This window comes from Anticarsia gemmatalis, chromosome 8, assembly GCF_050436995.1.
Source record: "Anticarsia gemmatalis isolate Benzon Research Colony breed Stoneville strain chromosome 8, ilAntGemm2 primary, whole genome shotgun sequence".
In the NCBI taxonomy this organism is placed as follows: Eukaryota; Metazoa; Arthropoda; class Insecta; order Lepidoptera; family Erebidae; genus Anticarsia; species Anticarsia gemmatalis.
Window position 1 is genome coordinate 9048101 of NC_134752.1, and position 141534 is coordinate 9189634.

The following is a 141534-nucleotide window of genomic DNA, read 5'->3' on the forward strand; positions in this document are numbered from 1 at the left end:
GATAATCTGGATTAGCATAAGCATGGCGATCGCTATAGCAGTGCTTATAGCGATAGCATTGTGCTACATTTTAAAAGAAAAATGTACTAAGCGTCGAGCGTATAGAGAACAATCATGACGATACAAGGAGGAGTTCGCAAGGCACGCGCTTGCGGACTCCATCACTGACTTGGACCTGGACATCCCGGCCTACACGCTGTACCCACAGTACTCCCCGGACGGTAAAGAATATTTCTACAATTTCCACCGCTTCTCCTACATAAGAGAAAGCTTCAAGTTACCTCCAAAAGACTATCCAGTGAAAACAAAAGAAGACATTTATATCAACGCGTGATCGATTATGCCTGTGATGTGTGGTGTGTGTCGAGTGTTGTACGCGATTGTAAAATTGTACCATATAGTCTTATGTTTCAATGGTAACTATGAAAGTATGTAGCTATGTCTAGAATATGTAAACATCGAATGATAGAAAATCGTGTGTATTTAAATAAAACGAGTGTTAAAGCTCACCAATAAATTGAGATGAGCTTTTAATCATACATAATATCTAATATCAATTTAACATGTATCAACTAAACTACATTTTTTTACTCGACTATATTTTTTTCTGAACTTTATTTAACATGTAATTTTTAATCTGAAGAAGAGTTCTATTTGTTTATGGTATCATTAGATAGAGAAGTCTAGTTACAAAGTTTTTTTTCGTTGGGTATTTGTGTTTTACTCAAAACAATTAACTTTGCTCGTTTAATACTTTTTCAAAGAGGTAAAATAAGAATTCGAAGTAACCGATATACTTATGTATTTGTAGAAGGCTTACTAATAGTCATTGAAGAGTTCGGATCTTGAGAGATATTCTCAGAGCCGAAAATACATTCATATTTGATGATTCGACGACAAAAGGTGAGGGAATTGAAATTCCATTAAACTGTGATAGAACAGAGGTACGAGGGACTGACTAAATTTTCCCGAAACAGCTTTAGTATTGGAATGATAAAGAAAAATACTCTCTTTTGTTCATAAATTATTACGCGATTTAGTCAAAGGAACAATTTTAATATTGCTTGTTTCTATTGTGCCATGCTTCGCTATCTTTGCGCCGGAGATGTAATACTGTAAAGTATAAACTTTACACCAATCCTTGTGATAATCTGATCACAGACTGTGAAAAAGAAATTCTTCAAATCTTAAGCATGAAAACGCTACATCTGATTAAATTCATAGAACGTTAAATAATATTCCTACCAAATAATTTTATAAAAAATATTTAATATTCATGTATGTCCATTATGTCTGATATTAAATCCATTATTTATTAATCTATGAAATAAGATGGCATAAATGTGAGTAGACGTTTGAAATCTGTGTGTATTAGCGTTAAACTACATAATTACTTGTAAAACACAGACATGAATATTATAGTCAATATAATTGAATGTTCTGATTAAATACAGGAATTTTATAAGGAGGTATTAAAATGTATATATTTAATATACCTATAAATTAATGAAAATAAATGATTTAAAGTATTTGTGCCAATGTAGATAAACATTATATTGAACTAACCATGTATTGATGATACAAAATGGTTGAAATTATGTAAACTTAAGTTAAAAACTGTAAAAATATGATAGATATAACATTTTAATGTATCTAGGCGCACTACAATGAAAATGTCTCAATTGCTGTAATTTCCCTGTTAATAAAAAATGAATGTTTAGTTTATTAACAGGGAAATTACAGCAATTACACTGTGTTCTCAGACGGACCAGACATTTCCTTTGTAGAACGCTACATTTTAAAAGTTTTAAACCTTATTGCTACCAAGTTTATTACTACAGAAAACACAAAACAACTTTCTCATTTCTGCCCTATCTTTTAAATAGTAAACTTTATTATAATCAGTATACTAAGCATTTTCATGACCAACAATTACATTTTATCCGATAACTCATTTGTTTATAGAAAACAATAAAATAATACTACACAATATTTATACATATCGTTTTATTTCTTAAGGTATTCAAACGAAATCTTTAATATCAATAAAAAATAGTCAAACTTAAACAGATAATTTCAGGCCTAAATCCTAAAAATAATTCTAAATTATATGGCAATAATTAATAATAATTAAATATTTACAATAAGTATAAACAAAAAGGAGTGCGTCACGCATCTTAGTATTTCTCCTCATCATCGTTGACCGGTAACGTACCCAGTATGCTGGCAACCTTCTAAGTGATGTCAGAACAAAATCAATTAAATTTATCTTGACGATTTATAAACCCGAAATATTTGGCAGAATTAATTCAGCTTGTAACAAATTAATAACTTTGTACACAAGTAATATTTCAAATAGGGTTGTTTGAGCTCTTCAAGAAAATTGTTACAAGTGAAGCTTTGAAATGGATTCAATTATTCAAAACAAGTTTATTTGACGTTTCGAAATCAATTGTAGTATTTGCGTTCGTATTATTTCGGTACAGTTATCACGACTATGCGGATGACGGATAGTGAAATACGCGTGTATTTCTCGGAATACTTCCTGTATTCAGTGAACTATATATACAACAGAAACGTATATAGGAATATGACTATGAATAGAGCCTTAACCCGATATAGTTAATAGAAATGTTTGAAAAAACATTTACAAAACAAGGCAACATGATTTTTCCTAGGTAAAAAGAACATGTGTTATACTTTTTCTAACTAAAAAAAATAGTTACGATGCCTATTATGAATGAGGACTCTCAAAGCAAATAGGTACGGATGAATCCTTTGTTTGTTTAGCGGTAAGGAAGGCTGTATGGCGTATTAATTCCCAAGCAACAAACCTTTGAGGCAATCAATATCGAAGAGAGACAGTGAGTACTAGTACGACTACGATAATAGTGTTTACTTATGTCTACTTGCATAACTTTATATCAATGAACGTCTACCAACTTGTAACCCATAATAAATCTTAATGTCACTTATAGTTTAATGACTTTGCAAAACTTTTTAACGGTATTACAGAAAGCTCATAAAACCTGGCTGCGTAAATACTGTCTAACTTTTAATTAGATATTTTAACTACGGAATATATTGACATTTATTTATTTCAAATGTGTGCTGGAAAACATTCTATAGATTTGCATAAAAACCTCATTGTTTTGCGGAAAACCGACATGTCTAGCCCTGTATATCACTGCTGTAGACGTGCTCGGAATAAAGATATGACGGATATTCCGATATTTCTTAGGCTTTCTTATTGTATCCCTTTGCATAAAACAATTGGAGTTTTGTTGTTTCTCCGAGCTCAGTAACTTAAGAAGTTCTAATTTCGTACAAAAGATTTACATCTCAATAACAAGCAACTCTTATGACGCTAGGCGTCATAAAACAAGTATTTTATACTTAGCTATTACGTATGTAGGTATGTGATAATAATCAAAAACCTAAATAAAAAAGGAAGAACAATCCTTAAGGCACCCTTGGGAAGACTCGTGTTTGGAAAACACGCAACGAAATGTAAACAAAGGTAAGTGTACAATAGTTACACTTACCTTTTGTTAACACATAACAAAAGCCTACCTGCATCCAACGAGCGTTATCGTCAAAAGCCTTAATTGAATTGTACCGTTATAACAATGGCTATAGACACGTGAAGCGTAACCACTGATTCAGATCGTAAGAACGAGATACAATTTTGAACAAATACTGCCTTATTCGCAGTGAAAATCACGCACTGAAACAATTCGGTTTCCGCAATTTATTCCGGGCGGTAGAAGAGAGCATTAAAGCTACTTGATATACAAATGATTCGCCCTTGTTACCTTCTACAAACAGTTGGCACATTATATAAAGTGCTTCTGGCTCTGCTCTTGACGTCTCGCTTGATTGCTTAACAAAGATGTCAATTTATACAATAGGCCCACGTATATGTGTATATCAGTAGGCTTACACGTGAATAAGGATCATTAGTCAAGTTGCTATCTCGGGAATGCATAATTCATCTACAATATCCATTAGTTTCAGTCTGATATATTGTTTTCGTATTCATTCAGAACCGATCAAATACTTCATTTATAGATTAAAATAAATAGTAGTGTTATTTAATTACTCGTTCAATTTTACGTTGCAATTTAAATAAAACAAGTAATTACAAAGTATTTTACTTTAAGCTGGCCGTTTTTCTTGCTTAGATGGTGTCTCGTTTAAAAGCGAAACACGCCTCCAATTATGTTTTAATTAAACCTTATTTATCTTTAGAAAAAACGAAAGAATATTGGAAGCCATTACACCGAGGGACAGGCTGACAAAGACCGGCGTGAGATTGAATTGGTCAACCCTTACAATTGTAAATCGACTTAATTATTTTGGGAGAGCCTGGGGATCGTCCCCCAAAAACCATTACAGAGAAACAAACGGATAGATGAATATATCTATCATATAAATAGAGCTTTTCAATTCGACATATCAATACTAAACTAGCTATTGCAATAAACAAGTTTTCATTTTCACAATATAAAACGAGACACCTTATTGCTTAGTTAATATTGAAACGTCTTATAGAAACTCAGCTATTAAAATCGTCAATAACAGAAAAAGATTTTCTTCAACGCTTAATTAAGAAAATGAAGTGAACAAGAAGAAAATAGTTTTTGACACTTCAAAGATTTAGTAAGTTCAAATTCATTTTCATTCTCTTTTGTCAAGTTCAAACAAATGAAAATGAAGGTCAAGTTCTATTTGAAGTTGAAGCCGCATAGGGCATTAATGGGACGTGATTGGCAAGTGGCCAGAATCCTTTATATAACGCTGTCACGGAAATTGTGGGAACGTCAAGTATTCACAGACCCTAACAATTATAGATTCATATTTTCATGAGCTGTGGACCTATGAATAGTTTTCTTTGTTATTTACACTTCTTTTCTGTTGACGCATAAAGTTCGCATCTTCTGCAATAGTAAGGTGCTGAATCTTTTGAAATAGAAAGAACCAAAATTTAAAATAGCGAGCCTTTTAACCAAACAATGCACAGAAAACAAGGAGTAAAACTCTATAGATTGCAAAATAGCTTAAAATACGCATGAACGAATTCAAAGCGTAAATCAAAATCATTGTTCAATGTTTCATACAATGTGAGCTTGTACCACATTGAATCGCGGACAATACAACCTGCCAGTCTTATTGTCCTGCTTCCAATGAGACAGGACAGCGTTGGGAACGAAATAACAGCGACCAATACACAAACACTTCAATATATTTACTCAAAATATTACCTACAATTTTCTGTTATTTCGTCGTTCTTAAGCGGTGTAAATTTTTGTTATCTTGTTATTAAAAACGAGCTCTATAGACATACAAAACTTACTTTCGTTCATCAAAACTGCTTGCAGCCGGGCAGCCTCGGTGGCACACCTATACTAAGTATACTATTTATGCAAATCATTTGACTAATCCCAGCGCCTAACAAAATATTAATTGAAATATATTATTGTAAAAAGATACCGTTTAAATGGTTGTTAATCTAAGATCTGATGAAGTTGTGATTTAAATACAGATTTCTAGAATTTATCTATTCAAGCGTTAAAATAAACAAGATTTATTTCAATCAAAACTTCATTAATTGTTTGCGTCGTCACTTCAATTATTGGCAAATCACCTTGAATGTTCAAATCCTGGGTGACCTCTACGAGATGTTCTATTAGTCTAGTCAACTTTGATTACTGTAGACTAGAGAGTATTAAGATTGGAACAAACAAATCGTAGCCAATCATAACATTTTCCTAAGGTTCTTCAAAAGATACAATAAAAAAAATTATACGTCTATCTACAAGTAACGATATAATCAATGTTTTTTTACGACTATATTTTTATATGGACTACGGTAAAGTAACTTTCGCTGAAGAAGGAAACCTTTCTTAATTCCCGCTATCAATGGTTACAGAACGCACTCAAAACGGTTAAGTTAAACAAACTTTTATTTAATTTACGTAAATTCCAACGTTAATCTGAAAGCTTGTTGGCACAAGGACACCATTTTTTATCAATTTAATTACATCTAATCTTTACATCCCTCTAACCGCTACGACCGGATCCCAAGCTTTAAAATTTATCTGACCGACAAATCATAAAACGAGAAACGTAAATAAACCAAATTATGTTTATAATTTGGTACACTTTTCAGGTCATATTTATTGTTATTACATTACGTCGTAAAAAGGCTAATAAAGGTACCATAACGTTTTAGTAATGTATTTAAAAATAAGTTATTTGAAAATTCAAGATAACAAGTATCAAATATTGATTCCAAAATAAATATTTATACCACTCTCACGATTGGTTGTTCAGTGATTGAATCGGACACTTTTGATAGCGAATAAAGGAACGCGAACCACATTTAAGTGCAATGATACGGATAAACGTTTCTTTTAACGGAAACAAATGGAGTTTCTCGTCAATCAGTTGTTCATTCCTACAATCTTTAATATGTACCTACTATCTTTTTTTTTCTGAAATTGTAAAGCCCGGACACATGTTACGTGAGCTCAAGTAGATATTCTTTGAAACTTATTTTAATTATATATTCATTTTATACACAACTAATTTTAAAGTTGTACGATTCATAGATAACTTCAGTATTTAATTTCTTAAAGCTGTATTATTAAAGCCACGATTATTTCAGCTAATTTAATGATAAGAAGTTTCAAGAAAATTATAAAAAAGAAAATCTGAGCATCGAATTAATTTATCTCAGAGTTTTTTGTCCCACTTTCTTCATTACAACAATGACAATCTTGGCAACGTTACCATAATTTTGAGCAAGAATTATTTTAAATTAAAAAAGGAATGAAATTTTAATCTCACGATAGAATAAGTTTCACGTAATGGTAGATGTTTTTCTCGCTTTTGTAGATAATTTTATTTCCGCTTGAACGTTGCGACGGATAATTTTCAACCGAGTTTTATGCGTACTTGCTTTAGATTTCTTGAACATTAATCTAAATGTAACATTTCCCCTTCCTTGAAAACATTACAAGGTCGGATAATTCTCAGGCATTATGAATGAATGCTTAAGTTTATACAGTGATCATGAAATGACTCCAGGCAATTAGGCGAGGGCTGTTTGCAAGAAAAGTTAAATTGTCTCGGATCCCGAAATTAATTCTCGCAAAAAAGGGAGAGTGAGGCATAGTTGCGAACTTCCGTACTCAGCAAGCGAGCTTCCGAAATGAAATGACAATTTCATTACTGTTTCAACCGCTGCATATTTTCAGCTTTGCTCTCACTCTGATTGCGGAACTTGTTTAAATTAATCTAATGTTATTGCAGTCACGATGAGATGAAGAATTGGTTAAATATTTGCCTAATAAATAACATTGCTGTAGCTTATGTTGTAGATGGCAATACAAGTTTTTTTTCAAACCGCACTACACACACTTTAGAAACACTTCTCAATAAATGTTGTTTAGTATAACAATTTGCTATCAAAGTAGCTAATCAAGTCACGAAAAATGGATAAATCCCAAGAACCCGCACATAAAAAATATAAATTGAAAGGAACATTTACATCTGAAGCGACCAGCCAACATTACCATAAACTTAGGTTTGTGCAACATTAAAAAGCAGAACCAAATCAATTTCGTTCCACAATAAGAATACGCGAGTGATGTTATTAGGAAATTCTTTTAGAGGGAACCGGATCGAGGAATAGTAAAGTGGCCCATAATTTCGTTTTTTGCGATACAAACGGCGATCGATAACACTAAGACAAAAGAAGATCGTTTCATAAGGTTTTATTCGCAAAATCAGTTAACTTCTTGTGGCGCTCCTCATTGGTAAAAGGAAAAGTTTTCTTTCCGTATAAAATTTTATCTGAGATCTTAGAGACGTCGCTTTCTTTCAACAAGTAATAAGTTTCTTCATGTATAATTTTATTTTGTAAGAACATAGAAAGTTGTTATGATTAAATGCATACTAAAATTGTTTCATATTGCACAAAAGAAGAGAGTTATCTTGTGAGTAGTAAAGAGGTAGTTTATGAAATTAACTTTTACGTTGCAATTTTATGATAAAAATGTTAGGCCATACGTTTTTATAATCCTAATATTTTTGGAGAAATCACCTCAGACCGCTACGGAGCAATTTGTCGCGAGAGACCGAATTTATGCAAACATGCTCTATCCCCTTTGAAATGGGTATACCACCTGTCAGGTTAAGTGTGACCCAACTATCAAAATATACAATATACAACTAACACCATAAGAAGAATGTACCTACTATGTATAGCACGATTATCGATGGTAATATTTTTTTCATAGAAAGAGGCGATGAGTATTCCCTGGCCAAAACACAATGCGGTAAGACGATACAGAAGTAGTTTATATTCGCTAGTCTAGCTTCTCTGGCCGTCGAGGGAAATGCGGCTATTATATTTGTGCACAACATGTGGTAACACTACATCATCGCTTACTGAAAGGCGCAAGTAGGTGCTTGTGCAAACTACAATAGTTAAAGTATGGCCTTAACAAAAAACCAACAATACTATACAGTATACACAACTTAATACCATGTTTAGTTAATCTATAGATTTAAAAGAAAGTCGTGTTAGTTACACTATTAATAACTCAAGAACGACTGAACCGATTTGGCTGAAATTTAGTGGAGAGGCAGCTTAGAACCAGGAGACGGACATAGAACTTTTATCGTGTTCGGGCGCGTTTGTACCTGGTGGAAGAACAGACCTGATCAGAATTATTTTTGTACAATTGTATTTAAAAAACGGCAAGGGCTTTTTTGGAGAGAAAAAGAAGCTTGAACGGAGCTGCGCTGGTCAGCTAGTTAGAGATATAAAATTACTCTTTGAAGCTTAAAAACGAGATAAAACCAAACCCAACCTAAAACTCGAGTGGGCATTGAACCAGAATCCTAAACACTCAAACGGGTCCAATGAAGCAAATAATGAACGCATAATTCAATTTCATAAACCCATAACCGGTAACAATTGTGTAGAGACGTGACGCGACCTTAATGCGAGGATTTAACCCTACGGCTGCTGCGGAGACATTAAAGCTTAGAGCACAATAACCGTGGCAGTCGGGAGCAGAATCACAAAGTGAAAGTCTAAGTACAGGTACGTATTGATAGCCCAGCGTACCAGGTGAAAGTACCTAATAGCCGAGCCAATTGTTCTAAACTCGGGCTTATTTACTTTGAAGTAATTAAATTAGAAAAGTATGAAGTTTAGGTTTAATGCGTATTGTTGTCTGAAAGAAAAATAATGACGAATGGTAATGAAGTGCTTTTGCTAGTTACTTAATTTAAAAAGGGTATGGTACGGTTAATGTAATTTATATAACAAAATTGCATAAAACTTAAACATAACGATGTCAGAATAACCACTAATTACCATTACTTAACTAAAAAGTGTCGCTATATTAAACTTCAATAGAATAATATTCAACCCCTCTTTTATTTTATTGTCGGCACTATAAAACAAGTCGCACAATACATTTTCAATTTTATTAAAAGCCGTCCCGTAGCAGAAGCTTATCGTCATCGACGAACTGTCACTGTGTGACAGCGCACCTGTGTACTAAGTATTACTGAGGATTAATCGAGACTATAACATTTTATAAACCGAACTAGATTCCGCCCGCGACTTCATCCGCGTGAAAATCCTTCCCGTTGTAAAAAATATCCTATGTGTGAATCTAGCTTAATTTCAATCAGTGGAAAATCTAAGAAGATTCATACAAACTTATTTTATTTTATCCCCGTGGAGGTAAAATTAATCAAAATCATTAATCTTTCTTAGCGGATGCTTACGTCATAGCATCTACTTGCATGCCAAATTTCAGCTTGATCCGTCCAGTGGTTTGGGCTGTGCGTTGATAGATCACTAACCCCCGGTTTCTGAGTACATCTAGCGGTAGTTAATCTATTCAAGAGCGTTTTTTTTGTATGAATTTTAACGCTATTTAATAGATAAACTGCCGCTAATTCTACCTCAGAAACCGGGGGTGTGTCAGTCAATCAGTCACTCAGTCAGTCACCTTTGAGTTTTATATACTCGTACATAGAAGAAGATAGATAAAACATTTGCAAAGGGGCTGTAGGTAAAGCTCCGTGGATCTGTGCGACTGAATCTCTCTAATAAGTAATGCGCCTCAGAGCCGGCTCACACCTATCCCGCGTCGTAATATCCGTGTTCATTTAATATTCTCTCCGTTAAAAGTATTAACACAAATTAAGTTCATGCTCGCGCCTGTGACTTCCGCACGAAAGGATTACGTTGTTTTAACCAAATATCTATATTCTGCATAGGTGTTTTCTACAAATTCTTTCATAATTCACGAAAGAATTTATGAATTCATTTATAATTCTGTAAATCATATTTGTAACTATTATTCTTTGAATTCAGTGTCTTCTCTCTATATTGTGTGCTACCCGGCTAACCAAAAAAAATGGTAAAAGGATAACCTTCAGCAGTACGACAAACACAATTTCCCCCAAATTGACCTCGTTAGCATAATCATTTATTGTAACACTCTATGGAAAGAAAACAATGCACGCATTATAATCTAACGTATGATGTGATCCATACATAATAAGGAAGGTAGCATTTGGCCAATAACTTTTATTGCCATCATTGCATGTCTCTTATACAGCCGGTTCAAACAACCCTGACATAAGAGGAAGCTTATGAAACGTATAAGAAATGTGTAGGATTTTTCCCGCCTTAGGGCTGATATTGTACTCAAGTCGAACAGGAAGTCAATGAGAGCAAACACTAACTCAACCCGGAACTAGGTCAGCGAGAGATGGCAACATTGTGTATTATACGGCCGCATCCACACCTGTAAAGAATACCAAGTAGTTTATTATATAAATAGAATTTTCCATAAACTTCCTCATTTTGAACTGAAATAAAGCATTTTTAGGGCTAAATATTGTAAATTTATGAAGCACCGAGTAAACTATACTAAACATCTCAGTTCTAACAACTCCTCAATTTTACCCGATCTCTCAGAATATTCCCAACAAATTTATTTTTCACAACGTTCGTTGGTGTCGGTTTCTCTAGTCCGCCTCCCAACGGACTTAGTTAGCTCTTAATAAAAAACTCCCACTAATTTATTTAACAGGTAACCTGCAAACTTTGCAAGATTAAATTCCGAGGGAATTCAATAATAAAGAAAGCAACCCTTTCTTCGTTTTATTATGTCTATCTGTCAAAGCTAATCCCAGCATTTAAGTGGATTAATAAAACACTGTGAGGGTTCAAAGATTTGACAAAACTTAGTTTAGAGTATTTATTTGAAACTTAGTTGGACCAGGATTTTGATGCTTTATTGACATTCTCCGCCCTCATTCTAGAGCAGACCCTTGTCTGAGTAAAATATGTAGCTATAGTAGGTACCTAATAATTTAAATTTATTTAAGTTACATATATATTTTTATTCCAATAGCTCTGGCGCAATAGCACATACATTATATTTGTAAAGTGCTATAAAAGAGCAAAATATAAAAGTCTTTTCAGAAATGTTAAACAAAAGGGAACTTGACCAGGCAGCGTACGGCGCCAATTTAGAATGACGGCTATTAGAGTAGCTGCATTTTATCATGCCTCGCTCCATCCTCGTTCGACGCTCGTGACGTAAAGTGAAGCTTCAGCCTAACTAATCCCTCTCCAAATAAGAGAGTTGTGATTTTTCACTTGGTGTGTGTTAGTTTCTGCTTCACATCAACCACACGTTGTGGAAATATTTGAACATAATCCAACTTTGTTTAACAGGTCCCTTTCAAAAGGTATAATATAATAAATAGAAAAGCTGTTCAAATATTTTGGACATTGCCACGAAAAGCGTATATCTGCTTATCTTTATAATCATAAATGTTAAGTATGTGACTCAAAAGAGCAGGTACAGCAGTAACAGTAAAAGAGAAATGACATCACGTGAATGGACGAATGTAATGTAGGTAAAGTACTTTTACTATTTTTGATGATTTACCCAGAACGGATATTGCGCCGATTCAATTTCCGAAGATAGCATCTCAAAATGGTGTATGTGTAAAAATCACAAATATGCAAACTGAATATGTATGCAGTGTATTTGATTTCAGAAACAACAACGTTTTTCGATTTTTAAATTTAGATAACCTAGTGAATTTAAAATATAAAGTACTCAATTTAACATTGTTCTTTTAAAAAAGCTCATCTCATTAACATTGAAACAACAAAGGCTTAGTGTAAAAAGTAGCAAAAGGTTTTAAACTTTTAACAATCCAACTTCCACAATTTCTATCTTTGAGAATTTTCTTACTATCAGTGCGAATAGGGACTCTTACTTTGGACAAAGAACAAGGAAAATATATAAATAATTCAATGTTCGCACATCAATGTCAATTATTGTATTGTAATGGAAGCAAATCAGAGAGAGATGTCTCCGTGGCGTCATAGGGACAGTGATAAATTGCAGCAACGATGTATCTCCACCGAGTGAATCACGCCACGTAATTCGTCTTCGTCTTTTTTCTAGTTGATATAAACAGTCGAGCGTCTGACAAATTTGGTTTATTCATACCCATCGTATGGTAGATAAAGACAGGAAAAAGACAATAAAAGGTTTTTTCTTATCTCTATTGGAAATGAGTTTGGTGCTTAGTATTGATATTATTATTGAAAAGCGAGGGCGCTAAGCAGGTTGAGTATACCATCTTGCTACATCATAATCTAACTAAGCAGATAACGAAAAAGATAGTCTCATCTTATAAGAAATAAAATTAATAACACAATCCATACAATAATATGTACTATACTAAACTACAGTCTCAAATAGTGTCTGCGGCTGCCTCTGCCGGGGTGTGAGAGAATATGATGGGCAAGTACGTAACGTTCTGTTGACTTCTGCTGAGCTGCACTAAAACCAAGAATCAAGAATATAATATTACTACAAACTATTTTAGCAAGCCATGTGTTACGACATTTATTCGACCCGAAAGTTTATATTATTCTATATTTTATAGAACTTATCGTACTATCATTAAGTTATTTTTAGATAATATAGTTTTGTTTAAGTATTCAGTAGGCATTCATGAAATCCCAGTACGTTAACACATAACGATGAAAGCCGTAGCTCGTTGTAAGTTGATTTATTTCATGTCAGCTAAAATCCCAAAAGTCTGAAGGAGTTGGTGCGATGGTTTAATGTCTTCTTGAATGTTTATTGCCTCGAGCGTTGCTCATCCAGACGTCTTATACCTCTTTATAGAGTAAACAGGCGATGCAGTCTCCGGTCCTGCAGTCACACAGTCGTCAGCACTCATTAGCAAGCCGTGCATTTGAAATACAACCAAGCCTTTCTGAGAATCCGATTAAGGATAAGCATATAACCCTGTCTAACGTTTTCCCTTCATTTTTTTCTTTGCCCATATTTCCGCATCAATTGCGAAACATCTAAATATGTATCATTGTTTTCAAACACAGATTTACAAAAAAAAATATCATCAATCAATAAGAATCCCAGGTGCTTTAGATAATTATAAAATTCCATAGCGTTCAGTAATTTATTGTCATAATTTTCATTAGCACGTAAGCAGCATTCAAAATAAATGACACTCGTTATAAAAAATATTTAATCGCTGTTTGTACGTTAAACTGCAATTACGAAAACAGAATTCTAACTGCTATTATCACTACTTAATGTTTTAACAGATATCTATTGAGTGCTACTTCAAGCAATAGTATCTAATTAGTTATTAATTAATAGACATTATGAATACAAATACAGTGACCTACATATAGATACGTCATCTGACGTCAAACTACTAAATTAGTTTATTAAATCATTGTCCACGTAATGTAATGACATTATTCATACATTTATTTATTTACGATTTCATATACGTACAATGTTTATAGGCGAACTTAATACCTAAGGCATTCTCTGACAACCGGTCTAACTTTTGGTGGTGCAGAGATATAACGAGGTAGGTGCGACTCTACACAAGGAAGAAATGAAGAAATTAGTAATACCATTTTAATACTCTGGAACCACGGTCATATTATTTGTGACCGGAACTATATCAGCCAGTAAAGTGGCTCTATGGCCGATTTGTCGCTGCGTAAACTGCAGAATAATAAAAAACAAATAGCTTTATGTAGAAGTGCCTACTGTTACGACTTGACGTACGCTTTTATTTTATAGACGACCTCTATATAGCTAGCTTTTATTTTCTATACACCATAAAGCCACAGTACTACATGCACAACACAAATAAATAGGTAGTGCTTTTCAACTGCATCTTTTCCCCGACTGCGCGGCGCAAACGGTTGAGAAAATTACAAGTAATAATTTTCTAAAATGGTCGTTGTTGTTTTGTGTTTTAATTGTTACTTACTCATAAGTATTTTTAACTTAATCATGTTATTTACGTAGATAAATAGGTATATCAGAAGTTAATTAAGTATAGATAAGAAAGATATTACATAAATGAAGCAATTTTATTTAATGTGCAAAGTGAACTACAGATTAAAGTTGCTAAGTGTTGCTAGTTCGTGAATAATGTGTACTCAAGTAATTGTCGACTATCAAAACCTTTATTAAGATTGAGTACAGTACCAAATAGCAACAGAATTGTATATTTCATTTGGATTCTACATGAAAAATGTTCTCTCATAAATTCCTTATTTTCTTCTTTTTCCTGGATCCTTGATATTGATTGTTGTCAACAACACGCACGACACAACCAAACCATGGATTAAAATAACACGAGCCGAAGCTTACTTCTATCTATAGATCTAATCCGAATATTTTCCACGAAGCCCGTATTTAGTAAACTGACCACGTCTGAGTAAGGGTCTGAAAAAGGTATTCTGACAGTTCTGGTTGACGTGATGAGTTTCTACACCTTTCTCACCCTCAATACTAAATAATATTATTTACTTATTTGATTTTACTCAACGAGCTCGTACTTACCTCGTTTATTTATAGTATCATAATCTAAACAAGTACGTTTCTGGAAACACAAAGCGTTTTTGTTCCTAAAACTGGAACACGGCTCGCTAAATGAAAATAGTTGTCAACTCAATGTAAAAAGGAGTCTGGTGCTTATCTAGATTTGTTTTGTTTGTAATGAAAATGTGCTGAGAGCGAAAGCTTAGCACATTGGACGACAGGTACCGGGAATGTCACACAGTGGAAAGCTCTTATGTTTTATTATGTAGAAACAAAGATATTCTGCAGTCGTAGATGGCAGTTTTAAAATATGTAAGGTAGAAAACTCCACTAGCAGTGTAAGGAGATGTTTTCATCGTGATGTTTACCTTATCTTAGCCTACACGTCATCTGCGTGGACGAGTTCACCAGGAAATGAGAACATCCTCTATGTATATCTACGTACAAGTTTATGATTGGAATAAATCCTCGTATGGCTCATTCAATAGGGCACGTGACGGGATTTTAATTAAAAAAGTTAAATGGTCCAACATCGCAGGTACGAAGAGAATGGACGTTATCGTTTTTGCCGGTGGGCTTAAGTGAAATTACGAACTCTTTTTGTTTAACGCCAAATTTTTTAAGGTATTATAACCACACTGATACCTTGTCCAATTTTAGACGGACTGAAATTCGAGTGAGTTTTTAAACAGCCACCGTCACTAAGTGCCAATTGCGTAAGAAAAGTATCGGAACATTTACAAAACAGCTGATATGAATAGTTTTTTCCATTACCACATATGATGTGTTATCTCGTTAATTATTTAATATATTGATACATACCTACGTTATACCTACTTGATTATCATGCTGTTAAATTTTCTCAATACAGAATAGTTATTTGAACTGGCTGTCAGAAGGTCATCGCGTGAAACTTAGTATCTAACGCGTTGCTCGCTCCACTCAATTAACTAAAGTATCCCTAATACTTGATCTACCGACAGGTAGCCGCCGTCGTCTGACGAAGATTAATATTTAGCTTATTGTTTTGCAAAGGTCTATATTTGCAAATATTTTACGTTTCTACCATTTGAAAAGTGAATAATGAAACCCTGCGAATACTTAAACAAATTATTGCAAACACGCTTTATCGTAACGTAATGATTACATTATTATTGTGTAGGTCATCAGTAGCAATGGACCAATAATTCTCATTGGATATCGTTGTAACTTATATCATAAACTTGCGTTAACGAATTTAATCTTTGAATAATCGTTTGCCTAGAAATTCTTGCCACCACTCCTGTAATTAAAAAATATACTACAGAGAAAATACTCCAATGAGTACCTCGGCCGTAAAATAATTGCTTTATAACCTTTAAGCTCTATAAAGAACATAACAAATGAAATGGAATAAATAAACAGACGTACATAAAATATGCATCCCGTTAATTGCCTCGGACCGTTATGTGTATAGTCGTAACCACAGCGCTGTTAGAGCACTATCGGATATCCTGACAGGCACAATGCAATAAATAATCACCTCGGGGAGCACGCATTAAGGTTCGCTACCTCAATTTGATACTACACATATACAATTATACGGATAATTCATAGGTACATGTATACCTGATACTGTTGTTGAGGAACATATGTAGTGTTCGATGTTCGCATTTGCTAGAAATTCGATAATCGATCATAAAGATGTTATGGTGATAAGTGCTGTTGTTTTCTGTAATGCATGTGAATGTTTGAATTTTAAGAAAGAACATTTTTAATTTTACGTTTAAGAGAGCTATAGATACACGAATTAAATTTAAGTTTCCGGGTGATTGCCTTAAACTTGATAAGAGTATGGCGCCAATAGAAATTATTTATCAAATGAAATTAGAAAGAGTAGTATTATAGCGGAATAAATCTCATAAAACGAGACTTATTGCCCATTGGTGAGTTACGAGCAGTAGAGTCGGTCGAGAGTAAAAATATAGGACTTATTAAAGCTGAACACGGATTTCAACAAAAAGCAGAACTTAAATACCATTAACACGATTTTTTTTACAATGACAACTTAGACTTCTACAAAATCGGGGACTTTCTTTACTTGAAATACACTACTATAAAAATATGTTCCAACGTGACTTTGACATGCAGTTCAATGTATTACAAGATACAGATAAAGTTATCAAAGTCGTAATGTCAAACATTACCAAACCTGTACAAAACCAAAGTTTACTAGATATACCCTGAATTGACTAGACATCGCATAATTACAGTTCATTCTTTAACTAATTATATGATAATATTATTATTTGTGTTATTGCACAACTCGAGTGACAAAAATACCAAATCGTTCATGTTTAGATAACGACATGACGTCAAATATATTAATATAGATTAAATATGTATCATTTTATGTTACATCATGTACATGGCTTCAAATAAAGTTGCGAATATTTGCGTACAACAACAATATTGATCAAACGGTCTATTTTTTACTCTGTGCGTCAATCACATTGAAGATATATGTACACATAAATAATTTAATAAAGCAATATCACTTTAGCTCATAATATGTTTATGTAAATGTCGCGTCTTCAAAAATTCTAGCAGTCGAATAAAACCGAGTATTGAAATTTACAAATAGCCTTGATTTCCAAAAGGAATAACTACGTCCTACTTTTCGAAGAAATCACTTTGAACTTCAAAGCGAGTAAACTTTCCACCTAGATAGGGAAATGTGTTGCACCTTAGCTTGCATCTACGCTTGCCACCGCCTGAAATGAAACCAAACTTAACCCTGTTTCCACTGAGACGATTTTACACTGAATTCGATTTGGAATTATTTTAGTTCCAACTTCTCAAAGGCAACGAAGTTGCAGAGTATAGATATAGAAGAAGAATATACGCAGGTGAGGGTTTTGTTAACTTTACAGTATTAAAGTAGAATGGATAATTCAATAATTCTTTTAGCTTTTAAGGAACTAAGCACAAACTGATCTGCTATTTCATTTATTTAAAACTAGATAAAAGAAATGTTGTAGACGGGAACTCCGTAACTTTTTTTTATTTTTTTCCCCATGTCTGTCCCACTGTTGGGCAAGGGTTATTAATCAATCAAAAACTCGTCTTTGCGATTACAGTGATTGCGAATAGTTAAACGAGGTATGATTGTTCCACGCTGTTTTTTCAAAACTAATTCTATGAGCGAGATTTAGCATAGCCACCTATTTACAAGATAAATATTTCAGATTCTAAAGTTCTACTAAACCGCTTGAAAAATAGCCAGGTGAGGGTGACTGAGTTATTATCTCAATCTATAGAAACCGGACGACCGGGCGTTGTTTAGACGAAGAATAAATAGCCCAAGTTTACGGCTCCTTCATTTTATATAATTAAAGGACGCTTTCCGCTTGTTTCCTGTTCAATAAATAATTCCTTGTGGCAGTAAATATTTCGGGACGAGTTTAGCATAAGATATACTTAGATGTATGTACCTACATATACTTCCTACTTTACTCATAATAATATGATTACTAATAGCTCTGATTACTTACACAGTGTTTTGTCTTTTTCACTCATATACAGTTTCAAAATTGATTGAAAGTGACAAAACACTTCAACACTGTATAACTACGACATTCATTAGTATGACAGACCTTCATCTACGGAGAAAAGACGCGGGGATCTTCTTTACCCACACAGTCACGTTACTAACCTCATATAATTGGCTTAAGAAAAACCTCTTAGCTTACTCGTTTCCTTCACGATCCCCGTGACTAGATACGGCTTTATTAACTTTTGGTTTTACTCCTAAGACTATGTCACTCTGATCTGATTTAGATAAGATTAATTCACACAATCAATCCAGTTTTAATTACTTAAGTATTGTTTTTAAACATTTATAGAGATTCAGAGGCTGCGTTGATAGAGTAACTTAAGCGTGAACGCTAGCTGCATAACCACCACGCTTCAAATGTAAGTACTTTGTACCGCACCGTCTACATTCATTAATCAAGCGCCTTAAAAGCATCCCATTCTCTACCCCGAACCGCTTAACACAATACGCAAACCTTTATAAATGTAATATGATTTGCGTAACACATACAAATGTACATTTTCATGTTTTATTTTGATCGCTAGCTTACGGTGTACTTATACTAATTAACGATGAAAAATCTTAAACCCTGTTAAACATAAATTTGAAACATATTAGATAAACCAATAATGGCGTAGATACTGTAGGACCATTTGAATATAATGCACTTAGAAAGAAAAGTTGAAACCGAGCTTCTGTCACCCTTTTTTTTAATCAAAAATCTTCTCTTAGATTTTGTAATCTACAAGTTAGGGAGACCAAGTATGTTAGCGAGACTGCAATCCTTTGAGAACCGTTGAAACCTGCCTAGTCACCCAACAATAGCCAAAAACTTACATAACAATATATAAATATGCTTAACCCAAAACCACAGACTTGTGAACATGTGCAAAGCAAAACATATAAAACTACAGCACTTACTTAAGCCGTCAAAACCAGAGCTAGCCGGCTAAGTAAAGCTGTATATGTATATGTTTTCACATGCTAAACGTGACATCTTATTATCTGTTTTTATTTAGCAGTTTCAGTACTTATCTTCTTCGTCTCGTGTTTGTAAAACTGGGAAGATTAAACTTTATAGGGGTTTATCTTATCAACCAATACTGTTTCCAAAATACAGTTGGCAGTACGTTTGATCCGCTCTATCGTATGTAACTATTACAATGGCAAAAGGTTAGGTTAGCTGATTACTTTGAATAGTAATTTCATGTTGAGGATCCTTCGTAACAGCGATCGGTAATCGATAATCGTAAAACTTTAAAAGTGTGTAAGTAAAAAAGAAAGGTGATTAAGCTTTCAGGCACATTTATTCATTTAAAAAGACTTTAACCAGCATAAATAATAATAAACCTAGTAACTAGTTCCTCATGATTTTTCCTAGTATCTGAATGACCGTGCCCCAAAATAATACGGAATGAGAACTTTTCAATTAATGTTTGCCGTCGGCTTGCCTCATCAACAGGCACCGTGCGGACAACGGGAAATTGCTTAAGTTTTTTTTTGTTTTTCCCAACATTTTCCTCTGAGTATTATAATTAGGTAAATATAAATGTACCATAAAATGTTCCTTAATTGGTATAATTGCGAATAAATATAATGCGAATAAGTTTGTTCCGTTTTGCTACCAGTCGTCGTGAGTAAATAAAGTTGAGCTGTGGAAATATCAATAATTTATTTATGTAACTACTAAAGTACAGTTAATTGCTTATTGAGTAGGTTCAATACAATTGTATTCCAATGAATTGGAAAATTATCATTTCGATAAGCGAGTTTTGAGAAGTGAGATTAAGTACCGAATGTTTGTTTATAGCTTGAATATTGTACATTATGATTTACGTAAACAAATTTATTTTTTTATTTTATTTATGCTTTTTTAGCAGTCAAGTGGCGTTTGCAAGGAGAAGTTAAATAAAGATAAAGATAATGGCTCTAGTACCTAAAGAACGTAAAATTGCTATAAGTATAGACGCGCGACATACTTACTTCAAAAATAAGATGTTCCGATGCAAATAAATCCTGCGTTAATACAATATTTTATCAGATTTTCTGTTAAAATTATGTGTATAAGTTTATAGTATTAAATCAATCGCCACAATGAGTCAATTTTGTATAGCGAAATTACTTATTTACGACATAAAAATGAAATGAAGAATGTCCCTATAATAAAATTGGCACACGCGTACAACTGGCATGCCTCAGGCAACGTGAGAACCATGTAAGACATTCTCTACCTGTCTTTATATTAGATAAGAAAAAAGTATTAAATACCAATATAACGATCCATAACTGTTACAGTTATGTCACATCTAATCAATATACTTACCTAAATAAAACTCTTCTATTACTGAATGCCTGACTGATGGACAACGTGTAGCCGTGAGCTGTAGGGTTCCACCTACCTACTTAGCTGGAAAGTTGAAAATATGGTATGAAGATTCCTTAGACTCGAGAATGGATTTTCAGAAGTTCCTTTCCGAATGGATGAAATTCCACGTGGGCAAAGCCGCGAGCGGAAACCTAGATATGAAAATAAGAATTAACTTTGTAGCGTTAGTTTGCATTTCGCGTCTGTCGCCATTTCAGTCTCAGTCTTGTCCTAACATTTGTTTCTCGAACTTATGTAGGTATCCGGAGTCTGCTGTCAATGTTAGCAGTTACGTTGTCGATGTTTAGTAAACTTTTCCAGTAACTCGCCCGTTGTCGATCAATACACAATTGAAAAGTAATAATAAAACAGCAATATTGTTCGTACCGGTACCTATATTGATTTTACAGGATACAGGTTGATTATGAGAAATTCTTAGATTTATTCAATACTTTTCATACAACATACTTGTTAATCTTCATACTATTCATCAATATTATGTAGGTATATAAAATGTACCTACTTGTCTAAATGTAGGTAAGAGTGGAGTAGGTATATCATTCTATCAGTTACGCATTGATGACAACAAACTAACTACCTAACTAATTACTAATGGCACGTTGATAGGTAGACCTACCTATCAACGTGCCATACATTACATTTTAATACTCCAGGAACGGGATAAGACACCTCAAATACTCTATCTGGGTCAAAAGCTAGTCATCACAATTATCTAGCTAATCCTTCATTCAATCCAAAAAAAAAAAATTATTTATGAGTAGTTCTATTTACTTTTACTATTTTTTATAAAATTTTAAAACTAGCAAGAGGTAGTTACCTACAAATAATACACGGGTGCACCTCGACCGATACAAGCTGACATGACCCACACACCCAAGATAAAAGGAGTACCACTTTATACGTTTATGTGGAATGCTAGTGACCCTTTCGGCCCTTTAGAAGGCATGGGACGAAGGCAATAAATTTCAAATAACTGCGATGTGGCTATCGCAATTCTGTATCGTAGGGATATGGGGTCATATAATTTTACAAGCCCGGGTGTGAACCGCAACAAATATCTTAGCGCTGTTTCACTTTTTTACTGAATAACTACATAAATATCGCGAGACTTATACAAAATACAATGAGCCAGCGACAAATCTCTTACCTTAGCTATCCTACCCCCTACCTAGCACACAGTTAAACCACCCTGTTACTGTTATTAAGGGAGATATAGTCTGTGGCTGTGGTCAATCTATAGTTTAAAATTCCCCAAACAAATGTCCTTGATTATATTTTTAAAACATTGTAACTTTATGAAGCTGATATCATTTTAAATTACGTCACAAATGGAGAGAATAATATGTACTTATTAAGGATAATATAGTAAATATAACAATCGAAAAATAAATTCACTAAATAAATAAAATAACAATAATGTATTTATAAAGAAAAAAGTAAGTACACTGTGTAAAATAATTTAAGTACGACTAACATAATATTTTTCGTGGATATATGCATCTATCATAATTTTAGAATTCCACGGTAGGTACACCCAAAGAATATTACTACAGATAACTAGTGCCTGGTAATTAAGATGTTTTCTATCATAAAACAAACACTATAACGACGACAAATATTCCAACAATAAGTAATGTTTTCATTGATAAATCCATACAAATTGATCCAAACCTAAGTCGACGCCGTTCGTAGTCGGTCGGGTTTACGTTACGCTGTACGCACTTGCCGGACTACAATAATTCTCGTGAACGTTCCATTATACCGATTCTACTTGAAACGTCAGTCGTCAAGTCATACATCTGTTAAGTTCAGAATGGGTTATCAAAATTGATAAAAGTTAACTTATGTATGCGCAAATAAAAACACATTACATAGTGTAATCGAAGAAATAGTTGGTCCATCAATTCATTATTATGTCCAACATACTAGCAAAAACCTGTTACAATACATTAACACGAAAATTCAATCGATTTTCATTATATCCTTCGGTGAATCCAGTGCAAGCTGTGTACGGCAAAATACACTCTGAGGTACAGTACCCATATATTGTATCAATTTATTTTGATTACGTTTCTACAGTGCACGTTCCATGCTTTAACAGCCTTAACTTTTAAATAACTGTGAAGTATTGTTAGGTTAGGTGCTCGATTATTTCCTTTTTATCCAGCCAATGTGACAGACACTCGTTTTTATCTCGTTGTGCAAGAATATTACATTCCGTAAGTATTTCGTAGTTTATTGGTGTCATAATAATACGTAGTGAAACTTAAGTAGTTCGGAACTGAGTTAAAGCGCGCATTTGTTGTAAGACAACAACAGTTAAAGGAAATACACATGTAATCAAGTTTTGATTTTGATTGCATTATCTAGTTATCAGCTTGAGGTCAGTGTTTCTCCTTTATATTACATCATTGTGTCTGTTGGAGTTCATTTTACATTCTAATTTTGTGTGATTAAGGTGTGTGGAAAACTCTTTTTGAAAAAAAATATTCTTCAATTAAATATTGAATTAATTTTTATATTTTTAACATTTTAGAGTTTTGACTTAAGTAGACAAATACATAGTAGTCCAACAATGAGTAACTCAATCCTCAATGGTAACCTATGGGAAACCGATCCCGAACTCTTCGGTATCATCAAGAAAGAGAAGGAACGCCAGCGGGCTGGACTTGAGATGATTGCATCTGAAAACTTCACATCTTTACCTGTGTTGCAATGCCTGAGCACATGCCTACATAACAAATATTCAGAGGGCATGCCCAACCAAAGGTGAATATAATATACTTCATATTTATAAAAAAAATGGCAGAATCATTTCATATAGATTTTTTATTAATATATATAATAATATTTCTTAGGTACTATGGAGGCAATGAATACATTGATGAAATTGAAATTTTGGCACAGCAGAGATCTCTTGAAGCTTACAGGCTGAAATCTGAAGATTGGGGTGTCAATGTGCAGCCATACTCAGGTATTTATTTAACCTGTAATACACCTTCTAAATAATAACTGCAAAATTTTTTTTTCCATAATTAAAGGTTAAGAATAAACTGTGAAAGAAAATTTGATTCTAGTATTACCAACTTTTGCTGTAATTGTTAACATAAAAACTTGCCATGGAATTGTTAATTGATTGTCAAAGCAATTACATCACCATGAATATTAAAAAGTGTTGTTCCATTTACTATGGACAAGAATATTAAGCGGTTTGGATTAAAAAAAAAGAATATTGTTACAGGGTCGCCAGCAAACTTTGCAGTATACACTGGTGTTGTGGAACCTCATGGCAGGATCATGGGACTGGACCTTCCTGATGGTGGTCATCTCACTCACGGTTTCTTCACAGCTACCAAGAAAATCTCTGCCACATCCATCTTCTTTGAAAGCATGCCATACAAGGTAAATCAAATCAAATCAAATAATTTATTTGCTCAAATATTTAATTTACTTTATTATAACAATCATTGTAACTGATTCAAATTTCAACCTTGTTGATGAATAGGGGAGGTACTTAGAATCTTTATGTTGAAGTGATTCAAGAGAAATGGACATTATAGAGTCTATATTTATAAAAATGTCCTCATATTACAAAATTATTCAGTTATTTAGAAAAACAAACAGTTGAACACCTTCCTTAACATCAAATATTAATAGTAATAATCATACAAATGTGTAGCTTTAGGAATAAATAAGCACTTTCTAGCATCACAGTTTTTGATAAATTGAAAGTTATAGTAAATAAATAAATACATAAATAAATAGTGTATATTCACATTTGGATTAAACTACCATGACAAAATTTAAATATTATATTTTAAGATTTAGTCAAAATAACACATTCTATATAATGAATTGGCTTTTGTGCTTATCTGTATTACTTGCGCTAAAATCTTTTCTTTTACTTTTTAAAAAGTCTACTGCCGCGCTAAAAATTTTATTGTGCCGCGAGGACTTTACAAGCATACAAACAACGGATAATAACTCAATTACTATTTTATAATTAAACATGTTGTTTCACTTTCACTTATTATCACTCTTGAGATAAAGTCAATGTAGTTGGCACTTAAAGTCACACCCGTATGACGTAAACTATACAAACAGTTTCTCATTGACTTTGACCCATGATCTTGGTATTGCGTCTTAATCGCTGTTTACGGTCAAATTGATAAAAATATATCTTACCCCTGGACATAGTCTAGATAAGGACAATATTTAGATCAAGGCAGCAGTAATACATTGTAGCATTACTACAGTCTGAAAAAGTTAGTAGAGCGCCTTGTATGCTAGGTACGTGGCTGGCTCAGGTAGATAAAATTTAGGCTTTAGAGCATTAGTGACTCGCAAGCCTATGCAGCTGATGGTGGGCTGTCGATACACATCTATACTAATATTATAAAGCTGAAGAGTTTGTTTGTTTGTTTGTTTGTTTGAACGCGCTAATCTCAGGAACTACTGGTCCGATTTGAAAAATTCTTTCAGTGTTAGATAGCCCATTTATCGAGGAAGGTTATAGGCTATATATCATCACGCTACGACCAATAGGAGCAGAGTACCAGGAAAAAATGTTACAAAAACGGCGAAAAATTTCGCCCCATTCTCTCTTATGTGACGCAAGCGAAGTTGCGCGAGTCAGCTAGTACTTTATATTAGAAGTACCTACACAGAGTTCTTAAATTTAATCTAGTTAAATCGCGCACTCCAAAGTTCTCTATTAATAAGTTGTGGGGGGGACTATAATGATAAAGTTGTCTGACTGCAGTCTTCTTTAATTGCATAAGATTACGCCACAATTTACTTCCAAGTACAATTCGAATATCCCTTTAATTCATTCAAGTCATAAATGGTTATTCCTTGAGAATATTACAAACTTGTACAGTCAAGGTTATCGCCGATAAGCCTAATACAATTGTTAATGGGCGTAAGATTCCATTGACCGTTTGATTTTTTATTGATTGAACTCAACTGGTTGATCGCTATGCGGCAATTTACCTTGAATGGACGTTATGACGCCTGATTATATTTTCGTATGAACGAATGTAGTAGATACTAGCAAATAGTATTTACTTACATGTAAACTAATAGTGTGTGGTGGACTCAAGGATTAACCCCTTCTTCAATTGGGTGAAAACCCTTGCCCAGCAGTGGAACAAAGTGGAGAAAAGCTAATAATAATATAATCGTAGTAGATGTAATGTGAAATCCATGTTATTTTGGAGAAATTATTAATATAAGCAATACAACAGAAATTAATAACTTTTATTTCCTTTGGTCAGGTGGACGCTAAGACCGGTTACATAGACTACGACAAGCTGGCCGAGACCGCGAGGTTGTTCAAGCCTCGTCTGATCATCGCTGGTATCAGTTGCTACTCGCGCTGCCTCGACTACAAGCGTTTCAGACAGATCGCTGACGAAAATGGCGCGTACCTCATGGCGGATATGGCTCACATCTCTGGACTTGTTGCCGCAGGTAATTAACACTTCCTATCGACATTCTTGTTTTGTAAAGTGTAATTGAAATTGCCACCAGATACGGGTTAAAACTAAAATAATAAGATATGTAGTTTCCAAACTGGTCATTTGGACTATTCAAGATGTAATATTTTCGTGTTTAATGTTTCTTTCCTAAGTTTCTATAATTATATTTTTTTACTTTCAGGTGTCATCCCCAGCCCCTTCGATTACTGTGATATTGTAACGACAACTACCCACAAGACGCTCCGTGGACCCCGCGCCGGAGTAATCTTCTTCCGCAAGGGAGTGCGCTCGGTTAAGGCTAACGGCACTAAAGTTATGTATGACTTTGAGAACAAGATCAACCAGTCCGTGTTCCCAGGACTACAGGGTGGCCCACACAACCACGCCATCGCTGCTATTGCCACCGCCATGAAACAGGCAACCACTCCTGAATTTGTTGAATACCAGAAGCAGGTACGCATTATCTTTTGATCGCAATTTGCAGTTAGTCACAACATAGAGCATTCCGATTCAATTCAAAATTCAATAAATAAGACGTTTTAGAACTGGAAAACTTAACAAATGGCAGGAGAAGTTGTTAATTAAAATTATTTTTAATTATTCAGGTTGTCAAGAACGCGCAAAGATTATGCGAAGGTTTGAAGTCTCGCGGCTATGACATCGCAACTGGTGGCACAGAGGTGCACTTGATTCTAGTGGATATGCGCAGCGCCGGCCTCACTGGAGCTCCTGCCGAACGTATCTTAGAATTGTGCAGCATCGCTTGTAATAAGAACACCGTGCCCGGAGACAAGAGCGCACTTCACCCCAGTGGCATTCGTCTAGGTACGTATATATTTTTTTACCAAACATACAGTCTCTACCAATGTAATAATAATTTTGACACCTATGATATCGAAGACTCGTCATTATTATATTTATTCTTTTTTTTTATCCTCAGGTACCCCTGCACTCACTACGAGAGGCTTAAAGGAGGCTGACATCGACAGAGTAGTAGATTTTATTGACAAGTCCCTCAAAATTGCCCAACAAGTCACCAAAGTATCTGGACCTAAGTTAGCTGATTTCAATAGAACTATTGAAGAAAGTGCTGAATTCAAGAAACAAATCCATGACCTCAGAGAGCAAATTGAAAGCTACAGCAAGACATTCCCACTTCCTGGCTTTGAGGCATACTAATATTATTTAATATTTAAGTTTGCCTTCAGTGCATTTACATTGTCTAATCTTATTTACTAGTTAACAACTAAGTGCCTTTTATTAACTAGTTACTAGTTATATTAGTGTATAAGAATCTCCTATTATTTTTAATGAGCCGTATATTAAATGTTTATTAAAATTAAACCTATTTTATTTAAACGAATCCTATCCTGTATAAAAGTAAACATTACTGTAATACCTCAAAGAACTGTTATCACTGAAACAATTAACTTGAATCACAAGGGTTTCCTAACGTATCGATTTGTATACATATGGTATGCATTTGGCCGTATTCATAAACTCGACAGAGAAAATTACTACAATAAAATATATTTAAATATTATTATCTAAGTCCCTATAGTATGTAAAAGGGAATCAAACTGAGGATCTCGAGCAAAATGAAACGGCCTGCCGAAACCGTTGCTGACTCGGTCAACCTTTAATAAATGAGACTGTTTTTTTTTATAAATCTCATTTAATTAAATAATCAACGACTATTGACTGCATTGGTATTAAAATTAATTTTTACATTACAAATTAACGAAAATAGGTATTATTATTATCTTTGATTTAATCTTTAAGTTCAACAAGAATATCTTTCAGCCTAAAAGGCCGATTGTCAAAATTGTGCAAAATATTTTTAAACTTCTTATTCATTCGTTCAGTATGAAGTCACTCATTCATTCTTATTTTCGTGAAAATTGGGTTGTTTTTGTGTCGATACTGTAATTAAAACGTAATTGAGAACGCAATTAAATGGTGAAAATATTTTTATAAACATTATTTGAGTTAAAGTTGAAACGGAAGAATTACTGAAACTTGTTTAAAAACCGCTAAAAGGGACGACCTTGTCTACACAAACGTATGATGTTTTGGTTGGCAGATTGAAGAAAAAGTGGAATTTTTGTTTTGATAAACAGAATATTGCTTGCTGTTTTATGGCCCGTGGCATTTTACGATAGTTTAACACAATGGATCGGCAAAAGTACTAAATTTGGTCACTATTATGTATAAATTCGTGTGTGGTTTATACCACCTGGAGAGGCGAGTGACTCCGTGTCCACCATGACTATGTATCCATCTTCTGGAATGGTAGCGACACCACAACAAGGCACTAGTCAAGCTACGCAAAATGGAAGTACAACGCTACCTCGATCACACCATCAAAGGACAGGTATGTGCATTAACACATTAATTAAAGTTATTGTTGGCTGTTCAATCCTCTAACTGAAATCGGAGCAAAGCATTAGATTAACGACTATAAAAGTACTTCATACAGATAAGCTTTGGCATGTCAACAGGTTAAAACTTAGAATCCTTTATTATAGTAACAAACTGTAACTATTTCAGAAGTAAAAGTACATAAATAAAAAGTACTAGTGTAATCTATGGTGACAGGAACTTATGACTGTCTATAGCAGGCTCATTATAAATAGATTTTACTCATTGTTTATGTTAACTACTAATTTCTATCAATCAACAACTTAAAAACTGACTAAAGTTATTATAGGTCGACCACCGGCAGCTCCAAAATCATATGACTACCTGTTAAAAGTGTTACTTGTTGGTGACTCTGATGTGGGCAAACAAGAAATACTTCAAGACTTAGAAGATGGATCGGCTGACTCACCTTTCTGTAGCGGAAGTGGTAAGACCATGTTCAATTATCTATTGACTCATAGCATAAGTATAATAACTATTGTCTTAATGCTAATCCAAACATCAAGACATAATTGGATATAATTATACATAATGAGGCTTAAGTACTAAACATTTTGTTTTAGTAAGTTTCTAATGTCTTGTTAGGCAATAGTGGCTAACATCAGTAGCAAATAGTTCAAAATGTAGGTCTATTTATAGAATTCAAAAGGGAAAATAAATAATAGCTCTAAACACAATAGCTGTAGACAAAAAAGGCAAAATACTCTTATTTTATGTTATTATTCCTTATATCCTTGTATCTCATATTCCAATATTTCATATTTAAAATTTTAGACTGCGAATGGGATGAATACCTCTAGTTGTAATATATAAACATATTATCAAACAGAATTGGGATACTAAATTGAAATAGTATTGCATAAAAAGTATTATAAAAACAGCTTTCACAGAGATTATAACACCAGTATAAATAAATAATAACTTGATTTATATTGCTTGAAGAATTATGTACATTCCTTTTTAATAACATACTTAAAATTATTGAGAATGGTATGTAATGTTCATGCTGTTTTAATTGACAGGTTGATTTAAATCAATCAAACTTTGCAATATAAATGAATTACAATACCCAATAATATTTTTTTGACATAAATTTAATTTTATTTTGCACTTACTGTTCCAGCATATAAGACTACAACAATCCTACTGGATGGCAAGAGGGTAAAACTTCAATTATGGGACACCTCAGGACAAGGTCGATTCTGCACTATAATAAGGTCATATTCCCGAGGGGCGCAAGGTATACTCCTTGTTTATGACATCACCAACAAATGGTCCTTTGACAGTATTGACAGGTGGCTTGAAGAAGTTGAAAAGGTTTGTTTTTATTAAGTAACATTAATAAATTGTAAACAACATGTTTGAGACATTGAAATATGTACAGATATTTAATTAGGTCCACTTAAATGTATTTGCCTAGTTCTAACAAGAACTTAATATACCACTTGACAGTAGAAGTTATCCTTAAATCAATTTATTAGTCTTAAAATCTTATTTGATGAGATAGTGTGCATCCGTCGACTCTAGTTTCACAAAACAATATGTGTTGGCTTTTATATAAGTCAATATTTCTAACTTTATCTTTTTTTTAGCATGCCCCGGGTGTACCAAAAGTCCTCGTGGGTAATAGACTTCACCTAGCGTTCAAGCGACAGGTGCAAGAACGTGACGCGGAGCAGTATGCGGCTAAAAACCATATGGCGTTCTTTGAAGTCAGTCCACTGTGCGATTTTAACATCAGAGAAAGCTTCTGTGAACTATCCAGGATGGCCCTGCACCGAAATGGCATGGAAAGATTGTGGAGAAGCAATAAAGGTACTCTTAACCATACTACTATCATAATATACGTAATTATTTTATTATTATAAACAAAAATCACCATCAATGTAAAAAACACTTTATGTAAGACACTCCATCTAAGCTACTGTTACAATAAATTTCATGTGTTTGGTTAAATTTAGCATTGTTCTTTATTGAATCCTTATTACCGATGAACAGCTACCTTCTGAGATACAGTCTGCACTAGTTCAGAGGGTACGGAACACTACTATAAGACATAACCTATAGTTATAATTGTTTAATTTGTTTAACAGAAGTACTTTTGTTATAAGGTAAATAGCATATAAGTATATTGTGTAAATATAGAGTAAGGTTTTCTCGCTCCTTTATATTAGGTTTATTTTCCGAAATAAAAGAATTTGAATTTGAATTTATAAACTAAAACAAATTTGAATCACATCATTTGATTTTGTCAACAGTACTCAGCCTACAAGAGCTGTGTTGTCGTGCAATAGTGGCGCGCACGTCTGTGTACGGGCTAGAACGGCTCCCGCTACCAACCGCCTTGAAGTCTCACCTCAAGTCGTACGCGATCTCAGCGGCGCCGAGCCGGCACCGCGCCCGTGCGCCCAAGCACCCTCATCACACGAGACTCAACTGCACCGGCCGGAACTCCTGCAACATCGCCTGAGACCGCCCGCGCAGTTCCACCGACTGTGCTGTACTATGACTTTGAATGTGGCTCATAGTTTCATCGTTTTGGCTTTGTGGAGTACTTTGACTAAAGAAATCTTTGATGATTATCAAGCTAAAACGCATCTACTCCCTACAACGTGCCACTAGTGATGATCCTGCCATAATTTACAAACTCTTCTCATGTTCATAACGACGCCACATTAAACGTAATCTGTTTCTGACTGCCAACAGTTATCATTAAGAATATTATAGAGATGGTATAGAATATAGTTGTCCTAAAACTGTAGTCGTGTGTGACTGCACTGATTGAAATTTCGAACACTATATTGTCCAAAAACTGAACTATCCTAACACAAATACAGGCTGTAACTGACAACGGATTTGTGACTAGTTTATAGAGACTAGGCTAAGTTATTGTTACTTAACAGAATATAATGTGAATATTGTGTTATTTAATTGTAATATGTGAATATTTTGACACGGCAACTAGCCTTACGTTTGTCCATCGTGTAATTTCTACTTGTAACTTTGTATCGACTAACATTATTACGTGCCTAGTAATATGATTAGGTCTATTGTTATACTGCGGTGATAATTACATAAGGAAACAATACAACACGAGTGCCATGAACACTTGGCACTTCACAATAAAGTTTATCATTGAATGTGTCAACACTAACCATAGGACGAGTCCCTCGCGACACGCCTCACTTAATAATAATAGTTATGTAAACATGTTAAACACAACACTGCTATAATATTCATTTTAGAGATATTGATACAGTTTCATATAATATGTTACTTACATAAGTACAGTTTTTTCTATTTGGATGTATGTAGCAATATATCAGTCTTGGATAATATAAATTTCGAATTGTACAAGTATCTTATTGTCCATTATTTATAAGGTATTCTACTTATTAAGGTCTCATAATGTGTAAATATTTTGGCTATATTTGTATCAATTACGAGAGTTCACTGCATACCAAATGTTCATTCTAAATTATGTCGTAAAAATATTGGCTATTTTCAGATATATATTATTTACTGTAATTTATTGTTTAGGGTGTTAGTCGTCGTAACTACTACATTTCATTTATTACACCAATATTTTTATATTATACGGTTGTGTATGTTTTAGCTTGTAACAATACATAATTAGTTTACTTTGCATTTAATATTTCAGTTTCCGTCACGTCCTTACAATATCAACAACGAAAAGATCAAAAGTATGTCAATCAATACTTGTTTAGTCCAGTCCGTCCTTAGAAAATAATTCAAACCTTGTAGAAAATTCATTACCACACTTTCGTTGACCTATCTTTATTTGTTTTACAGCAAAACTCTTACAGGGGAAATTATTGATGTGAATTAAATCGTATTTTCGAAAAATAAATTATATAATGTTAATAATAATTTTGAAACTTTTTTATATTCTTCACATGTTTCTTTGTTTTGTTATATGAAAAGCAAAGTCTATTATTAATTTTCGAATGTTAATTTATCAGAGGTCGCAAATTATATTTATGATGTAAAATATTATAATCTGAACTATCAAACTAAACAATTAAAGCCTTCTCAAAAACTAATGAAATGAAGTGACGTGATTTTTCTTTTGTACATATACATATTTGTTTCTATTACGAGTTATTTTATGATATATCTACTTGTGATAGCTATAGTGGATAATATAACAATCCAAATAAACTAATACCGACTAAAAGTTTGGTTTAGGTTGATTACAGTCATAATTTTATTATTGCTATTATTATTCATTACGTAAGTCTTGAAATAAAACTAATTTATAAAAAAATAACATTTCGTATTACTTTTCCCTATTATCTGTCCGATATATAATATTTTTTTATTAGCTACGACAAATACATGCGCATTACGCACGACTCCGTACAAGTTACAAAAAATAAATCAATAGAAAACAACATGCGCGTCGCAATGTAGCGATCTGACTTGGGCTATGTCCAAACAATGTTTGTAATTCTTCTGGCAATGGTTTAGTGATACAATAATACAAATGTTTGATAGAACCAAGCAATGTAACCTGTCACACAAAATGATGATTCGCCTAAATAATTTTTTGTACGTTTTCAATTTACGACAAGGCACAATTCTAATTGCCGTCCATCAAATCGTGAGTATGAAGATTTCGCTCATTTCAGTGTTCTCATGTTCACAAGTTCACTAGTTGATGAAGTACCTCGTATTAGTCGGTACTAATGCGTTAATTGTTTCTTACAGGCATTATCATCTTTCATATTAATAATATTACTAGTCGGTATATCTCATGTCGGGGAAATGTTGTCGATGTTACACAACGACATGGAGGATGATGCTGACAGACGAGGGCTGTATGATGTGGCCTACGGAGAGCACACGTATCACGATGGAGATGTGATAAGCACCAACAACCAACGTAGATTTGCTAAAGCACAACATCTTGCGTCAGGTTAATTGTTGTTTTGTTTTTTCATATATGTTTTATTCGTGGTGCGCGCTAAACTTGGTAGTTAATCCATCTGGAAAATCTTACTCAGATAGTAAATAGGTCAACAGGGGAAATTACGAATTTTAATGGTACACATAATTAATTGGGTAGGTTATATGTAAATATCTGAAGTGAGTAAACAAGGAGTGTTTTACAATAGGTATTCGTGATTTGAAGTGGGAAAGTTATCTACGACACAATTTAACTGTAATGAGTAACGCGATAGTAATCATGTAGGTACAAAGGAAAGCGCCAATTGCTTTCTAAAAATTGAGCCTAGGTACACGAGAAATATGTCACGTTTCGTTTTCATAATAAAATAAGTACCTACCTAACAAACAAACACAGCTACTACTAGATTTCGCTTTATGTAAAAGTAGTTTATTGAGCAGACTAATTTGTGGCCTACCTCCGATATACTTGCAGCTAGTGAGTGAGTGATCTCAGATGATGAACTAATGCTGTAATTTGTCTTTGTTTCCAGTGACTGTAATATTTCTGTACACAAGCACGATCCTGACGTCTATATATCTGATGTGTTGCATCTCGTTGTTGCACGGAGCTGTGAAATACAAACGCGAGTATGTGTTACCATGGATCATGGCAGCTTGCATCGGCGTCGTGCTTCTCATCGCTGCCATTATTGTCGGCGATGGATATCCCTGTGTAGTCAACCTTTTTGGAGGGCACAACCTTTACCGTAAGTAGTTTTTTTACAATAATATGCCTCTTATTTTTTAATAGATAAATGTTGATATCCTCGAAATGCTGTTTTGTTATTTCTTATCAGTAACAAAACCTTACCAAGAATCGAACCTGGGACTTTATATAACTTGGACCGTATCTGTTGTCCAAAGTTACTCCACATATTATAAACGTATTCTTAGATTTGGTTCTGTATCACCCGGAATAGCCGAAACGTGATTAAGTCATGATTCATTTATTTTATCTACAGGAAATAACATATGATAACCTGGTTATTTGTAAGAAAGAAAAATAAGTATTCCAAGTAAACATTATAAATGAGAAAGTTACAGGTTGTGGCTTTTATGTGTAGGGAAAAATAACAAACTTATATTTATCTAATTGTAATTTTATGTGGATCATTTCAGATTTCGGATGTGCTCTCTTCGTGCTGACATTCATTTACGCGATATGTGCTGTAAGCAGTTTCGCCTTAGAGACAGGCAGTGGCCGGTGTGCCCGAGCCTCTCGCGCCGCCAGCGACGAGAGGGGCGAACGTCTGCTGTTGTTAGACCACGCCGCGCACTCCAGCTTGCTCTCCGCCGCACAACTGAACAAATTAAATAGTGGCACACGATCTCAGTTCGTGTAATAACCCCGTTCAATTTTATCCATATGGCTGCTACATATACATAGTTATGCACTGCGCTGATTTTATAGCTCGACACTGTAATGTCACGTTATTTTATATACTTACCTGTTCATTTGATATGGTTGTTTACATACCAGAAGTGTTTGTATAGTTTTTACAATTCATTATTTGTCTTTATATAGTTGTCTGTAGTTGTGACTAGGTAGGGCTAATACTTTAGTTGTTATGTGGTCTCTTTTTTGGCATTTATATGGTCATATGTGATATAAAATATTGTTGGTATTTCAAAAATCTATGAGCTGCATTTCTAATTGTGTTCACGCACAAAATATGATGTACCTATGTCTACTAAAATATGGTTGACGATATAATAGCAATTAAGACCCACCAGCTTCTAATGCATTTATAAAAAAAATATTGCTTGCTGGTGATACACATAGTATGAATTTTCCTTGAAATATAACTTCAGAAAAGGAAATTTGTATTATTGTTCAATTAAATGTGATTATTTAAAAGATCTGTTTACGTCCGAAACATTAGTGCATTAAGTAGTAACATGCTTAGATACTGTTGTAATTCAAACTAATTAATTAATATTATTGTGATATTATTTTATAAAAAGGAACATTTCTAATTATGACAAAATCAATAAGCTAATACTATTGGTACAAAATAAATTATCAAAGATGAACAAATCTGTCAGTATGTTTGTTGATTTAAATTTTTTGACAATATGTAAATTTTAAAATTGTTTTTAACTTATAAATTTTAAATAACAGTAGATTCTAGCAGTTGTATCGAGAGCATTACTCTATAAAAATGCTTCAGAAAAATGCTAAATGAAAAATAAATATTAATCTTTTAATATTTCAGTGTTTTATTGTCCACATTTCTACACACATGACCAGTAGTAATTAACACTAGCTATTGACTAAAACAATATTGTCATCTAGGTTCTATGAGTTGATAAGATTTCCATAACATTAAACCTTATAATCATACAGTACTATGCCTGGAAGACTTATATTTATTTTAGCTTATGGCTTTATGTACAAATATTTACATTTTGAGCATTCTAGAGTCCATTAACCCCACCTCCCGTTTTGCAGAGGTCTTTGAATACCTCTGAATCCTCTGGCAAGGATAAACTTTTCTGAAGATTCAGATCTGCTAGCTTGTGGTTTCATGATTTTTATATTTTTGTAAAATCTCTCCAAGTCCATTTCTAGTATGGGCACCTCCTTGCCGTCCCATACTTTGAATAGTAAACTGCCATCAATCTTACTGACTAGTGCAGCAAATCTAATAGCCATGTAGCACAGACCTATTATTCTATCTTTGTCTAATTCTCTAACACCTGTGGCACTGGGAGCCATGTCTGATAGAACTAGGTCCACTTTTTCACCATCCAGTGCAGCTACCACTTTGTCATGTGCATCAATAGTTGAAAAGTCCATGTTGCTCATTATTGTAGCACCCTGTAAACAAAACAAAGGCTTTTGTTTATCTATAGTGCTTATGTATTAGTCATAGTAAAATTTGTCATTATATTAATTTAAACACTATCTTTAGGAAGAATATGATTTACTCAAAATCACTGGAATTTTCACATCCTTAAGAAAAATGCAGAAAGTAACAATTCCGTGTCAATTATATATTATATAATTAGTCTTTTGAGAAATTGTGTTATATATAAACAATAACATCTACCTCTATGGGAAATATTTGCAATTTATCAATAGCAAGAACTTTTCCTCTTGGTTTAGATGGGTCTGCTCCATCAGAATTAGTCTTTTGAACTGCTACTTGTGTCCACGACCCAGGAGAAGCACCAAGGTCGATAACTGAAAGGCCTGGCTGCAGTATATTTGTTTTATCATTCATTTCTATTAATTTGAAAGCACTTCGACATCTGAAAGTAATAACAATAACAAAGACATACAATTGCATTCATTATAAATGTATGAACATTAGATATAATACGCACTCTAAATATTTACCTGTAGTTATATATCTTTGCTTTTTCAACATAAGGATCCACCCTTTGACGACTCAACCATTGCTGTGAGCTTTTTAGCCTTTTGAGACAGTTGACCAGGAAACACATCTTTGTGTAGGTTAATGGTTTATGTGCGAATGAGTACGAGGGCATCATTGTCTTTAAATTTATAATATATTTCAGATTCTAAAGCTAAGAAAATAACCTATTTATAAGCCTACATGTCAATTAACGTATGTAGTGTCAATGTCAAATTATTATCGGACAGCGTCAACAATATGACAGACGTCAAACCATTTGACGTTTTTCAGTACAGATATAAAATTATGAAAATCACAAAGACACTTGTCTACATTTGTAGATTTTGTAGTTACTTACGAGAGAGAATCTCTCGTCAAAAATAGCTCAATCACTCAAACTGTATCAACTTATTCCAGTATCCACCATCATCTCTGTAAACTTCACAGATCAGTCACAGAGCCCACCACGAGCCATCAGCTTTCAAAGCCTTAGGTATAATTTTTCTGAAATGGAATTTCTATTTCATTCGTTCATTTCAATCACATCAACTGTCATGAACTTCATTCATTCAAATGTTTTGGCGGTGATGTTTATTTACATTTGAAATATAAAATCTATTTTACTTATCATAAAGTTAGAGATATTTTAAATTGTTAAAAAGACTTTTAATTCATGAGAAATGTAGTTAGCAATATAATGATAAATTGCCTTAAGTATGCTTTTTTTATTCCGTAATGGTCATAACCTAACAAAACTTTTAAATGGTTTTTATTATCACAATAATTTCGCCAAAACTCTTAGTAGTGCCAACATAGAAACTATGAAGTATTTAAATGTTGCTGAAAAGAATGACGCCGCAAAAAATATTGCATTACACCTCTCTCGGGGCACTTCCAGAAGGGTGAGTATTTTTGATAAAAATGTAAACAAACTGAGGTATTTTTGTTCTTCTCGGTTTTAACCTGATGGTGTATTATTCCAGCGTGAAGGCCTGTCGCAGTACAATAAAATCTACGAGTTTGAAGCAGAGGTTATGGGACAACAATGCCAAATGGTAATGACCTCAGTCTCTGGACATCTTCTCGCGCTAGAGTTTGTTGGAGCTTATAAGAACTGGCAGGCCTGTAATCCACTCGCCTTGTTTGATGCTCCAGTGTTTAAGTTCTGTCCTGAGAACTATCAAAAAATTAAGGTAAATACCCTACTGACTACTGAGCTCTTATTTTCTTTAAGTTTTAAGTACTCTGGACTATAGTATTTTTAAAGATAATATCTTGGTTGAGATTGTATTCTTAACAAAGACGAAAGACAAGTTATAAAAAAAAATCCTTTTTAAATTCCAAGTATGTTACAGTAAGCTGCTTATTGAATCAATCCTAACGAACTATACCTATATTTGCAGAAAACTTTAGAAAGAGAAGTGAGAGGCTGTCAAGGATTAATTATTTGGACGGATTGTGATAGAGAAGGAGAAAACATAGGTTTTGAGATAATAGAAGTTTGTACAGCAGTGAAGAGTAATTTAAGAATATTCCGTGCCAAGTTCTCTGAGATCACCGCTGTGTCTGTGAGAAGAGCTCTGCACAACTTAGAACAGCCAAACAAGAATATTAGTGATGCAGTTGATGTGAGGCAGGAACTGGATTTGAGAATAGGTAAATATTTTTTTATTATTCACTATTGTAGATCATTTGGAGAACTTACTATAAAAAAAAAATTTACACATATATTTGAATACTGGTTTAAAGTCAAGTTAATTGAATTGTTTCTATTTTCTTCTAAATCAGCCTTCAATCACCCGCTTGGTTTGTAATTTAAAAGTACAGTTTCATTCTGTCGACAGTTTACCACAGGTTGTGTCACTATCTCCTAATATAAGTAAATATGCATTACAGGTGCAGCATTCACAAGATTTCAAACTCTGCGTCTACAGAAGGTGTTTCCCAGGAAGCTAGCTGAAAGCTTAGTGAGCTATGGTTCTTGCCAGTTTCCAACATTAGGCTTTGTAGTGGAAAGGTATAGGGCTGTAGAGAATTTTGTCTCTGAACCATTTTGGAAAATAAAAGGTTTGTTTTTATTTTCAAACTGTTTTCTAATTCAAGTTTTCAAGTTATAATGATGCATTCAATAATTATGTACCTATTGTAAATGTTCGTCTAGTAATAGTATTTTATCAACAAAAAAAAACAATAAAAGCTAACTGACCTATTCGATTTTTATGAAACATTATCTGTTAGATTTAAGCCACTGTATTCTTCCCCAAAAAGATATGATAATATGTTTTAGTAAGTTTTAACTGAATTAAAGTCAAGTTTAACAACTTTCAGTCAATCACACAATGAACAACTTAAGCGTGGACTTTTCGTGGGAGCGAGTGCGTTTGTTCGACCGTGACGCGTGTCAGGTGTTGCACGACGTATGTCTGGACAGCCCGCAGGCGAAAGTGTGTGATGTGAAAACAAAACCGAAGTCGAAGTGGCGCCCTCTACCACTGGACACAGTAGTATGTAAAACTTTAATATATTTCTTAACTAGTGTGACAATTTTATCCCGTTGATTCCATTCCCGGAATTTTGATCTTATTTCTTAATTAGCGGACTGGCCTGTCTTCGTCCGGGTTTAGTTCAATTTTATCCCGTTAATTCCATTCTCGTAGGAATTTTGATTATTCCGATCTTATAAAAACCTTGTCCCAACAGTTACAAACATATTAGAAAACAATATAGTTCAGTTGTTTAAAAGTTATGCGCGTCAATACATACATTTTGGGATTCATTTTTATTTATATTCATTGTACATTAACTAAGGGGCTTGTACTTTATTTCTTAGTGTTTGAGTTGTCTTATTAAAATAAATAATAGTCTGATTATTATATATCAATTCTAGGAACTAGAAAAACTCGCATCAAGGAAACTAAAGATCAATGCAAAGGAGACAATGCGATTGGCCGAGAAATTGTACACCCAAGGTTTTATCAGTTACCCTCGTACAGAAACCAACGAGTTCCCTAAAGAAATGAACCTGTCCCAGTTAGTTGGGTATCAAACTGCGGACCCTAACTGGGGAGGTTTTGCACAGAACATACTAGACAGTGGCGGCCCTACGCCGAGGCAAGGGAACAAGAGCGACAAAGCTCACCCTCCCATACACCCAACAAAGTACTCAAACAGTAAGATTTGTATTATTTTAAAATTTTTTCGTAATATAGTGTTAGAAGTGCAGCACTCCAAAAAAAATCTATGTAAAATGAATACGTTTATGTAGTTAACAACGGATAATGTAGCCATAGCCACAGAATAATAAGTACTAAAGTACCATAGCTAACTAAAACATTTGCCTATCTTACCTACGGAATAACTAACACAAGAGGTAGGGGCGTGTGGATAATAAAATCTACAAGAAAATTGTGAGTTCAATTTTATCTCGTCTTTATTGTTGCGAACTGCTGTTTCGATTAGTTTAGTGAAAATTTTAATTAGCTTTTTTATGTTTATTATTTATTACAGCCTTATCAGGAAATGAGCAGCGTCTTTACGAGTTCATAGTGCGTTCGTTTCTTGCGTGTTGTTCTAAAGATGCACAAGGGCAAGAGACCACAGTCAGCATTGATGTCGCCAATGAGAAATTCTCAGCCAGTGGGCTCATGATCACAGCTAGGAATTACCTGGACGTATACCCTTATGATAAGTGGTCGTCGAAGGAAATACATGTTTATCAGGTTAGTATAACGCCGATCGCAAACCAATAAATCAATTTAAAGTAAACCTTATCTCCTACGACATGTGGTTTAAAACATGGCAGCTGAGCGCGTCGCGCCACGCTGCAATAGATTTTTGAATTGCCGTTTTAATCCTAATTCGGGTTCATGAAGTTTACTTTCACATGTGATTTTATAATAAGAGGCATTCTAGTTTGAAATAATATTAAACCTGGCAGGGGTACTACTTTTAACACTACTGTTTGAATAATATAGCGTTAAAATAAAATATTTTTTTTTAGAATGGTCAAACATTTAACCCGACGAGTATAGATATGGTGGATGGGAACACATCTCCACCAAATCTGTTGACGGAAGCTGATCTTATTGCTCTCATGGAGAAGCACGGAATCGGTGAGAACCTATTTGTTACTAATATATTTTGCTACAGCGACGCACTTTATTTGCATCTAAAATTAAAAACATTTTTTTTTCAGTCGAATCGTAATAGATTTTTTATGTAGGTAACTTTCCTACTGACACTGCCAACAAAAACCTCTGAGTTCATATTCAAAACCTAGTTAGAGTATTTTATAAGTGTTATAAAATACTAATTTCTGCACTCGATTTCGGCCGCAAAAGATAAAAAGATTTCCTGAAAAAAAAAATATTTTGTCTTAATCCTGGTTATACACTATCAGTGTACTAAATGTCATTAACAACCGTCATATAGCTTTTTAGTGAAAGAATAACAAACATCCATCCATCCTCACAATCTTCCGCATTTATATTATTAGTAGGATAGCCAGCTGCATAATCAACATCTGGCACCCACTACTGTACATTAAAATGAAAATATGTAAAGAAAACTATACTGTTTTTTTTTATTCATTTGTGTTTTTGACCACGAAAATAAAATATTCTTATAAATATATTGATGTAGGTACGGACGCCACTCACGCGGAACACATAGAGACGATCAAGAACAGATCATACGTGGCGCTAGCGGACGCCATACACTTCGTGCCGGGGCTGCTCGGCATGGGCCTGGTCGAGGGCTACGACGCGATGGGCCTCACCATCTCCAAGCCACATCTAAGAGCACAGCTCGAAGCCGATCTCAAAGCCATCAGCGAAGGAAGAAGGCAACCGCAACAGGTTTTGGCTGAACAGGTACCTACAAAGACTGTAATTTTGACTTCGTATAGGCAAAACTCATTTCTATTCTGTAACGGGAAATCTTACTTTTTTTTAAACCCGCTACTGTGTTTGGAGGGCAAAGGACTCTTCCCAGACGAGGGGGAGGGGTTAGGCCTTGAATCCACGACGCTGGCCAAGTGCGGGTTGGGGACTTTGCATGCCCTCAATAAATCTATAATAAGAATATTTATTTTCTGAGACATGTTGTAAGACTAATGCCAAGGAAAATAGAAGATAATGCTTTTAATAGATTACTTTTGGTCTCCGCCTACCCCTATGAGTAAAAGGCCTGATTTTATGTTTCTATGTTCAGTATAATGCTGACAGCACTATATACAAAATGCAAAAATTCTCCTTCAGGTTGATGGTCAATTTCTTTCTTGTCTTATAAAAGCCATCTCCCAGCACTATAAAAAAAACGAAATTGACGGTAAATTTATTTCAGGTGGCAAAATACAAGGAGGTGTATCAAACTGTAGCGTTGGAAGCGAACAAGATCGACGCGGCGTTGGCTGAGCGGTTCAGTGAACAGCCCAGCGAGTATACTCCCACTGCTGAGACTATGCCGGTCAATATGCCTTCAGGTAACAAAACTATTTATATTTAAAGGCAACTTCCGCACTAAAAATTGCTCTTGTGTCGCGGGGACTTTAACAAAGTTCAACCAGACCCGAAACTACTATTTGTGGATCGCACAAATATATTATTGTTCCGAGTGGGAATCGAACACACGACCTCCCGGCGCGGTGGTCGCGGCGTGGCGACGTTAACCACTGCGCCACGGAGGCAGTCAAAGTTTTCTGTTGACCGAGTAAAATACTCTTTTTTTCCTATGAATTTCAGCTCTCAAATGTCCAAAATGTGGAACGGATATGGTCGTACGTCAGAAGAAGAATAATCCTGATGAACTGTATATTAGTTGCATGTCATATCCTAACTGTAAAAACGCCGTCTGGTTCCCCTCTATAGTCAAAACTATACAGGTTCTATCAGAAACCTGTCCCACGGTGAGTAGTATTCATATTATTGCATATTCATAAAATATTTATACGGCGATATCATGATACCTATTAAATTTTGAATGTTAATGGGTTATTTTTTTTTTGAGTAGCTTGATTTGGAGAGCTTTTTGAAGACTATTTTTTTATTGTTGCCATTTATATCTAGAAATAGATTTATAAGAATCGTCAGTAATTTTAGAGACGACCAAACTTTGTTAAATATTGTTTATAATAAAAAAAAAGTTAATCATGAGTCTTTTCGCATTACAGTGCGGCCCAAACTACAAAATGTTAAAATTTGAATGGAGGAACAATTCTATAAGTCATTTATACCCGCCTCCTTACACGAGCTGCATCGGCGGCTGCGACACTGCCTTTTTAGAATTACTACGAATTAACTTATCTAGTGTCAGAGCAGTAACACAGACCAGTAGACCACAAAATAATAATATAACACAAACAAATAATATAACACAAACAAATAATATAACACAAACAAATAATATAAATAACAGGCCAAATAACAATAGGCCTAATACAAACGGGCCTAGAGAAACGTCCGTCCCTGTAATGCCAGCAAGGCAAAATCCTAGAAATAACTCAAACTCACAGCCAAGGCAATTTGTACCTCCACCTAATGTAAATAGAGCTCCAAATTCTATGAACAATCAGCCAAGAATGCCGACCCCGAGGAACTCTGGCAGTATGGGTAACACTGATGATAATAATGTGATCTGTGGTTGCAACCAGCCAGCTATACTGCTCACTGTTAAAAAACAAAATGCTAATTTTGGTAAGTTTCACTTAGTTATGAATTATTGGTGTTTTAGCAAAATTGAAATTATATCTTGATAGGTTGAATTGCCTTTTATAAATTAATAGCTTTTACCCGCGAAATCGTCTGCCACCTGAATTTTCCCATGGGAATGCGTTATTTTCCCTGGATAAAGTAGCCTATGTCTATTCTCGGTTATTAAAATATCTCCATACCAAATTTCATGCAAATTGGTTCAGTAGTTTAGGTGTGATTAAGTAACAGACAGATAGACAGACAGAGTTACTTTCACATTTATAATATTAGTATGGATGTTACCATTCAAACTCATATTGGTATTGCTAATATCGTTATAGTAATGGCATCTCCTTTCTTAATTCGGTTAAAAAAGACTAATTCTGTGACAAAATGTATAAAAAAATCTCTATGTGCCTATCTTTTTATTTTCTGTAACTCAATAATATTGAGTTTCTATTAAGCATTGAGGAAATAGTATAGCATCATTAAACTGGCTTGAATTTTTTTAATTGCGCGGAAAATTGTTACACATCTTTCCGTATTACAGGTAAAAAGTTCTACAAATGTCCATTGGGTAAAGATAACGGTGGTTGTGACTTCTTCTTGTGGGCGCCTGAATCAGCCGACACTACGGTACAAAACCCTTACGACACGCCGCCGACTAGTTCCTGGTCGAACTCAGACAGTACTAGTAGCAATAGTACGAGGGGCTGGGGTGTCACACCCACTCACTCAAGAAATAGCGACGCCGACGATGGTGATGTTATGTGTAATTGTGGTATACCTTGTAAAAAGTAAGTATAATTCGATTATCATCAGCCTTCCTTTCAACTATGTAGGAGTCGGCCGAATACCAGTATTTCTTATGGAGTGCCTATCGGACCTCCTGAAATTATTTGGCTTATAACACGATACACCTCGGTAAGACTGGTTGTCAGACTCAAGCTTCTTACTACTTTTACCAAGTTAGTAACCTAGAGTTTGTTAATGTGCACAGTAAATGGCAATTTGGCAATAGACTTGCCCCCTTTACATGGGTATACCGCTATAACATTATAAATGGCAAAACGTGGGTGTATTGCATACGCCTTTGCATACTGCCTCTAAACCTTCAAGATATTATGTATGTATGTATTAATTAAAGCTAAATTGACACAATCGATACAAGTTAAGAAACATAATTTATCACGTGTTTTGTTTCAGGATAACAGTAAATAAAGAAGGTCCGAACAAAGGACGACCATTCTACGGTTGTACGAAAGATATGAGCTCACGATGTAATTTCTTTCAATGGGCTGACGGCGGGTCCGCACCAGGTATGTATCTATTAACGTAATAAATAAATTCGTGTGCATGTATGTCCGTTTAACACCGAGAGCGTTGGATCAATAAGGAAAAAAAGCAGAATGATAAATAAAAAAAAAATGCGTGACACTATAGCCAAGCTTATGAGAATTTACCGTCCTTAGTTCCTAGCTACAGCTAACTCAATCTCAACTCGATATTCAAACCTAGAACTTAATACCTGTGATCCTTACTAAAACTTGAACCATTTAGGCAGTAATGAATTACGTATTAGTAGATTACGTAAAAGCATTCACTGGTATGAGTCAGACTTTACTAGAATTAAGAATGGCTTATTCAATATCCATTTATGAATTGTATGGACATTATTTTTCACTCATTTAATTCATCGTCATTACCTCATTTGAAGTGAGATACTTTCTATATTCATATAGAACAAATGCTTGTTGATTTATTTAGATCCATTTTGATTACAATTTGGCTGTCGAAATTAGTACTTTTTCTATTGACTAACTTTTTTTCTGCTGACTAAAAAGACATCCCGTTGTAAATCCCTTTTTTGCCTTAAGATTCAAACATAAATAACTATTATTTTATAAAAGAAAAGAAATCACTCAATGCAGTTATAGGTTTAGACCTTCAGTTACTTACGAAATTTTATTATACTTATTCATTTCTGCGTAACTAGTTTGATGTGATTTCAAATGTGAGTCATATTGTTTGTACTCTCTGAATCGGAACGGCATTTGCGATTGACGATCTCAATGTCTCGATTTCTCAGTAAATAATAGTAATAATACATACATCTATACTAATATTATAGAGCTGAAGAATTTGTTTGAACGCTCTAATCTCAGGAACTACTGGTCCAATTTGAAAAAATATTTCAGTATTAGATAGCCCATTTATTGAGAAAGGCTTTAGGCTATATACTTATCATCACGCCACGACCAATAGGAGCAGAGTACCAGTAAAAAATGTTACAAAAACGGGGAAAATTATGACCCATTCTCTCTTATGTGACGCTAGCGAAGTTGCGCGGGTCAGCTACTACATACATAAAATCAAGCCTTTCAATAGAGGCAGGCAGGGAACAGAGAACGTTTTTTGCAAGACGTCACCGATATGATCTATGTGTGTCTTTCTAGGGCGTTTCCTCCCGGCTTTTCCATTTACAGTAGATTAAAGTGGTATAATTATATTTCAGTAACAGATTGGGGTAGCGGCAGTAATAACAATAGCAGTCGTGGCCGCGGGCGGGGACAAGGCCGAGGGCGTGGGAGGAGCTCCGATAGTGACGCGCCGCGCGGGACCCGACTGTGTGGTCGGTGTAAACAGCCCGGACATACACGGAACAGGTGCCCTAATGGAGACTGATAAAATGGCAATCAACTGCTGGTATTGCAGAAGAAATTATTTATCTTCTTCTTATCGTATGGTTAGTGGTCGACCTAGTGTCAAAGTTGTTCAAGCCGCTTGAAGGCCTTTGACATGGCTTAACGACTGTTATCTTAATTGACAACAACCGGGATCGACTTTATGCGTGCGCTCTGAAGCATGGAGACGCCCAGCTCAAATACCACTACACGGTCACCCATCTATGTAATGACCGCGCCAAGAGTCGCTTAACCCACAGATCGTTGATGCTGGGGCTACATTAGCGAGCGAAGATTCGTATGGTGTTGGCGCGACAAAAACATCGTGTTCGGGTATGGGCGATGTTCTTGTCTACATTAAGGCGGGCGAAGATTCGTGTCGAGTTGACGCGATGCATCGTGCCTTGTGCTGTTCAGTTTGTTGTGCGGAGACGTGAGCGGTAAATTACGACGACACTGAATTGACGTAGATGTAGCCACCTAAGCGAATATTGGCGCGACAAATCCCTTTGATTCGCGCCAGTTTACCGACAGCTCCTCGATACTACATCGTCTTCGCCCGAATACGACGCGATGACACGATGAACCCGGCCACATTCATCGCGTTAACACGAATATTCGCCATAGCCCGCTAATGTAGCCCCAGCATTACCGACCAGTGAGCGCAAACAGGTTATAGGCGCCCCGAATGTTTTCTCGAAATTATTTATAAACTTAACAGTTGAAGATTTAACTGTCCAAGATAGTAGGACTCTACAAAAATGATACTTTAAGCATAAGGGACCAGTGATTGCTACAACCATTATTCAATACTAGCTGACCCGCGCAACTTCGCTTGCGTCACCTAAGAGAATTGGTAAAAATGTTCCCCGTTTTTGCAACATTTTTCGTTGCTACTCCGCTCCCAATGACCGTAGCGTGATGTTATATAGCCTATAGCCTTCCTCGATAAATGGGCTATCTAACACTGAAAGAATTTTTCAAATCGGACTAGTAGTTCCTGAGATTAGCGCTTTCAAACAAACAAACAAACAAACTCTTCAGCTTTATAATATTATATATAGTATAGATGAATGCAGCGATTTGCTGATTTGATACATAGTATAATAGGGCAGAGCCTCTAGTATTGTGTATTGTTTCTTATACTATATAAATTTGAATGTGTGTCCTAACATTAAAATGATGTAGATAACTATTCTGTCTCATTGTCTACATTCATAGAAAAGAATATAAATGTTGTTTATATAAATATCTGTATATAACTATGTAATTTTTGTAGGTCTTAAGTGTTGTAATAAAATTACTATTTCAGTAAACAAGTTTCTAAAATTGCTTCTTATTTTTTTAACTCCGCGTTTAATCTAAAAATATCGATCCTTAGCTATAGTAGTTAGGTACTCTCCTACTATATTATTTTTAACCATTACTGTCCCACTGCTGGGCAAGGGTCTCCTCCTGATTGAGGGAGGGTTAGGCTGTATTAATATGCTAGGCAAAAAGACAAAACAGGTAGGTATTTACACAACTATTATATCATGAAACAGAAGTCATTGTTTGTCCTTTTCATTCAAGACTAATGCAATCGTATCTTAAAGAAATAAAAAACAAAACAATCTTTGCTGTAGAAATTTATATACAGAATATGACTATAATGAACTATTCGTTGCTTTACCACCTCTTTTTGGACTTTTGTTTTAACGATCCGAGGCTGACGGCTCGCTGCATCTCAGCTTGTTGTTCCGCCTCCACAGTTTTGTCTGTCATCATGTCCAGTAATATTTCAAACTTTAACCTTAGCATATTGTTTTCTTCCTCAAGCCTTTCTAACTCGTGTTTGAGGCGAATATTCTCTTTGTGGGCGACTCCAGCTTTACCTGAAGCTAAACAGAATCATTGTCTTATAACATTCTAGTGTCGTCTAAAATTCTGAGGATATAAGTACCTATAGTTTCGTTCGCTTGTCTAAACTGTGCGTACATACGAAAAATAATTTCAATGTAAGAACTTACTTATAAGTACCTACTTCATAATTATGTTGAGTAGCGGACTTTTAGTCCATTTAGTTGCGCATCATTGTATCTGATTATGACTCAAAAGTAGGACAAATGACGCTTATTTGGCCTAAGCAGCCCTAGTAGTATCTAATGAATCTATTTACTAATTGATTATGATGAAAAAGCTTTACCTGGTATCCATTGTCCTTCTTCAAACGACACTTCAAAATCCCCTAGTTTTATTTTCAATGGGCCTACATCTAAAGACAATTCTTTCGATGCATAATCACTCCCCAACTCGTTTTTAATAACTGATGTGTCTTGTTTTCTCACTGGAATCGTCTTTGGTGAGAATTTGTTACTAAATAAAGGCATTTTCTTGCACAAGACAAAGAATGATTAGCGTCATGCGGTTGCTAAGCAACGCGTGATACAAACTTTTTATGTTGACATTAGTGTCGCTAGATACTTTTTTGGTCTCTAATCTTGATGATATTTAAATAAAATACCTATAGGTATTGTACATACCTAAACTATTTACAAAAGGTTGCGGTCAACTTTAATCGCGGTTTTATTCAGACATAATAATTTTCTAGAAGTTACATGTTTTCTGATTCCCACAAGAAAACCTTCATTGTACAAAAATAATTCTTCTAAATTCATTATTAAATGGTACTCTTTTGAAATCTATTTGAGTACCTCGACTAACTAAGAATAGCTATCTTCGGTATTCTATCTGCTGTATGTATTTTAGGTATTACTTGCAAAAATAAAAACATTCTTCATACTCGTTTTAATACTGTTTATTCGAGAATTATTTAAAAAACAAAATAAATAGATAAAATTAATACCAACATGATACAGAACACTTGTAAAATATATTTTTATTATTACCTAAATAATGGAATTCTTATAAAAATATTATAAAATCAGGTTATTGCTTGTTCTTATTGTGCAGTGTAAAATCTGCATTACATCTTCAGTCTAATTAACATCACAGCTGGAATGATTAGAATTATGGAGCCGGCAGTGTATGTGATCGCCGCACCCGAACACCAGTATACTGCAACAGAAATATACACATCAGAAGTTTGAAGGAACATTCCGGAATCATTATGCAGGTTTGAACATATTTATTTTTATCTTAACAAACTATTTTAAAAATAAATCGAGGTCCTCCGGGTCGGGGGCCTCGGGGATCGGGGTACTCTGGGAATAACCCATTGTAACAGCGTATCAGATATACGGCACCGTCTTAGTCTAGACCAAGAATTTAAACAAGGCACTTAAGTAGTTGTTTGTGGTGCCACATCTCCTCAATGGACCTGAATATTTTATTAGCATTGAATGTCATATAATAAAATTTATTACACAGTCACGTTCAGTGGGTAGCGTGAAGACGATAAAAAAGTGTTTGATATTGAATATCGATATTCTGTTAAGCTTCTTACTATTTCTTCAATTAATCACATACATTGCTCAACAATCACCGCTTAAGTATATGTTTTATAATCTACCGATACTATACAATAAAGTTATTCTGTAAAGTAGATATTTTGCAGATTCGTTTCTATTTTACAACTGCCGCGAAAGTCATAGTCAGTCGATCTCTATATCAAACTTATTTACGTAAACCTATATCGATACCTCAAATTGTCAAATAGTTATGACAATATTGTCTACTTTTACGTAAATGTTTTTAAGAAATAAACGTACCTGATGAGGCAAGTAATGGTCCGGCGGCACGAGCCAGCGCTCCCAGAGAGCGTAATGTACCGAGCACAGCACCCCGCGCCTCGGCGGGCGCCTGGCTAGCCGCCATCGTTGTCATACATGACACTGCAAACGCCGTTGCTAAAACAAACAAATATAATTATTGTGATCTAATGTCAAAGCACATTATTCCCTTTAGTTTTCAGTCCGGGAATCGAACCCGAGGACTTGTGATCGGCCGCTATATACCGAATAAATAACCCGTTTTAGTATAATCAAAATAGTATTACCTATCTAGTATGGCATAGATGGAAATAACTATAAATTGCAAAATGAACTACGTAGTACATTAAGAATAAAAAAATCTTAACCCGTTACCTTCCCACTGCTGGGAAAGGGTCTCCAGAAATGTGGGAGAAATTATGCCTCAAGTCTACCACGTTGGCCATCCAAATCGCCTGAACGTACCTACATAACATCTTATAACCAAAACAACTTACACAGCGCGAATAATACTAATCCGAGCCAAAGCCAGGACAGTGGCGCCAACAGCGGAGGCGAGGGCATGGCGGCGAACGCCACGGCGAGGAAGGAGGCGGGCGTGAGCGCCAGGGCCCCGCGCGCCGCCGCCTCTGCCCCGCGCGCCCCCAGCCGCCGCGCCGCGCCGCCCTGCAGCACCGCCATTATCAGCCCTGCCACACACAACATCGCATATTAACTTTCTTCATGACTTGTGGCGGCTCCACCCTAGTACCGTAAACTAATGTGACCATGCGCTTTGCTTTAAATATCGCTTAGGTCTCTCGTTCACGGCGGGAGTGCGGAGCTGCCGTTACTTAAATGGAAAGCTTCTTCTTTTTCAAGACTATGCCAGTCCTCGTTTTATGAATTCCTTTTTTTGCCAGGACGTTCCCAAAAATATGAACGATGATCTTAAAGACTCGACATTAGCCCAAAACGACAAGGTATTTGTGAGTTATTCATTCTACAAATTTAACATTACTTAGTTTAAATTGTGCTCAATTACAAGTAACATGATATATCTAGTTAGTTTTGGGGTATTACATCGAACAACTAATTTGGGAACTTGTATGGTCTCCTTGTTACTAATTATGTTCATGTTAATGAATTAAATATATTAGTAATTAAGTGATGTTTTAAGGAAGTTATAACAAAAATAACGGTAATTCTGCTCAGAGTGTACTTACCCATGACTAGGAACATTTTACCCTGCTGCATAGCAGTGTAGTGAAAAGTATGATGCGTCAGGAATGTAAGTGTGAATTCCAGGCCCGAGTAGATAAATAAATATAGAAAATAGATCAGTCCTAGCTTTGATAGAACTACGCCCTGATGTTTCGAAAGATTCTTTACAGCGGTAAATTTTAATAGATGCCAAGGGGAGACGTAATCCACTGACTTAGATAGACTGAATGACAGAGGTGCTCTTTTATCCTGAAAAATAGATTAGGAGAGTAAATACAAGCAGACACAACAATATCTAACTACTGAAATCACATCAGTTTGTATTTACCTTGGAGAGCGTCTCTGGTACACAGAACAGTACCACGAGGATATTGGCGAGTGAAAGAGACAGAGCATAGAAGGCGGGTCGTTCGCCCCACGCTCCTGATGAGAGATCACTGTTTTTGGCGAAAAACGCCCCGGCAAGAGGACCTACGATGAACCCAATGGAGAATGCCAGACCTACTAGAGCCTGAAAGAAACGAAGTCGGTAAAAAATATTATTTTTATGTACGAGATACGGTACACAGAAATGAGCCCAGGGAATATTCTAATTACTAATAATAAAGAAAAAAATAATACACTCCATTTTTAAGCAAATTAAAAAGGCCAATTAAGACCAAATTAGGTTTTTAAATACTGAAGAAATAGACTTAACAATAAATCAAATATGATATACCATTCCTCTAGCTCTGGTCTTCTCGTTAGAAGCATCGGTGACAACAGCCATGCTGAGGCTCACATTGGCTTTGCTCAGGCCGCCGATAAACCGAGCGAGAACGAACACGCTGAATGTACTCGCGCAACTCCATAGTGCATGGGATAGAGTTATTCCCACCTAAAAATTTATATCAATGTGAATATTGTGCCATTAAAAAAAACTGTTTGAAACCTCCTCCTTTTTTTGAAGTCGGTTAATAAACCTAAATGTATACACATTGATCTAAAGAGTAAAGGATTCTGATTAAATATTCATTATTTCTTGTGTACACTGCAAATAATTCGAATTTAGGATATTGCTCTAGGTCCTAACTGTAATTATTTATATTTGAGTCTTGAAACAAGAATAATAAACACTCAATTGAACTTTAATAAACAACAAAAAAAATGGTAGATGTGGTATTAATCTATGTGTCGTAAACTTACAGATTAAATAGTCCCAACATCTTTTATATATGCCTATAAGATTATTTGTGTTATATAAATGTACAAGTGTGCCTGTGTGCATCAAAAGTAACTAGGTGCATATGTATTACTTCCACATCCATATCAATTCATGATTATATTGATAATAATGTAAAACACTTAATTGAGGATATTACAAGCATCTTTTTAAGGAAGTACATTTTCTACTTTAGCCTTCACAACATAAGTATTGCACCTGTGTAAATCATACAAGAATAAACTCTTTTATAATTCTCATTCAGAATGAATGTTAATTAAGTAGGTACCTACCTTATTTAAATGTTATCTAAATAAAATGTAAAATAATGTTAAGGTGAAGTTGAGTATATTTTTTTGTTATATCTCTTCTTGTTGTTAGCACAATAATTGTTTTATTTTATAAGCATGGTATGGATAAGTGACATTCTATTCATAATAATCTAGTTCTTCACCTATTTTCGTTATCTTTACACATTGGTATCTAAGACATAATAATATTATCATGATCCAACATTGACAGCATGAGCACAAGAATTGATAAACATCTAAAAAGATTAAGTTTTGACATTTTTACTAGGTACATAGTTAAATGAAATGTACTCTCATATTTCTTTTAATTTTAAGTGCAGGAAATATATTGTGATGAGATCATCATTATTATTCATTATTAAGTAATTAAAACATTTGCCTCTGTGGCAATTTCAGCTTTTGTTGTATGAAAACCATTTATGTGATAACTTATTTACAACATTTACAAAAACTTATGATAGGGATGGTAGGCAAATCCTTTTACTACCTACCTACAATTCAAATGTATATATTATATTAAAACTTTTCACTATTGACTTACCAAACAAATTAAAAGCATTGGCTTCCTGCCATATGCATCTGATAGGCTTCCCACTATAGGACTTGTTAAAAATTGGAGAAAGCTATACATCGATCCAAGTGCGCCCCCGAATAACACTGAGGCGAACTGATCCGGAGCACCAGTGAACTTCTGGAAACTTTGAACTGCTCTTAGTAAAGACGCATACAAGCTGTTCCCTTTACCTTCTTCTCTGTTATAATAGTCTAATAACGACGGCAGAAGCGGCAAAATCATCGTAAATGCCAGTAAATCTAATAATAATGACACGAAAATTAATGCGATAGTTTTTGTATTTCTTTTGGAATGTTTGTCATCTTTTGGATCACTTTTATAACTTCCAGTTTCATCAGTTTCCACCAGTCCATTGGTAGTCCTCTTCCTAAGTTCTCCATTTCCTGAATGGTCCTAAAATTTAAAGAAAATAATATACTGAACGACTGCACATAAAACGAAAAAGTTTAAAAAAGTTCTGTATGAAATCAAAGTTACCATTTTCTTATATGATATAAAATACACCACTTAAATAAATTATCGTCGAACAGCGACAAGCCATCTAGCTAAATAACGATTACGAACTGTGGTGAGGAAATAAATTCTCAATAAACTTTCACTTTCGTGAATAAGTTGTTGACATATACATTACACTGCGAAAATGTAAAGATGAATACATCTTGTACTATTCCATTAACCAATCTCTAGTCTTCACAATTTGTTCGTATTACAGTCGAAACAATTTGACATTTGACTGTCTAAGTGACATCAGTGACAAGACAGCTTAATGTTTTTTTTGCGTTGAGAAAAAGATTGGTAAACCAGGTATAATTAGGAAGGTCGGGTACCTACGTTATAAATAAACAAATTAGTAACGGTCGCCAAACCACTTGAACATTTATCTACACGATAATATAATCGAAATAAGGGTCTTTTGATCTATAGAAGATAACTGCTAACTGATCGAAATCTCAAAAGACCTGTACTCAAATAAGAGACAACCAAAAAAAATATATGGCAAAAGCGTCGCCATTTTGCGAAGACATATTTTTGCTTTGCTTTGGCTTGTAACGAGGAATAGGAAAATATTGTGATTTCAAAAATTAATAAACAAAAGAATATGGGTGAAGATAAAGGCATGTATAACAAAGTATTTTGCACACACTTTATTATGTTTTGTTACTTTTCTATGGTAGTTTTATGGTATACTTTATCGGTTACATACAGATCGCCGACGCAGGTCTCGGTCTAGGGGGGAGAGACGACGTTCAAGATCTCGCTCTAGTAGGGAACGCCGAGAGAAAAGAAGGAGCAGATCCAGGTCTCCCAATAAAAGGTCGCGTAGACGTAAGCCCTCTCTGTACTGGGATGTACCTCCTCCAGGCTTTGAACACATCACGCCGTTGCAATACAAAGCTATGCAAGCCGCCGGACAAATACCAGCCAATATTGTCGCAGATACGCCTCAAGCCGCAGTGCCAGTGGTAGGTTCGACTATCACTCGCCAAGCTCGAAGGCTGTATGTGGGAAACATACCGTTTGGCGTCACCGAAGAAGAAACCATGGAGTTCTTCAACCAACAAATGCATCTGTCTGGCTTAGCTCAGGCAGCAGGAAATCCTGTGTTGGCTTGTCAGATTAATTTGGACAAAAACTTTGCATTCCTTGAATTTAGATCTATAGATGAGACTACACAAGCAATGGCTTTTGACGGTATTAATTTCAAAGGGCAGAGCTTGAAAATTCGCCGACCCCACGACTACCAGCCCATGCCTGGTACTGAAAACCCAGCTATTAATGTGCCAGGTAATGTTAACTTAATTTTTTTTATACTTGCACTTGTTAATCTGACATAGGAGCATATTCTTATGTTACCTCTTTATTTCCAGCTGGTGTGATTAGCACTGTAGTTCCAGATTCACCACACAAAATATTTATTGGTGGTTTGCCCAATTATCTAAATGAGGATCAAGTAAGTGTCATCAATTTGATCATTATTGTTCAATGACATTCTGTGACACATTGATTTGTTTCATTTGTTAAATGAGGCTATTTTGCACAGTCTCTGTAGCATGCAGCACATTTACGAACCTAATATCAGAATAGCAACTTTGATATAGTCATCAAAAAAATATTTCATTCCCTTCCACTGGGTAAGGTAAACACAGCAAGTGTGCTTAAAGGCTGCATAATTTTATCAAATCATTCAAATCAATGTTTCATAGTGTACATTTTTATGAAAACAATATTATGATATGTATTCTATGAACAATTTAAGGCTGATATTTATAAATATATTTTATGTTGTGTTTAGCATGTCAAGCTGTTTACAATGCTTGTATGTATATGCAGTCTTAGCTTTCGCTTAAATTTATGTTTATCAGCCTTATAAGTTTGAAATTTAAATCCAACATCAAAATAATGACACAAAAAGCACCCTGAACTTTGAACAGGCAATCAATACAGGGGCCGAAACAGGTCAGTAAAGTCAGTAAAAGTCAGTATTTTTGGACCTGGTCAGTAAAAGTCAGTATTTTCGGAAATCGGTCAGTATTGTCAGTATTTTTCCAAATTCAATAACATTTTTTGGTTTTCCTCTGCTGTTGGCCAATCTTACAGTCTCGATTTTTCCAGTGATGATATCAGAGGGCTGCTTTGGATGCTCGATATTATGTAGATGATCTACGTATATATTGAAGCATCAAATGACTTCAAAAGAATAGCAGATTAAAATTTACTATTGTTTGAAATCAGTATTTTTGAAGTGAAAATTCTTTAGCGCCGCGGCGCACTTTTTCTGGAGTGGGTAAAAACTTCTAAACTCGCGTCAAGACACGTGACCTGATCGAAAATTCGTAAGACCTGATTAAAAATTCGTAAGACGGGATGTTTATTAGTTTTTGGTGTTCATTAGAGTTTATTGAAGTTTATTAGCATTTCTGGAGTTTATTGGAGTATGTCAATTTTGCATGAATGGCGCATACTTGCAATATAATCTATCTATCTATCGGATGGTTAGTTCTCAACCTAGTGTCAAAGTTGTCCAAGCCGACTTGAAAGGGCCTTTGACATGGCTTAACGACTCTTATCTAAATCGACAACATCCGGGACCGACTTTATGCGTGCCCTCCGATGCACGGGGACGCTCAGCTCAAATACCACTATGCGGTCACCCATCTTGCTTAACCCAGAGATCGTTTACCGACCGGTGAGCACAAATGGCTATGAGCGCATCATAATAATAATACAATTACAATTATTTAAAATAGAAAAAGCTTTTTAACACTAAAAAGGCGATGTTGGTTGACTATTGGGATTGTGGAGACCAATAACCGAAAATAGGCTGTTTAACTGACTTCAAAAAAGAATTTTGATTTCTCAATTCGACTATATTTTTTTTTAATTTCACACCATTCACCCGAAAAACGGTTTAGAAATGGTCAGTATTTAGTCAGTATTTTTGAATTTTTGGTCAGTAAAATCAGTATTTTCGACCTTAGAATTTGTTTCGGCCCCTGTCAATATCTTTTAGTGTGATGGATGAATATTGCTATAAAAGGTAATAAATTCATCATTCATATTGATTCTACAAAATTATATTTTGCAGGTATTACTGCGACTGCCTCTCTGTATTCTTACACACATGTCTTTAGGATCTCTAAGTTTCCTTATTAATTTGAGTTTACACCAAATATAATTTATTTTTAGTTCCTTTAAACATAAATTTATGTTTAACAGTTTAGGTTATTTTAACATGAAGCATGGTTATTGATATTATCGGTATCACTGGTGTTATGAACAAAAAAGTATGTAAGTCATTCATAACAATAACTTTGAGCAAGCAAGCCACAATGTAGCACACACATCTTAGAGTTCCCATTAGGTAGCATTAGATGCCGCAGTCATTTCAGGGCGAGATTCAACAGTTGACAGGGCTACGGTGGAGCCAGCAGTGAGCCGCGTTATGTTTTGGTCCGTTTCAGGTATTTTACAGGTACCCTAGCGGGGATGAGCGTGCGCTTCACGCTCAATATATTCTGAAACAACTCACTGATATAGTTTGCTTTCTGCCCCTCCCTAGCATAGATTTGGCACATTCGCGGCCCGCGTGTCACTGTTGTCTCTCATTCTCACCTATACGTCTTGTACTTGAATGAGACGTCGGCACTTCAAGGCAAGTCTCCTCCATTCACATCTGATTCTAACATGCGGCTAGACACAGGTCAGATAACATTCATTTATATGTTTGCTGCAATTTGCTAAGCAAATGTAAAGGGAACACTAAAAAATTGTGTGTAACGAATGTACAACTGCATAATATATATTATGTACCATATATTTATATTCAGTGTCGAACATATGTAAAACAAAATCTCATTTTATTGATTTTATGTTGCGTGTGACAGGTTAAAGAACTGCTGATGTCATTTGGACAACTGCGAGCATTCAATTTGGTGAAGGATTCGTCCACAGGCTTAAGTAAAGGATATGCCTTTGCAGAATATGTTGACATTTCTATGACTGACCAGGTAAAAAAAATACATATACATTGACTGTCGTAATTACAAACAATATAGACGAATGTATTTATTTACCTTCTTGCTGTCTGCAGGCAATTGCTGGACTCAACGGCATGCAACTTGGTGATAAGAAGCTTATTGTTCAACGAGCAAGTATTGGAGCAAAGAACTCTACTTTAGGTAAGGATGTATCAGCTTGTAATAAATTATAATTATTATTCCGGTATTGCCAAACATACTATAAAAAAGTTAAACAGATTGCAGTGCTAGTTTTAACATGTAAGTAACAGATTTTTTGACTGAAAACATATTTCATAAAATTAACTTTGTTGCAGCTATGACAGGCGCTGCTCCAGTGCAGTTGCAAGTAGCTGGATTAACGTTGGCGGGCGCCGGGCCTCCGACAGAGGTGTTGTGTCTGCTCAACATGGTCACACCTGACGAACTGCGCGACGAGGAAGAATATGAAGACATACTTGAGGATATAAAGTTAGTGTTATTTCATCATATTTTCTACATGTTTTTGCTTTATTTTATGGAAATCATTCAGTAAGTACATTTTCTAAACTTGATGTATGTGGTTTACAGGGAGGAGTGCAATAAATATGGATGTGTTCGCAGTATAGAAATTCCGAGACCTATTGAGGGTGTCGAAGTACCTGGTTGTGGAAAGGTAAATCACTAACAAGATAAATCTTTTCGCGTTTTGATAAAACTGGTCTTGTCAGCATTTATTTAGGACCTTCAAAGTATATGCCAGAATGGACTCTGTACATTAAACTAATGTCATGTTTTGTTTGCAGGTGTTTGTGGAGTTTAACAGTATTGCTGATTGTCAGAAGGCACAGCAAACCCTCACAGGTCGCAAGTTCAGTAATCGCGTCGTTGTCACTTCCTACTTTGATCCTGACAAATATCATCGCAGAGAGTTTTAATTCTTAATTTTTCTCCCCTATTTCCTTGTCGAATACAATCTCATAATGACATGTTTGATAATGAATTTCATATATCCATTCAACTCGATTGTATAATTGAAACTAAAAATAAAATAAATTATAATATCTAAATTACATTTTATTTGTATTCGTCAAATATAACATGCAACAATTTTATTGATAAACTTATCATAATCATTGTAACTTGGTGGTATAATTAGAAATTCTCGTGAAATCGACATGGCTATGTTCTTGTTAACTGTGTAAAAAAACATTAAGTATTTTCACATAGACAATATTTTTTTCATAAAACTAAACCAACTTCTTACTTAAAATTCTTAAGCTTAGTCTAATATCTAGTACAAAAAATAGAACTTATAAACTTAGACATCCTGTTGCATAGCTGGCTGATAAGTATTTAGTGATCCAGTTTCTGAGGAAAGCACCAACTTCCTCATCACGACGTAGAGTATTCCGCCAATCATCAGCATGCCAATGCCAGCCATCAAACTAATCGCCCACGCAGGAACAGCGTTGCCATCTGAAACCGTAACATAATCCCAATAGTAAAACATTTTTTTTTTTTTATGACTGGACATGCTCATTATTGATTACAGTTATTATAATTATTTAACTACCTAATAACATTGATAAAGGAACATTATATGTTCTGAAACAAGCAGAGTACCAGGACACACGTTATTTTCGTATATTATGCATGCGTGCACCTATGGGTATACGCTAACCAGGATACGAACCAAGATTTCCTAATATATAATTACACCCAGATCACTGACAAAAATTTATGATTTTTGTATTTATTATTATTGAAATAAATAGATGTAATAAACTCACGGTAATAAGTCCGGGTCATCACACGCCTGCCTCGTAGAATCTTACGCCTGGCTTCGGTTTCTTGTGTCAAAGTACTCAGGATAACTGAAATATGCCATAACTTATTAATCAGTAAAAAGCAACAATTACTGTGTAGATACCTATCGATCATACATCCCGTACCTACCTGTTTAAGTATCTATGCTAAACATACAATAATAAACTCGCTTAGCCTATAATTAGTAGGTACAGGTACTACGTAAGATATCTGTTCACTTAATTATTTTTAGAATCTTATTTTCCGAATAGGTATTTATATGCCTGAGTGTGAATAACGATTTCGCAATTTTGGCCCATAAAATGATACCATAACGTTCCGATCAACAGTGCGATGAGTAATAATAAAAGGATCTCTCAATATGACTAATAATAGGATCTCCCTACTCATGATATCGATTTATTTCACGGAAATAGTAAGTACAAAAGTAGTCATCGCAACTATTTATATTCTTCTCTGTCTGTGAACCCTAATTATAATAATTAGGACAAATGAGCACACCTTAATTTATAGATATGTACCTACGTATACCACACTAGAAAACAAAGCATTGTTATCAGTTCAAGGAAAACAAGATCAGCAGAGTTTCGATAGGTAAATAGATACGTACCTAAAATAACAGCAAAATAAAACCATAGCGACCTCTTTTGCGCCATTTTTACCACTTTTTAAGGAATTCTGGACACCAATAACGTGAAAACTGCAAATGGTTAGCAAAACCAATGACACACTAAAACAGCAGCATAGGTGTGTTCTTCAACACTGGCCCTTATCAGGCTTAGATAAGATAGTGTGATTACTGATTAGCAAAGCGTATACGGTACATATGAAAACAAGTATATATACTACGTATGACTCAATGCTACAACGTCGTGTGTTTTAATAGAAAATATTTTTGTAATCTCTAATAACTTGATATGATAATACCTCTGTGGTTTAACGGTAGGTGGAGGTAGTACATTACGACTACGAGCCACCTTCGATTTTTGTGTTGACTTACTAAAGTGTTATTAGATTGTCTCAAATACCCCTTTGATATACGGAAGTCGTGGGTTTGATTCTCATCCTAGACACACTCGGTATAGGTACTTAGGTAGGTACCTTAAAAAAAGTGCAACACAGCTCATTTACAAAACTTTGCTACTATGCGTAAAAAAATCTGCGTATCTCACTCAATATTTTTACATTCTACGACCTACTTGTTTTTTTCGAAGATCATCCGCAAATTATAAAATTAGTGTTCAGTAATACGGCTGGTGTCAATTGGTCTCACATTTTATGACAACGAACATCACTAAGGCTCTGTCCTCCGTAACTGAATAAGACAGATAATGCAAAAAAAAAACAACGAAGATCATTTCAATATTAAAGCTAAATTTATTTATAATCACTACATTTTAAAACAGACGCAACAGACTAGGCAACAGTCTTGCCACATATTTACAGGTTTATTCCTTAAAAATATTTTTTAAGTCAGCTTCAGCAAGAACTTTAGATGTAACGCTATCACGATTAGTTGAGGTAGCCTTGGCCACAGGCGATTCCACTTGCCGTTCAGCGTAAGTAGCGCCAGTGACTTCTACAGATTTCTGAACTAACTCCGCTTCAGGCACACCTTCAGCTTTTAACTTTTCATATTGTTGTACTAGTCTTTTGGTTGGTGTCTCTGATTGGCTTATGATGCTAATTGCTGCTAGACCATGGCCTTGTGAATGAAACTTCCTGCAAATATTAAAACATTTTATGTTATTTCCATTTTTCAAAAGAGTTATTTATTTATTTATTTTTAAATACTTACGCTCTTACTGCATCTTCAGGATAAAGTATTTGTCTTATGGGTTTAATTTCTGGTTTAGGTTTAGCAAATTTTGGTTCTGTGATAGGAGGAAAAGCTCTGTAGACATCAAACCACAGAGGTCTGTCGTCAGGTCGTATAGCACCTTTCGTGATTAATCCTTGCACTCTGTAAAGATACAATGTAAACATTTTAAGAAATACAGAGTTCATGACGAACAAATCATTGTGTAAAGTGTGTAAAGTACAGGAGTCTAACCTAACACCCACATTATCACAGGCCTTTTACATAAAAAATTATATAACCCTTTGTCAAAAATATTACTGCTGAGTCTGCTGACATACTTAGCTGGGCATAATTTATTAGTCATGACGTCAACCAAAATCCAAAGGACTCTAATCAGCACTCAGATCATAACTATTTAACTATATAGGTTATTTTGGTCATTGGGAGAAAATATATTTTACAAAATAAAACAATATAACTTTTTGCTTTTTATTAAATAAAACTTTATGAAATGACATTGAAGAAAACATTTTAGCTAATTACAAATCATTCTGCATAGCATGAAAAATGGTTCTTCTTAAGTTTTCCCAACCACTTCTTTTTGTTTCTGAAATCAACTTCTGTTGCAATTTTTTAATATCATCCTCTAATTCTTCTGCTAATTTGTCACTTTCTGCTCTGTGATCCATCTCCATCTCCTCGCATCTTAAAATAAAGTAGATATAATTAATATGATGTATGATGATAAGCTACTATGAAAGCTAATGCAAGTCAATGTATTATTACTGTTTTTTATAAGATGAATAAATATCTTTCAATGATTTGAGTTTCTGCTTATGGGCCGTAGTAGCTTGTTGCATGCATTTAACAACTGCACTTGTTAAATGTTCTAATTTCTTTTCATTATCCTTCATAGCATTGCAATCTGCTTCTAACTGCAACATCACTTCAGAAAGACTTTTGAGCAGATTATCACTCTTGTCTTTCCTGAAAATAATATGAAATAAAAAAAATAGCTCTTATATCAATAAAAAAATTTTAAAACAAATGTTCCTGAATGATTATAAAATTGTACCTACCTTGCTTCTTGCTGGTGACTCATGACATCTAGAATTTTTTGGCGAGACTCTTTACAAGCTTCAACATTTACCTCCAGCTTCTTTTTCTTAGCATTTGCTTGATATTGTCCAATCAAATTTGTAATTTCTTCTTCTTCAGTAACATCATTTCTCTGACGTTTGGAAATCTTTTTGTTCATAGGAGAATTTTTTAAGAATTGAGTTTCATTTAATAAATCATTTATATCTCCTGACACAAATTTAGATTTTACTGCCTTTTTCGATGCCATCATACAAAAATTTAAAGGAGGGCAATTTTGAACTAAAGCAAGGATCTGATCTCCAAAGCACAGTTCTCTTCTATACTTCTATTCACTTCGATTTCCCGCTAATTTTAACTTAATATTAAAATTTTACCGCGTAAAATTCATTATTCTTAAATTAAATCTTCGACATAGAGTCAAAATTTATTTTTTTGATTTTTATTTATAATATACGTACCGTGTAAAAATTGTCCCGATTCTTTCTAGTCTGGTACTTGCCATTTTGATTAAGTTATTATTTCTTCTATAATAGATGTGCAGATAGATAGATAATTCTATAGAAATCTACATCAATCTATTTTGCTTTAACAATTTTAAGGGTTATATTAACCAGAGGCCTGTCACAAGTGTCACAACATTTTTAGAATGTGACATCTGTCTGTTTAAATTGTGACGTTCTTGAAGTTGACATTTTATCTGTGGCCGAGTGTGACCAGAACCGCGCTATTAAACATTCTTTATAGCCCTATTTTATGTTTTTTGCTTTCTGTATGAAATAATGTTTGGGGGCTCTTATTAAGAGTACCTACCTAAAGATTTCTCACAAAAGAAAAACAACAGAAAATTAAGATAAACATTCTCGCAACCCACGATAACCTCGAAAACCGATATCAAGTACTAATTCTTTAAACTAGTGTCTACGAAATAGGTTTGGCAACAAGATAAAAAAATTAAAAGAGAACCATTCTGTTAGTACTTATTTAATTTAAATTCTTTGCAAGCTAACGATTTTTTTACCAATGCACCTTTTGTCATGATTATTTTTGAGTGAGGTTCAGGCTGCATCTTGTTATAGTAGAGGCCAAAACCTAATGCGTAGAAGCGGTCAGTTCGCCACTATCTAAAATTCTATATCCTGACCACCGAACAGTTTCCAACTATCATAAATGTCGTAGCCTCGTAGGTACATAACATATACACATATTTGTTAAACAAATAGGGGAAGATTGTTACCCTCGCACGCGGGGCACATACATACAGTCAAAATAATATTCGAATAAAAAAACGTAGGATCTTGCTTTTGTGTGTTTGCGTGAGTCGCGGTACCGTCTGTATTTTTTTAAAATGAATCTCAGATAGGTACTCAAACTATGAATTTAAGATGCCCATTAATTTATTCATCAAAAAATAAAAATTTAATAAAATAAAATGTGAAATCCGTACGAGGGGTCACGACCTTCCCCCTACTATGCATACGTTGGATACGGAGGTTATAAAAAATCTATATTATTGTTATATAAATCATATATTTTCAAAATTAAGTCACAAAACAACTCATTCAAGGCATTTTTTCAACTTAAATATCTTTTCATTGCTTAATATACACTTAAATCTATTTACAAGTTTAGAACCTCAATATAATTTATGGAAGAATCACCTTTGAAATACTATTGCATAAGCATTATTATTTCTGCACTTATAACCTTACTCAATATTACTAACATAGTTATTTTAGGAGTAACTTTTTATGGAATATTATTATCAAGTATCTATAAAACGTTAATTTATCAGTCTCCTGTAAAATTGATGGTATACAACTAATGTACTAGTTATCAGTTAGTGAATATGAGCAAGGCAAAGGCGATGAGTGACTTTTACAAAGATCTCTAGAAAATACTGTTTATTTTCTGTGGACGAGATTTCACAGTCTGCTATGATTGTGATCGGTGCTTCCTGAAACATCTCTTGTCTGCTTGTCGAGTTAAAATGTCGGACACGAATGTTCTGTGCGTAAACACTCGAAGAATATCCTCACGAGCTTCTTGTATGCCTTCACAGACTATTTTACTTCTTTGTATGTTACCCTGAAACAGAATTTTAATTTAGAATATTCTTGCATATTGTATACCTTTATAGACTTCCAGCATAATAATCTATATAAATTTAAATACTGATGATAAATATACCTTAAGTAACTCTAACAAAGTATGTGAGTGTGGCTGCAGAGCAGATAGCGCGCGTCCTGATGCAGTCTCCAATGCTCTTAGCAATCCTGCCAGCTGTTCTCCGACGTCAGATTCTAGTGACATCTGAAAACCATATTAGTATTAGAAAAAAGCAGTAGCAAACAGTAGAGATTCCCGAAATCTCTACTTCCCTCGTATAGAGTAGACAATACATAAGTACGGAATTTAAGACATCTATGCGACAAGGCTATGGGTGCAATTATAGTTATAAAATATCCAAATTATGACAAACTTCATTAATTGTTATTATGCAATGGGTCATGGTCACTGACAGACTGTGATCTCAATATATAATGCGTACAATTCGCGAGCGTTAAAAATCCTTAAACATCATTTAAAATTATATTAAATCTGTCCTTCGATCCATTTACCATTCTCAGAAGTCTGAGAATTGGAACTAACGACAGCTTAGTGACAGACTTAAATAATATTAATACAAAACAAATATCAAATTTTACCAAATCGTCCATCTGCGCTGTGAGGTGGTGCACCTTCCATCCCTCAGCACTGGTGAGTACATGCTTCTGGCTGGCGATGGCTACGATGTCCCGGGGCCGGGGTTCCCGCCGACGCACGTCAGCCGGCCGCGTGAAGTGCAGTGCCGTGCTGCGCCACCCACACACATAGCTCGAGCTTAGCAAGGGACCTGTTTTGGAAACAAACATAAGTCATGAAATCAAAGTTCAGACAAAAATATTGCGTAAAGGAGACATTATAAACTAGTTGCTAATTTGAACACAAAATTATTTCTTATACTTACGTTTAGGAGGAGGATTAAACGTGACCGGAGGTGGTGTGGGTGGTGGTTCTTCTCCTTGGAAGTCGCATTGTCGCACTTCATTTGTTAATCTAAAACCAAAACAAGTTGTGAATTTTATAAACTTAGAGCGTAAATACCATCTCATACGATTGGAGCTTTTAGTTACATTTGTTTCCTGGGTTTCTTGCGCGGCGACAGGTCAGGGTCGAGGCGCGGAGGCTCGGGCTCGTCGTCGGGTGCTGGCGACGACGAGGCGCTGATGGTGGTGGAACCCCCCGATCCCGTGCCGCATGCGCCCGGCACGTCCTCCCAGCCCGTGCTCTCTGGCCGCAGGTAGCCGCCCGCGCTTTTAGTCGGTGATCTGCACATACGATACGATGCTTAATAAACCTTGTATTTTTTTATTCAATTTACCCTGTTAAGATTTTGCCTTTACTCACCCGTCGAGATCCCGTTTTCTTAGTATGGAAGGTCTCGGCAACACCGGTTGAGTGGGTATAGATGTGGCAGCCACGCGTGTATCCGGTGACACTGGGACGGCATTGACCAAGGTCACTGAGAGTGGAACAAGATAAAAATATAGTAAATGTGTTATTTAGAAGAGACGAGTTAAAATGTTCACATTATGAGACTTTGATTAGCCACAAATTATTATTATTTTATAAACCTTGGGTCTGCGGCTGTTGCGGTTGGGCCTGGGTTTGAGTTTGATGCAAATACGGCGCTAGCGCTCGCGGCAACGCCTGGTGCTGCGCATGCGAACTATGCACGGTGTGCGTGGCCCCGTGAGTAGTGTGAGTGCCGTGAGTTACGTGTGGGGCCGCGCTGTGCGGGGCCGTACCGTGCGGGTGTGCGGCCGGCGGGGTGCTGTGCGCGCCCAGCGTGCCGCCGCGCGGCACTTCGTAGTACAGCTGCGTGGGAGCACTGTTGCCGACGCCGCGAACGCCTACACTCGCTACTCCGACTACCTGTAGATTAATATTATATTCAGCCTAAATTACAATAAATAAAAGTTCATTAATTTTATCATTTATGTAAAATGTTTCCATCTGTGATATTTATTTACCTTAGCCGGTTGATAGTTCCTCTGTAATAGAGGTAGTGGACGCGGCGCGGTACCGGCTGGCGTTGGCGTGGGAGCTCGTGGAGGTACATTACGTCCTGCGCCAGATATTACACCACTTGCTGCAAAAATAAGAGTAACAACATGATAATAAATATAATGTTAACATTATGCCGAAGAACTAGTAAAACACAGTTTTTTGTTTGAACTTACATGTTAGTACCGAAGTAGTAGGTAATGTGACAATAGAAGAATGAGATGACTGTGTAGACTGAGCAGGTGAAACTATGGGGGCGGGTGCTCTGGCACCACGCTGACCATATACCAATGTGCTTCGAGGTCCACGATTACCACTGGACCAAGCACCACCTGTAAAATGATGTCTTATATTATTACCTAATTCACATAACCAAACTTTAGCAAAAAGTACACTTTAGCTACTTCAAAGCCCAAAATTAACAGATCAATAATAATTATGGTTTATACATTACACTAGTTTACCAAATTCTCTATTTCTAGGAATATGTTATAGGAAATCTCATCAAAAAGTTGTCATGCATATTGAGTCAAAAGAGCAATTTTTTGAAAATATTTAATTTCATGCTAAAATTAAATAAAGGGATATGGACAACTATACCTTGAGCACCAGTTGACTGAGAGTTTACTGCAGGGGCTACTGGGCGAACAGCTAATGATGCACCAGCAGCTAAGCCTCTTGGCACATGGCTCGTTACACCCACACCTACCCCCTTGCTGACCAACACTCCACTTGTACTGCTCACATTTACACTTGAAAGTACAGCTGTCGGATAAAGAATGGTTTCTTAAAATGTCTTATAAGAACTTAATTCATTAAGTTAATTCTTTCCAGTATAGGTGCCACCAAAGTACTTGAATAGCTTTGTTGTATTTGCTGACCAAAGTGTTGCAGGGAGAGATGGCAAATGCAAGTGCTTTCTACCAATTGGTTGAAAAGTCACTCCTCTGCACTCGGACAATGTTAAGTTTACTTCTTAAAACACCTATCTGTGTTATAGTTATTTGGCAACACCTAAAATTGGGACAGTCAAAATAAATATTATAAACTATGCATATAATACAATTAGCTTACCTGGTAATTTTGCATTATGGTGAGGCAGGGGAGGTAGCACTCTCACCGTTTGAGGGAGTGTTCGAACTGAAGAGTTGACCACTAAGTTACCAGTGCCACTGACAAGTTGACCACCTACATTAAGCACCTGTGTGCCTCCCACTGTGGAGCTCACGTTCGCCTGAACATTAGTAGCTCCAGCAGTGCTAGAACTAGATACTTGTGCAGATAACTGTGTACCCTGACTTATGATCTGAGTAGCTGGACTTATGATCGGTCCACTGGGTGTAATCAACTGTGACTGTGACATAATTTGAGTGTTTTGTCCGAGTAGTTGTGAACTTTGACTGACAATTTGGGTTCCCTGCAAGATTGGTGATCCACTTATTATCATCTGGGGCTGAAAGTTTTAGTAAAATATAATTACAAGTCTGCTAAATTTATTATCTAACCAAGTTACAAAAATAAGCAGTTTGACTGGATCTTTTACTTTCTAGAGTTGTAAGTGAAATACATAAAGGAAAGTGATAACGTTTTTATGTGAAGGTTTAACGAGAGCAAAACTCACCTGCGAAGCAACATTTGAAGAAATAATTTGGGCGAGTCCTGGACGCATCAAACCTGCGCCAGGACTAGCGTGGGCTATAATTTGATTGGGACCAGCATTTTTTGTTGGTCCCGGAATTAAATGAGCCATTTTTACTTCAGAATTTGATACACTTTTTACTATAGTAATCTTCTGAGTCGCTAAATCTATAGGATGCATTTTTCCAGCAACCGATCTATCATTATCCAAATTGCTACTCATTGTGAAAATTATGCACGTATCAACTGTACATTATATAGTTATTCCACAGTTGTTGACCAAATATATCGCATAGAAGTTAGTTATCATGCAATATGTGCCCAATATCTACTAAAATCCCAAAAATATTAGTTTTAATAAATGACACTAAGTCACAAACAACAGTAGACAAGGCAGAGGAAACTTGATTAGCTTTTTTTTTTGAAATTAGAAACCATAGACTATATATGATCGAACTTGACAATCTCCAGTTTTTGGAATCTATCTAATCTACTCTTGTTCCACTTCACGTGTTATATTAAACTGTGTTGGTGAAAATATAAAAAGAATTGTATTAACTTCATTATATATATGATGCCGGATGGCGATTGAAACAGTTTCGTTATTTTGATACTAACAAAATCATTATTACTAATGCTAGGCTCTAAACAAAATACTGTTGTCAAATGAATGGGAGAAGAAACAAAAATTTGTTTGTTTTGTTTATGGTACGCCATGGCGGAGCGAGTTGGTGACGGTGATTTTTCGGAAGAAAATATACAAAAATTTAACAATGAAAGGCGGAGCAGTAAACAGTGGGTTAAACTTAATGTTGGTGGGACATATTTCCTGACTACGAAAACCACGTTATCTAGAGATCCTAATTCATTTTTGTATCGATTAGTTCAAGAGGACAGTGATTTGATTTCAGATAGGGTTTGTTGAATTTCTCATTGTCTTTTTGTATGTAAATGAGTTTTACTTCATTTGTTACACCACGAATATGTGTTTGCTTCCAGGATGAAACTGGCGCTTATTTAATAGACAGAGATCCGACGTATTTTTCACCAGTACTAAACTATCTTCGTCACGGTAAACTGGTTATTAACAATGACATCGCCGAAGAAGGAGTATTGGAAGAAGCAGAGTTTTATAATATTACAGAACTTATAAGATTAGTTAAGGAAAGAATATGTCTAAGAGAAAGAAGGCCCCTTAAAGATTCTAAAAAGCATGTGTACAGAGTTCTTCAGTTTCATGAAGAGGAGTTGACACAAATGGTGTCTACAATGTCAGATGGATGGAAATTCGAACAGCTTATCAATATTGGTTCTCAGTATAACTATGGTAATGATGAACATGCAGAGTTTCTATGTGTTGTTAGCCGGGAGTGTGGCAGCTCCCTGAACAGTAATGACATAGAGCCTACAGATCGTGCCAAGGTGCTCCAACAAAAGGGCTCACGCATGTGAGCTTTCATTAAATATTTTTGAGACTGTCAGCTCTGTGTGGGAAATGTGTACATATTTTTAGAGTGTAAACAGTCTTACTCCTTTCCTTTCTATATTTTTGAATTATTGTAAATTGTCTAGTGTTCTGCAATAACATTTGTATTAGTCAATTGTGTGGGTACCTGTATCATTGGTCTTCTACTCCAGTACATTATTAATTACTAGACAAATACTCAATTTGATATAGTGTGAAATTTTAATAGAATTTACACACAAGTTGTTATTCATTTAGAGGGTCTTATGAAGTTTGCAAATGGGTGCACCAAAATCATTGTAAATATCTATACTCATAGATTTGTCACTTGTTATATGTTAGATTCTTAGGTTTGCGCAGGTTTTGGTGCAGTCAAATGTATCTATGTCTACAGTGTACAAATATTTAGACTTGACCCAGTCACAGCCATTTGCCCTTAATTTTCCTTGTCTGGTGTGAGGAAGAAAGCTGGTTATTGTATTGTGTATGAATTAAAAACAGTGTGAATTTTCATAGATTTGTATGATATTTTTATAATTTCATACAATCCAATAGTCTAAAAACTACATTTTGTAAATATGAAATGTTGTTTGGATCTATAATCAATTCCAGATATTATGCTCATTTACCAAATGTAATATTAGAAACTTACAATTACAATCCAGTTGTTTTATTTTTAATATTGTTATAGATAGATAAAAATAAAAATGAATGTTGGTGATACCTTTATTTTACTGAATACAATTGACTGAAAACGTAATATGATTTGACACGCCTTCACTTAAGACTATTATTAGTATCTAAGTTAATTTCATAACTACACAATATATAAATCTATAACACGTTGTTTTTTAAAAAAATAAACATTAGCACTATTTAAAAACATTAAATTATACAGCTTATTATAAAATATTGCATTCAACTGCATTAAATACAAGTTAACAAGAGAATCTACATTAGAAACTCCATTGTATAGATAACACTGTTATTATCAAAATACAGAAATCTTCACACGCTTTGTAAGGCATTGGGGGTTTATAGTTGTCTATTTTAATATCATGAAATTATAAACTAGCATTTTAAATTGGTTGACAAATTTAACCTAGCACCAATCTGCCATATATGTAAAGTCATGGAACAACTTATGATCTGCAGTAGAAAGCGGGCGGGGCTCTTTAGGTGGCGTAAGCACCGCAGCTTCAGATGTAAACTCACTGTCAAAGTTGCTCACATCTTCTAAATTATTAATTGTTGGCACAAATGGTGGCTTCACTTTACGCAAGAGAAGTTGTTCCCAGTTAACGTTACGGAAGAAGGCTTGTTTTTTGACATCTTCAGCATCCCTCTCAGAAGAACCCAAACGTCTTTCTGGATTTTTCCTTAACAAACGTCGCATAAGAGCTATTGCTTCTAAAGATAGTGTTCGAGGATAACGGACCTCGTCATTAACAATTGAATCAAATACCTCACCCTCATCTTCACCAGGGAAAGGCGATTCACCAACAAGCATTTCAAATATTAAAACACCAAGACCCCACCAATCCACAGCTCGAGTATATGAAGTTTCTGTTAACACTTCAGGAGCTAGAAATTCAGGGGTGCCACAGAATGTACCAGTGCGGTCTCCCCACCCCATACCCTCTTTACAAAGACCAAAGTCAGCAATTTTAACATACCCCTCTGTATCTAAAAGTAAGTTATCTAACTTTAGGTCCCTATAAATAATGTTATTTTCATGTAAATACTGTAGGCCTAATACTACACAAGCTGCATAAAAAACTGCTCTAGGTTCAGTGAACACATCAGCATGAATGTGCATCATAAGATCACCTCCAGCTGCATATTCCATGACAAAACATACATGTTGTTCAGTTTGGAAACATGCAAACAAGTTTACCAAAAAGGGGTGTCTTATAGCGTTAGCTACCTCAAAGATCCTTTTTTCAGATAACAGAGAATCTACTTCATCTCTGGCTATTATATCACCTTTCTTTAAAGCTTTTATAGCAAAATATTCATTTGTGGGTCTGTATTGAGCAAGGATTACTTTGCCAAAATGCCCTCTGCCAAGAACACTCAATAATCTGAAGCTTTCCATAGACATTTCACCTGATTGTCTCCTGGTGTCTTGTTCTTTGCCTAAAGTGTCAATAACTGACGAAGAGCGCGAAGAAGATATCCTAATATTACTTGTAATTTCAACAATTTGATCCTCATTACTAGGGAACTCAAGAACCAGTTTAGGTGAGGGTGAAGGTGGATACTCAACCAGAGGTGCATCACAAGATGGGGTTTGTGGCTCTTTTGTAACATAATTATCCCTGGTATAAGAGTCTTCTAAAAATGCAAATGCTTCCTGAAGTTCTTTCTCCATTCTAAGAGTAGAAACATTAGGTGGTGGTTGTATTGGCAAAGTTGGCTGGGGTTGGGGTGTGGCTGGTAATTGTGATGTTATGGGTGTAGAGGGTAATCCTAGTGGCCGTACACCAGCCATGCCTCCTAGAGTAACATTTGGGTTTTCAATTTCTCTATTATCAATTGAAGCAGCTTCAAAACTATGTTGCTGTGATTGATTAATATGAGCAGTTTGAATATTCTGGATGGAAGGTGATGAGCGTTTCAGAAGTCTGCCAAGTACAACAGCTGGAATATGCATTTCACCATAAGAGGGTCTTGGTATGTTTTTCCCTTGTTGTTTGATGATTTTACGCTGACGTTGCAGTTTTGGCTTTCTTGAAATAATAGGATTTAAGAATTTGATTTCAGCAAACAGTAACCCTTGAGGCTCAAGTTCTAAAGCCATGCCATGTCGAATGTCATCAATAAACTCTTCTAATCTTAAAAACTTAACAGCACACAACCCGCGCCAGTCCTTCCAATGAATTCCAATTTCAAGTTCTCTTGATTTATCCAGTTTGAAGGTAAATCTGTAAATAAGAACAATGTCATTACAGTATGCAGCAAAAGAACAGTAAAGTTATGAAAATTGGTACAAAATATTTTCTAAATTTCTGTTAATTTATATTAGGATTCAATCCAAATTAAATTATTTTTTCTATGTTAAAACATATAGTAATAAATTGAAAGATGAGATGAATTTATTCAACTATTTGGAGCATATCCAACTTAGACTGGTCATTTTGAGGTTTTATATAAAATATCATAAAATGGTCTATGGTGTTCATAAATAATTGCTGTTATAAATGTTATTGCTACAGTGTTTGTAGGGCAGTAGGAGTTTTAGTCACACCACAAATATGTGTTATACATGGCGTTAGGCACACAGATAAGATATGAGTAATAGCTACAGAATTACTAAAGATTGTAATTCCAGGAAAGCAAGATATAATGATAAAGTCAATTAACCTTTCAGTTTATTATATAATCTAGGAAATCATATCTTAATCATACCTAGATTAATTTTATTCTCATAGTAGTAATTGTTAATAGTGAGGTAAAGGAATGAGTTCATTCAAAAATCTTGATCTTCCTAGGTTAAGTCTATAAAAATGGGAAAAATTTATGAAATTATACATATATTTTTTTGATAATTAAATGTTTACCTTTGATCCCAGGCTTGCTGTGAGCAAGGCCTCCAACTAGTCTGTGCAACAGCATGGTTGTCTAGCTTCAAGACCGCCATTATTTCATTACTTGTATCTTCTTTAATGCTGTAAGTGTACTTCATTGAGTTACGTATTGTAACACCTTTTACAAAAGATTTCAAATCTGAAGGGCTTGCCATGGGGTCTCTGCGGCTTCTACCAGGAACATCTTCAAGAAGGTCCTGGCAGCCCATCAATCTAACTTCTAGTGTACCTGTTACTTGAACACAGGGACTTATCAATGGTGCAGGCGACAAAAACTGGGCCCGCGATCCACTGCCACCAGAAAGACTCACATAGCCAGGGCTGGACCCAGTGCTGCGTAATTCATGTCCTAATTCTATAAATGCAGGGCTCTCCGAAGGAAGCTCCTGTCTACGCATATCGAGAGATCTACGTAACAAATCTAGCTTCTGTGTAGATTCCAAAAGGTTTGTTTGAGCTTCTTGTAAAGCTTTCTTATCTGTAACTTTTTTGTCACTTTGTAGAAGTCTTATGGCATTTTTAGAGCCCTCTACAACTGCAGCTTCAATCCTCAATCTGTTCCTTAGTTCAGCAATTCTTTCATCTAATAATGCGGCAACACCACTATCTGTATTTTTACCATCACCATTTGCACCTGCATTATCTCCTTTCTGTTGTTTGGTCAACTTAGAAATACGTAATTTTAGGTATTCAATCTTATCTTTAGAATCAGCTAACATTTGATGAGCTTCAGCCAGAAGCTTCTTGTCTCTGGATTGGTTGCTGCTACTAATACTCTGTATCATATTTTCAGCACCTTGCTTAACTTTCAATTCAATGTTCAACTGTTTTTCAAGTGAGGCCAACTTGCGGTCTGTAGTTGCTTCCCCAAGTTGCCTTTGTTGCTGGGCTGCTTGAGAGGCCAAAATAATCTCTTCATCGTAAGAGAGGTCTTCCGGAGACGTAGGAGTCGACTGACCACGAGACAAAAGGAGCTGGGACTCCAATTCTTGAAGATCTGATTTGAGTTCGTTAAGTTTTATGTTAGCTTTTTTGACAATATTAGCGACATCAGAGAGTGATCTGCGGTCTGTGGCAACCTCGCGCAGTTTTTCGGCTCCCTCCTTTATTTTAAGTTCCTTACGTATTTCTCTACGTATGACATCCTTGAGCTCCTCCAACTTAGACGGCAATGCTATTTCTGGAATACACTCAGTTTTAATTCCATATTTGACACCGAGCTCGTGGAGAACTGGGTGTCGAACATAATCACTGTGGTAATAACCTGGCTCTGCCATAATTGAGGATGCACAGTCTAACGTCAGTTAACCATAATTATGTGGGAAAATATCACTACTATTGCAATGATCACAAAACGTAAATGAACGTGAGACTTTTCTCAGTCGGAGCAATATATGGAATTATGCGCAAAATCATGTTAAAGTAAACGAATTTATCGTTTTTATTGTAAGAAATCACAAAACAAAACAATCTTCACAAGTTATACGGTCAACGAAATCAACGAAACGATGAAACCCTACCATTAAACCATAGACATATAGAGATGATTTACATCATGGACAAACTTGGCAATTACTTGGCTTAATCTACTAGAGAGACTACATTTCTTGGCATATATTATTATTTTTTTATTTCCAGTATCCCACACAGTTATGCAGTATTTTTAAATATTAATTGATTTTAAATTACTTGTTAACACAATAAGTTCTCGTTAAGTCTAACCCTGTACGCTATAGCCTTAACATGGCTTTGACTGAAACACACGACTTATGTGATCAGTAAATGGCTAATATTAGTTTGATTGAAAGGGTTCTGAATCGTAGCTTTGTTAAAGAATAGACTGATAGTGTTTATCAGCTTTTATTTGCACCTTGGCATTGTTGCTCTAATATTCTGTGTTGTATGAAAAAATGTTTATTTTTTCAAGGCTTTTTACATGAACCTACGAATAAGATCAATTGTAGTTGCGACATGAAGATGCATCAAGGCATTAAGAGAATAAATTAATGTTTAAATTTTAAGACGCTACTATGCTGCGCTGCGTACATATTGACAGCATTTTGACTGACTGTCAGTGTCACGAGTCGCTGATCAGAATTTTTATAATCTGTTTCGAGTACCGAAAACCCAGATAGAACTTTCACTTCCTTTTTACATAAAAATCTGCCAGTAAAGAAGTATTCAAAATAGATAACACCTTACACGATTAGTTTAGTTATTTATTAGCATATTGTTCAATCGTTTTTGGTTTTAATTCATAGAATTTACTGGAAAAAAGACGATCTGTCAAAAAGCGCCAGTCGTTGAAGAAAGAACACCTATCATCTGTCATACTTACGAAAGCTTGGTCATCGGTTTTAAATGGAAAAATAATGCCCGTTAAGGTTGATATTACTCCACCACCTCCAGCAAATTCCAAGCAACCTGGAGTAACAAAATCTTTGCTTTATAACGGATCCAAATTCCAAGGGCACCAAAAAAGCAAAGGTAACTCCTATGAGGTCGAAGTAGTTTTGCAGGTTAGTAACAAAAACAAAGTACGCAATTTTAGATAACTACAAAAACTATTATGCTTTCTAATATTTAAAATTTACTATTAGTTTAAAATCAGGCTATTTGTGTTCTACTTAGCCTAATGCTAGTATTTTTTTTTTTTATCTCAACAGTTATTTAATAATTTCTTTATATTTAGGTGGAAGCTTTACTAGTTTAGTCATCACATTAAATGTTTTTTACAGCATGTAGACGAAGAAAACTCTTATCTTTGTGGGTATTTAAAAATAAAAGGTTTGACTGAGGAATTTCCCACACTGACAACATTCTTCGATGGAGAAATTATATCAGCTAAATATCCCTTTCTCACAAGGAAATGGGATGCTGACGAAGATGTTGATAGAAAACACTGGGTAAGGTCTTTATAGTTAAAAGTATTAGATAAATTCTGAAATCTTGTATTTTTTCTATAATAAGTGTTTTGTATTTTCAGAGTAAGTTTGACCTGTTTGTACCTTATTTAAAAACATTTAACTCAGATTCGTTTGACTACGACTCTCTTGCAAAGGCTGACTATGTTTTTATGAGGTGGAAAGAACACTTTTTAGTGCCAGATCATACAATAAAGGACATAAATGGTGCTTCATTCGCTGGTTTTTACTATATATGCTTCCATAAGAGTGCTGCCACAATAGAAGGATATTATTACCACCGGAGTTCTGAATGGTAAGTTCAAGCTTTTATTCACTTATTTGAACAAAAAATATCATTTTAAAGTATTTTTATTAATTAAAAATTTTCTTGTAATTTTTAATAATAGTTAATTAAAATTATTCTTGAAATTAAGCTTGTTTATCAATGTTTGTTATCTGAATTGGTTCTAAGTTGTTATTGTGGCAAATCTTAGGTATATTGCTTTATCTAGTTATAAATAGTCAGTAACAAGTAACCTGGTTAATCTTTATGGAACATTCAAATATTTAATTGTGTTATTATTCTCAAATATGAATTATTACCAAAAATAATCTGTTGTTATGTTCACTTGCAATGACAGATAAAACCTAGTCATATTAATATTTTTTTTTACTCGTTAGCTAGTGAAACATTGCCAGCAGATTCTTTTAAGGTGATATAAAGTTATTTCAAGATCTTTTAACTATAGTTACGCTATGTCCCATTGCTATCTTTAAGTACCTAATAAAAAAAGCATTGTGTACCAGATAGATTTATGGTCAGTTTCACCACCTCTAAATATTAGTTAGAATAATTAGTGAAATTTCGCTGATGTTTTTATCTCTTTATATTTCGGTTGTCATATTTTATGGGTTATATTAATGTAATGAGGTAGAAGTGCTGAAACTGACCCCTAGCTTTTTTTTAATAACTTAATACTGACTAGTAAACTTTTTTGGTTTTCAGGTATCAATCTTTGACTTTAAGCCATGTACCGGAACACAGCATCCAAATTTATGAGTTTAGATGAAATCTCCATGTGAAAACTTTAAAATTTGGATTGGTATTTTTGTGTCCGCTAGTACTTACTTGTTCATTAAGGTTTAACTTCAGTCAGTATCCAAATTGTGCAAAGATTGCCAATGTTGTGTTTCTTCAGTAATTTAAGGTAAAGATGCCAGAGCTCATAAATAGTAATTGTTCAGAACAAAGTATGTCAGATGTAAGTGTACATGTGATCCAGGAACAACATTGTGTCTTTCTGTTTTTGCACATACTTCGTCAAGGAGAGCTCCAACTGTTGTAATGTTTGAGGCTTAACACATTGCATGCATTATTTATTGGTATATAAACTGTTTTATAGAGTTAGAAATAAATATTGTGTTGCTTATGATGTTGTTTATCATAAGTCGTTTTTCTGTAGGTTATCAAGAAGTTTTCAAAACCATATACATATTAATTGTAATTATGTAATTTGTTAAGTTTCTTAATAATACTATGTATTATTATTGTGATATTTTGTACAAATAACTTGCAAGTAAGTTGTTTCTATTATTTGATCATTTTTGTTATTAATGTATGTACAATAGTCAGTTAAAAGTTACCTTACTTCATGTAGACTGAAGTATGTGCAAGTACAGGGAATCTCGTTATACTGAACAAGTTAATATATCATTTGGCACCTACTAGTAGGAACTATTATCAATGTTATTGATAAAATTGAATATTTTTTTTCAATAAAACATCTTGCAGTAAATTGGAGTTTTCATTGTTTTCATTCATCTATAATATATTTTATAAGGTACTTAATAAAAATGCATTCATACATTTGATTTCAGTTTTAATGTAACACATTCACTATTTACAATAAAATACTGGCATTGATAAATTTATAGTTAATATTTTATTAATTTCATCCAGCGAATAAGCAGAATTTTAATTTTAGATATAAGTTTTAAGACATTTTGATGATATCATGTATTCTACTGACTAAATTCTTAAAATATTTGTACAATAGTTCTTTTGCTATTTTTAATTATATAAATATAGAAGATGTTAATCTTAGAAAAACATACATTAATGCATTTATAAGCATTTCACATAGTACAAAAACTGGCACTTTAAATATAAATATTTTTCTTTTGATAATTAAATCTTAGGAAGGTACAATTAATTTTTAAAATGTATTAATTCAGGCCGTTTTTGTACTTTATTAATCAATTACAGTATCTATAATAGTTATAGTGTTATATGTTCTGAATAATCATCTTAACAATAAAATACACTGGTTTTTACTACATCTCCAAATGTATTTTTATCTTGAAGTTGTAATTTATCACGTAGAATTAATTTATGCGCCAAATTCGTAGGTCACAGAAACTGCAATACTCACTTTTATAATAAGTATAGAAAAGTAAACATATTGATTTCAATTTACTAAGGTGACTGTGACTACTCAATTAGCAGGTAAGTGTAAGGCTGCTTTTTAAACGGGACTTCGGAAGAGCCGTGCGCAAGGAATAATTCCACAGCAATAGGCTTGTGACTGGCCGTTCTTGATTATCTGATCGTGGTCGTAGAATTTTCCTTACGCACTTCCATAACCTTACACACGTGTTAAAAAAGCATCCTTCGATTCAAAATAATATGAAATTAGAAAGTCCATAATCAACCACAGTACTAGGTAATATTTTGATGCAACATTGAGAACGTTATGGACCTATTTCCTGACTATGCACTGACCTATAAACTTAAACTGATGATTATGTTATAGATGGATTAGTCAGTAGGTTATGGGTAACAGTTCTACAAACACCCTATTCCAAATCAAACATTATATTGTTTGGTTGGTTAGAGTAGAAAGCAATCAATAAAAAAAATACGGCTTAGAAAATGACTTTCTTCAATCGATAATATCGACTAGCGAGCGCTTGTCGTTTATAATTAATTTGGGAAAATAGTTTTTGCGAAATACACTAGGGGCGCTGATATTATTTTCATACAAATGTGTGGATTCTTGACAAAGACAAAAATTGCCCGAAAACCTGCTACTGTGGTTGATCATCTTCAGTTTTGTTATTTCATTTCAAGATACTACGGAACAATATTAAATTAAGCAAGTATAAAAATACATTTTATTCGTCTACCTTCTAGATAGTTTCAAATAGTAAGTTATTATGTGACAAAAACCTAAATTCTTAAACTAAGCTTTGGTGGGATCGTTAATGTGTAATGTAATAGTTCGGTAATGTAAGTATTCAGTATGCTCTTAAAAAGCAGAGACATCAATGTGTTCTGAAATGCTAGTACTCTCGTTTCATGACTCTGCGTCATTGACTGCCTCTTGTGAATGTGTCAAAGTCGAGTCTTAGATTAGCAAAACTTAAATTTATTAAAAGTACATAAGTATTCCTAAATTGGCAAGCACAATCATGGCCAAGTTTATTAAATAAAATGATAAATGAACACGAAATGTTGCATTAAACGGAAATATGAGTTTTGGTGGGTTTCAAATGTCCGATTTTGTGTTTAGGTTGTTTGGAACTAATAATACGAACAAATACCTATTAATTATACCTACATACACATATGAGTGATTATTATACTCAATAGCAACATAGCTTTCTTGAAAAAATAAAGTGGCAAACCTGTGCCAATTTTATTTCTTATTTAAAAAACAATAATTTGCGATACTTAATAAAAACACCAAACATCTAAAGACAAAATACATTCACAACGAAAAATTATATAAAAATATACATCAAATAAATATAAATCAAGAATTATAATTAATAGAACAATTTACATTAACATAATATAAAACAACGATAATACTATGTGAACAATTTATCAGTAGAAAAGTAAAACACTTAACTTAGATATATTTACACAACTTAAAACTGCTAACAAAAAATAATAACTTAATTATGACTGTAATATTTGGCTTTGAAATAAATAGGCTAATATATTGAAAGCTATGGACAGAAATGACATGATTCGATATATAACAACACCACACAAAACGATTACCTACGTTAGATTAGTGATAATGTTGTGAATGATTAAAAACCTAATATTAAAAGGTAATAAGATATTATTTATTTTCCACAAGTAGGTAGTGTTAATTCATTTTCCCCATAGCTTCCAATATACGTCGTCGGGTAACATCGAATTGTCTAATATAGGGTGAGACAAGCTATCTCTTTGAAGTCCCTTCACTGCTAAACCAATGTCTAAGCCCGAGAAGACTGTAAAGGTCCTGATTGTTAGTGTGAGGTCGCATTGGGTTCGTATGATGTTGCACCACTCTATGAATGTACCCTTTCAGCTGCTCCGGGTATGGTGGTGGAACGCTAAGTCCCGCATGAGGGTAGCCGTGTAGTCGATAGTTATGAGGATACGAATGGTGGTGACGCCTAGGGTTCTCGTGTGTATTATAAACGCCTCCTATTTGATTGCGACCAGGCCAGTAGTCTTGCAAGTGTCGAAATGGATAGTCAGGTGGAGGCGTCGGTGAGTGCTGACTAGGCCAAGGATATCTATAGTAGACTCCGGATGGATACACGTTATGGATAGGTGTCTTCTCGTTGTAAACCAAATCCAGGGGAACGTGCGCCGGTGCAGTATCCTGCTGCTGTTCTTTTGGCTTATTGCGACGGTATTGCACTTTAGTACGAGTACCTAAAATGCTGTCTTCTTTTAACCCATTTTTATTTTGATCTTTGGCAAAGTTGTCGTCCGTAGTTACGTCGGCATATCGGCTGATCAATTTAATAGCTTCTCCGATATCGCTGTAATCATTTTCTGGGTTTAATTTGCTCTGATCACTATTTTTCTTTAATAATTGCGGCGATGAGCTAGAAGTTTGTTCAGTTTCGTTGGGACTCAAGGTATCGGAGGCAGTAACACTTGGATTTTCCTTGTCGGATTCCTTTACAGGCGTTGAACCGGTTTGCACTTCTGTCGAAATATTCTCCTTTTCTACATCCTCGGAACTTTGAGCTTCGGTACGATTTTCCAGTTGGTAGAGAACAGGGTCAACGTTAACATGTCCATACACTAACTCTTTTTGTCCCACGTCGGTGCTATCATTTGTAGATTCTGTTTCAGTTAGGTTTGCAATAGGACTGTCACGTTTAGGTTTATCTGGATAGTTGTGGATATTCGTCAATACATTTTGGTTTAATATATTTGAATTGTCGAAAGAAGCTGTATCGTTTTGATTGAGAGTGTTTTGAAGTTTTAACAGTTCTAATTCAGCTTCGATGCTAGCGTCGCCTTCAGGTTTGTTTCCATCTTTCTTGTCAACCTTAACATAGTTAGGTTGCAGCTCTTGAGCCTGAAATACAAGAAAGATCGATTATAAAATTTGCACGATACAAAGACCCATAGAAGAAAATGTTAGGAACATTATAAATTATTATATGCGTGCCTATAATTCATTAAAGTGAAGTAGTACCTGTGCGGATGGCTCCTGTCCTTGGAGAGGCGATGCTTGAGGGTCTGGCCCGATGGGTATGGAGAGCTGTAGTGGTCCAGGTTCGTCTTCGCCATAGTCGTACAAAACGTCTGTGTTCACAAGGCCCCCGCTCGGAGGAGTCGTGAACAAAGCGTTTAAGTGTTCCAGCAGAATACGTTCATGTTCATCTTTGTTAACTGTTACCACCTGAAAATATAATACAATCGGTTAATGTGTGTTTGATCCAAGTTACTTTAACTAAATATTTAAATATATTTTAAGTGGAAATCAGAAATATGAAAATAGTAGAACACCTTTATAAAATAACATTAATGTTGGATACATTAACGTTATTTTGTAGCGAACGAGAATTAATATGCTTCTTTAGATATAGGTACCTTAGGATGTTTCACAATAAAAAAAAAATCATGTAGGTACACTAGGCTAGACAGCAACTATTAACTAAATATCTATTCAAGATCTTACCTGAACGCAACCGTTGCGGTCAAGCCTTTGGCCTTTGGGACAAACCAAAGGCGTTATGAAGAGAGACTTGGTAGTGATCCTGCGCGGAGGGGCATTCTGATTGCCGCTTTCCGGACTCTGGAGCCAGGTCTTCCATGCGAGCTCTGCGGCTTTTCGGTCGAGGGTGCGAGGCGGCGCGCGGGTTGTCGCCACCGGCGCCGGCGCCCCCGCCCCGGCCTCCTCGTCCGCCTTCACTAGTGCGCACGACACCAGCAGTAACGTCGTCCACGTGTACCACATCGCAAACAACTGTTGACAACAGAAAGGCTTGTTACAACACTGACAATCCATACTATCTAGAGACATTAACCGTGTGGTTAACCGATCACAGATTGCATTTTAATTATTTGTACCAAATGAAGGGAAGGATACAAGTTCAAATGCAATTACAAAGTAATTCTTCTGCTTGCACTTAAACTAACCATATACCTAATCATATTTAATGGAAAGGTACCTAAAGGCGAAATAAGAGGCTGAAAATAAACGTAGCAGAACGATTCATACTAGTTTAAAACCTTTGCTTGACGCAATTTGCAACAACAGTCTTCTCCATTGGGCGTTTCAAAGTCAAATAATAGAGGTATAAAAGTAGGAAATTGTGCAAGACTTCATTATTCATTGCACGTACAATAATTACATTAAGCAGGTATTTATAATCAAATCATGCGTTACAACGTAATGTTAACTTGGATAAAGTCCAGCAATTGCCGTTACATTATTTATTATACGGTATTGTTATAATTTTAAATCAACTGGGTAAATGCACAAGAGATCTCGCGGTCAGATACGGCTAACGATTTCAATATCTCATCGGCTGTGAACTAAGAAATTGCTCATGCTCCCAGGCTCAATGTGATGTCAACTGGATCAAGGTACGACCTCATCCATTAGTTCAATAGCTCGAACACGAATCGACTGTATTCATTAGCTATTTGCATATTAAATGTGTGTGAACATCTATCTACTCTTATCTGTAACATCTTTGCTTATCTTAATCATCTACTTTATTATGTATATTTTAAAATATTGACCAGTTGACATTCATTATGTTCGCTTGGGATTTATCGGCACTTTAACAGTTTAATTACCAATTTTCCATAACAGGAAGAAGAAGTTTATTGTCATATTGCATTGCTCTTCGATAGAGTCAATAAAAAAGCGTGATGTTTCAACGTTAAGTCAATTAAGTATTCTGAATTGAGTCGTGAATGTGGTCCGAATAATCATGGTTCCGACCTTGAAGCCCTTTATCATCGGAAAAGTGAAAGTGTGTTAATCATAGACTATAACTAAAGTGTAGACACATATATGACGCCTTCACTTTTTTCTCGTTTTAAATTACATTTACGTATGTCGTACTTAAGTGCATGTAAGTATTCAAATTGATAAATAAAAATATTGTGTGTCTATTAGATATTTTATTTGGTGTCAGTGAAATCTTCGTCGGAACAAATTAATTGACATAAGAACTATTCAGGCAAGTACGCACATTTGTGAAACTTAAGAAAATGTTTTGCTTTTTACTAGTTCTACTATTTAATACTCAAGCTTCCAATTTATGGGCACAATAATTACAAACGCCCGAATAATTAAACAAATATAAAAATATAACATTATCACGTACCTACGTATAATTAACATTCATAAAGTTTTTATTAGTTATTAATTTAAAAAAAAAACATAATCTAGTCTCTGGTAAGAATTAAAGGTTAGCCAAAAATCGTACTGGTTACAGTACAAGTTTCCACGAATATATCGTGAGTATACAATTTATGTACTTCGTAATAGCTTGAATCAGCGCGACAACGATGTGGTTTTACTTTAGTAATGAGAAAGCGAAAGAAATTACATGTTACATTTGGACGAATGGTACGCAAATGCTCTGTAGTTACGTTTTATTTTACACAAACAAATTGAGTTAAGATTTCTAAACAAACAGTTTTAAGGTTAGGCATTGAGTAATGGAATATTTAAATCGAAAGAGAAAACATTGCGCTAAAATAATCGCAGTGTAGAGCAAGTTCTAAATTTTTTTTAATTTAATTTAATTGTATGGTCAACCTGGTGTCAAAGTTGTACAAACTGCCCGAAAGGTCTATGACATGGCTTAGCAACTGATAACTTAACAACAACAAAATGTCATCTCAAAAATTAAGAAAGGGTCTCATTCAACAAGTTTTACTTGCAGCAATAAGTATGTCTATATTAACTAAGTAGTTTTATAACTCAATTTATTTTATCAAATGCCGTTAGTAAACTTTCTATCTATTGAAGCTGCGAAAAGCAAGTTGGCATCATATAAATTATCGAATTAGAATCTGATGATAAACAAGCTTGTATAAATGATGAAGATTAGATAAGAAAACGGAAGAAGACAGAATATCACCTTGAGTTATCAAAGCGGAAGTAACACCAGTTATCAGTTCGATAGATCTGATCGATAAAAACTCACTGATAAAATAAATGGCTGCTGGTGACATTGAAGATAAAAGGAAATTAATTCCCACGGTTGTGATGAGTAAGCGACTGCTGAAAGCTTGCTCTTGTACACCTTTTTGTGTGCATAGAAATGACACTGTTTTAGGTTCGATTTAATAGACTTGGAAGCACGTTTATTTATTACTTATTTATTTACTTAGGGAAAACAAACAGTTACACACTTTTCTTAATAATAAATATTAACGATAATACGAAAAACTAATGGATTCCCTATACTGTGCTCCCAAGTTGAGGCCAGTGTGTAATTACAGGCTAAAATGAATTAAACTATATGATGTTCTTAAGAAGATGAAATTATGATAGTGTATAGAGATTGCCTGGACTATCAACTCTACCTTTCTCCGTAAGCCACTGCAAGCCCTATCAATAGCTGGCAAATGGTTCAAATAAATAAATCACAACAAACATGCTTATAGACTTGAACTTACTTATGTATAGAATATGATTTGCCAAGGCTTTTTAAAACTCCTTTCACTAAAATACCAGCGTAAACCTTCTCGACCTATTGAATTTATAAAAACACAAAACTATGTAAGTAATTAAATGTTACCTGTAAATGAGGTTAACCTAATCAACGATTGTAATATTTATGAAATTTTACATCTTTAAACGTGTTTTTTTTTAATTGCGAAATTCTTGTCCGTGGTATTATAACATTTAACTATACAACGTAGCGTACACGACCTTTGAGTCCTTACCGAGCCGATACAAACATAAACGAGGAGGTACTTATACCTAATATCACTTCTTTGATGTTATTTTACGTTGTTAACATTTATGTATATGCGTTATATCGTAAGAATAACACGTGCAGCAGAGGAAGTCGTCTTTGCTGGGTACTAACTTCAAAGCTTTTTAGTGCATATACAATAATAAATGCGATATGCCGGCTTCAGTAATAATGTGTTAAAAATTAACCGTGACCATGTGTAAGAAAGGTTGATTGCCTGTTACACATGCTACTCGTCAGCGAGTTCTTGAACTCCTATTATCGCTAAGCAGAATAAATGGTTCATGAATATGTAATATTGCATAATATACGTGTCCGTGTGTAATCAGCGTGTATGTAATACATTTTTGTACACACTTGCGTTTACGACAATGTTGTAAACAGTGTCCGTTCCCTTGACCCCGGTTGAGTGAAACACGCCTATGGTGAATCTGCTGTACACTCGAGTAAATAATTTAGTGCGCAAAACAAGGGCAATGGCTGTTGACCCCGTCGCGATCTATCGGCGGCATCTGGCAATGATCTCGCATCAGGCGCCGCCGCACGCGCACGCGGAAGCTTCTCGCGGGAATTGACCGTGTTTCAATGGGTGCTTGATTGAAGCACACTTTGTACTGCATTCTCTAGTGTGAAAAGGATTAGAAAGTGGGATTACGTTCGTTTGACGTTACCTTCTAGGGAGCTTGTTACGTCAAATCGAATCATTCAGGGAAAGTATATTCGAGCCTTTTGGATTATGAAGTTTAATAATAAGTAATGTAAGTATGCGTCTCCAGCAACGTCTGACCTAATGAGATCATTATGTTTACATAAAGCAGACACACGTCGGGTATTCCGTTTGGATGTATTATTATCTGCGCGGACCAAATCCTCGAATGTTGAACCCTACCTTGACATGCATGCGAGAGCGAGACAAGACAGTTTGCGGAACAGAGGTGCGCCGGCGCAGGGTTGCACACAAATAGCTTTCCAGCCAGAACTCAAGTCGAGTGCTTCTGAGAATAATTTGTTCGTGTATGGATGAATTAAAATTTTATTATCATATCCATATCGCTAAAGTAAGGCAGAAGGGACTACTCACTTTCACAAGGGGAACTCATGGGTCGTTTCGGTCATGGTTGATACACCACCCGCGGTAGGATAGGCAGGTGTTTCGCAATCAAACGTATTTCTAAGGGGGCGAAAAAAGTTTAGGTAGATTTAAACCCGAGATATAAAAATGTGAAAGGATATTTACTTAGTAAAAAAGCATCCGGCATCCATACATCTGCCGTCAGACAAGTTTTTATTGGAAGGAATATATTAATTGTTATTAAATTTAGTGACAGGGAGTAACAAATATACCAATGTAAACATTGATTAAAATTATACCTGTAATATTTTATTTAGCATTTGTGTGAGAATCATCTGACAGTGTTTCTTGCCTTATTCATTTGTATACATACGTAAGGCTAGTTCAAGGCTTCATTGTTTACAAACATTTTCTAGGATTATTCCCGCGATAAGCGATACCGACATTTACGCATTGACGATGTTCGTGGCTTGTACGCATCTTGTGCTTCAACGTGATAACCTTTGATGTGTATTGTTTGGTACTAGTCAGACGTGGACGAATCGACGTGAAAGTGGTGCTCGCTAACTGGTCGGACACGATGTCCGACAAATTTGCATATTAGGTAACCGATTGAAACCCGCATCACGAACAGGATACAGAGACCTATTAATATAATATGATTACTGGAAATTGATTAATTAACGATCTGCTCGGTTGATTGGTGGTAATAATTGGTGCAGTCACTCATCATTTTCATTTCGCACAAAATATATTGGCACAAATTTTCGCTCATTGCGTTTGGTAATTGAAATCGTGAATATGACATATAAAGAGAAATTAGATACTACCTATGTTCTAGTTAATTAACAATTACATTTGCTCTAAATCCGCGAATGCTGCTATAAACATTGTGATTTAGAAATTGCACAACACGTTACTGGCTAGGGTTGTTAAGGATAATAACCGTGTGAGCTCTTAGGCATATCAACCATTTTACATTTGCGCTGTAAATCCTTTCTGTCAATTACCTTCTCTTCAACTGTCTGATCCACCTGACCCGGCCATTAACAAATTGAATTTCATTGTCCTCTCGGATTACGGAGATTTCCTGTACGGACATTTTAAATAAAATACTTCGTTTTATTAAAAAAATATCCAGCATCGTTACTCAAAATATTACCTCATTCTTTGCAGAAAGAGTAAAACGTTTATTCTTATAGCGGTTCAATGACGTCAAAATATTTCGGATGTAGAAATAGCTAGGTAATCGCCGTTCACGGAAAAGCACCTTCACGGAACGACAAGCAGACTAATGAGTAGACAACGGTTACCTAAGTACCCGTAGAAACTAAAAACACAGCTGTACGTTTCTCATTTAATTTTCACTATCCAAATTGTTTCCCGCAACCCATAATATTGTAAGTAGGTAATATTAATCAGGTAGATAGTTATCTAACTAAATCTTTTGACTTGAATATTCTACGCTGTTAATTATTAGGCAAATATGTAATTTCCTTATTAATAATACTCAATTAAATCAGCTAATTATAGTGTTTAGAGATTCGGCTTATTAAGACAATTTACATTGGACTATCGCGGTATTAGTAATTCTCTCTATTGTTCAAAGCCTCTTCAGACGCAACTAATGCACCGTTATAATCGTCTGTGTTAAAGTGTCGCCACTAGTCACGACTAAACAACTAACTAATACTAATGAGTTTGAGTTTACTACTTCTTAGAGCATTGACAGATACTCCATGTCTACGTCATGAATCCGAATTCAAACAGTAGCGTAATTCGCTACAGTCGGTACTGTCAGTATCGGGAGTTTGACATTTAAAATGTACTGCCAAAATAGTTCCTATAGACCCCACTGGAGGCGCTAATCAGACTTTCGAGCAAAATTATAGTAAGCCGGTTGTCGGTAGTCGATAGTTGTATAGAATTGCGCTACAGGTGACCCAAACGTTTAGGTATAATGGTTAGATACTTACATACACGTGTCGCCACGACAAGACCGGTCAGCGACTGTGTGCTAGTAACTATCAAGCAAAACATCTAGTATTCTATGTTGAAAGTTTCTAATAGGCTTTTCAAATGAGACAAGACTTAATTTAGCTGGACAGAAAATTAATATTTTTTTAATCTGCTATTGCAGTTAGGTATATCGTTTTCAAACATGAAGAAAAGTATCCTAAGAAGTATCGCGAAATTCTCATTATTTTAAAACTTGTACTTAATTAATTTTAACAGTTGTTTACAATTCCTCAGGCTGAATCAATTTGAAGAAATATTTATTTGGTCAATTGTAGGTAATCGACAAACTGATCGAGTTAAACCAGATTTTTTTCGGCACACCTGTTCGTAGTACCAACGTGCTCAACAGCCTGTGGCGAAACTATGGTGTTCTCGGTCTCGACTGGGAATAATGACAGAGATAGATAGACGATTGAACTTTAATTTTATACTATAAATATATAAGTATTTAGTTGGTAGTATTTTAAAAACAATATCTTCAGCTTTTATTTAAGAAAGGAAAGAAAATAAAAGGTATACGATAAAAACGAAGTAACACTAACATTCACTATAGGATGTTCGTTATATAATTTAAATATTCTAACACTCAGTCACTTTCTATGTCAATGTACTATAAATTGAATGTCACGGTTACGATATTGAATAAATTTGAAATTAAATAGATAATGAAGGCAGTTGGCATACGGATAGTCTCACACGAGAAGTACATTGAGTCAGGTCAAGTCGCTCGGATGCATTTATTATGAGAAATAGAAAGTGATCTACTCGCTTCAAAAATTACTCTATTACGAGTATATTAACTACCTGGGAGTTATAAAGTGGTACTCATTACAAAATTTCACATGACAAAATAGATAAATGTTAGTTCAGAGGTTCATATACCCATCAAAATCTGTAGCTTTCGAATATAATACACTGCTCCAATAGACTCAATTAACATGTAGTTGCTATAGAATATAGATATGCACTTACGTATAATTTACTTCATTACTTCGGTAGAGCTGTTCATTAGTCCTCTATTACAAAGGAAATTCTTGTTTCCCTTTAAAAGCCGGCTCAACCTTTTTATGACCCACATTTTATGCACAATGTACTAATCGTCTGCAATGATAATATATTACGCATTGTTTATAAGTCTTGAGAAGTTCATCACAATGTGACTAGAATCACTGTCGTCATCACGATATCATGGTGAATTCACATGCGATCGTGCAATCGTACTGTTCGGTGCCCCATTTTGTTCACGAGGAATACTTAATGTCACGATTGAACAACAAACGAATAGGACGACCATACAATCATTTCATAGCATACGTGTGACTATTATACATAATTTAAATGATGTATTTCGTACGATTGCAAATGTTGGCATACAAAGTATTTCATCAACATTTTTAATAGATACACATACAGCTGAATCCTTCCGCCTATAGAGTGGTTATAAAGGCTGGCTTGTATTAATTGTGATTCAGTTTTGCAGCTGCAAGCAGTTTTGTCACTCTCATGGGCAAGTGTGTCGGTCGTTGAGAGCGACCTACTGACTGAGTGGTTAGCATGTACCGCGACATTTCACTATCATTCCTACATCTCGTCTACATTCGGCTATAGCTACAAGGTCAACACATATATTTACTCTATGATGTGTTTTTATATTGGGTTAGTTGCCAGCTGCTTTTGGACGTGGTAGATCTAGCACTTTAAAATGAACTTTAACAAATATTAATACGACACGACCAGAGATAGATAATAGATTACATCATATTGACGTCTCTTTGAGCTTAGAGATAAGTCGATAAGGTATTGGCCATGTGGTCGTTTCCTCATAAATATAAATCTGATCAGCTTTTTAATTTTTCGAGTGTAGTATAATCTATTGCAATGGCAAGTAATGATTGAATTTAATTACTGAAACATACGTTCGCTTACTTATCACATGGTGATTGGTGATACTTAACCGGTAAGACGGTTATTGTTTAGTGTCCTTTCGTTGGCATATTTCTAGCTGCAATGACATTTAATTAAAATAAATCTTTCGTTTTGAACGTATATCATTTAGGAAAAAAATTAAGCCTTAAGCATTTTCATTAGTTCTTTTAAAAGGGCTGTTAAGCGTTATTTTGTTTCTCTTCACATATTTTCGTAAACATGTTTATCTCTGCAATCGCAGAACAAAATTGCTTTGAAATTATTTCGTAGAAATAACATTTTGATTATATTTTAAGCGGTTTAGCTGTTTGTTTATCAGTTTCTTCTAAGTATAGTGCGTTTCACTAACAAATGTGTATCATCAATGTCCAAAAACAATTAACCGCACCTAATCCATGTGGCGTAGTACGAGTACGTCGCGGCCTCCGACGTGTGCTTCACAGCCGGCGTCTGTTTATTTATAAAAAGAGCCCATTCATCTTCCCTTTAATTTCCAACTCTCTCAATTTAAAGTAAGTAGATATACGTATATGAAGCTTAAATTTTTCCATTAACTTTAAAGCAGTTTCTGAGCTGATCTATGTATTTGAACATTAGTTTAAAATTAACTTCTACATTCAAAGAAATCACACCATATTAATTTCAAGCAGATTAAATTACACACCAGGAAATTACTTATTTTATATTGACACAGTAAAATGTTGTAACATCAAGCATGTAAGTTTAAGAACTTTTACAACTTTCTCTGTCGGTCCCAGGATTTTAAAGGGCGTATAACAAGTTTCAATGCAAAAGTAGGTAGTTCTTATCGCTCTAATTTTTCTTCCGCCTGCCATTATCCACTACATTAGTGTCCAGATCGACTTTTTATACTAGTTTGCGTCAGTGTAGGGCAGTTTTTTTGCACGACATCGACATAGCGTTCTAATTAGAGGTACTGAATTTCTTAAACGGTCGGATGGACGTTGTTAACGAGCGTGTACGAAACGAAATCGTATTCAACTTACCGAGACGGATGCGTTCGGAATATAATCTTTATATTTTTGGAAGGGAAACAGACCGCTTTGACGGAAGCCGGCGGCGACAGATTTCGCCCGTGAATAACAAATAATATATCACGCCCGGATTCATGGCCGACGGTAGAGCCGCGCCCTGCACAATGAATATGCACACTGAGTCGGGCTTGTAAAGGTTAACCGAATACGTTGCCATAAGACGTGTTCCAATGACAATTAACTATCTTGATAAGTGTTACTGTTCTGCCTGACTACAATAAAGCTTCTTTATCACCTTGTTCTACCCTACCTACAAGTGCGTCCTATAACGAATGTGATTGTTCAACTTCAATGGCGTGTTAAAAGTTTCTTGTAATTGACATTAAATGAATTAACTTTAGCTACGTGTTATTGAAAGGAAAGCAGTCTATATTCTCTGTATAGTACTGTATACGTACGTAAAACAAACTTGATTTTATTGGTGTATATCAAAACCACTTCGTTAAACTGTTATCGTCTAAAATAAAGTTTGTAAGTTGGTCGAGGAAAACTTCTTGTCGAATTCCAATAACATTAAGACGTACATGAAATATCAAAAAGCAAGGTGTATTTTATTTATTTATCTGACACTTCAACTATGGTTCTTTACTTTGTTACTCGGAATATTTTAAGAAGCACCCCTTGGATGCAGTCAAGGTTTGTAAGCTCTTGACCATGATACCTTGAGTTTTTATTTTGGATCGTCTGACATTTAAGATCAGTTGTATGCGCTTCGTAGTGTACTGCGGGGATTTGTGAAGTGCTGGTAGCGCAGAGAGAGGAGGCTTACCTTGAGGAGAGACGCGCGTCGTCGTGCGCCGGTCACATTATAACGGGCGCCTGAACTCGCCCGCCGATGCCCTGCAAGCGAATAGAAACAAATTAATTTTGAGTTTACAAAAATTAATTATCTGTGAAATTTTCTCAAAAGAAACTAAGCTCCGTAGCGCAGTGTATTTTTCCCAAAAATTTTGCCTTAGACGGATTTCGACTCATTGAACAGTAGACATAGTTAGTATATAATTGAATAGTTGCGTATTCGCAAATATGATTTTACTAGGTACAAGCATACAACCACTGCGGAGCTTACACAAGTTGCAAACTTATTATCTTTTTTGTCGATCAATATGCTTATGTGAAGATATTTACATACTGTACGCACATATGACAATATTTTCGTCATACGTAATTACAATTTCAGTATTTATTACAGCTTATGATAAGATAAGATGACTATATGAAAAGTAAGTACAGAAACTGTATATTGTGATGCGATGTCAATGGTTCCTGTCACATCACACGAGCGACTGGGGGACTGGGACGCTTTCTAGCAATATCTGCGTGATATACGTGTCGCGCAGAATGTCGCCGCGCAACACTGTTGGAGCCCGGCGTCTGCCACCGACACACAAACACCATGAAAGTGGACCGGCCAAGCCCACCGCCAGCACTTCTTAAGTAGGTATAGCCCGAAACTAGTCAACCGTTTATGAGCTTTTATGATATATTGTTCTATTCGACGAGACATTAAAGCCGTTCATCGAACTTGGCTTACTTACATCGCTCCTATCAAGTTACTGTAAAATATGGCAGTTTCTAACTGATATCGAGCTTAAACAACCCATTTAGATTTCAGGTTATCGTTTTCTCTGTACCAATAAGACATACCATTCGATAGAATCGTCGACGGAGAGTTGAAGTCGATGAAGAACACGTTGCTAGTATTAATACAAAAGAATATCCCGTACAAAGAGATTAGCCGTCAGTTAGTAGACAAAGAGAATGTCAATATTGGTTTGTATGGGCGGTAAACACTGGACGTCTCGGACGACCGACTCCCGAGAATCCGACCATGTTCCGTTCTATATGTACTCATTTATTATGGTCTCTCAATTGTCTCAGGAACAAAGACAAAGACTTCTTTGAGCTTTTATAGTGTAGGCCATTCTTATAGGAATATATGAGACCATTTAGGGCTGGTAGTATAATATGGCTCCCCTTACATTATCGTAACACATTGATTGAAACGCGACATCCCCGATTAATAAAAAAATATGTGAATAATTCAAGTTATAACAGTACAATCGTTCTCAGGCATGAGGAGTCGTGAAAGCAAAACATTGATGCCGTTTGTTTCTAAACATTGTGTGCAAATTTCTGTCGATAAAACCAAATAAGCACATCGGTTGGCATACGGCTGCTTACACTTTTTATAAGTGAATTTAATCTCGTATATGTCATGTTTTTTAAATATCCATAAATCAATGACTCTTCAAATCCATAAATATAATCGAAGACTAAACTCGAGAAGGGACTCGGTATGTTAAGTTAATAATGAAGTTAGCTTCAATTGTAGTAGCTGTCGATAAAAGCGCAGAGCTGTAGAATTCTAGCTCTCGTCAAGATATGTTTCCAAATACAGAACAAGAAGGGAATGAGCTACATATAAAGTCAGATTATGCTAATAAATATCTGCACAATTACTCACGTTTGTTTACAGTTGAATACATTTTGCATCACGTTCCGTTGTAAGTAATCTGAGCACGTACCATCAGAAGAAAACATTCACTACAATGATATGTTTCAGTGAAATCACTACACAATTCTCAATTGTCATTAGTATGATATAAAGCTTTAAAAAAGCTATTGTGTTAAGATTCTCAACATTAAATTGTAGCACAGTTAGTTTATTTGCTATAGCAATTTGTTATGTCCACTTTGAGTAAACAAATGCTTCCGTTAGACAAACACTTTGTAGAAACTCGTGTTTACACACTATCATTAGGATATACTGTTTTTACTTTGTTATTAACCCTATAGTTAGAACACGTCACGTAGAGGAGCGGTATGGGTGGTAAACTGATACAAAAATCTTAATAGCCAGAAAATAATTAATTGAATGATAAAATGTTATGAGAGCAAAAGGTTACGAGATATGAACGTGGGTTATTGAATAAATGTAGAAAAATATGTAGCAATGAAACTGTACAAGTGTTGTATTGCGATGAATGCAGCTTCACATATGAATGCGTACAGAGTACGGGGGAAACACAGACTCAAACATTAACCTTTGAGCAATATCATTATTGCATTAGATAAGATTTTGTTCCAGATTCTACAAGTGTGTTTCGTCCTCAACATATTGCGATATTTAACCGTGTTTCTAGATAAATAACTCTTATTGTGCCGAATGTATACAATTTACTTGATGGAAGATGTGCGTTCTAACTTGTACCTTTATCACTTGACCTAAACAATCGGTACGTATGACTACGTTGTTGTTGTTTTGTGTTATCAGCATGGAAACCTCTGTTGTTTTACTGTATTTTCCAAAACAACATATTGGTTCCTTAATTAAAATATCTTGTAGTGTCTTATTTATACTTTTACGCCTTTGCCTTAAGGGGTCTATACCTATCAAGACTGTGACAAAATAATTTTCGTCAAAAACGATTTCATAAGCTATAAAACATTTCAAGATAAGCGTATCATTTTTTTATTTAGGATTTTATATACATAAACTATAAAAGTATAGATAAACATTTTATTCCGTACGAAATGGTGAGAGAGCTGTATGCGTTTTATAGACTGATATAATGTAACGTCGTATATTTACAGTGAATCACAAATTGTCTATAGATAGACAAATATAAAAATATTGCGAAAAATACACAACCATGAATAAAGTATTAAGACAATCACTATCACTATTGCTGTTACTTTATACATACTCTTGTTGATCAGTCATATAAATTTATGTAGGTAGAAATGTTAAGAATTCTAGAAGGACAAATACAAAATTCATTACATATATGATATGTAAATTATAATAAAATACAATAATTGGGTAACATAAAACTGATATTTTATAAAAGTATCGTAATAATCTCAGACTCGATTTGTAAATACAATAAAATCATTATGTGGTTTTACATTAAAATACAAGTTTCTCAGAACGTTTTACTTTCAAGAGATAGCAAGCTTACGAAATAAAGTGTTTAATTAGAGTCTTACTGGAAAGGACGAAAAAAACTGTAAGTCATTGGTACAAAGAATTATTTAAAGAAAATATTTTCTATGTACCAATAACTCTTTGCAACCATTTGTTCATTAGCAAACAGAGAAATTATTGCATTCAGTTTTTGCTAACAGCGTGCTGGTTTATAAATAGAAAATACTTAAACGTATTATGATTAAAAAGTGCAATTGCAGGCCATAATGTAACGTTGCCTTTCTTATGTAAATCGGAGCTTATTTTAGATTCTGCGCGTATTTCAACGAGCTGCTTTAATGTACATTATCTCAGGCCGTTTCTTCATATATATGGTTAAGGATTATACGTAGACGCTACAAAGCAAAAAGAATTCAAAGCCGACCGTCCTAAGCTATTATTTAAATGTTTGCTTTGTATTTACAAACATTGCCTTTCTTTTTATTCCGCCGAATTAAGCCATTTCTCACGGCAATGAAACTCACTCGTGTTTATAAATAGAGGACGATTGTGAATCAAACATCTTTGATATACATTCCAAATAGATACGTAAAGTGCTACATGTATATTTAAAACGCGTTGTATCGAACAGTGTTTACTTTGCAAAGCGCGATCCTAGTCTTGAACTAAAACTAGTCAGTTAACTATTCATGAAAGTTGCTCCTGGGCCGAGACAAGAATGCCAGCTGGCGCCACTCCGCTCCGCTAAGGACTCGCTACAAATACTAACTACATCAAATCTCGCCGAGTATTATATCAGAAGGTTCTTAAAAAATATACCTGGATAATAGCTTCAGAGAATATAAGGACTTTATATTCTAGACATGTTCAAACCGTTTTCATTTATGAATTCTGGTTTATGATGTAGATCACAAAACGTAAATACAATTTTGAGGAGCTATAAATGAAAGTACTATAGCTGCACAAAATCGTTGAAGTATACGCAATTTATTACCCCTTGACACCTATCACGTTGATGCAGTAAAGATGCCAACATCTTTCTTCGGCTTTTTATGGATCTAACGTGACTATGTTAAAATAGTACCGGTAACAGCCTATAAAAGTCATTGCCAAAGAAGGATTTTAGAAGTGGGGTAGCTACCTGACTCAGTAACGCCTTAAAGGCCATTATCATAAGCAGTTTGTCGACCATAACATAATATTAAGTGTACTCAATTGTTATTTTTTTAAAGGAAGCGCATTATGAAGTTACACGAACGGAAATAATGGTAATACAGGAAGAATGTAATATAAATTGGAAAAGTGATTCTTACATCCCGCTTTACAATTTTGCATTCAAATACTTAGCTACAGGTGGCCAGCAATTTAACATAAGAATAAAAAATACATTACAGTATATTTTCACTTCTAAGAATAGGCAAATAGAGAATGCCAAATAATTATAAAATGAATTACGCGTCTAAATGATGATTGTACAAACTTGCGTTTAAAGAATAACTGTTCCTTTTCACGGTTGTCTATATGTTAATTACGTTTGGTGAGATAAAAATCTGCGGTGTTCATCATACAAATTAAAGTATGATTCATTCATCATAAGAAATTTTACGAAACCTACTTATTTATGATCGTAACTAGGGTTGTCAAAATTGGTAACGTTTAGGTTTAGACAACTAAATTAATACTAACAAAATAAATAAATCTGTAGATGAGCAACTTTAACAAAGTAACAACCTTTGAGATTTACCTACATTAAAATGAATAATTTTTAATAATCGATATTATTTATGATTATTATCATTATCATATCATATCACATTAGTGATCATTTTTTAAATTCATACATTCATATGTCAATTATATTAAAATTATTTCATAAATAATTGCTGCATACATTCTAAATAATGATGTAGTATTAAAATAATTATAAGCTTTGTGTGTTAACATAGATCGTCATGGACGTACCTGTGATGCTATTTTTACAAACTTATTCATTTATAACAAAGCAGTTATTCCCGGGGTACATTCACGTTGCTTCGTATTTTGTGATAAGTGGTATAAATTTTGTCGTTTTATAACAAGTTAATTTGAGAGAGAGCTGAAAATATCAGTGTATTATGTGTGAATACCTTTGCGGTGCGAGTTAATTATGTCAAGTATATTTAGAGCCGACACCTACTGGAATTATACATTTTACGCAACATTGCACATGTAACTACGTACACACGCCTTAATGATTCGATCTCAAAGGAATTAAATAGGCTTTCGTGGGTAGTATATGTTATGTAACTACTTAGGTAATATGCTATTTAAGTGCGCTTAAATGTAAGCAGGTTTTCTGGTAGATAGTTCTAAGAAAATGACTAAAGATTCCTTGCTGGCTCTATGTCACTGCGGTTATGATCCGATATCTCTATGGATACCCAATGGTAATTATATGATTTGAATGATGAAAGAATTTAAGTGCCATGAGAATCGAATTTAAAATATGCTGAATAGATATAAATATTATGATATACCAGCCCGCCCTGGCTTAGCTTGGTTTAAAAAGTTATTTTACAAAAATCCTTAACAATTTTCACATATACACCTTCCTCTTGAATTACTCTAGCTATTAAAACAGAACTGCATCAAAATCCGTTGTGTAGTTTTAAAGATCTAAGCATACATACATACAGTCATAGGGAAAGGCGCGGGAAGCGACTTTGCCTAATTCTATAAAGGCGAGTTATTTCTTCAGCTCTAATATTAAATTACCTTAAACGTTGTTAGCTTACGTATATTGGGACCTTAGTCACGTGTAGTAGATCCTTCATGGGCAGATCCATAAGAGGCGGGGTTATTACCGCACATCCGATACAATGGTGTTCACTTTTACTCGCACCATGTTGCCTCACAATGCTTAATGTTATGTCACTATTCGATACATATATCATATTCAGCCATACATTGACGCATAACAAATTAAGAACTGTTAACTAATTATACGCTTTTCCTTTGTCAAAGTAAAAAGCTTATTAAGTTCTGCAACTAATATTGTTAATAATACGCATTTCTTCGAAAATCTAATAACATAATGAACTTTCAATTAATTTGCAATACTTAACTTGATTAGGTAATTGTATAATTGAAAGTCATCTGTTCATTTGCAAAAACGAAATGAATAGAGTCGTATTACGTCCATTGTATTGTCCCAGCTAGTGCTATAGAAATATAAAGGCGTATTCGCATTGTATTATTTACACAGTAGCTGTTTTCACTTTCGTCTGCAATGATAAATGAGACGATTAACAATTCCGCCCGCGGGCAGGACGTCACGTCGCACGGTGGATCGAAAATCGGCTGTAGAAGACATAGGATCTCGATGTCGTGAATGTTATTTTTTTTGATGGAAATGTATTCTGCTGATCATTACTGTTCTATAAAATGTCATATGAACTAATTCTGTGCACAAATGGAAGAGTTATAATTTTTTTAAGAAAAATTTGTATGGAGCTGACATGAAAAATGAGAATATCTCTGGAATCGCAAGGTTGGCCGTTATATCCTTGCACACTGATATAGTACTATTTATTTGTGAATTTTTGACATACTTTATATCGCGGCATCACTTGCGATTTTTTTTCTAAAAATCGTCAAAATTTTCAAAAAAAATATTTTGTTTTTGATACATTTAAATGCTTAAGTATGACTATAACAAGTGTAATTTTCAATATTTTTTATGCTACTACCAAAACGTTCTGAGAAATCACAAAATCGTACTACTCCTCCTCGAATGGTGTTCTCTAAACCTCGTATAATCTTTGTTTCGGGGCTCTGAAGCTTCTTCCGAAAGGCTTCCAATTGGTACAATAGCATTTACTGCAATTATGTCCCCTCTGTGAATCAACAATTTGTGGACAATTGATGACATGTAGTACCCATCATACAGTTCCATGTATTTTTCAGCGGTTGTTCTAGCGTATTCGTTAGATTACGGCATGTCTACTAACTCTCCAGATGTGATAGCTCTCAGAATCACAGCAAATCTGCGTATTATGTGTTCATCTAATGCAATGATCATCTTTGAATCGATCTTGGATTACTTTTTTTCGTGGATGCAATAACTCTTGACCTTTTGTAGTCGAGACGATACGGTATGTGTAAAAATTATTCCATCACATTTATGCGGGAATGAAATGATGATAATCCGAACTCATACACACCAGAAGAAATGGTTTTTGACGCAACGGCATCTAACTTATTCATTTATGTCGTCTTAGCCAAACACATGCAGCAGGCCGCATTGACTTCGCTTCTTTGTACATATCTATATAAATTTTGACCTCAATCATCGTCATCATTAATTGGTGACTAATTTCATGTCCCTGACATTTTGAGGGAATGAGAGCTGCAATTTTGTTATCCGTAACGAGAGCTTCAATATTGTTATCCATAGCAGTTTTTTCCTTTATGACAACTTCTTTGGTTGCTTTCGAAAAACTAAACTGGACTGGAGGGTAATACATAGGTGGGTAGGGTTTTGGATTCACCCATACGGTATCACCATCAGCTATCAACCTTAATGAAACCAAAGAGGTCATAAATATGCTGGAATCATCTTGAACACTCTCTATGTTTTGCTTATATCTACTTTGATTAGATGAACCGTCTAATCCCCAGTTTGATATTAATATCAATTTTTTTTCTTGTCGTTACAAGTTCGGTATTTGGATTAGATGAAGACTTAATACGCAGGTTTGCTGTGATTCTGAGAGCTATCACATCTGAAGAGTTTGTAGTCGTGGCGTTAAAGAAATTAAAGAATACGCTAGAACAACCGCTGAAAAAGACGTGGAACTGTATGATGGGTACTACATGTCATCAACTGTCCACAAATTGTTGATTCACGGAGGGGACATAATTGCAGTAAATGCTATTGTACCAATTGGAAGCCTTTCGGAAGAAGCTTCAGAGCCCCGAAACAAAGATTATACGAGGTTTAGAGAACACCATTCGAGGAGGAGTAGTACGATTTTGTGATTTCTCAGAACGTTTTGGTAGTAGCATAAAAAATATTGAAAATTACACTTGTTATAGTCATACTTAAGCATTTAAATGTATCAAAAACAAAATATTTTTTTTGAAAATTTTGACGATTTTTAGAAAAAAAATCGCAAGTGATGCCGCGATATAAAGTATGTCAAAAATTCACAAATAAATAGTACTATATCAGTGTGCAAGGATATAACGGCCAACCTTGCGATTCCAGAGATATTCTCATTTTTCATGTCAGCTCCATACAAATTTTTCTTAAAAAAATTATAACTCTTCCATTTGTGCACAGAATTAGTTCATATGACATTTTATAGAACAGTAATGATCAGCAGAATACATTTCCATCAAAAAAAATAACATTCACGACATCGAGATCCTATGTCTTCTACAGCCGATTTTCGATCCACAGTGCGTCGCCGCGTCGCAGTCGCAGCTTCCGCATTAGCACGCCGCTGCGCTGCCGACCCTCGCGGGACAATGCTGTGTATACGCGCCTTTACTTTCTATTCTTTCTACAAACATAATGACTGCACTGCGACACTAATTAATGTTTGGTGCTTATTTTAATTTTAAATATTTTGCGCCATTATTCCGAGTGGGCGGGCACTTTCACTTCACGATTTTGTCATCAGCGTGATCTAATATAATGCAAATTATTCATTAACGACGCACAGCGAAGAAGATAAACAAGAAATCACTTAAGGAAATATGTTATACAGTGAGGTAGCTTCACGTGCTGTGCGTTGTATTTCCATTGCTTTATGTTCTTATTAAGTATTCCAATAGTAAAGCGTTACTTCCTTCCTCAGTCTGCTTATTCCGGGAGTTCCGGCGTGAGCGTAACTCCAGACTTGCATAAGTACGTATGTACGTACTCTGTGGAAAACCACCATCATTCAACTTTTCTTTTATGTGAAAACCGAAGCTGATTAATTATGAATGCATAGTGACCTTGACTTTCATTAAATACCTTTGTAGTTCATGGGTCAAGTGTACAAATGAGTCAAGTTTACACCGATTTTTTATATATTTATCTAGTCATCCAAATCGAGTAATATTGTGTGATTTTTATGCATATTCGCATAATCCTTGTCATATGTCACAAAAAGATAAGATTCCTTATCTTAAGGTTGTGTGATAATGATCAAAAATAATGTTATGTGTGAATATTTCAAATAATAAATAATGTAGTATTTGCGTAACCTTTGATTGTATCAAGCGTTTAATGGAAATTTTGATCCGAAATTATACAATATGTAGCAAATAAGATAAGATAAGCGTCTTCACAAGGTTTTTAAGAGCTAAGAATACACAAATGTTATAAATGTATTATGCAGTGACTAATGAAAGCACTCGCTTACGACGCTTGTGTAATTACCGTAAAACGGGGTGAATAGAAACAATTTTCAACTTTGTCCTAAAAATTTGTAGCGAATAACTTGTTATTTTTATTGTCAGGTTGTTTTATATCATGTCCGGCGCCATGAAGAACGAGTTAAAACCATATTTGTCCAAAAATATGCATAACTTTACGATATTTCCTTAAAAAAATGGTCAATTTCTATTCACCCAGCGATAGGGGTGAATCGAAACGACCAAAGGGGTGAATGGAAAAATTGTGTTTTAAAACGTTTTTTCAGTTACAAATATTGTATCTTTATAGATAAATATACATCTAAAGAGATAAACACTCCAAACAACTCATTAGAAAAGAAATTCCACTTTAAATCCAAAGTTTTGAAAAAAATGTATGGACCATTAAGGCATTCGAGGACGGTTGACTTTGAAGCAATTTTTTGGGTATAAATATCAATTTAAACATTTAAACAATTATGACACCGCAAAGAAGTAATATCGACGTGTAATCAATTCAAATTTGAACAAAATTCTTAAACGAGGAGTACTCAAACATTGGGCTTGAAAACTTTCCTGATTTTTTTTCTATTCACCCCGCGAATTCTATTCACCCCGTTTTACGGTAGTGATAGAGTTGTATTTGACTAAGAGTCCAAATCATTAGGTGAAATTGTTTCTTGGAACGGTAAATGACAGGTAGCTATATATTGACACCTTGCGTACAACAAGTTGCATGTCCGACAAAAAATATGTCAATAAACTTTATGTTTAACAAGTTGCTAATTAAAATTCTCGACTTATGTACTTATATTAGTTAGAGTTGAGCTTCAAAAGTGTCTGATGTTCAGAGTTTGCTTTAACTTTTACTAACAACTTTACTGCAAATTATGATCTAGAATAACGCAGCGTTTCTTTAATAAAAACAGACATTGCTTTAGAATATACCTCACTAGTATTAACAAACTTTGAATATAGGCAAAACACTAATTCTGATTTTTTAGTTTGTGGTTGTAACATTTAAAAATGCGTTACTTAGTCTAAATGTGTAAAGTTTGTCATTAACATGTCGTCGCAAATATGCGAGTAGACCAATAGGTACCTAAACTTGAGAGAAACTTCGACAAGTGTTACTTCGATACATAATAATATGACAATTTCTTTAATATTCGTTATAATTTATTAATAAGAACGTTTTAGTGTAAGCACACTCTACACGAGCTCAAAGTGTTCAATAAATTAGAAGATTTTTAAATAATAATATTTTTAACTTCATGTCATGTTTTATAATTTATTCCGTTTTTGTTAGTATCTACAATAAAGTCTACATTTTTGTTCTTCTTAAGCCTAAATCATCCTAACTCGAGTAAGAAAACAAAATATACAAAGTACTCAAGAGTCTGATAAAGTTTCGGTTAATAGGTATGTTTATAATGTGGCTGTTTTAAAAACCGCGGAGGGCCTCTTATCGGGAACAGGATTGCATCCACAAAGTACTCACACTGTAGCCGAACTACATTCATTAATATTGCATTAGATCGATAAACTAGCCGGTTTCTTGACCGCGGCACTGTAAAAATTTAACTTTGTTATTAGTACTTGTACTGAGTCCACAATGCTATAATTTACTATTCGTAGCTACATAAGGCTTAGAGTCGGATTAATATAATTCTTGCTATTGGGCCCTCAAGTATTTTCCATACAAGTTTCAGAAAAATATTATGTCGTTTTCATAATAATTCCCACGGTCAAGTTTACTACTAATTATGAAATATGTTTTTGGGAATTCGGCCACATTCCAATTTCTAATAAGTCTCTTAACCGGTGTCTTTGCAGAATTCTGTATTTTACTTTAAATTCTTTGTCATAAAAAGCTGATTAATTTTCGTAACCTTTACAAGCAAAAAGTAGGTAAATAGGTAACCTATTTACGCTGATCTCATTGTTTGAAACCGAATAAGGAAAAGTTTAAAAAACCTAAATATTATTACACATAGGGCAGTACGTATTAGTCACATAGAATATTTAGGGCGTCGGTCATTATCGAACTGTAGGGTAACGAGTTATAATGACTATCTAACTGCTAGTGTACGGTGAAGCGGTAGATTACATCCAGTAATCACCTTCTGTACGACATACTGGTCAACGAAATAGGATAAATAATTAAGATAGTGTTAGGCGTCACGTCTACAGATAAACTAATGGCCGTAGATTTAAAATGACTGTTGGTATAATTGTACCTGAATGTACCTATATACATGTCAAGGACCACGGCCTGCCGTTCTAACAAAGTTTACGGAGAACATTTCGTTATGTATCTTCACCTGATTGTGATCAATGAAAGGCACTGTAAATTAGCTTTGCTGAAGTTCATTAGCAACTCAATGTGTGTATTCAAAACTCCTGTCATAATATTATTATCATATTTGATTTTCATTACCGCTTTGTAAATCAAAACTAATATTATTCGGTCATATTTCAAATTAATGTCAACATGAAATATTATAGAATTCTAACATCGAGATTGTGTCTGGATTGTATAATATATCTGTGCTATATTTGTAGCAGACGATTGACGCAGTTATCGTAAAATAAAAGTTAATATATTTTGGCATGAATCCATTAATGAGGACGATGTTACGGTATTCCATAACAAATGAATGGATGTTGTTTCACAATTAATAAATTGGTATTTCCTTACATAGTGCTCGCATTATTATTGTCTGCTTGTATTGTTTAATGTTATTAATGGTTGTTGAAAATGCGCGTCCAATAATATTTCAACAAAGCGATTACTTTCCAAGATCACCTGAACTGGAAAATTAATTTACTCCGCAATTAACGTTCGTTTACATTTAACTGTTAATTCACAATTTTGTACGTAAAACACGTAACTAAAAATATGTATAATGTATGTATAAAATTAATTTTATTTATTCAATTAAATTCAAAATATCCTTTATTTCGTAAGCTTTGTACAAAATATTTAAAATTGTCATATAATTTTTTGACCGCTTCGGAAAAGTTGGATGCTAAAATGACACGCTGTGAAATGTTTCTTATCTTATAATAGGTATTTATATACATACATACCGGTTAAACACATAAACGTATAGCAGTATAAATTGTCCATTTTTGAAATTAATAATGTACCGTATGCATTGCGTGCAAAAACAAAATGTGAGAATGTTTATTATAAACTGTTACATCTATTTTAAATGTTAATTCTAGTTCCTTCCTCTCCTGGTTTCTCATTACTTAATGTTATTATGAGGGGTTTAAAATAGGTTTAAGATTGAGTTACTCCAACATTAAGTATAAAATTACTACACAGAATGTTGGGTTATAATTACAATCTTAATTAGTCAGATTTCGGATAGCCATTAGAAACTCTCACAGTTTTACTTCAAGTATTTGTTAATAAAGCTTCTTATAGTCTTAAGTTCATATCGTAGCTATTTTCATTGTACCGTTTTACTTAATTAATATTTATTAGGTGTGATTGTATTAAAATTCTTAAATTATTTGAGGTATCCACTTACTGAAATCGGTAGACGTAAAGTTATATTTCTAGCATTTGTCGTCAATCCAAGACAGAACTCAGTTTTGTTAAAAAATATATCGGTTTGTGCTAACACATTATTTGGTACTTCTTTCACAATGAGTGAATACGTTATGGTCGTTACTATTGTTAAACTTCCTCTCCAAGTGGAATGACTTCATTATATCATCAGTACATTACATCGGGGCGACATGACGTAGCGTTTGCCAGGTTCCATTTTTATTCATTTATCAAAACTTCTTCGACAAAGCTAACTAATGATAACTCAAAATTATTTCGCAGCTGGATTAACATCAAGATTATTGTAATTGTTGTACCTAAATGTGTACTTTACCGGAACCGAATTATTATGAAAATTCGCTCAAGCACACCATTCGACAAAAGGGAAAGCACGGAATCAAATAGGCATCGATTCCATTGTTTGGTGGAACTTTTACCTCGCGAAACACGTTTGCACCATTGTCGTGCTGCCTCTCGGCATTTTCTGCTCAACGAAACAATGGTGGCGATTGTTTGCACTCACCTCTCGATGGACAATTAGTAAGAAGCCGATCACGAGATAATGTCACACACAACGCCACGCTCACACTACAAATAACTCACCAATAAATAATTAAGTCCTCTCTTTGAAAGGAATTCCTCTTATTCATAGCGTTAATCATTCTCACCACTTCTATAACATATGAATATCTAGAATCATGCATAGACAATTTTTGATTATGCACACCGTTTTTCTCCTTGACCTACACAAGGTAATAACTTGTTGCAAAAATACTATTGTTGGTTCTTTTTTAAAGATTTGAAAATGAAACTTTGATCATTTAATTCCAATTTTTTTGATTAAAATAATAAATTGAATAATAAGGTATGAGTTCTACCTACGTTTACTAAGGTATTCTAGATGAATGTTTCGTGGGCGCATAATTAGCCATATAATTGTATGGTGACATAGCATGTAATTGTTTATCCAACCGAAACTAAATTTCGTGTGAATTGAATGAGGACCCGACATTTGTCATGTATTTCGTACTTCAGCTTATTGTGTTCTAAGCTATAGACTAGTTGATGGACATAAAAGTAATACAATGTTCCTCAAGATTTTCATTAGATTTACTGCACGGACAAAGAAACCGACTAGGTCTCTGTATAGAAATAAATAACTATACGTAATAAAGCCCAAGAATGTGGAGGTTGTGATGGAATATAATGCAATTTGTTTGTAATATCGGTCGGCTTCAGTGCAACAATGTTTTGACGATGTGTGCCTTTTCTAGATCCGTGTCGCGTATCTCACGGCCACTCCTTTAGGCGTGCAAAGTGGGTGTACATGATTATAAGATGACAACAAACATGCCATTACGTTGACGAAGGTCCAATGTGGGCTTATAAATGAAACCTATATCAAATGTATTCTTACTGTAATAGCAAGCAATATCGACTGATGTCCTCCAATCAACTTTCTCTTGTCCACCGTTCAGTATAGTGATCGAATTTAGTTTTGCTTTGCTCAAACATCGAGACAGAATTGGGTAATTGTCCAAAAAACCAATTGATTGAAAATGTTCAAAGTCGGATTTAGTTTCATTCAAATTGTAATTTTCAATGGAATTGTATTTGAAACTGAGCAATCAAGTCATCTATAGCCAGTAAGATTAAAATAAAAGGAAAAAAATATTCTTGGGAAAAAAGTTTGTCATAACTTTGAAGATGTGTGTCACGGCTGTCTATCAATAAAGTTATTTATTGTGTCCTATAGAAACGTCACGACAAAAACATTATTTTATTGTGAGTTGACTTCTCAATTATTAGAAATTTATACATTTACTTTTTGAACTTTGACGGCATTTCTTATATGACTTAATTATGTAGTTATTATAAATATAAATTAAAATAAAGCTATTTGAACTAATTTAAACTATGTAATACCTAGTTGTAACAACATTGACAAGTAGTCCAGGTTTCCTTAGAAGGTAGACTTCGCAGTTGTTAAAGGTTACGAAGATTGCAAACTTTGATCTTTATGCGTAACTCAACGCAATACATCCGTGTTACTGATTTGCTCGCAAGATTTACGAGTGTTATATGTACCTAACACAAAGAACTATCAAGGTAAATAAGTGGCTCGCTGGACATACTTATAGACAATTGACAAATCCAATTGCGGAAAACCACGCACAGTATAGAATATTCATTTGATTGACCGACGTGACTTGAAGAGGGTTCCTCTTTAACATTGAACAAAATGAAATCAATGATTAATATTATTGTTTGAACATCTCGCACCTGTTTCGATATTTACTCATGTGGTTTTACTAAACCAAAATAAAGTCGATTCCAAAATGGTCGACATTTTCACTTATTTAGTTTTCCCTGAAATGCTTTTAAATTTACGGTAATGGAATGTTTATAGTGAGATCAATTTTAACACAGTCCAATGTAAACAGCATCTTCCTACTCGAAGCGTCTTTAAAAACTGAAAACTGATATCGAGTGCGTGTTTCTTTCCTAAAACGTATACAATGTATTACCCTTAAAATACGTGATTATTGCAAAATTAAATCAAAGGCCCTTAATTAAATAATTACATCGCGCCTTATTTATTTGATTAAAATTTGTTTGGTAATTTTACAGGTCATAAATATGCATTATAATCGTTGAACAACTCGCCGATCAGTAATTAGGTCAGTTTAAATAACTGGGCCAGCCACGTCCGAGAACAGGTATTCCCAAAATTTAACGAATACCGGCGTTGCTCTAATGAAAACGCGTAATGTAATATGTACACGAGAATGTAATGCGATGCCATTGTTAGCACAGCCGATATAACGGCGACCGGATATTTGCAATTCAATTGCAAATTGAACTATCGTGTAATTTCAATACGAAAGTTCCGACGTATTCAATGGTCTATTTGAAAAATTTATTATGAACTTTTCACGTTTTGATCTATTCGCTCGATACTTGATTGAATGTGGAATATTTGTTGCCATGCTTTTTTTCCAAAAGTCGAATCCAATGGCCAGTAGCAATACAACAACAGTTAAAATGTCTGCATTGATTCCTTTCTTAGTATTTTCATGAGCAAATGTTTTTCTTTGCGTTTGGCGGAGCAATTACAGTGTATTCACCTCACCTCAGATGTTTTCCTGTCTCGTTCGTCGCCCATTAACTGCAGGGATGGAGCTCGGATGGGGGAGAACTGAGAAATGTCCCCCCGGGGAGGGCGGAAGCGTACAAACATGTGTGCGACTTTATCTGTTGCATATTGGTTTCGAATGTTCCAAAATGCCCTGTTCAGAATGCGATTTGATTGCAGAGTCGCTACCGTAATTGAATATTTTAAAAATAATTTAAGAGTATAGAATACCTTTGCATATATGTAACTTACATTACAATGTATATTCATATTAACATTGTCGTAATATTTCCATTTTTTTTGTCTTTTAGATTTGTACACAACTACAGCAATGGTCGTGATCATTACGTTAAGAACCTAATAATCTTGTGAGTACGAATAGTTCCTGGAGGGTCACCGACAAAATACATACAATACGCTTTCTAAGTAAATAAGGCAAATGTTATACCAAGTAATGGACCATTAACTTAATATTACCAGCAGAAATGTATTGATGTTATGTCAATAAGGATATTTTGCGAAGTCAAACAAAAAAAACGTCTCGAGATATTTTGATTGTGTTCATTTTTATACGAGTAACATAGTAATAATGTTATTTTGTTGATAAAAATAATAAGTGTCGTCTCTAAGGATGTTTGTGTTCGTGATTTTATTGTATGTGTGGAGTGCACCTGCGCGCCTCGACCCTTCCTAAACAGGTAGAAACTTACATCGTCATATGTACGCGACCACGTCTACGAGGGTACACCGAATATTCATACAAGTTGCATATATAGGAAGGGACTCGATGAACGTTTTTTATCATCAGTGTTTCTATATTACCTTAAAGTGATTCCAATAAGCGTCAAGGTTCATTTGTCAACCGCAGTCAACCTATATGCAAGACTTGTTCACTTTAATGTTCAATTCTGAGAATCCGTCTTGCCTATCAATATTTTTATGGCCAGAAACGATTAATTCGAAATGGATTGTTTTACTCAGTTAGAAATAAATTCATAAGAAATTAAAGTAGATATATGGAACTTCTTGGAGTGTTATATTTTACAAAAGGGATGAAATAGATAATAATGCGTGCGCGTTACTGCAAGCACAACTGAAGCACTTCAGAAAAAAAAACAGTATTGTTAAATTTAATATTTTAACCATTCTTAAGAGTATCCACGAACGCGATTCTTTTGACTCACGAAGTTATCGCTAATGAATCGATTCCGTGTGCCTCCGTAAAATTGAATTAGTTATGTATCAAATTAACTTTGTTAAACTAGCTTGTAGACATGAACGAATATGAACAGTATTCTAACGTTGGACGTGATTCTAAAAGGAAAAAATGTTTGAACAAATAATTTGGTAGTTCTACTTGTCAGTAACTGCAACTTTTGCTTCAAAATCTAAATAAATTTTAATAGAAGAGAGCTTGAACAATCGATTTACACGATTTTGTTTCATTTAATCATAATAATCTTACTTTGTTCACAAATAGAATTTTAAACGATTTGAACGTAGCCAATTCATAAAATTGTTCATTGTTGTTCAAGTTGTTAGTTGATATATGGACGAAGTGTTTGTTTAACACATCCCAGTAGCTGCGGTCGCCTAGTCGCCGGGTAGTGTTCATCGCATCGACCATTATATTAATAACTTCAATTGCTCGTTGCAAGTTTCGCTGGACTAAAAGCATGCAACCATACTACTGCTCCAAATGGTTTCTTGATTGAATTGTACAAGCGAACTTAGCTACTTTAGTTACAGTCCTCGAACTAATACTGTAAGAATATAAATTACAATCTCCATAGGAATATTTCAATTTGCTCTAGGACGTAAACTTCCGCGTGTTCTACGTTGCATGCTTCTAATTCGCTGGTCAATTAAAGGCTAGGTTACACCGCTGTCAAGGTGCCAACATTGTCTTCATTCCCATCAAGCTTGAATTAAAAAGCCATTGATCTTCCTCGTGTGTATTTAGCTTGTGACGTTTGAATATTCCCATCAACGTATTATATACTATTATCGACCACAAACAAACTCTTGAAGTCACGTGCAGCTATATCGATTAACTGGGTTGCCACTTCAAATAAACAATTGAAAAGCAACCTCCACATGCCCTATGTTTCTGTTAACATGTTCTCATTAAATGTTACTAACGGTTTAATAGTTCAAATATACCTAAGCCTACCAGAAGATAATGTTTATGTTACGCTCGGATATCAGAGATTAAGAGACAACCTAAAACACTGTCATATAATATATCTGATCAAACAGGAAGATATTTTTGTTATTTGCTGATAAATCATGTAAAAAACCATATTTGCATAATCACATCACGTTTGATATATTGTATTGTGGATATATCATCAGTTCGCAACAATATAGTGTCTATTTTAGTAATTGCTGGCTATTGGATAGCATCGTCTACATTGCTTTGTGGATGTTAATTGAATGTGCGGTGCCAATGTTTGAGCGCGTAAGGTATTAATGTTGCGCTTTGTGTCGTTTTGTACGCCGATGTTTCTGTGAAAGTTGAATGACAAATGCTTTAATAGAGACTCGTGTGCTATATGTATGTAGGCCTTTGTAATAAGTCAATGTCTCGTGATCACGTAGTGTCAATGTTGCGAACAGGTTCCCGGGAGAAGTGTCGGTGACTTGCTCCATCATTGCGTTACTATCTATTGAAACATTCTTACTTTCTATAAAAGGAAATCGAAATTATCTCACTACTTGGGACATTCCATTTCTCTCTCGGTAGTTTTGATAATTGTACCTCGCTCATTCGTTTTTACTTTTATCGTGCAGCAGTTGAAATAAAACATACCTACACTTACTATAATCAACATTCCTCACACATGTGGACAAGTTCCTTTTACAAAGTGTACCTACATGTAATACAGCGTACTTTAACGTCAATCACATTTATCTTGCATTTGGTTATCGAAGTAAGTATTTTGTGGGAGCTCTTCGCCCCTTCCATCATATTGAGTGCCATATCCGATTGTATTAGGTACACACTCAATTGGGGGCTCTCACTCACTGGCGCGACTCAATCACTGAATGATTACCAGCTGCTCTATTTACGGAGCTATTGTTTTGAGCCTGACCTGATGTACTCAAACATAGCACTTTATCTAGTTCGGTGCTGTGGGACAGGTCGCAGCCGCGAAATTCGATTTCCTGTTTCTATTAGCTGGATATAGCCGACCGCTCGGAAGCTACTGAGTTTTATTGTGTCGAAGCGCGTAAAACAACCACAACACCGGATAGAAATTGTTTTAGTAAACTCTGACCACAAATACACTCAAACCCTTAAATCCCGTGGCTTTGTTTACAAACCGACGGACCACTAAAAGGTTCGTCGACCTCGCGTACAAAAAATATGAGATGTGTACACGCATGAGTAAAAACTGACAATCGGTGACTAGCAATTAATTCGTTGCAAAGAAATGGAATAAAAATGTCTCGATGGACAAAATAAGCGGTTAATTGGCGTGTTGCGCGGAGCACATTCTAGTTTGCCATAGAAGGAGGCGGATCTCCGCCTGGAGCGATATAAATAGCGAGGCGGACCGGGCCACAGACGTAAAGTGGACACCAGTTTTAGAAGTGCTCGCGTCTATTTCGAACAAGTGTAAATAAATCTAGCGAGTCACTTTCGTACACAGTTGTCACTTTCATTGCCCGCCGCGCCCGCTCGCCGTGTCCTGCCGCCGCCGCCGCCGCTGCCCCGCGCCGTCAGCGCGAGTGCACCCCGCCACATTCGCCACTTGATCAACATTGAGCCGGATTATAACATGGAGCTCACGCGCCATCGTCAAACTACTCAATACAGTCAATACATCACCACTACACAACAGCTGAATCACAAACTACTCTTGCGAAATTAAAATGCGCAATTGGAGCCTGCACGCGAGTCTGACACGTTTTTAACTTCCTAAGCGTCAAGCATTAGTTACTATGTAATTTAAGCAATTAAAATAACGAAGAGTAAATATTAAAACTTGATTGGTGGATGGCCAACTCGTAATCACGATGTTATGATTCATTTTGTAATGCTATAGTTACGTTTCTTGGTTTTAAGTTTAAGAGGAAGTAGCTGATTGTTATGTAATAACATTGAAATGATTTGTCACAGAATATAGAGAGCATAATAATATTATCGCAACAAATCGATAACCTCATTAACGTTAATTAAATGTTGAACTTTACAGTGGTAATTCAATTAAATCGGCCGCTGGAGAATGAATCGAGATTGAATCGCGGCATCCTTGATTAATTACGTTGTTTCGATTCAAATATGTAATCACAGCTGTCTTTGTCCATACATCAACATCTGTTGGCGAGTACAAGACGACTACACAAATAAATTGTACGTAATTATCAAGGTAGACTTACTTAAATACAACTTTAAGTCACACGAGTGCTAAATACTTGGTAAGAAGATAAGGTACTGACGATAAATATACATATGTTCAAGTGTAAGATTTTTAATTTTATTAGGGACTTAATGGCTTGCGCAGGGTCAAGAACCACAGAGCGGAAGATAAATTCGTGATTTATTTTCGCTTCGAGCACAAAGACATTAAGGTAAAATGTTCTTAGTGTGTAAATTTAGTTAAGGCATAACGACATATGCAATATCAAGCTAGAGTAGGTCCAATTACAAAGCAGCATTCCGTCGCCAAAGCGCTCTATATGCAGAGTTTAGATTGCTGCCTATGTCTGCGTAGGAATGTTCGAGAATATACGCAAGTTTGCCTAATGCTATAATAGTAATGTATGAATATGTTAAAAGCATTCCTAATTAGCCACGATTTAGATAATAATTATATGATGCCTTACATTCATTAGATATATGGTAATGCCTAATGGGGTACTTTTTTCGTAGGAACAAGAGACGATTAATAATAGGAAGGTAATTTACTGTTCGAAGTGTGTTTTACTTAGCAAGCAAATGACGACTATAAATTAAAAGCATATGCGCTTCTGCTCACGTTATTTCATTTGATGAAAATTGTGATGGCAGACAGACAAATGTCCGTATTTGTAATACTTTTTTGTGAGAATCGATATGATTGTTGATAAATGGATAAATAGACAGTGTCAGAAATAAATATTCAAATGCGTTATTCGGGCACGTGTGGTGGACAGGTCGAGTTTCACCAGCGCTTGCGAATACTTCACGCGTTCCTCTGATTTATTCCCACAGTGTTGCATTCTTTACACAACAATTAACAAATAAAACGCTCTACTTCTTACATATTGTTACTACCAATCCATTATATCTGCGATAGTCTTTAGCTATTCTTAGAAAACAGATTCAAACTCATGATTCGACTACAACATTCTTCTAGCATTATCTAAATTGTCTTTTAGTATGTGTCGTCAGCAATCGTCAATGTATCTAACTTAAATCTCCTTTGAAAAACAAATTGGGAAGTTGATCCTGTGGGTTACAATTAAACACGGTTACAGAGTTGGCTGGCAGGTTTAAAATGTACTTCTACATCTTTCTACATTTCTGTATTTTTACTTTAGTTTAGTAGATTTAGGTGCAAAACAAAGCAACAGTGATGATATAATACATGGTCAGTGTTGGTCAGTAATGCGGCAACAAGCCGGGCGATGCACGTCGCGCCCGCGATACCGAACCAAAACAAATGGACACGACACCGTTACACCACTTCGCGGAATTAAATAAAGTAAAAAATGACAGTAACCAACGGTAATCTTTGTTCGTGTAAGGTCGAAACTCCGTGTTCACGGTAAAGCACCGCGGTTGCTCTGATCTAATGTTACGAACACTGACGGCGATTAAACATCACAAAGCCGACTGCCAAAGTCGTTGTCAGATGACGACCATGCGTCGAATCTGCAAGTGCCAAGTGAACCCGAAAAACATGTCATTGTGATGTGCAATAAAACTTGGAGTGGCAACAAGTTTTTAAAAGTGCGATGAATAACACGCAGTCAGCTGCTGGTTGTCACATTTAGTGCACTTAAATGGCACAGGTACCGATGAAAACAGTCTTGAATCTTTCTTAAAACAATCCTAATATATAAAAGGTATGATTAGCACCGCTCATACTTTTCTTTTTATCTCGACCTGTGTTTATGCAATTTAAAAAGGTCATTATTTCTCATTATTATCACATTAAACTAGTTAACGTGACGCACGCGAATGTATTCTATAGTTGTAGTATACGTTTTAATTGAAACAGGTCGGCGCCTGGTTCGAGAATCTCAAGGGACAAGGTTTGCACCAGCTGCATTAGTACTCGTGGTAAAAAAAAAACGATACGCGGAAGTTATCTTGCTTCTACAAAACATCAGAAAAAGACAAGTTTCACTTCCAGGAATGCTTGGTATACGCTAACCATTAATGTAAACAACAAAGCTGGAGAAAAAATACGCAGTAATGTAGCCATTGTGTGTCCATGAGGTGAAGACGGAAGGCTGGAGGCGTGGGAGTGAGCGCGGGAGTCGACCTGCCCCGCCGCGGGAAAATGTCGCTCAATACCGGCACGTTCACATGAACGCGATAAACACAAAAACACAAAAGTCGCTAACGATCGAATGCCTGAACATTGTGCTGCCGAGAACGTACGAGTAGCTACTTCAACCAGCTGCAGCTGGTGTGTTCCATAAAAATCTAATTCTAAGTTGTTCTTTAATAATATAACGAATCCAACGGTGCTTTTATATCTCTCGGAAACAGGCGGGTTTATTGGTATTGGGTGTCAGTTAAAACTGAATTAATTAAAGGAAGTTAGATTTGATGCAACGACGTAATCGCTGCGTGCGCCAGAAGCATCTCGAGGAGTTCTGATACTGTTTACGACTCTTTTCCAAGTGCTATTACGTGGGTTGTGGATAATAAAATACTAAGTTCATAAGATTGTAAGGTATTTGACACCGGGTACGAATTGTTCTTCTTCAAGATAATTGTAATAAAAGTCAGAGATCATTGATCATTCGAGTTAGTCAGGCGAACAGGTGCGCTTGCGGTGGTTTCGTTGCGCGTACCACTGGCGCAGGTCTTCAATATTAATGCGTTTTCTTTGCAATTAGCACACACTTGATACTTATACCATGAGGCCATGTCATTAGCCGTACGTAGAGTTTGATCATAGTTCTATCTGAAAAAAAAACCTTCCATTTCCTTCCTCTCTGAAAAAACCAAGTACCCTATGTTTTACTACAATACAATATTAGTAATTCAACTGCACAATAGTTGCACTACAATCAAAATAAATTTGAAAAGAAAATCGTAGAAAATAGTATCCTATGAATGCTACGGTTCCTGGTTGACTCTTAAGGTATTAGAAACTCAAAAGCAACAACGGCATGTTGGTATAGCCGTGGGCTAAGCACGAACAGTAACATTGTGTGCGAGACAATATCGCAACACCTTTTGTCCTTACAACGCGCACTCTTCTGTCGTGTTTGTTAGCACACTATCTAGGCTTAGCATATTTCATTCGTAACAATCTGTGTTACAATTTTTACCTTCGAATTTTTATTATTCATGTTTTTTTACCACTCTGAAGCTGTAAACCGATCTTTGCCTCTGAATTCCAATTACACATGTTTTTTTATCACTCACAACTTCAGCTGTAAACCGAATATTGTAAATCGTAGTTTACTAGTCTCTAGTCACTAGCAATCACAAGAAACGGGCTAACTACTGTCGCATAGTTCTTAATTGGTTTCGCAATACTAGCTCATGTGTTTTCTCTGTCTAGCCTACAATATATCATATACTAGCTGACCCGCGCTACTTCGCTTGCGTCACATAAGAGAGAATGGGTCATAATTTTCCCCGTTTTTGTAACATTTTTCGTTGCTACTCCGCTCCTAATGACCGTAGCGTGATGTTATATAGCCTTATAGCTTGGAATATTGATATTGATAATTAATGGATTATCTAACACTGAAAGAATTTTTCAAATCGGACCAGTCGTTCCTGAGTTTAGAGCGTTCAAACAAACAAACAAACAAACTTTTCAGCTTTATAATATTAGTATAGATAATGGAAGGTTAATTACAAAACCATGCACCTACACAGTGTTTAAGCATAAAACCGTAAGCGCATTCACGGTAGCGACGGAATAATGATTGTGTTCTCACTTATCTGCCTAGTTTCTGTAACCTAATCCGTGATTATGCGCCGGTGGCACGCACGTGAAGTTTACATTACGGTGCGCGGTACAGACGCTATTGTGTCGCTCGAGAATCGTACTCATTGCACCAGACATGCGCATAAACACGCTCTAACATCATCAAACACTCAATACCCAAGTAATTTTTTCTTAATTTAAGTATACCAATGTTGCTTTTTGTCTATTTTTATCGTTTTGTTTAAGAACACAAAGAAGAGTTTCGGAGGGCCTATGCCAAGGCTGCTCTGATTCTTGTCCCATATCACACACTTATTACACAGAATAAAAACTTAATTAAATCAAAATTATCTACTTGTTGTAAGTTACTAAAAGACTATTTCATTACATCTTTGGCTCAAGGAAATTTGAACAAAAACAATGCATTAGACTGGCTAAAAATAGGCTTAAATAAGTCTAGAGATCGCATAAAGTTTCGCGGCGACATCGGCAACCACTTAACTAAATAATTGAACGAAAGTTTATTTGACATTTAGAATTATTATATTCAAAACTCAATTACGCTATTGGCAATTCATGGGCTTGTATTTAAAGACCGCGGAAGCATTGGCTCTTCGACCTTTGCGTTTAAAAGGCCGTTGTTAAATCTAATGGATTGTCAAGATAAAGGATAATAAATATCCCGAAATAAATATCGTTAATTAAACTTTATAAATTTATACCATTATATATTATTAACTTTCAGTCACTCAATTACAACAATAAGTAAGCGACTCAGAGTGTTTGAATGTATTTTTTACAATTCTACTAGATACCAATTTTTTATATATTATAAGGTTTCTTCTATCAAATTATGAATTAACTAGCAATCCAACAATAAAATTATTTATAATATATCTGATGTTTTACTGTGCATTGGCATGCAGTAGTAATTTAATGATATTATTCTAAAAATAGAGCTACATATTGTCTAGAGGTGCCTTCATAACAAATTAATAAAGACTATTTTATCCATCCTCTTTGCTACAGCTAACTATTTAGACGATACAGGTGCTTTTAACAAAATCAGGTTACTCTATGTTTATGAATGTAACATTGTTAAATGTATAAACAATGCAGTTTAATAATGGGAAGACTGTAAAGTTTTAAAAGCCTTTTCTTGCAATAGCTTTTGTGCGGCGGCGAATGCACCTGCGTTAAAACTTTTCTGAGATATCCCAACCATTTTCCGGAATAAAAAATAACTTATGTTAATCTATTCATAGCGTAGTTTTGCGACCAGAGAAAATAATTGTAAATTAGTGCTTTCTGTTTCCCTTTTTTTAAATATAAACGTTAGTATGCAGATAGAAAATTGAACTTTATAGTATTAAATGTTTTGAAGGCAATACTCGTTGATCCTTTTAAAATAATGAAAGCGAAATTTCATATAGATGCTTGTTACTTTTTTAACACAAAAACTATTCAATGGATTTTCTTAAGTTAATACTTTACGATACTCCTTATCTCCCAACAAAATCGCGGGTAGAAGTGAGTGTAAATATAATAAGTTGTACTAAGATCAGGCGTAGTTCTGTGCACTGAAGTTTGTAATCATGTTACAAAATGTTGAGTGACACGCGTTAACTGAAGTGTAACGTTGGCATGTGCTCTGCGGCTCTGCGTGTCATCGCCGGACACTGTTTACTATATAAGTGATACGTGTGTTACGTACACTCGAAAACGGGTCACTAGGTACAATGAAGTACTTGGACTTATTTAAACTCCTAGCACAACACTATCTAATATATAAAATTCTCGCGTCACAGTTTTCGTTGCCATACTCCTCCGAAACGGCTTCACCGATTCTAATGAAATTTTGTGAGCATATTGACTAGGTCTGAGAATCGGCCAACATCTATTTTTCATACACCTAAGTGACACATTTTTTTTTATATGGCGAAGCAACGTTTACCCGGTCAGCTTGTCTAGTATAAAGCAAAGTCGCTTCCCGCGTCTGTCCCTATGTCAAACTACGCAACGGATTTCGATGCGTTTTTTTCTATTACATAGTGTGATTTAAGAGGAAGGTTTATGTTTAAAAGTTGTAAAGGTTTTTTGTAAAATTACTGTGTTAAACCGAGGAAGCTGTGACGGGCCGCTAATTTAATATAAAATGGTAGTAGTATGGAAGTTTTTCCTTTTTTTGTATGTTCACTGTAGTCAAGCCGATCTTGAACTCAAATGAACAATGTCTTTGAAGATCAATCAAATGCGTAAATGCTTAAGACGGGACTTGTATGAGCTGTGTTCCGTATGAATCGTTTTGGCGCACACTGCTTCTAAACTGCGACTGATTTTGATACAGGGTTTATCTATACTCACTATCGCAAAGATTGTTCAAAAAGCTGTATCACATTATATGTTTTTTGTTTATTGCAAAGAGAAATGAAAGAATTTGCGTAAGCGAAGAAATGCGCAGTATATAAACTTCGTTGGTAAAGTAAATCGGTTTGTACACATAATATATTATGTTCAGAAACCAGAATAACTAGGACGTGTTTATAGTGATTCCACTGAATACGATTAAAAGTTCCGATCAATGGAGCAAACACAAAGCGAATCGCAATACACTGGAAACATGTTGTGTATTTATACATCTGCTCAGGTTTATTGACCAATAATACAATATACTATATTTAATAATGATATAACCACGCATAAATGAAATCGTTTTAAAATTGAATAAATACAATGCTTATAAAAGTAACAGTAAAACGCAGATTGGAGTCGAGTATGAACGCACCAACGAAGATATCGAATGTAACAATATTTACATTATTTTTAATGACTACGAGCTTCGTGTTTATATTAAAGTACAGAAAAATACGACAAGTGTCTTAAACTTCGGAGTTCCTTGGTTCCGAAATGTCATTAGTATTGATAAATGGTCAATAATTTACGACTTTTTGTTTTTGTCTTTTTGCTTATAAAAGACTTCAACGCACGCTTTTGTAGTACGTGTACTCAAATGCTAGATTCTTCGATTAGTTCATTCTTATTTTAAACGTTCTGCTTATCGGTATGGATACAAAAGTTATGTTGTACATGTAGTAAGATATTATCCTACGATACTTTGTCTTCCGTTTACAAAACATAACACACACATCATCAACATTTTTAATCAACGGCTAGTCATCTTTGTTACCTGTTCAATTGTAATAATGGCTTTATAGGTTATTCGTTATCTGTTTGTTTATTATCGTTATCTAATTCCGTATTTTGACAATGTATTTAACGATGATATGATACAATCAAATCCTATGTCAATTTGGGCCAATACTATTCAAAACATAGAAACCGAATCAACCGCCACCGACAGTGTTGTGACCTTCGTACAGTAAAATGCAGTTCATGGCGCGATCTCCTGTCGTCGCATAAATCAGCTGTACGAGGCTCCTACATAAATAAATTAAAATTCAACTCGTACTCACCGTAAACAGTCGGCTGTATTGAAAATAAACTGATCCCCTCCAATGTGCGATCACAAAAACAAAATAAACAACACAAAACAAAACTCTCAGTATTTAAATGAAAGTAACGAAATGTAAACGTTTAATCAGTCAAAAACACCACTTCATTCACAATGCTACGAACGTGTAAAGTTTCGCTGTCGGGAGCGAACGCGTAGTGCGTGCGATGCGCTCGGCGGGCTCGAGTCGAATGGTCATTCATCGGTGTGCGCTGGGTGTCCGCGGTCGGGCCCGCGCGTGGCGGCCGGCTGCCGCGCTGCACCGCACCGCACCGCGCCGCACCGCCGCTTCCGCGCTGCAACTAAATTTTATGCGTTCGTGCCAATATGCAAATAATTGGTGATATGTCCACATCCGCTCATGAGCTGTCCTGGGGCGAGCCTGATCACAGTCTGCACGCAGACAGGAGCATACTTTATCGAATTGGTGCTACCCTAATCAATGATTAAATAGTCGCATGTTGATGAGTATTGTGGAAAGATTTAGATTTTTATTTACACTTGTGGACTATAGTGTATATAGCTAAAAAGCGTATACTGTACGCAATCATGAACTGAAGACAATGACATCTATGATTTCATTACGAGCATATCTGTAAATAATAAACCTCATTGTTCGGGAACATTTGTTAAACAAACATTAGATTACGTGTTTCATTTTATCTTCAGGAAAGGCTTTTCTGTGTTGATCTATAGGAAAAACAAACGGATCTTGATCACCCCGTCGGTGTTTAAGAGTTTACATATATCAGTGGCATAAATTATTACTGATTCTGATCAACCTTCTGAGGTTCAGGCTTTCTTTTATAGACCTAGTGAAGTATTAATGGGTTTTCTCTAGTTAAACATTTCATTAGCAGCCCCGAATTCGTTAACGTGTCTCGTAAATGACTTAGACTGAAAGATTTAGTTTGCCGAAAGCCGGAGTGTAGGTGCTGAAAAATACACATCTGCCCATCACAGATGTGACTGTAGAGTTTACAAAGAAAACCTTCCAAAACAATAAGGTGGATACACTGCGTACTATGTCTATCTTTTTAAGTAGTTGATTAACATTTTCTTCCGCTTCCCATCCAAAATGGTAGGATATTCAAAACTATACAATATTGTACCAAAAGTATTTCAAATTCAGCTAGTAAATTATATTATTAAATATTCTCACTGACTTACAGAGCTGTTCTATAAATATCTTTTAAAAAAAATAAAAGTTCGCAACCCGTATTCAACGAGGTGGACTCAGTGTCGCGGGACAGTGATGTGAAAATTATATAATTAATTATGTAATAAAAATACTTACAAAACTTAGTAAATTACTTACAAAACTTTCCCCAGCCCGTAGGTGGCCAGCGTGGTGGAAGGCCTAACCCCTGCCTAATTACGGGAGACCCTTGCCCAGCAGTGGGACATTTATGGTTTAAATCGATTTAAAAAGTTTAGTCTATTCACCAATCTATTTTCATGGGTCTACCTTATTGCAAATATGTAGGTTATGCAGTAGACTAATCTAAATTGCTTATTGGAACTTCCTCAATTGTTAAAGTGGCCGGTCACCTAAATAAATAAATTCTGGCCTAGCCATTTTGTAACTGTTGATTTTCTCTATCGAACGAATACATACATATATACATATATATTTCAGTAGACAAACAAAAGCATGCCTAATATCTACAAATGTCAATTTCTTTAGGAATATGTAAAATTATGTTACTAATTTTACACTAGCTTCTGCTCGCAATTTGGTCCGCGTTAAAATATTTCCAGGGGTGAAAGTGTTCCATGTGTTAATCTTTACTATACTATCTTATCTATACTAATCAGAATTCGTTACAAAGCTTTTAATTGATAAAGTAACGAACGTAAATAAGTCAACCCTGACAGACTTTCGTGTTTATAATATTACTAGCTTTTACCCGCGACTTCGTCCGCCACCTTAATTTTCCCATGGAAATGCGTCACTTTCCCGAGGTAAAAAGTAGCCTATGTCCTTTCTCGGGTATCCAAATATCTCCATCCCAAATTTCATGCAAATTGGTTCAGTAGTGTAGGCGTGATTGAGTAACAGACAGACAGAGTTACTTTCGCATTTATAATATTAGTATGGATTAGAATGATGTAGAATGTTTGACGATATTATCAAATATATATTATACTTATGGCTACTTAAACCATTTTAAATAGCTAGCTAATCAGAAGGAATTTTGAAAGGTTTTGGCAAACATTTGTCACTTATCCATAAACTGTGAAAATGGGCCTTTATCTTTATCTCTCTAGAAAAAGAATAATACTTAACTATATCATTTGTTTCATTCTTATTTATGAGTGATTATAATCATAGTCCACTCAAAAAAGCAAGTGTAGAGGGGGCGCCGGAGTGGGGGGAGGGGGTTAAAGTTCCCATTTTTTAGTTTTTCACTAATATCTTTAAAACGGTTCGTCATGGAGAAAAAGTGTCTACTACTTCTACAGTGTCTACTCTACACGCGCTTTTGAAGTATTCTTTGAGCGGACTATCAATCAATGTTAGAGCAGCGTAATTACATTAGCAAGTGACTAACGTTAAGTGTAAATATTTAAGCCATGTCAAAGGCCTTCCAGGCGGTTTGGACTGCTTTGCAACTAGGTTGACCACTAAGCATATAATAAAACACAAAATAAAAAAAACATATTTATAGTCATAGTAAAAGTAATAACAACGTAAGTGACGAATTAACATGTGTAGCACACGAGTCAAATCGTACAGTTGTCGCGTGACCAATGTTTACTAAACAATCAGTTCAACCCTTTGACCGCTCTTTGAAACTCTACTATTAATACCGACTACTTTATTCTATAAGTTACCTGCAAGTTACGCAATAGTAGTCGATTCGTTCTTCTCGCGAGAAGAGAAGTGATTACAGACCGCAATTGGCTCAGATATCGAATGGCTATCAAGGATTTTAAATGGAAAATTGTGATCAGTACCTCCAGTTTGTATTATAAGAACTAGAGATAAGATTGTAGAAAGCTGATTTATGAAGCTTCGATAAAATTATTGTATCAACGATTTGCAAATGATTTGACAATTAAAAGAGTGGTGGTGAGTTTCTTGCTAGCTCTTCTAATGAGGCTCTACCCCTTTTCTTGTGGTTATTTCGGTAATTCTTGTGTTTATTACCATAAGAGTCAATATTTGATCTAAGTTAATAAAAGATCCGATTTTAAATGTTGTGACAGCAGCTAAAATTTAAAAATGAATACTATAAATTTATAAGCCTGCATGGTATTTGAAAATAGTAACAAATTATTATGTATACCTTATAGAGTACATCTGAAAAATTTGCACGAAATGGTTGGTTCAAAGATCCTTAAATGTTAGTTTAATTTCTTGTAGATTATCTATACCGTATGGGATAATGTACACTAATAATAATATTATAAATTGTTATTACTTTAACTAGTTTTATAAATGAAAAATATTGAATATTTTATACACAGATTTAAGCCAATAGTTTAAAAACACTTTTTTCTCACGCGGACGTGGTCCTTGTTAGAAGTTAGTATGATCTTAGCTATAGCTTTAAAAATCTCATTAACGTAATTTTGAAATTCTCCTTGTTTAAATACTTGATCTTTAAACACCTAACATAGGCTATTTTACTGCAGGTAATAGTAAGAAGATTACGGAAAATCGTTACACGTGTACGAAGTTGAGGAAACTTGTGTTGGAATATCAGAGTTCTGTATTTGTTGCAGCAAAAAGTTTATTGACTAACGAAGGGTTAACAAACGTGATGCAAGCGTGACTGGAACGCGTGCTAGCATCTTATTCTTTACGACTATGTTTTCTTTCAGAATGCTATAAATTGTTTGTGATTGCAGGTCCACTATTTCGGTTCAACTCGACTGTTTGATGTTAAAACGTAAACACACTCAGTCATTAGCGATACGTCATAATAAACGGGATGTTGTGACGAATCTATATCGGTTGTTGAGTAGTAAAACAGTGTTATATGTCCGTGTCCTTACACGAGCTTATAGGAGATAATATTAATTTGGAAAGGAAATTATAAACTAAGAGATTCAATTTCGATATTGTGAGTGAGAGCACTAACAGTTCCGTACGATTATCTATTGTAAGTACCGTTTTTTATTTACTTTTTCAGAACATATTTCAACATTTGTGAAAATGTCAAATGCCATGTGATACAGTCTAGTGACAGACAAATAGACGAAGATACAGTCAACGGCGTCTAAGTGATAGGGTCTCGTTTTCGCCCTCTGTGCACGGAACCTGAAAATCATCATTGCGCAAAAGAGGTTGTGAGACCTACGTAAATTCCGATAAGAATACACTTTCTATTGAAATAGAGCGAAGAAAATGCCTCAGGCAGACGCAGGTGAGTCGAGCACGTGATAAGCTAACCACGTGACCACTTCGGATGCACTTCACGAGCTAATCCAAGTTGTTCAGTTCTAAGTACTTGGGAAACTTTAGCTGGACTGCTTTAATATAGTTTAAGAGGTCTGTCGCTGCCCTTCTGTGTGGAGAAGAGTCTTTTAGGTAGAGAAGTTTTCCATACCTACAACTTTTGGTAAGTACTCTTAAATGCTGATATGATATTTATAGTGTAACTTTTATCAGCTTGTTGTGAGAATAGCGACGCCTACTGATTAAGAGCTTTCGCACGTGCTCGCGAGTGTGTTATTTATCAACGCATTATAATAACGAATCGGGCTAAAATAGCCTTTCTTTTCAAATATATTGGTTCCCTACTCCCTATAGATTGTAATAATAACTAATTATAAGAGATGACACTCGTTGTTACGACCAGAGATTATGCAATGATTGTTGCGGTCATTTCTTATAAGAGTGCCTGTATAATATACAGTTCGAGGTACAGCGTTAATATGATGTTCGCATTTTACATGGAGATAATACGTTATTACAACTTGTTGGTAGCTTGAACAACTAGTTTCTTTTAAGTTACATATTTCCTTAAAGAAAAGTTATCTAGCGTATTCCTTATCTAGATATGAAGTGGTTTACGACGGGAGAAAGGATTTAAATTAGTTTTACACTTTTTTATTTACTTGTACATGGATCTAAATAACTAAAAAAATATATACAAAATTTCCATGTAACAATGTTAGTTACCGTACTGCTCCGAAACGGCTTGATCGCTTCTCATGAAAAAAAGTGAGCATATTGAGTAGGTCTGAGAATCTGTCACCATCTATTTTTCATAACCCTAAGTGACACCATTTTTTTATTTAAATGGCAAAACAACGTTTGCCGGGTCAGCTAGTATAAATATATAAATTAAATTCAGACCTTAGCTACTAAGACGATTTCATCTCAGTTTTCACTTGGGACAGTTAGTTACACAGATTTATTATTTTGTAAGATTTAATAATTACCAATTTAGTGTGAGATTTAGTTAGGGTCTCCTATTTGTGATAATCGTATTACGGCTAAACATGAGAACGTAATATATCAACAAGTGAAGTGGGTCACGTCTCTTGGGACCTTGCTTCACCTGTTGCCATATCATTTCGCTTCATAAGTAATGGAGACTTACTTACTGATTACATAATCAACTGTCTCGTAAAAGTTGGGTATAGTGGACTAAATAGCCCAGGATCTAATGTGATGTTGACACACGTATGATCACCGCGTGATAAGTCATAAACACAGTAACGGTAATTTAACGAAAAGGTAAATTATTTATTTATCAGGATAAATAAAAAATAATAATATTTCTTAACTAGCTGGTCAAATTTTTCCGGTTTTTGTAACATTTGTCACTAGTACTCCGCTCCTTTTAGTCGTAGCGTGATGATATAATATAGCCTATAGCCTTCCTCAATTAATAGGCTATCCAACAGTAAAGTAATTTTTCAATTCGCACCAGAAGTTCCTGAGATTAGCGCGTTCAAACAAACAAACTCTTCAGCTTTATAATATTAGTATAGATTAGTATAGAAGTAAAGATTAGATAAAAAACTCAGTTTCAATAAATTTAATCTTCTTTGTTTACCCTAAGTGGAATACTATTATTAATATTTGCTTTGTTATTAGCATGTCCCGTTCAATAAAAAAAATAACATTAAACACATGTCATGTAAAACAATGGTAAGTTTTCACGTCGCCTTGGTGATAAGGTTCATTTCATATTATTATAACGGAGGTATTGGCTCTAGACTTGTTCCACACGAGAAAAAAAAGTATTCCTTGCATCGGGACGTGTAACAAGAAACTATTGCATGTATTAGACACGGGCAGCAACAAATGGTTGCACATTATGACGTGATGACGTGTCCATATCGCTTCAGATGCCATACCACGCATGACGCATCTCTGAACGAGGTCCTTAACACCGTAGCGTCATTAAATACATATACCATCTAAATCAATCAATTAAGAGGTGTGCATGGTTTGGATAAGAATAAACTAGCTGCGTTGCATTGAGGATGTTGAACTAACCGTATTACTTCTGCAGGATATGCAATAGAATCGTCAATCTTTTGAGAAAATTGTTCAGCAGTGATCAAAAGACAGATGATTTTCTCTAGAAAGCATGCACATTTGTAAGGTCTATAAAACCATGTTAACTATAAAATATTTGATTTACCCCGGGTTTCTAAGGTACCTTTGACGGTAGTTTATCTATTCAATAGCCTTTTTAAGGCTAAAAGTACCTCAGAAACCGGGGGTAAGTCATTGACAGTTCAAAAATTAGATAAGAGCGGCCACTTGGGGCAATTTCCCTCAAAAGGAACATGATTTTTATAAACGGCCGCCCATCTAGAACGTGAGTTCAGCTGCTTAACCAACCGTACATTTTCTGCGGCCTCTTCATCGCATTCAATACAACAATAGATAAATAATAGGACATGATCCTAATGCTATTGGATTCGCACTTTACCATTATACACGAACAGTTTACGTAATTTTCTGTTTCGTTTCCAGAAAAACCGTAAACATGTTAAATGGTAATTCTCACCCGTGGTTCAAGATTAATTTTGTTTGAATGTCAGTCAATGTTTCTCTATGTATTTATTTGTGTTCAGCTCCCAGACTCACTGACTCACTGGTGGTGTTACTGCTACTTCCAATGATTACACCGTGAGTGATGAATCACATATAGATTAGATATCGCTTTAATGTAATTAGAGGGAGTATGGATTTTTCAGTGGCTAAACACGAATGTAGCATCGCTTATAGTGTACTTATTATCTAGTCTACTAATACATTTAATGTTTCCATAGTTACTCACAGACTTAGTTCATGGTACATTTGACGTTTTTATATAGCCTTAGTAGGAGGAGCTCGTGGCTTAGTTAACAACAGCCGCACGGATCGATCTCTGAGGTTAAGCTACGCTTGCCGAGGTTGTTCCGTGGATGGGTGACCATCTTATACATATCGAGTTCCTCCGTGTTTCGGAAGGCACGTTAAATTGTGGGTCCCGGCTGTCATTTTCGAAGATCTTTGACAGTCGTTAACAGTAGTCAGAAGCTTAAAAGTCTGACAACCAGTCTTACCGAAGGGTATCGTGTTAATACCTAAGTAACTGGGTTGTGGAGGTCAGATAGGCAGTTGCTCCATGTAAAACACTGGTATCCAGCTGCATCCGGTGAGACTGGAAGCCGACTCCAACATAGTTTGGAACAAAGGCTAAGCGAATATATATATAGCCTTAGTAGCTCCGTAATATACCCTTTAGCGGAAGGCGTTTATTAAAAAAAGATTCTAAGAGAACCATGACTCATGACACCGGCAACCACAAATCAGCGCATAAAACTTGTTTTATAATAAACTTTTTAATATTGTTGTACTCCTGAGTCATGATCTCTCGCCGTGAACGAAGTAAGTCGTCTCAGATACGCATTAAATGGCCATTGTGTCTTCACGCAATTTAGAAAGTTTGTGATTGAACATAATGAGAACAAGAGCGAATTATTATCATGTTATGTAATTGTTCGCAGTTACTCTACAAGCATTTTTTTTTGTTTTAACAACTTAATTCGTGGTTTTATTTAGATTAGGCAGTTGTCTAGACGGTTTGCTAAATGCGGAACGCAAAATGTAGATCTTTAGCATTTTTGTGTAAATATTTCAAACATTTTGGTGAGCCAGTTGGGTTTCATTATATTTATTCGATTGTTCAAATTCGTTTCAGTACTTGACGATACACTGCGCTTTAAATATAAAACTTATAAGATTTACATTTCTTCATGGTCAGCGTTCGATGGGTTTTCACTGAAGGTCCACACGTGACAGTTATCCGCGTGCAATCGCGTTCACCAACAGATTGAAACTTTGTCATTTCTCTATTTGAAAAAATATAAAAATCGGTATTAGCAGTTTTGTTTTATTATTTAGATCCTGTGATGTTTTTATCTGTATTTTTTTGACAAACTAAAAGTAATGGATATTATGAATACCAGGGCATTAATTTTTTTTAGTATAACAGTTTTTTGTATGGAACACTGCCAGTTTATTATTTAGCGGCCCTTAAACAGGCTGTGGAGAAAGGGTCTAGGAGGTATTAGAAAAAGTTTACCATAAACTGCTTACATAGAAATAAAGAGACGTTTAAAAAGATAGAATTACAATAAAATATGCATGTAAGAAAAATATTTTAAGGCTCGCAAAAGTTTTTGAGTGCTCCTTTACGTATGTATTAGACATTTCAGAAGCATGCGTCAGCTTTGACTCATTCTAAAGAAACTCTATCAGCTTCTTAACAGGTTAAAAGCTGTATGTACACTATTTCCGGTGAGCGCTTTTCCACTACGCCTCGCGGTTTCGTCCCCGCCTTTATATAGGGTTGCCTCGTAATTACATTTTTAATTTATTCACGTAATACACAGTTCAACATGTTTACTGAATCATTAAACATCTATAAATTTCGAATTTGAGTTAATTTACAGTCAGTGGTGCAAAACCTAGGTACGGCTGTTATTATTGCATTTTAATGCTTCGTCGTTTAATTATGGTAATGCCAAAAATGTTATCTCAAAGTTATTGATAGCGCTTGTGAGTTCGTTTTTTAATAATTTTTGTAGCATTATGAGTTCTAGTGTGAAAGAACGAGAATAGAGGAGAACAAAAGGTGTTTACTAAAATCGAACTTTAAATCCTAGACGTTTTTTGCGTTTGTCTAATATTTTTTGTATGTATAAGGACGTAGCAGCCCTGTTTTACTGAATTATCTTAAAATACGTCGCTGCTACGATACCTCGTTTACAATCCATAAAGCGAACTCCATCTATAAATTATATTGAGCCTCAATAAAAGGTTTAGTTTATTAGTTTCTATTTATTTATCTTCGAAACTATTTACGTGTATTCAATCACAATATAATATAACATTATACAACTACAGATGAAATAGCCGAGTGGTATATAAGTAACTCCCATGCCAATGGTTGCAGGTTCGAACTCGAGGCACAAACCAATGACACCAGTGAATATTTAAAGTTATGTGTGTATCCTACCAAATCTACCAACATTATAAATGCGAAAGTTTGTGAGAATGTATGTATGTATGCATGTTTGTTACTCTTTCACGCAAATGCTACTGAACCGATTACAATGAAATTTGGTATCGTAGGTAGCTGAAGACCCAGAACAACACATAGGTTACTCTTTATCCCGAAGTTCCCGAGGAATCGGGATTTACACGGGAAGAGCTTTCACGCGGACGAAGTCGCGGGCGGCCTCTAGTTAGAAATAATATTCACTTATCCCAACGGTGAAGGAGACATCGTTATACAACCTTGCATGCCTGAGAGTTCTTTATAACAGTTCTTGAAGGTATGCAAAGTCCCCAACCCGCAATTGGCCAGCGTTGTAAACTCAAAGAATAATCTCTCCCTCATTACGGAAGGAGACTCTTGCCCAGCAGTGGACGTCGATGGGTTTAATTTATATCGATCTAATATTTATTTTAGGTGCATTGAGGAATGCAGTGACTTTAGCTGTGAGTGCCCTTAAGGTTTAAATGTTTTAAGACACACCCTCAACGTTTCGAAGTATCGCGTGTATTAGAAATTAGTTCTCCATTGTTACGAAGAAACCTTGCATACCTGAGAATTCTTGAAACAGCACTTGATGGGGTACCTAATGTTATATTGTTATTATTTGCATTGTGTTTGTTGGCACTAGATGCTGATATCGCACGTGGCAGCGTACGTGGGCATTAACAGTAGATCTATTAGTATTTGAAGGATAAAGTTTAGGACAACACTCGCGTCCAGCAATAGAGTATCTTATAGCAAATGTATTTTATTCACCTAATAAATACAAAGAATAACGGTGTTTTTATAAACAAGATCCGAAAATAATATGTTAAAAAATATAACCAAAACAATTCAAATTGCTTCGGCGAAATTCACTTTCTGAATCCATTTAGTGGTGTAAACTAATTCAAAAGTTGATGTTTTAAAATGTTGACGAACTTGAATTCCGTGCAACATTCCAGTGAATGTGTTTGATGCCATCATTTCCGTTCATACCACCATGGAATGCATATTCTACATGCATAATGTTATTTGGGTGTATCTCATGCAAGGTGTTTATTATAGCACATGTTTAGGCCAACATTCCTGATGTATTAGTTGATAGGAACAACAAGCTTTATTGTAAGTGCCGTCCAGTGTCAATGTTGCAAATATTTAGGGTTCGTAAACTATTGTTATTGTTGTATATTGAATAAGTACACTGTGTTAACGGCTGATTAGTAGCCGCACGCATTTCTGCTTGGACCACTGAAATTCAAAGTAATGAAAAAAAACTTAGGGCAATTTATTTATTGAAATTCAAATATCTCATGTGATCATATTCTATGTGCGTGACATACGTGGTGGATATTAAAATAAGGCCACATAGGAAGCAGCCCTTGACTATGTATGTGGTCTCACCCATACACTTCGCGTCCCTTTATTTATGTTCAAGAATGGCATGCCAAGTGTTCGTCATTTGTCAGATTTTAAATCTAAATATTATACTTCGGTTTACATCAGAACAGGATAATTTGTTGCTTCCGACACTCGCGTGCTGTTCAGAACTATCTTTAATGTGAAATGGCCATATTCCGGTGTAGATTTATACAGGAAATGGGGTGTTTCGTGTGATCAATGGATTCTGTGTTATGCAAATCTTCCTCCGGGAGCTGTGATCCAACTTCCGCCGATTAACTGATTATGGAGCGTAAATTGACGAATTTATCTAATTATAAAACGTTTAAATTATACCATACACGTAACCGGCGGCTTGATGTGTGTGATGGCTGCCTTGTTGTTTGGCTCCGGATTTGTTTATGTTTTGATTAGTATGATTACCGAATAGCGTGTTATTTAAGGTTATAAAATTGTGCCTAAGGTTCCTTCAATATATTTATTTTTGAATATTTTTAATGCAACAGGATGTTACTTCGCATAATAGTGTTGGAATAATGTTTACTAACAAAAACACGTGTATACCTATATTCCAAACGTTTCATTGAATACGGCTGTTATGTCTATCACCTATCGAAACTAACTTTGAAGGGATTTCAGGTTTAAAAGCAGTACAAACAACAACAAATACTGTAGTCTACATCACCAAATGTATTGGTTTAATAGGCGATTTGTTTAGCGTTACAGGCACGGATTAAACAGGGCTGCATTACCGAGGAGGAAGTTTCTAAGATGTAAGTAATCGTATTAGGATCTGGGTCGCGCGAGATGGTCCGTGTAAGCGCATAGTAGCAACGACGCCTTCCTGGCGCCTGCATCGCGCGGCTGCGTTATAGAAAGGTAGCTCTAAAATTCTTAATACTGCCAGGTATGAGTAAACTGCACGAGGGACTAATTTGTTATTTAATTAGATGATTTTTGTAAGGTACAGTGTTTTATTGGTGACTACGTTGTCAAAATTTTGTTGCCTACTAGAAACTAGAAACTGATCAAGAGATTTCTTTGCGTTGCTCTCGAATATAATAATATGAAAACGGTCAAGTACTTCCAGTAGCCCCTGTATTTAAACTTGATTTACAGTTAACCGCCATAAATGTCAATATTTACGTCTGGATACGAGTAATCTATCATATTTAATTTATAAATAATGGCTGACTGGTGGACCGTGACGAATGATGACTTATTTAAACGTTATGGCTTTGTAATATTCTATTAACGGTACTCGGTACAAATATAAGTTATCCCAATTTATGGGCGCACGGTCCATTTGCATAGATGGTACGTGATTATAATAGTAAGTACAGTTGTGATCTAATTGACAAGATGTGGCGAATTGGGATAGTAATAGAATTTGTCCAGACATTAAACTACTATTTCCCCCTAATAAATTACAAACCAAAAAATCTAGTTATAAGTCAATTTTAGTTAAAACTAGCTTTGATGTTTTACTTTTATGAAAACAAGCTGTTAGTATTAAAGATTGAGAATGATAATAAAATTTACGACCTCATTAATCAATCAATATTCATCCTGTTTATAATATAAAACAATACCATTGTTGTTATATGAATGACTCAATTATTGGTAACAAAACAATGGAAAAAACAATATGCTGTGCGTACGCAAATAAAGTGGTTTAACAAAATGTTTCGTTCGTGAAAAGGGTTAGCTCACCTTGTAAAGTCACTGTTGAATATTGCCCAAATTCCCTCATGAAAGCTAGCCTAAATATTTTCTGCTGTTAGAAATTAGGTGTGAAAACTACATTCTGTGGAAATTCCCACGTGAATCCGAAAGTTTTAAGCCGGTAGTTAACACAATATTTTCCGCAGATTCGAATGTATAATAAGCGTAAAATTATAAGGACGGGGAGCAACGCATCCCTGAATCCTTTACTCTATTCTAGATCCTAAATAATATGTTAGACCATTTTTGGTGATAACAAGAGGCCTGCGACACCACAAGAGATAATAAACATGCATTATATAAAAAAATCACTACTTGAGACATTTGCTCAATATCTTGAAATATGTAGTCACTTCTACATGTAAATTTTAAATCATGATATATGAAAACACGGTTTACCACGAACAAGCAAAGTTTCGGAACAATTGCCTCGGGACTCATATATCAGAATTATTCAGAGTCGTTCTCCGTAATCATTAGTGAAATTGGTCAGCAAGCTTATCTACCTGATCGAATTAATGTAGGTGAGAGCTATTGACGTGGCAGCAGTTTGACGTCGACTGACGTAGATCCTCCTACTCTACATATACATCGCACACTCAATTTGACGTTAAGTGGTATTAATTTACATTTTACAAACTTTTTAGCGAGAGTTTTATGGGGAATTGTAGGCAAACAGATTATAGCGAACGCCGGCTGTTTGTGTTTTGTATTTGTAAACATATCCGTAGGCAAGGTACCTATGTTTATTTTTACTAACACGTGGCCGGTTTAATCATTGTATTTCTACCCATCATTTCAATCAATTAACAATATATGCAATTTACTAAAAGCACAAGTAATTAACATTAACATATTTGTTGCAGTAGTTATATGGCATTTAACCTTCATATCCAGTCGTTTATTTCATAGAATATAATGTCATTGCGATTCAATTTAGGCCTTTTCATACGAGTTGTTTATTAAATACCAATCACGGACATGAGTTGTATTGTTAAAATGAATTAATTGAATACTTAAATCAAAAACGCACAGCGGATTGACCTTCGACGTCCAACAAATGTGTGGCGTGTGATGAAGCAATGTGCGTCAAATCGCCGGCATTCCGGATCGTCCGCGCACCGTTACGGTACCCGGACACTGCGCTTGCGCAACGGAACGCATTCGCTTGCCGGTTATGTAACGCCAGTTGCATCGTCGTCTCACACTATGGGGAAGAACTTTGGAAAGTCATATCAAGGAAACGTTTTAAGATCCGGCTCATTCATACAAAATATTTGGTAATTAAGTAGGTATTATGTATGTTAATGTACACGAATGTGTGTACTTCATATCCTTAAGTTTTATTCAGAAAACATGACACAGTTCCTACCAGTTCAGGTGGAACAGGAAACGTCATCTTATTTTATATTAATTATCATAGTTGGCACCAGAATTAATAAACTTTATTATTTATTTTCTAGCCTGCATTCAGTACGGCACAGAAAATAAATTAATCAAGCGTTCACCTGCAACAAGCTGAAATGCATCGTGGTAATCCACCTGGTAAAAATTGTATTTAGAACTGTTGCTATTGGTTAAAATCTTTCTTAATAGAGGAAGATCATTGCAAAAATGGTGTATTTCACAAAAAAGTGACAAATTAGGCTACACCAAATAGCGTAGTGTGTATCGAGCGTGCGTGCAGAAGAGTGCGCTTGCGCTGCGGGCGGCCACGCGCGGCCTTGACAATGTCGTCGCTGGCGCCGCCGTGCAGCGGGAGCTCACGAATATGTACCTTTCATTTGTAACACTACTTAAAAAATATTATATCTTACTGATCTGGGTTATTAGATAAGCGAAGTGTTGCTAGTGTTAAACGTATCTCTACTCTGGCCGCTTGGTTTTGATGTGAGGATAACTGCGGGTTATATAGAACTTTTATTTTGGCTTAGATTAATATAAATAGGTGCTTTTACTTTATATTGTCTGATCAATTTCCATTTGTAAATAGTTAAGTGATAACCACCCAAGTGGTTGCAGGTTCGAACCTGAGGCAACACACTAATGACTTTTCGTATTTATGTGTGTATTAGAAATATTTATCACTTGCTCGTACGGTGAAGAATAACTTCGTGATGCAACCTTGCATGCCTGACAGTTCTTTAGAACAGTTCTTGAAGGTATGCGAAGTCCCCAACCCGCAATTGGCCAGCGTGGTGGACTCAAGAGCTAACCCCTCCCTCATTACGGGAGGGAGAGCCTTGCCCAGCAGTGAGACATTAATGGTTTATTTTATTTAAATAGTTAAGTATAATCTTGAAGCTTGAGTTTTAAGCCTACCCAAGTAATAACATTCACGATTTTCTTAAACTAAATACATCAGTAGACAGTTATAACCTTTATTATAAAATAAAAAAAATAGACAAATCTATTAGATTATTATCTCCGTCCGTAAAGTTGTGCGATTAGTATGTTCATGTGCATAGTTTCTTCTTCTTTATCTTTAAAGAACATCATTCGTCTATGGTCCGTTGACGTAACGTTGTGTAAAATTTTCAATTTTATTTCCAAAATTATATAATTTTTGCAATATTTTGGATTTAATAAGTAGTAAATAGATAATAATATATAATTGTCATTGTTATGGAGGAGGGCGACCTCAGTGATGACGATAACAGGAATAAAAAGGGCGACAAGAGAGCCCGGGATAGTGAAGACAGCAGCGATGATGGCTATATTACGGTTTGTAGGAGAAAGCAGAAGAAGTTGTTCAGAAGTTTTTCAGCTGAAAATAATATAAATTCACCTGAAACATTCGTGGATGCTGAGGAGAGTATGCGAGTTGGAGGCGAATATGAAGTATCCTTGTCATCGGTACAAATTTTACCAAAGCAGATGGCTTTGGCTCGATTTATTCGTGATCAAGGTATTGTGAACATTATAAAAATTAAATATAAAAGCCCATATAAAGTATTTGTCCGATTCAGTAATAAAATTCAAGCAGAAAAGCTCGCCAACTGTGAAAAATTAATTGAAAAGAAAATACGAGCTCAGCTTATTGATGATATTAATTTGACATATGGTATTATTAGAGGGGTTGATCTGGATATTGATGAGAAGGAATTAATAGAAAATATTTTGGCGTTATGTGACATTCTGTCTGTGAAAAGATTAAAGAGATTGAACGGAGATCATCAATGGGTTGACAGCGAAACTTTGAGGTTATCCTTCAAGAGTAAACATCCTCCCGTGTCTATTTACGCATACGGGTGTAAATTTACCGTCGAGAAATATGTCTTTCCAGTTACAAAGTGCTCTGCATGTTGGAAGTTTGGGCATATAAAGAAATATTGTTCGTCGAGTAAAATAGTTTGCCCCAAATGTGGCTTGGATCATGTGAACTGTGATATTGCTGTATTTAAGTGTCCTAATTGTAAGGGTTCGCACATGGCTCTAGACAAATGTTGCCCTCGATTTGTGCAGGAGAAGGCGATTCGTTTTATTATGAGTAACCAGAGCGTCACTTACAAAAAAGCTTTCGAAATTTATTTGAAAAATAAAGGAGAGAAGTCAGTACCTCAGAGAATGGTTAAAGAGAAACCTATTGACTTGAGCAACGTTTTGCCAAGTGGGAATAGGACATACAGCAGTGTTGTTCAAGCAAATGTTGTGGTGCATAGTTCTTCAGATGGCCAGCAAGACATTCATTCTTCTTCCCCGATATTACCAAACAACAGCAAAAGCAACAGCAAACGAAAAGAAAAGAGCACAAGGACTAAAAGCAGTCGGAATGAAAATGTGGATTTGTTTGAGTCCATTCCCAGCTTTGTACAGTCAGAACAATTTGAGAAATTGTCTGGAGAACAACCTAATAGTGCTAAACAAAAAAAATTTGACTTACTGAATTTAATTTGGAATTTAAAGAATATTTTTACTTCAGAAAAAACCCTTGAAGAAAAGATTCAGTTGGCATTTAGAGTTATTTGGGATGAATGTAAATATTTTCTTAAGAGTATGTTTAACAGTGGAGAGATCGTTGGACAGTTGATTAATTTTTGTAATGGATAAATTTAATGTAAATATTTTTCAGTGGAACTCACAAAGTTTAAGGCCTAAATTAGTTGATTTTGAAACATTATTATTTAGAGAAAAGGTTCATTTTGCTCTGATTAGTGAAACATGGTTAGAAATGGACAGCAATCTCCGGGTGAACGGTTATAACGTGTATCGCCAGGACCGTTCTGATTCTTATGGAGGCGTAGCGATCATTTCACATAAATCTTTGAAGACACATGTTTACTCCATCGGCGGCATCAATCCAGGTATTGAAATAATTCATATTAAGATTTTGAATTGTAATTTTTTAGAAAATATTATTTGTATATATTGTCCTCCAACTGTTAGCACATCTCAGGCAGATAGGGATAGAATTTTTAGTATTGCACCTAGGAAAACAATGATTGCGGGTGATTTTAATGGTCATCATACAAATTGGTCGTGTAAAACTGATCAGCGAGGCCTACTTTTATTTGACAGTGCATTGGAACATGGGTATGTATCTCTTAATAATGGAGACCCTACAAGAGTCAAGTTAGTTAATGGTGTTTTACAAAGATCATCTCCTGATATAACTTTTGCTTCTTCGGATGTAGCAGTTAATTTTTCATGGAAAACATTAAATGAAAATTTGGGGAGCGATCATTTGGTTATAAAAGTTTCGGTAGAACGTGGTGATAGTTTGGGTAGTGTAGGAAAACGTAACTTCAAACTTGCTAATTGGAAAAAATATAAAGAGGAATTGGATAACTATTTCATATGTTTTGACAGTTTAAGTTGGGTTGAAACCGACGTTCAAGCATGTTATAATTATTTCCTTGATACTATAAATTCTTCAGCTAATAAACACATTCCTTTAATAAAGATTAGCAATGATCCTGCTAGAAAATTTAAGCCCAAACCGTATTGGTGTCCGTCGTTGTCGAAAGTCGTTGCGGAACGTAGACTTGCATTAAGTGTTTTTAGAAGAAATCCAACTCCGGTTAATCTTGAAAAGTTTGAGTCCAAAGTTAAGGAGGCTAGAAAGAAAATTCAACAAGCCAAATTTAAGAGTTGGAGGGAATTTTGTGATAGCATTGATGGTTGTACATCAGTTTCAGATATGTGGAGCAGCATGCGCTGGGTTAAGGGATATCGGAAGTCTAGTTTTAGTACTTCGAAGGAGAAAGAGCATGAGTTATTACGTTCCCTTACTCCAGATTCAGTTGCAAATTGTCCGCCTACTTTTGTATCAAGCAATTCTTTGCTTAGTTCAGTTTTTACACTACAAGAGTTGGAGGTTTGTCTCAACAAGAAAGATACTGCACCGGGCAGTGATGGGATCACCTACTCCATGATTTATAATTTGCCGCATTCGGGTAAACTGTTTCTGTTAAGTATATATAATGCAATTTTTAGATTAGGTGTTGTACCAGATCAATGGCGTACCATTTTGATTGTCCCCATTCCAAAGGCTGGTTCTGAAGTAGCCTCTGATGTCAAACTTAGACCGATATCTTTTATCTCTTGCTTATGTAAAATTTTTCACCTTATGATAACTAGACGTTTGGAATGGTATATTGAAAAAGAGAAGGTTTTATCGAGTTATACTTGTGGTTTCAGAAAGGCTCAGTCATGTTTGGACTGTTTGTCGCGGTTGGTTAGTTCTATACAGCTAGGGTTCTCAAATAATGTCCCTACAGTGTCTTGCTTCCTCGATATCGAAAATGCGTATAATAATATTTTAGTGGATAAAGTAGTGAGGATACTAGATAACTTAGGAGTTGGCGATAGGATTTGTATTTATCTTTGGAGTTTTTTAAGTGAAAGGAGGTTAAGAATAAGAAGGGAGAACAAGGGACAGGTGGAAGAAGTGCGATGTACAACTAGAGGTTTAGCTCAAGGAGATCCTATTTCTCCTTTGCTGTTTAACATAGCCACTTTTGACATATGTCATAATATTTCAAATGTGGGGATTGCACAATATGCGGATGATTTTGCGTTGTATTTTAGCGATAAAAATCTCAATAGTTGTGAAGAAGAGTTACAAAAAGCTTTGAATAGCATGGTAGTAATGCTCGATAATATAGGGCTTCAGATGTCGCCAAGCAAGTCAAAATTATGTATTTTTAGTCGAGGTTATAGAAGGAACCAGTTAGCTCTTAATATTGGTGGTAATTCAATTGTAGTTGAAGATAGTGTTAAATATTTAGGATTATGGTTGGATAGGTCGTTACGATGGGGTAAACATGTAAATGAGATTTCTGAAAAGGCTTCAAAATTTTTAAATGTCCTAAAAGTATTAGCTGGTCCGGGTTGGGGTGTACACCCTAAGCATTTGCGAACGCTATATATTTCTTTAATCAGAAGCAGAATTGACTATGGCTGTTTTCTTTTTGATAATAGTGCAAAAAGACATTTATTTAAACTGGATCGTATCCAGAACCAAGCCCTTCGTATAGTCGGGGGATTTATTAAGAGTACTCCGATTCACGTTATGGAGAGTGAACTGTGTGTTCCACCGTTATTTGTGAGAAGAATGTATCTTGCTTATAAATATTGTATAAAAAGTATGTCTTGGACTTGTAATAAAACTGTACAGCTCTTGGAGGATCTCAGCTCCATTAGCAATGATAATAATTGGCTCAGGATAAGAAAACCTTTGCTTTTGACTGTATATAATAAGTGTAGACAATGTGAAATTCATAATTCAATATTTCTTGATTTATTTAGTTTAAATGTTTGGGTGAGTTTTATAGAGATAACTAGTATTATAAGTTTAGATTTGCAATGCTTAAAGGGCCCTAAAAGTTCTTATGACGTTTGTGTTCTTAAATTTGATGTAATTAGTGAGTTAGCTACTCGATACGCTGGATGGTTTAAACTGTACACCGACGGATCCAAAAGTACAACTGGTCTAGGAGCAGCTTACTTTGATTCTTTTCAAAATAAGTCTGCCATGTTTAAAGTTTCTGGGGTGGTGTCAGTTATGTCCTTAGAACTTATTGCAATTTCGGAAGCACTCGATTATATAAGAAGTCAGAGGTATGAGAATTGTGTTATATTTTCGGATAGTAAAAGTGCCTTATATCATTTAAAACGTTGCGCATCTGGCTGCAGTAGAGGATTTCCAATAGCTTACAAAATTTTGAACACTATTTGTGATCTAAATAAAAGAGGTGTTAAATTGAGGTTGCAGTGGGTTCCATCTCATATAGGTTTAAGAGGTAACGAAGAGGCTGACAAATTGGCTAAGTTAGCGGCGACGGGTGGATCGGAATTATTTGTTTTACCTCATTACACAGAAGTGCTTACAAAATTCAAAAACATATGTTATGAGACTTTTAGGGAATATTTTGATGAAAGAAGTAGGGAAAAAGGTATATGGTATAAGACGATGCAGAGTGAGCCTCCTCGGATTCCTTGGTTTATTAATGCTCAATTGGACAGAAATTTACTTAAAACTGCTTTTAGATTGCGATCAGGCCATATTCCGTTAAATAAATTTGCATTTTTAATGAAGAAAACCTTGTCTCCAAATTGTACGATTTGTAATATACCAGAAGATGTCCAACATATACTCTTATACTGCACTCGAAACAATGTAGAAAGGCAGGAGCTTTGTTATAATTTAAATTTAAATTTTTTAGATGTAGGAATGCTTAGCAGTATTTTAGTTTACCCAGCTAGTAAAGAAGCCAAATGTGTGTATAATTTTATATTCCATAGTTTTAAGAAGTTAGCTGCAATAGCGTAGATTTTTGTTTGTTTTTGTTGTAATGGGGCTGACTTAAGCTCGTAGAGCTAAAAGCCCTTATTAAATAAAGATTAAAAAAAAAAAAATCTTTAAAGAACTCACACATAGCCTCATTGGGTTTTCCGCATCCTTGCTAAGATATTGACGTGAGATTTTACTGAAAATCGTTTCTCAATCAGTGAATAAAGAATCACTTTAGTGGGAAGTCATGCGTTCACTGCCATCTATTGGCTATATTATCGAATCACTCATGACAATAATAAAACAAAAGTCACTTTTAATTCGATATTTCCAAGTTTTGTTGTAAATTTTTCAATATTTAATCGATACGTTTGTTGTCCGCTTCACTTGCAATGAATGCAGAACATATTTTCATTCTTTGAATGTTTTTTGGAGCAAAGACAAATTTAACCAGAGATTTGGAGAGGTGTGCTATAATTAGCCATATTATTAATGTTGAAACAGCTGCTTTCCCTGTGCGTAAATTAATGTCTTCGAGTCCTGAAATAAAGCTCTCAGACAGTAAGTCAGACAAATGTAAAATCTCTAACGAAACGCTAAGTAGGTAATTATATGTATAGCTTAGAACTGAAATTGCCTGCACGTTTGGAGCAATAGTTAAAGTTATCGCCTTGATAATAAAATAATCACGGCACCCGCGAGTAGTGGGTTCGTATCTCACTCAGGACTGATATTTGTAAGATGAGCATAAGTATCTGTTCTA

General features: G+C 35.1%; 17 protein-coding genes across 26 annotated transcripts in view; 8 read left to right on the forward strand and 9 right to left on the reverse strand.

Annotated features, from left to right (window-relative positions):
* The window catches only part of LOC142974613 (uncharacterized), a 24807-nt gene extending 22830 nt beyond the window's left edge, over nt 1–1977 (forward strand). Inside the window, exon 4 of the mRNA XM_076117053.1 lies at nt 1–1977. This exon is cut by the window's left edge and continues 28 nt beyond it. Within this exon, the coding sequence (XP_075973168.1) occupies nt 1–118 (118 nt within the window). The 3' untranslated portion in view covers nt 119–1977.
* Nucleotides 1978–22776: 20799 nt separating this feature from the next.
* Shmt (serine hydroxymethyl transferase) lies at nt 22777–27729 on the forward strand. Of its 3 annotated transcripts, none has more exons than XM_076117585.1 (8): nt 22777–22935; nt 23442–23674; nt 23764–23879; nt 24147–24307; nt 26182–26377; nt 26567–26838; nt 26991–27210; nt 27326–27729. In XM_076117585.1, exons 1-8 carry the CDS (start codon nt 22819–22821, stop codon nt 27562–27564), a joined length of 1554 nt encoding a protein of 517 aa, XP_075973700.1. In that variant the 5' UTR covers nt 22777–22818; the 3' UTR covers nt 27565–27729. The 3 variants fall into 3 exon arrangements, with proteins under 3 accessions (XP_075973700.1, XP_075973701.1, XP_075973702.1); XM_076117586.1 differs by lacking the exon at nt 22777–22935 and adding an exon at nt 22973–23124; XM_076117587.1 differs by lacking the exon at nt 22777–22935 and adding an exon at nt 23339–23363.
* A 527-nt stretch (nt 27730–28256) lies between these two features.
* Rab40 (RAS oncogene family member Rab40) lies at nt 28257–33091 on the forward strand. Of its 4 annotated transcripts, none has more exons than XM_076117589.1 (5): nt 28257–28759; nt 29087–29233; nt 29930–30123; nt 30399–30621; nt 31065–33091. In XM_076117589.1, the coding sequence occupies exons 1-5, from the start codon at nt 28651–28653 to the stop codon at nt 31274–31276; spliced, it is 885 nt and encodes a 294-aa protein (XP_075973704.1). In that variant the 5' UTR covers nt 28257–28650; the 3' UTR covers nt 31277–33091. The 4 variants fall into 4 exon arrangements, with proteins under 4 accessions (XP_075973704.1, XP_075973703.1, XP_075973706.1 ...); XM_076117588.1 differs by having other exon boundaries at nt 29087–29231; nt 29922–30123; XM_076117591.1 differs by having other exon boundaries at nt 29096–29233.
* A 125-nt stretch (nt 33092–33216) lies between these two features.
* On the forward strand, nt 33217–35987 carry LOC142974988 (uncharacterized). The gene is made up of 4 exons (XM_076117592.1): nt 33217–33430; nt 33538–33745; nt 34269–34484; nt 34897–35987. The coding sequence occupies exons 1-4, from the start codon at nt 33314–33316 to the stop codon at nt 35118–35120; spliced, it is 765 nt and encodes a 254-aa protein (XP_075973707.1). The 5' UTR covers nt 33217–33313; the 3' UTR covers nt 35121–35987.
* Nucleotides 35760–37367, reverse strand: Mrm2 (Mitochondrial rRNA methyltransferase 2). The gene is made up of 3 exons (XM_076117593.1): nt 37121–37367; nt 36831–37032; nt 35760–36598 (listed from the first exon to the last, which is right to left on the reverse strand). Exons 1-3 carry the CDS (start codon nt 37273–37275, stop codon nt 36206–36208), a joined length of 750 nt encoding a protein of 249 aa, XP_075973708.1. The 5' UTR covers nt 37276–37367; the 3' UTR covers nt 35760–36205.
* Nucleotides 37368–37725: 358 nt separating this feature from the next.
* Top3alpha (topoisomerase 3-alpha) lies at nt 37726–46581 on the forward strand. The gene is made up of 15 exons (XM_076117595.1): nt 37726–38041; nt 38123–38332; nt 38543–38795; nt 39036–39206; nt 39468–39643; nt 40027–40309; nt 40647–40858; nt 41140–41251; nt 41781–42010; nt 42483–42621; nt 42881–43044; nt 43309–43831; nt 44379–44625; nt 45035–45147; nt 46344–46581. The coding sequence occupies exons 1-15, from the start codon at nt 37856–37858 to the stop codon at nt 46511–46513; spliced, it is 3189 nt and encodes a 1062-aa protein (XP_075973710.1). The 5' UTR covers nt 37726–37855; the 3' UTR covers nt 46514–46581.
* Nucleotides 46582–48144: 1563 nt separating this feature from the next.
* Cby (beta catenin antagonist chibby) lies at nt 48145–48912 on the reverse strand. Its single transcript, XM_076117815.1, has 2 exons — nt 48698–48912; nt 48145–48392 (listed from the first exon to the last, which is right to left on the reverse strand). The coding sequence occupies exons 1-2, from the start codon at nt 48879–48881 to the stop codon at nt 48181–48183; spliced, it is 396 nt and encodes a 131-aa protein (XP_075973930.1). The 5' UTR covers nt 48882–48912; the 3' UTR covers nt 48145–48180.
* Nucleotides 48913–49293: 381 nt separating this feature from the next.
* On the reverse strand, nt 49294–54156 carry rtet (major facilitator superfamily domain-containing protein rtet). Its single transcript, XM_076117596.1, has 8 exons — nt 53989–54156; nt 53479–53904; nt 52144–52302; nt 51754–51936; nt 51428–51674; nt 50720–50911; nt 50223–50360; nt 49294–49569 (listed from the first exon to the last, which is right to left on the reverse strand). The coding sequence occupies exons 1-8, from the start codon at nt 53989–53991 to the stop codon at nt 49478–49480; spliced, it is 1440 nt and encodes a 479-aa protein (XP_075973711.1). The 5' UTR covers nt 53992–54156; the 3' UTR covers nt 49294–49477.
* Nucleotides 54157–54478: 322 nt separating this feature from the next.
* On the forward strand, nt 54479–59077 carry U2af50 (U2 small nuclear riboprotein auxiliary factor 50). The gene is made up of 8 exons (XM_076117597.1): nt 54479–54626; nt 54718–55296; nt 55380–55462; nt 57897–58019; nt 58103–58190; nt 58346–58499; nt 58599–58683; nt 58814–59077. Exons 1-8 carry the CDS (start codon nt 54611–54613, stop codon nt 58943–58945), a joined length of 1260 nt encoding a protein of 419 aa, XP_075973712.1. The 5' UTR covers nt 54479–54610; the 3' UTR covers nt 58946–59077.
* On the reverse strand, nt 59075–60608 carry hoka. Its single transcript, XM_076117600.1, has 3 exons — nt 60448–60608; nt 59801–59884; nt 59075–59486 (listed from the first exon to the last, which is right to left on the reverse strand). Exons 1-3 carry the CDS (start codon nt 60491–60493, stop codon nt 59329–59331), a joined length of 288 nt encoding a protein of 95 aa, XP_075973715.1. The 5' UTR covers nt 60494–60608; the 3' UTR covers nt 59075–59328.
* A 582-nt stretch (nt 60609–61190) lies between these two features.
* Nucleotides 61191–63385, reverse strand: mRpS23 (mitochondrial ribosomal protein S23). Its single transcript, XM_076117599.1, has 3 exons — nt 63198–63385; nt 61636–61800; nt 61191–61559 (listed from the first exon to the last, which is right to left on the reverse strand). Exons 1-3 carry the CDS (start codon nt 63239–63241, stop codon nt 61286–61288), a joined length of 483 nt encoding a protein of 160 aa, XP_075973714.1. The 5' UTR covers nt 63242–63385; the 3' UTR covers nt 61191–61285.
* Nucleotides 61808–63175, reverse strand: LOC142974993 (synaptonemal complex protein 3-like). Its single transcript, XM_076117598.1, has 3 exons — nt 62718–63175; nt 62425–62625; nt 61808–62343 (listed from the first exon to the last, which is right to left on the reverse strand). Exons 1-3 carry the CDS (start codon nt 62987–62989, stop codon nt 62178–62180), a joined length of 639 nt encoding a protein of 212 aa, XP_075973713.1. The 5' UTR covers nt 62990–63175; the 3' UTR covers nt 61808–62177.
* An 867-nt stretch (nt 63386–64252) lies between the features above and the next one.
* Nucleotides 64253–68884, reverse strand: Sap130 (Sin3A-associated protein 130). Of its 4 annotated transcripts, none has more exons than XM_076117603.1 (12): nt 68468–68884; nt 67921–68299; nt 67447–67611; nt 67023–67178; nt 66813–66931; nt 66588–66738; nt 66187–66301; nt 65913–66107; nt 65747–65835; nt 65445–65632; nt 64927–65049; nt 64253–64824 (listed from the first exon to the last, which is right to left on the reverse strand). In XM_076117603.1, exons 1-12 carry the CDS (start codon nt 68705–68707, stop codon nt 64672–64674), a joined length of 2073 nt encoding a protein of 690 aa, XP_075973718.1. In that variant the 5' UTR covers nt 68708–68884; the 3' UTR covers nt 64253–64671. The 4 variants fall into 4 exon arrangements, with proteins under 4 accessions (XP_075973718.1, XP_075973719.1, XP_075973717.1 ...); XM_076117604.1 differs by having other exon boundaries at nt 66588–66714; nt 68468–68883; XM_076117602.1 differs by having other exon boundaries at nt 66414–66714; nt 68468–68883.
* A 287-nt stretch (nt 68885–69171) lies between these two features.
* On the forward strand, nt 69172–70609 carry inc (BTB/POZ domain-containing protein inc). Its single transcript, XM_076117606.1, has 2 exons — nt 69172–69400; nt 69484–70609. Exons 1-2 carry the CDS (start codon nt 69200–69202, stop codon nt 69934–69936), a joined length of 654 nt encoding a protein of 217 aa, XP_075973721.1. The 5' UTR covers nt 69172–69199; the 3' UTR covers nt 69937–70609.
* A 52-nt stretch (nt 70610–70661) lies between these two features.
* Nucleotides 70662–75061, reverse strand: Pkn (serine/threonine-protein kinase N). Its single transcript, XM_076117605.1, has 2 exons — nt 73513–75061; nt 70662–72876 (listed from the first exon to the last, which is right to left on the reverse strand). The coding sequence occupies exons 1-2, from the start codon at nt 74814–74816 to the stop codon at nt 71052–71054; spliced, it is 3129 nt and encodes a 1042-aa protein (XP_075973720.1). The 5' UTR covers nt 74817–75061; the 3' UTR covers nt 70662–71051.
* Nucleotides 75062–75621: 560 nt separating this feature from the next.
* On the forward strand, nt 75622–78241 carry LOC142975001 (glucose-induced degradation protein 4 homolog). 2 transcript variants are annotated; one of them, XM_076117609.1, is made up of 5 exons: nt 75622–75716; nt 75801–76058; nt 76278–76445; nt 76526–76758; nt 77452–78241. In XM_076117609.1, exons 2-5 carry the CDS (start codon nt 75912–75914, stop codon nt 77513–77515), a joined length of 612 nt encoding a protein of 203 aa, XP_075973724.1. In that variant the 5' UTR covers nt 75622–75716; nt 75801–75911; the 3' UTR covers nt 77516–78241. The 2 variants fall into 2 exon arrangements, with proteins under 2 accessions (XP_075973724.1, XP_075973723.1); XM_076117608.1 differs by having other exon boundaries at nt 75631–76058.
* A 53-nt stretch (nt 78242–78294) lies between these two features.
* Nucleotides 78295–120611, reverse strand: LOC142975000 (uncharacterized). The gene is made up of 5 exons (XM_076117607.1): nt 120370–120611; nt 92539–92609; nt 82430–82717; nt 81944–82150; nt 78295–81823 (listed from the first exon to the last, which is right to left on the reverse strand). Exons 3-5 carry the CDS (start codon nt 82706–82708, stop codon nt 80681–80683), a joined length of 1629 nt encoding a protein of 542 aa, XP_075973722.1. The 5' UTR covers nt 82709–82717; nt 92539–92609; nt 120370–120611; the 3' UTR covers nt 78295–80680.
* Nucleotides 120612–141534: the final 20923 nt, after the last annotated feature.

Excerpts from the sequence above, each read along its gene's own strand:
- Shmt (XM_076117585.1), top strand. The coding sequence starts at position 22,819 with ATGTCCAACATACTAGCAAAAACCTGTTACAATACATTAACACGAAAA. Across the intron at positions 23,675-23,763 it reads GAGGGCATGCCCAACCAAAG|GTACTATGGAGGCAATGAAT; the intron begins GTGAATATAATA and ends AATATTTCTTAG. Across the intron at positions 26,839-26,990 it reads TTGTTGAATACCAGAAGCAG|GTTGTCAAGAACGCGCAAAG; the intron begins GTACGCATTATC and ends TTAATTATTCAG.
- Rab40 (XM_076117588.1), top strand. The coding sequence starts at position 28,651 with ATGACTATGTATCCATCTTCTGGAATGGTAGCGACACCACAACAAGGC. Across the intron at positions 29,232-29,921 it reads TCACCTTTCTGTAGCGGAAG|TGTTCCAGCATATAAGACTA; the intron begins TGGTAAGACCAT and ends TTTTGCACTTAC. Across the intron at positions 30,124-30,398 it reads GGCTTGAAGAAGTTGAAAAG|CATGCCCCGGGTGTACCAAA; the intron begins GTTTGTTTTTAT and ends TCTTTTTTTTAG.
- LOC142974988 (XM_076117592.1), top strand. The coding sequence starts at position 33,314 with ATGTTTGATAGAACCAAGCAATGTAACCTGTCACACAAAATGATGATT. Across the intron at positions 33,746-34,268 it reads AGCACAACATCTTGCGTCAG|TGACTGTAATATTTCTGTAC; the intron begins GTTAATTGTTGT and ends CTTTGTTTCCAG. Across the intron at positions 34,485-34,896 it reads TGGAGGGCACAACCTTTACC|ATTTCGGATGTGCTCTCTTC; the intron begins GTAAGTAGTTTT and ends GGATCATTTCAG.
- Mrm2 (XM_076117593.1), bottom strand. The coding sequence starts at position 37,275 with ATGATGCCCTCGTACTCATTCGCACATAAACCATTAACCTACACAAAG. Across the intron at positions 37,033-37,120 it reads GCAAAGATATATAACTACAG|ATGTCGAAGTGCTTTCAAAT; the intron begins GTAAATATTTAG and ends TATTACTTTCAG. Across the intron at positions 36,599-36,830 it reads TGCAAATATTTCCCATAGAG|GGTGCTACAATAATGAGCAA; the intron begins GTAGATGTTATT and ends TTTTGTTTACAG.
- Top3alpha (XM_076117595.1), top strand. The coding sequence starts at position 37,856 with ATGCTTTTTTTATTCCGTAATGGTCATAACCTAACAAAACTTTTAAAT. Across the intron at positions 41,252-41,780 it reads CATGGAGAAGCACGGAATCG|GTACGGACGCCACTCACGCG; the intron begins GTGAGAACCTAT and ends ATATTGATGTAG. Across the intron at positions 44,626-45,034 it reads TGTGGTATACCTTGTAAAAA|GATAACAGTAAATAAAGAAG; the intron begins GTAAGTATAATT and ends GTTTTGTTTCAG.
- Cby (XM_076117815.1), bottom strand. The coding sequence starts at position 48,881 with ATGCCTTTATTTAGTAACAAATTCTCACCAAAGACGATTCCAGTGAGA. Across the intron at positions 48,393-48,697 it reads AGAAGGACAATGGATACCAG|CTTCAGGTAAAGCTGGAGTC; the intron begins GTAAAGCTTTTT and ends GATTCTGTTTAG.
- rtet (XM_076117596.1), bottom strand. Across the intron at positions 51,937-52,143 it reads AGACCAGAGCTAGAGGAATG|GCTCTAGTAGGTCTGGCATT; the intron begins GTATATCATATT and ends CGTTTCTTTCAG. Across the intron at positions 50,361-50,719 it reads ATTAGTATTATTCGCGCTGT|CAACGGCGTTTGCAGTGTCA; the intron begins GTAAGTTGTTTT and ends TGTTTGTTTTAG.
- U2af50 (XM_076117597.1), top strand. Across the intron at positions 55,297-55,379 it reads CCCAGCTATTAATGTGCCAG|CTGGTGTGATTAGCACTGTA; the intron begins GTAATGTTAACT and ends CTTTATTTCCAG. Across the intron at positions 58,684-58,813 it reads AAGTACCTGGTTGTGGAAAG|GTGTTTGTGGAGTTTAACAG; the intron begins GTAAATCACTAA and ends TTTTGTTTGCAG.
- hoka (XM_076117600.1), bottom strand. The coding sequence starts at position 60,493 with ATGGCGCAAAAGAGGTCGCTATGGTTTTATTTTGCTGTTATTTTAG. Across the intron at positions 59,885-60,447 it reads TTATTTTGCTGTTATTTTAG|TTATCCTGAGTACTTTGACA; the intron begins GTACGTATCTAT and ends GGCATATTTCAG. Across the intron at positions 59,487-59,800 it reads GATGACCCGGACTTATTACC|ATGGCAACGCTGTTCCTGCG; the intron begins GTGAGTTTATTA and ends TTACGGTTTCAG.
- LOC142974993 (XM_076117598.1), bottom strand. The coding sequence starts at position 62,989 with ATGATGGCATCGAAAAAGGCAGTAAAATCTAAATTTGTGTCAGGAGAT. Across the intron at positions 62,626-62,717 it reads AGTCACCAGCAAGAAGCAAG|GAAAGACAAGAGTGATAATC; the intron begins GTAGGTACAATT and ends TATTATTTTCAG. Across the intron at positions 62,344-62,424 it reads TATTCATCTTATAAAAAACA|ATGCGAGGAGATGGAGATGG; the intron begins GTAATAATACAT and ends CTTTATTTTAAG.
- mRpS23 (XM_076117599.1), bottom strand. The coding sequence starts at position 63,241 with ATGGCAAGTACCAGACTAGAAAGAATCGGGACAATTTTTACACG. Across the intron at positions 61,801-63,197 it reads ATCGGGACAATTTTTACACG|AGTGCAAGGATTAATCACGA; the intron begins GTACGTATATTA and ends GTATCTTTACAG. Across the intron at positions 61,560-61,635 it reads CCTGAAGATGCAGTAAGAGC|GAAGTTTCATTCACAAGGCC; the intron begins GTAAGTATTTAA and ends TAATATTTGCAG.
- Sap130 (XM_076117601.1), bottom strand. The coding sequence starts at position 68,707 with ATGAGTAGCAATTTGGATAATGATAGATCGGTTGCTGGAAAAATGCAT. Across the intron at positions 66,739-66,812 it reads GGAACTATCAACCGGCTAAG|GCTGAATATAATATTAATCT; the intron begins GTAAATAAATAT and ends ATTGTAATTTAG. Across the intron at positions 65,633-65,746 it reads GTTTAATCCTCCTCCTAAAC|GTCCCTTGCTAAGCTCGAGC; the intron begins GTAAGTATAAGA and ends TTTCCAAAACAG.
- inc (XM_076117606.1), top strand. The coding sequence starts at position 69,200 with ATGGCGGAGCGAGTTGGTGACGGTGATTTTTCGGAAGAAAATATACAA. Across the intron at positions 69,401-69,483 it reads GTGATTTGATTTCAGATAGG|GATGAAACTGGCGCTTATTT; the intron begins GTTTGTTGAATT and ends GTTTGCTTCCAG.
- Pkn (XM_076117605.1), bottom strand. The coding sequence starts at position 74,816 with ATGGCAGAGCCAGGTTATTACCACAGTGATTATGTTCGACACCCAGTT. Across the intron at positions 72,877-73,512 it reads CAGCAAGCCTGGGATCAAAG|ATTTACCTTCAAACTGGATA; the intron begins GTAAACATTTAA and ends TCTTATTTACAG.
- LOC142975001 (XM_076117609.1), top strand. The coding sequence starts at position 75,912 with ATGCCCGTTAAGGTTGATATTACTCCACCACCTCCAGCAAATTCCAAG. Across the intron at positions 76,059-76,277 it reads AGGTCGAAGTAGTTTTGCAG|CATGTAGACGAAGAAAACTC; the intron begins GTTAGTAACAAA and ends TGTTTTTTACAG. Across the intron at positions 76,446-76,525 it reads ATGTTGATAGAAAACACTGG|AGTAAGTTTGACCTGTTTGT; the intron begins GTAAGGTCTTTA and ends TTGTATTTTCAG.
- LOC142975000 (XM_076117607.1), bottom strand. The coding sequence starts at position 82,708 with ATGTGGTACACGTGGACGACGTTACTGCTGGTGTCGTGCGCACTAGTG. Across the intron at positions 82,151-82,429 it reads ACCGCAACGGTTGCGTTCAG|GTGGTAACAGTTAACAAAGA; the intron begins GTAAGATCTTGA and ends TTATATTTTCAG. Across the intron at positions 81,824-81,943 it reads GACAGGAGCCATCCGCACAG|GCTCAAGAGCTGCAACCTAA; the intron begins GTACTACTTCAC and ends CTTGTATTTCAG.